This window comes from Macaca mulatta, chromosome X (assembly GCF_049350105.2).
Source record: "Macaca mulatta isolate MMU2019108-1 chromosome X, T2T-MMU8v2.0, whole genome shotgun sequence".
Taxonomy (NCBI): domain Eukaryota; kingdom Metazoa; phylum Chordata; class Mammalia; order Primates; family Cercopithecidae; genus Macaca; species Macaca mulatta.
This window is the reverse complement of record NC_133426.1, coordinates 160,136,737-160,271,090: the sequence shown is the minus strand read 5'-3', so window position 1 is coordinate 160,271,090 and position 134,354 is coordinate 160,136,737. Positions and strand designations below refer to the sequence as shown.

General features: G+C 55.1%; 8 protein-coding genes and 2 long non-coding RNA genes across 68 annotated transcripts in view; 6 read left to right on the top strand and 4 right to left on the bottom strand.

The window, feature by feature from the left end:
* The window catches only part of IRAK1 (interleukin 1 receptor associated kinase 1), a 12,001-nt gene extending 273 nt beyond the window's left edge, over window positions 1-11,728 (top strand). Inside the window, exons 2-14 of one of the 6 annotated variants that reach the window (XM_077988908.1) lie at window positions 55-222; window positions 325-456; window positions 575-678; window positions 866-1,054; window positions 1,300-1,364; window positions 1,535-1,649; window positions 2,602-2,720; window positions 3,022-3,229; window positions 3,569-3,634; window positions 8,025-8,249; window positions 8,924-9,224; window positions 9,590-9,739; window positions 10,339-11,728. In XM_077988908.1, the coding sequence (XP_077845034.1) occupies window positions 55-222; window positions 325-456; window positions 575-678; window positions 866-1,054; window positions 1,300-1,364; window positions 1,535-1,649; window positions 2,602-2,720; window positions 3,022-3,229; window positions 3,569-3,634; window positions 8,025-8,249; window positions 8,924-9,224; window positions 9,590-9,739; window positions 10,339-10,397 (1,901 nt within the window). In that variant the 3' untranslated portion in view covers window positions 10,398-11,728. Of the gene's footprint in view, window positions 1-54; window positions 223-324; window positions 457-574; window positions 679-865; window positions 1,055-1,299; window positions 1,365-1,534; window positions 1,650-2,601; window positions 2,721-3,021; window positions 3,230-3,568; window positions 3,635-8,024; window positions 8,250-8,833; window positions 9,225-9,589; window positions 10,217-10,338 lie in introns of those variants that run through there. The other 5 variants (XM_015128547.3, XM_077988910.1, XM_077988909.1 and 2 more) reach the window with 5 other exon arrangements.
* Window positions 3,596-7,933, top strand: LOC144338623 (uncharacterized). The gene is made up of 2 exons (XM_077988906.1): window positions 3,596-4,715; window positions 4,967-7,933. Exons 1-2 carry the CDS (start codon window positions 4,446-4,448, stop codon window positions 7,409-7,411), a joined length of 2,715 nt encoding a protein of 904 aa, XP_077845032.1. The 5' UTR covers window positions 3,596-4,445; the 3' UTR covers window positions 7,412-7,933.
* Window positions 11,729-41,312: 29,584 nt separating the features above from the next.
* TMEM187 (transmembrane protein 187) lies at window positions 41,313-52,674 on the bottom strand. The gene is made up of 2 exons (XM_001089448.5): window positions 51,966-52,674; window positions 41,313-42,640 (listed from the first exon to the last, which is right to left on the bottom strand). The coding sequence occupies exon 2, from the start codon at window positions 42,434-42,436 to the stop codon at window positions 41,651-41,653; it is 786 nt and encodes a 261-aa protein (XP_001089448.2). The 5' UTR covers window positions 42,437-42,640; window positions 51,966-52,674; the 3' UTR covers window positions 41,313-41,650.
* Window positions 52,675-53,001: 327 nt separating this feature from the next.
* On the top strand, window positions 53,002-77,344 carry HCFC1 (host cell factor C1). 12 transcript variants are annotated; one of them, XM_015128546.3, is made up of 26 exons: window positions 53,002-54,183; window positions 60,216-60,364; window positions 60,655-60,815; window positions 61,503-61,711; window positions 62,633-62,717; window positions 63,290-63,396; window positions 64,518-64,697; window positions 64,771-65,130; window positions 65,459-65,619; window positions 66,168-66,365; window positions 66,685-66,909; window positions 67,048-67,152; window positions 67,401-67,620; window positions 67,875-68,017; window positions 68,173-68,311; window positions 68,522-68,742; window positions 69,391-70,867; window positions 71,163-71,326; window positions 71,975-72,419; window positions 72,743-73,060; window positions 73,194-73,312; window positions 73,414-73,551; window positions 73,903-74,088; window positions 74,347-74,647; window positions 75,283-75,346; window positions 75,529-77,344. In XM_015128546.3, exons 1-26 carry the CDS (start codon window positions 53,991-53,993, stop codon window positions 75,566-75,568), a joined length of 6,108 nt encoding a protein of 2,035 aa, XP_014984032.1. In that variant the 5' UTR covers window positions 53,002-53,990; the 3' UTR covers window positions 75,569-77,344. The 12 variants fall into 12 exon arrangements, with proteins under 12 accessions (XP_014984032.1, XP_014984031.1, XP_077845001.1 ...); XM_015128545.3 differs by having other exon boundaries at window positions 73,194-73,321; XM_077988875.1 differs by having other exon boundaries at window positions 72,740-73,060.
* On the bottom strand, window positions 54,781-56,108 carry LOC106995372 (uncharacterized). Its single transcript, XR_003726093.2, has 3 exons — window positions 55,803-56,108; window positions 55,502-55,674; window positions 54,781-55,089 (listed from the first exon to the last, which is right to left on the bottom strand). It is a non-coding gene; the product is annotated as an uncharacterized LOC106995372 (long non-coding RNA).
* Window positions 77,345-80,229: 2,885 nt separating the features above from the next.
* Window positions 80,230-89,546, top strand: RENBP (renin binding protein). 5 transcript variants are annotated; one of them, XM_077988975.1, is made up of 12 exons: window positions 80,315-80,446; window positions 80,534-80,643; window positions 80,796-80,871; window positions 80,982-81,057; window positions 81,229-81,401; window positions 81,875-82,099; window positions 82,915-82,996; window positions 83,284-83,459; window positions 84,763-84,894; window positions 88,716-88,813; window positions 89,239-89,326; window positions 89,411-89,546. In XM_077988975.1, exons 2-11 carry the CDS (start codon window positions 80,537-80,539, stop codon window positions 89,276-89,278), a joined length of 1,185 nt encoding a protein of 394 aa, XP_077845101.1. In that variant the 5' UTR covers window positions 80,315-80,446; window positions 80,534-80,536; the 3' UTR covers window positions 89,279-89,326; window positions 89,411-89,546. The 5 variants fall into 5 exon arrangements, 3 of the variants coding, with proteins under 3 accessions (XP_014984022.1, XP_077845101.1, XP_014984023.1); XM_015128536.3 differs by lacking the exon at window positions 88,716-88,813 and having other exon boundaries at window positions 80,230-80,381; XR_013412877.1 differs by lacking the exon at window positions 88,716-88,813 and having other exon boundaries at window positions 84,763-86,673; window positions 88,958-89,326.
* A 248-nt stretch (window positions 89,547-89,794) lies between these two features.
* On the top strand, window positions 89,795-94,950 carry NAA10 (N-alpha-acetyltransferase 10, NatA catalytic subunit). Of its 5 annotated transcripts, none has more exons than XM_077988989.1 (8): window positions 89,795-89,948; window positions 90,356-90,454; window positions 90,841-90,881; window positions 92,261-92,306; window positions 92,414-92,529; window positions 92,730-92,774; window positions 94,023-94,107; window positions 94,648-94,950. In XM_077988989.1, exons 1-8 carry the CDS (start codon window positions 89,928-89,930, stop codon window positions 94,882-94,884), a joined length of 690 nt encoding a protein of 229 aa, XP_077845115.1. In that variant the 5' UTR covers window positions 89,795-89,927; the 3' UTR covers window positions 94,885-94,950. The 5 variants fall into 5 exon arrangements, with proteins under 5 accessions (XP_077845115.1, XP_014984024.1, XP_077845114.1 ...); XM_015128538.3 differs by having other exon boundaries at window positions 90,841-90,899; XM_077988988.1 differs by having other exon boundaries at window positions 90,841-90,899; window positions 92,261-92,333; window positions 92,381-92,529.
* Window positions 94,951-97,881: 2,931 nt separating this feature from the next.
* On the top strand, window positions 97,882-117,990 carry ARHGAP4 (Rho GTPase activating protein 4). 30 transcript variants are annotated; one of them, XM_077988892.1, is made up of 22 exons: window positions 97,882-99,767; window positions 103,097-103,301; window positions 103,372-103,534; window positions 103,732-103,794; window positions 104,083-104,265; window positions 105,620-105,748; window positions 105,850-106,071; window positions 111,438-111,539; window positions 111,716-111,907; window positions 112,014-112,098; window positions 112,232-112,259; window positions 112,500-112,602; window positions 114,151-114,211; window positions 114,341-114,418; window positions 114,506-114,640; window positions 114,730-114,835; window positions 114,936-115,169; window positions 115,254-115,327; window positions 115,422-115,605; window positions 115,827-115,919; window positions 116,197-116,296; window positions 117,422-117,990. In XM_077988892.1, the coding sequence occupies exons 1-22, from the start codon at window positions 99,764-99,766 to the stop codon at window positions 117,653-117,655; spliced, it is 2,778 nt and encodes a 925-aa protein (XP_077845018.1). In that variant the 5' UTR covers window positions 97,882-99,763; the 3' UTR covers window positions 117,656-117,990. The 30 variants fall into 30 exon arrangements, 28 of the variants coding, with proteins under 28 accessions (XP_077845018.1, XP_077845013.1, XP_077845023.1 ...); XM_077988887.1 differs by having other exon boundaries at window positions 116,123-116,296; XR_013412873.1 differs by having other exon boundaries at window positions 98,343-98,648; window positions 115,422-115,685; window positions 115,807-115,919.
* LOC144338638 (uncharacterized) lies at window positions 98,503-113,266 on the bottom strand. The gene is made up of 3 exons (XR_013412898.1): window positions 112,997-113,266; window positions 110,609-110,847; window positions 98,503-100,715 (listed from the first exon to the last, which is right to left on the bottom strand). It is a non-coding gene; the product is annotated as an uncharacterized LOC144338638 (long non-coding RNA).
* A 212-nt stretch (window positions 117,991-118,202) lies between the features above and the next one.
* AVPR2 (arginine vasopressin receptor 2) lies at window positions 118,203-121,056 on the bottom strand. 6 transcript variants are annotated; one of them, XM_001088539.5, is made up of 4 exons: window positions 120,608-121,056; window positions 120,212-120,408; window positions 118,980-119,855; window positions 118,203-118,871 (listed from the first exon to the last, which is right to left on the bottom strand). In XM_001088539.5, the coding sequence occupies exons 2-4, from the start codon at window positions 120,234-120,236 to the stop codon at window positions 118,666-118,668; spliced, it is 1,107 nt and encodes a 368-aa protein (XP_001088539.1). In that variant the 5' UTR covers window positions 120,237-120,408; window positions 120,608-121,056; the 3' UTR covers window positions 118,203-118,665. The 6 variants fall into 6 exon arrangements, with proteins under 6 accessions (XP_001088539.1, XP_077845106.1, XP_077845107.1 ...); XM_077988980.1 differs by having other exon boundaries at window positions 118,203-118,795; XM_077988981.1 differs by having other exon boundaries at window positions 118,203-118,792.
* Between the last annotated feature and the right edge of the window lie 13,298 nt (window positions 121,057-134,354).

The following is a 134,354-nucleotide window of genomic DNA, read 5'->3' as shown; positions in this document are numbered from 1 at the left end:
GGCGGGGGGCGCGCGGGCTCCCGGCGCCGACGCCTGACGCCCCCTGCTCCGCAGCCGCCCTGATCGTGCGCGACCAGACTGAGCTGCGGCTGTGCGAGCGCTCCGGGCAGCGCACGGCCAGCGTTCTGTGGCCCTGGATCAACCGCAACGCCCGTGTGGCCGACCTGGTGCACATCCTCACGCACCTGCAGCTGCTCCGCGCGCGGGACATCATCACAGCCTGTGAGCGCGGGACTCCGGGCACCCCACGGCCGGGAGGCCGGCGGGCCCCACGGGGCTCCCCGACCCGGGCCTCAACCTTCCTTTCCTTCCTTGACGTCCCAGGGCACCCTCCCGCCCCGCTTCCGTCCCCAAGCACCACTGCCCCGAGGCCCAGCAGCATCCCTGCACCCGCCGAGGCCGAGGCCTGGAGCCCCCGGAAGTTGCCATCCTCAGCCTCCACCCTCCTCTCCCCAGGTAAGAGGGCCCGGTTGTTGGGCTCGGTGGACCCAAAGAAGGGCCCACCTTGACCATGGCCACGGCTGTAGACCCTGCTGCTGGTCTCTGCCTGCCTCTCACTGGTGTCTTTATGAAGCTTTTCCAGGCTCCCAGACCCATTCAGGGCCTGAGCTCGGCCTGGTCCCAAGCCCTGCTTCCCTGCGGCCTCCACCGCCATCTCCAGCCCCTTCCTCTACCAAGGTAGGTGTCTCCTGTCCCCTAGGGAAGATTCGAGACAAGGAGGAAGGAATTCAGCCTTTGGTGTACCACAGAGCCGCAGTCAGCCAAGCTGGGTCAGCTGGGAGGCAGCTGTGGTGGGGACAGCCTGGAGCCTTCGGCAGAAGGGAGGAGACAGGGACCCCACCTGATCCAGGCTCTCTTTCCACAGCCAGGCCCAGAGAGCTCGGTGTCCCTCCTGCAGGGAGCCCACCCCTCTCCATTTTGCTGGCCCCTCTGTGAGATTTCCCAGGGCACCCACAACTTCTCAGAGGAGCTCAAGATCGGGGAGGGTGGCTTTGGGTGCGTGTACCGGGCAGTGATGAGGAACACGGTGTATGCTGTGAAGAGGCTGAAGGAGGTGAGTGTCGCACCCTGGCAGGGACCCTGGAAGGCCATCAGACAACCCTCACTCACTTCTCCAGCCTTTCCCCCTCGCTTCCCCCACACAACTCCTTCAGCCCTCATTCCGGCGCAGGGTCCCTGGCCCCTTGGTTGTTCTGGGCCTCAGGCACGTGGCACTGGTGGCCCAAAGGCCTTCGGTTCGAGAGCCTCACCCTGCCCGTCTTCCCTGCCCCTTCCCCCACCGCACCCTGGGGGCTGCAGGACGCTGACCTGGAGTGGACTGCAGTGAAGCAGAGCTTCCTGACCGAGGTGGAGCAGCTGTCCAGGTGAGGCCAGATGGGGAGCCACACCAGGTCCCGTGGGGCTTCAGACCACACACTACACGACCTGGCTCCCTTGGGCGCCTGAGGCCTGCCAGGCCCAGGCAAGCTGAGGCCCCAGCCAGGGCTGCCCACCCAGTCTGGCCTGATGGAAAGTGCTCCCCTTTTTCAAACAGGTTTCGTCACCCAAACATTGTGGACTTTGCTGGCTACTGTGCTCAGAACGGCTTCTACTGCCTCGTGTACGGCTTCCTGCCCAACGGCTCCCTGGAGGACCGGCTCCACTGCCAGGTAGGCTCACCTGGCCCGGCTCGCTTCCGAGGACCCAAAGCACTCCTGACACCTGGCTGGAGCCGGTCGCGGGGCCTGGGGCTTTTAGCCTGTGTGAGCGGGTCCTGCTAGCAGGCCAGGCCTGCACTTCCAGCTCCCCAGCAGCACCCCGCTCAGGATTTGGCCCATGGTGGGGTCACTTTTTTTTGAGGTGGAGTCTTTCTCTGTCACCCAGGCTGCAGTGCAGTGGTGTGATCTCAGCTCACCACAACCTCCACCCTCCGGGTTCAAGCAATCTTCCTGCCTCAGCCTCCCGAGTAGCTGGGACCACAGGCACACGCCACCATACTTGCCTAATTTTTGTATTTTTAGTAGAGATGAGGTTTTGCCATGTTAGCCAGGCTGGTCTCAAACTCCTGACCTCAAGTGGTCTGCCCACCTCAGCCTCCCAAAGTGCTGGAATTACAGGTGTGAGCTACCGTGCCTGGCCTGGCCCACTGTTTTCTATAGAGCTCTTCCCCAGGCCCCTCCCCTTTGCAAGCGGAGTAGCTGGAGGGTCTCATCAGCAAGCCCCGGAGGCAAGGGGGTCTGGGGCTACCAGCTGGACCAGCCAGCGCTGACGGAGGACCCCCTTGCCTCCTCCGGCATACTGTGTTTGGGGAGAGTGGGAAGAATGCCTTCAAGGACTTCCCGACCACCCAGGGACAAAGGGATGAGCCCTGGGAGCCTATGCCCAGCAGATTCTATTGAACATGTCCCCAGCCACTGCCCAGCCTTGAATGCTTTGACAAGCAGCCAGAGTAGCTTAACAAGTGCAGGTCACGGAGACTTTGCTCCTCGTTTTCCAGAAGGGGGAAACTGAAGCCTAGAGAGTGAAGTGGCTGTTCCAGGCTGCACGGTGACAGATAGAAGGTTGGTTGGGATCAAGGAACGGCCACCCAGCAACCTCCCCTGTCCCCATTTGCCGCCCCAGACCCAGGCCTGCCCACCTCTCTCCTGGCCTCAGCGACTGGACATCCTTCTGGGTACAGCCCGGGCAATTCAGTTTCTACATCAGGACAGCCCCAGCCTCATCCATGGAGACATCAAGAGGTGAGGAGGGGCCCATGAGAACTGCAGGGGCAGGGCCTGCAGCAAGGGGGGCCCCGTCCCGTCAATGTGGGGATCAGGCATGGCCTAGGACCTCAACACCCGGTATGGCACAGGTGTGGAAACAGGCCAAGGATGGGCCCCACTGATGAGCAGAGGCCCCCAGGCGGCTGGAGTACTCAGGGCAGTGCCAGCACTTTCTGTGGGCAAGGCACTGGGCTGGCAGCCTCAAGTCCAGCCTTACCTAAGCCGGGCAGGTGTAGGAGCTAGGACTGGGCTGACGCCACTGTCTTCCCTCCCCAAGTTCCAATGTCCTTCTGGATGAGAGGCTGACACCCAAGCTGGGAGACTTTGGCCTGGCCCGGTTCAGCCGCTTTGCCGGGTCCAGCCCCAGCCAGAGCAGCACGGTGGCCCGGACGCGGACAGTGCGGGGCACTCTGGCCTACCTGCCCGAGGAGTACATCAAGACAGGAAGGCTGGCTGTGGACACGGACACCTTCAGCTTTGGGGTGGTGAGCCACTGACCCCTCTGCTGGCTCAGAGGAGGAGAAGCCACAGGCAGGCAGAGGTGGGGGCCGCAGAGTGCACTGCGGGCCAGGGGCCATCTGCCAGGACCCCAAGAGGCTGCAGCTCCAGGGCCCCCCTCCCTCCGAGGCTCTCCTCCTCACCCTGCACCTAACTGTGTGTTTGTAATTTGTCTTCAAATGGGCCCTCCAAGTCGCCTGAGCTTCAGTCCCATAACATCTGGCTCTGCCTTTGTCCACACCTTTGTCAGGCCCGATCCATGTCCACACCAGAGGCCTCTTCCCTGCCAAGGCCACTGCCATGCTCTCCCTCTTCCCTCTCTCCAGGTGGTGCTCGAGACCCTGGCTGCTCAGAGGGCTGTGAAGACGCACGGTGCCAGGATCAAGTATCTGGTGAGCCCCCTGAGGCGGGGCCAGGCGGGGACACACAGCTGCTGGCAGCCAGCAGGCACAGCCCCAGCGGTGGGGATGATTGGGGCGCAGTGCCCATGGATGCCTCTGTTGCCACAGTGGCCGCATTTGTGAAAGTTGGCAGGGCCTCAAACAACTCCGTTTACCTTGCTGAGAACAAACCTGTTTGCCTGCAGACACTATGAGCCTTGTACAGACCCCATCTGGGCTGGGGGCAGGGGGAGGGGCGGTCCCAGGGCGCTGGGTAGAGAAGCAGGACCCGAGGAACCTCCTGGGCCCTAGCAGGCTGCAGCTGAGCTCTCCACGCCGTGCAGGGCAGCCTGAGCTGCCTCATGCTCTTACTCCACTCTGTCTGCCTCACCATGGACTGTGGTGAGGCCAGGAGACTGGAGACCTGGGTTTTAGCCCCAGCCTGATAGTGGCCTTCCAGCAAATTCCTGCTCCCCTCTGGGCCTGTTTTCCCACATGCAAAACAGACTTCACAGAATGTGCTCAGCCAGTAATTGCTTCACTGCTTCTCCTCCTGTTTGGGGCTGTTCCTGTGTGCTGTGGGGTCTCCATCAGGATTCAGCCCCGCTGAGAACCCAGGAGCTGGGCTCAAGCCCTCCTTCCTTTCCCCTCCGCATCCATCCATCCATGCATCCTGCTGAAGAAGCGCAGCAGGCTCCTTGGGGGTCCTTGGACTTTCCCACTTGCTCCCCACCCTGCAGCCAAAGTGCTCTTTTCAAAGGCCCCTTTGCATTTTCTCTGCTCTTGGGGTGAAGGCCCAATCCCTTATGTGGTTGACCCCACAATGCCCCAGGTCCCCAGGACTCGGGGCGCTCCCTGCCACCTGCTTCACAGCCTTAGTATGTGCTGTTCCCTCTGCGAGGAAAGCCACCGCCCACCCTGGCTGTTCCTCCTGGTCTGTCTGATCTCAGAACTGGAGATGGCCTCTGGTCCTGTTTCCACCCCCAGGGTGCCTCTCTCTGTCAGGAGCCTGTGGGGTGCCTCTCTGTGGAGCCTCTCTCTGTGGGGTGCCTCTCTGTGGAGCCTCTCTCTGTGGGGTGCCTCTCTCTGTGGGGTGCCTCTCTCTGTGGGGTGCCTCTCTCTGTGGAACCTCTCTCTGTGGAACCTCTCTCTGTGGAGCCTCTCTCTGTGGAGCCTCTCTCTGTGGAGCCTCTCTCTGTGGAGCCTCTCTCTGTGGAGCCTCTCTCTGTGGAGCCTCTCTCTGTGGAGCCTCTCTCTGTGGGGTGCCTCTCTCTGTGGGGTGCCTCTCTCTGTGGAGCCTCTCTCTGTGGGGTGCCTCTCTCTGTGGAGCCTCTCTCTGTGGAGCCTCTCTCTGTGGAGCCTCTCTCTGTGGGGTGCCTCTCTCTGTGGGGTACCTCTCTCTGTGGAGCCTCTCTCTGTGGGGTGCCTCTCTCTGTGGAGCCTCTCTCTGTGGAGCCTCTCTCTGTGGAGCCTCTCTCTGTGGAGCCTCTCTCTGTGGAGCCTCTCTCTGTGGAGCCTCTCTCTGTGGGGTGCCTCTCTCTGTGGGGTGCCTCTCTCTGTGGGGTGCCTCTCTCTGTGGGGTGCCTCTCTCTGTGGAGCCTCTCTCTGTGGGGCCTCTCTCTGTGGGGCCTCTCTCTGTGGAGCCTCTCTCTGTGGAGCCTCTCTCTGTGGGGTACCTCTCTCTGTGGAACCTCTCTCTGTGGAGCCTCTCTCTGTGGAGCCTCTCTCTGTGGAGCCTCTCTCTGTGGGGTACCTCTCTCTGTGGAACCTCTCTCTGTGGAGCCTCTCTCTGTGGAACCTCTCTCTGTGGGGCCTCTCTCTGTGGAGCCTCTCTCTGTGGAGCCTCTCTCTGTGGGGTACCTCTCTCTGTGGAACCTCTCTCTGTGGAGCCTCTCTCTGTGGAGCCTCTCTCTGTGGGGTACCTCTCTCTGTGGAACCTCTCTCTGTGGAGCCTCTCTCTGTGGAGCCTCTCTCTGTGGGGTACCTCTCTCTGTGGGGTACCTCTCTCTGTGGGGTACCTCTCTCTGTGGAGCCTCTCTCTGTGGAGCCTCTCTCTGTGGAGCCTCTCTCTGTGGGGTACCTCTCTCTGTGGAGTACCTCTCTCTGTGGAACCTCTCTCTGTGGAGCCTCTCTCTGTGGGGTACCTCTCTCTGTGGGGTACCTCTCTCTGTGGAACCTCTCTCTGTGGAGCCTCTCTCTGTGGGGTACCTCTCTCTGTGGGGTACCTCTCTCTGTGGGGTACCTCTCTCTGTGGGGTACCTCTCTCTGTGGGGTACCTCTCTCTGTGGGGTACCTCTCTCTGTGGGGTACCTCTCTCTGTGGGGTACCTCTCTCTGTGGGGTACCTCTCTCTGTGGAGCCTCTCTCTGTGGAGCCTCTCTCTGTGGAGCCTCTCTCTGTGGGGTACCTCTCTCTGTGGGGTACCTCTCTCTGTGGGGTACCTCTCTCTGTGGGGTACCTCTCTCTGTGGGGTACCTCTCTCTGTGGGGTACCTCTCTCTGTGGGGTACCTCTCTCTGTGGGGTACCTCTCTCTGTGGGGTACCTCTCTCTGTGGAGCCTCTCTCTGTGGAGCCTCTCTCTGTGGAGCCTCTCTCTGTGGGGTACCTCTCTCTGTGGGGTACCTCTCTCTGTGGGGTACCTCTCTCTGTGGGGTACCTCTCTCTGTGGAGCCTCTCTCTGTGGAGCCTCTCTCTGTGGGGTGCCTCTCTCTGTGGAACCTCTCTCTGTGGAACCTCTCTCTGTGGAGCCTCTCTCTGTGGAGCCTCTCTCTGTGGGGTACCTCTCTCTGTGGGGCCTCTCTCTGTGGAGCCTCTCTCTGTGGGGTACCTCTCTCTGTGGGGCCTCTCTCTGTGGAACCTCTCTCTGTGGAGCCTCTCTCTGTGGAGCCTCTCTCTGTGGGGCCTCTCTCTGTGGAGCCTCTCTCTGTGGAGCCTCTCTCTGTGGGGCCTCTCTCTGTGGAGCCTCTCTCTGTGGGGTACCTCTCTCTGTGGGGCCTCTCTCTGTGGAACCTCTCTCTGTGGAGCCTCTCTCTGTGGGGCCTCTCTCTGTGGGGCCTCTCTCTGTGGAGCCTCTCTCTGTGGAGCCTCTCTCTGTGGGGTACCTCTCTCTGTGGAGCCTCTCTCTGTGGGGCCTCTCTCTGTGGAACCTCTCTCTGTGGAGCCTCTCTCTGTGGAGCCTCTCTCTGTGGGGCCTCTCTCTGTGGAGCCTCTCTCTGTGGGGTACCTCTCTCTGTGGGGCCTCTCTCTGTGGAACCTCTCTCTGTGGAGCCTCTCTCTGTGGGGCCTCTCTCTGTGGGGCCTCTCTCTGTGGAGCCTCTCTCTGTGGAGCCTCTCTCTGTGGGGTACCTCTCTCTGTGGAGCCTCTCTCTGTGGGGCCTCTCTCTGTGGAGCCTCTCTCTGTGGGGTACCTCTCTCTGTGGGGCCTCTCTCTGTGGAGCCTCTCTCTGTGGAGCCTCTCTCTGTGGAGCCTCTCTCTGTGGAGCCTCTCTCTGTGGAGCCTCTCTCTGTGGAGCCTCTCTCTGTGGAGCCTCTCTCTGTGGAGCCTCTCTCTGTGGAGCCTCTCTCTGTGGAGCCTCTCTCTGTGGAGCCTCTCTCTGTGGGGTACCTCTCTCTGTGGGGTGCCTCTCTCTCTGGGGTACCTCTCTCTCTAGGATACCTCTCTCTCTGTGGGGTACCTCTCTCTCTAGGATACCTCTCTCTCTGTGGGGCACTTTCCTTCTCGGCTCTGCCCTCTCAGGCTACTTCATGCCTCAGACCCCGGCTCCTGGATCACTTCCTCAGGTCCTGGTAGAATGCTCCATGGGCCTCTCCCCCACCAGGAAGTCAGATCTGTCAAACCAGGGCCCAGGGTTCTGTTTGTTCCTGTATGCCTAGAGCCCAGAGCACCACTGGTCCACAGTAGGTGTTTAATAAATCTCTAGAAGCTACTCGGGAGTCTGAGGCAGGAGGATCACTTGAGCCTGGGAGTTGGAGACCAGCCTGGGCAACATAGCAAGATAGGCATGGTAGTACACACCTGTAATCCCAGCTGCTTGGGAGACTGAGGTGGGAGGATCACTTGAGCCTGAGAGGTTGAGGATGCAGTGAGCCACGATTGCACCACTGCACTCTAGCCTGGGTGACAGAATGAGTCCCTGTCTCAAAAAAAAAAAAAGTAAGTTGTAGAAAGACCAAGAGCTGTGGCACAGTGTCTCACACCTGTAACCCCAGCATTTTGGGAGGCTGAGGCAGGAAGATCACTTGAGCCTAGTTGGAGACCAGCCAGGCCAACATAGCGAGACCCCATCTCTTTTTTTTTAATCAAAAAAACAAAAAAACACCATAAGATTGAGTGACAAGGACTTGAGGATTGCAACTGTAGGTGTGGCCACCTGGTAGCCATATTCACATGATCTATCCCACAGAAAGACCTGGTGGAAGAGGAGGCTGAGGAGGCTGGAGTGGCTTTGAGAAGCACCCAGAGCACACTGGCTGCAGATTCCTGGGCTGCTCCCATCGCCATGCAGATCTGCAAGAAGCACCTGGACCCCAGGCCCGGGCCCTGCCCACCTGAGCTGGGCCTGGGCCTGGGCCGGCTGGCCTGCTGCTGCCTGCACCGCCGGGCCAAAAGGAGGCCTCCTATGACTCAGGTAGCCAGCTGCCCACTGGGATGGGGTGGCCAGCAAGAAAGCCCGCATTCCAGGCCCTGCTCTGTATTGACCCCATCTCAGCACCTGCTAGGTCTCTCTGGAGTCTCCACGCATTTCTTACTTGCCCTTTGGTTCTGTTTGGGGCAGGGCCTCTCTGAACTGAGGGTCCCGGGCAGTCCTGCTTTGCGGAGCCCAGCTCTGACCCCACTTCACAGAGAAAGAAGGAAAGAGCTTCTGCAGTGCCCCCTGCTGGGCGCACTGCACCACTGCATCTGCCTTTTTCTGTCCCCTCCCTAGTACCCCACCTCTTCTCTGGCCCCGTTTGAGGGCAGTGGGGCAGTGAGATTCACTTTGTAGAAGAGAAAGAGGTCATTCTCAGTCCTTGCCTTTGGCAGCCGCAGTTCTTAGCACTCCCTGTGACGGGAACAGAGGGGCGAGGGGCAGAGCGTTCCCAACTGCAGGGTATACCGTTTTAGAGCCCCAAGGCAGGTCACGGATGGCCTGGAGCATCCCTGTGGTTTGCCCACGGGGTGACCGGCCAGGGCTGCCATCTCACCCTGAGAGTCCCTCTTTTCCACTTGCAGGTGTACGAGAGGCTAGAGAAGCTGCAGGCAGTAGTGGCGGGGGTGCCTGGGCATTTGGAGGCCGCCAGCTGCATCCCCCCTTCCCCACAGGAGAATTCCTATGTGTCCAGCACTGGTGGTGCCCACAGTGGGGCTGCCCCATGGCAGCCCCTGGCAGCACCATCAGGAGCCAGTGCGCAGGCAGCGGAGCAGCTCCAGAGAGGCCTCAACCAGCCTGTGGAGAGTGACGAGAGCTTAGGTGGCCTCTCTGCTGCCCTGCGCTCATGGCACTTGACTCCGAGCTGCCCTCTGGGCCCAGCACCCCTCGGGGAGGCCAGCTGTCCTCAGGGGGACACCGCAGGAGAATCGAGCTGGGGGAGTGGCCCAGGGTTCCGGCCCACAGCTGTGGAAGGTAGCTGGGGAGATGGGTTCCCAGGAGAGGGACCAGGGCCTCCTTGGGCCAAAGCCTCTGTAGTCCCCACCCCAGCCTTCTAGAAGAGAACCAGGGCCAGGTGTTCAGCTCTCTGTGTCCTTAGCAAGCCTGGTTTCCCCTCCCCAGGCCACGTCCTCCCCAGGTGGAGCTTGCTTTCCAGCCCTCTCCCAACCCCATTCCTGAAGGCTAGGAACAAGGAGTGCTCTGTCCCGGGTAGCCTGAGAGCTGGGCCCTGCCCTTGGACTTCTCTGAGGAATTCAGGCCTGAGGCCAGGGAGGCAGGGTGCTAGGCTGGGGGTTGGGGAGACGCAGCATGAAGCTAAGGGAGTGCTATCTCCACCCCAGGACTGGTCCTGGGCAGCTCTGCATCGTCATCATCAGAGCCACCGCAGATTATCATCAACCCTGCCCGACAGAAGATGGTCCAGAAGCTGGCCCTGTACGAGGATGGGGCCCTGGACAGCCTGCAGCTGCTGTCCTCCAGCTCCCTTCCAGGTGCTGCCGCCCGGGCTGGCCTCTGGGGTGCTCAGGCGCATCCGTGCCAGCCCCAAAGAGCAGAGTGTCTGTCCCAGTTGCGCTGAGGGCGTGGGGCAGCCGGGCAGGCCACTGGCTCTGGCGACCTCTGGAAGCCCAGCTGGCCCCACATGCCTCCCTTAGCAAGACCCTGGCCCACTCCCTCCCTCCTGACAGTAACCCCTCCTTTAGCCTGAGGGCGCTTGCCCCACTCTGCTTTCAGGAAATTAGGAAGCCCCAGCAGGAATTTTCCATCCCGGGTACTATTTGAAGAACCACTGCTTAGGAACCCTCAGCTGGGTGAGGTGGCTCATGCCTGTAATACCAGCACTTTTGGAGGCCGAGGTGGGAGGATCACTTGAGCCCAGGAGGTAGAGGCTACAGTGAGCCGTGATCAAGCCACTGCACTCCAGCCTGGGAGACACAGCCAGACCCTGTCTCAAAAACAAACAAACAAAACCCCTCAATTCCCACGAACGCCCCAGGAGATGAGGGAGTATGGCCCAGCCCTTGAGCCAGGGCTTCTGGCAGTGGGGGAGCCTCCCCGATTTGCTAAGCGGACTTTCCTCTTCCTTCTGTAGGCTTGGGCCTGGAACAGGACAGGCAGGGGCCCGAAGAAAGTGATGAATTTCAGAGCTGATTTGTTCACCTGGGCAGATCCCCCAAATCCGGAAGTCAAAGTTCTCATGGTCAGAAGTTCTCATGGTGCACGAGTCCTCAGCATTCTGCAGGCAGTGGGGGCGGGGGCCTATACCCGCGGGGGAGAGAAGGCGGTGGCCCTGCTGTTCTAGGCTCTGTGGGCACAGGCAGGCCGAGTGGAACCCTGCCTCCATGCCAGCATCTGGGGACAAGGAAGGCTGGCATCCAGTGAGGAGGCTGGCGCATGTTGGGAGGCTGCTGGCTGTACAGACCCGCGAGGGGAGGAGAGGGGCTGCTGCGTAGGGGTGTGGAGCAGGGAGCTGGCTCCCCTGAGAGCTAGGCAGGGCGTCCGCAGCCTAGGCCTCTGGCAGCAGCTCTTTGCCCATCTCTTTGGACAGTGGCCACCCTGCACAATGGAGCCGATGAGGCCCAGGGCCCTCCTAGCTGCTTACAATTTGGAAAAGTGTGGCCGGGAACGGTGGCTCACGCCTGTAATCCCAGCACTTTGGGAGGCCAAGGCAGGAGGATCACTTGAGCCCAGTAGGTCAAGACCAGCCAGGGCAACATGATGAGACCCTGTCTCTACAAAAAATTGTTTTAAACAATTAGCCTGGCGTGGTAGCGCACGCCTGTGGTCCCAGCTACTTGGGAGGATCATTTATGCTTGGGAGATTAAGGCTGCAGTGAGTCCTGATTGTATCACTGTACTCCAGCCTGGGCGACAGAGCAAGACCGTGTTTTGAAAAGAAAAACCCTGGGAAAAGTATGGCTATAAGTCCTGCGATTCAGTCCTAGCAAGAAGCAAGAATTCTGAGATCCTCCAGAGAGTCGAGCAGCACCCACCCTCCACCTCAGGCCAGTGTGTTCAGGCTTTACCAGGGACCTGTAAGCTGGCCTAATGTGATGGCCTGCAAGTCAGGCTGTCCGTGGGCGCCACAGACGAGCTCCAAGCCAGGTCAGGCTTTGGAGGCCACAAGCACAGCCTCAGGCCCAGGCACTGATTGTGGCAGAGGGGCCACTACCCAAGGTCCAGCTAGGCCCAAGACCTAGTTACCCAGACAGTGAGAAGCCCCAGGAAGGCAGAAAAGTTGGGAGCATGGCAGACAGGGAAGGGAAACATTTTCAGGGAAAAAACATGTATCACATGTCTTTAGAAGCAAGTCAGGTTTCATGTAACTTAGTGTCCTCTTGCGTGTCCAAAAGTAGCCCAGGGCTGTAGCACAGGCTTCACAGTGATTCTGTGCTCAGCCGTGAGTCACACTACATGCCCCCATGAAGCTGGGCATCGGTGAAGTCCAGGTTGTCCTTGAGTAATAAAAACATATGTTGCAATCTCGGGCTGTACTTGTGGACTTTGTTGCACTGAAAGCCTTTGAGCTTTCCCAATGCCTTACACCTCAGGGTTCTTGAGTATCCCAGGTCTTGTTACTACTCTGGGCTGGCCACACCCAGTACTTCCGCGTCAGGTTTTTCCTGATGTAGTCCATGTTTTTTATGCTATTCTAAATGGTATCTTTGATTTTCTAATTCATCATGATATTATACAGAAATGCAATTGATGCTGGGTGTGGTGGTTCACGCCTGTAATCCTAGCACTTTGGGAAGCTAAGGTGGGCAGATCACTTTCGCCCAGGAGTTTGAGACCAGCCTGGGCAACATGGCGAAACCCCGTCTCTACAAAAAGTACAAAAATTAGCTAGGCATGGTGGTGCATGCCTGTAGTTCCAGCTATTCAGCAGGCTGAGGCGGGAGGATCGATTGAGCCCAGGACGTTGAGGCTGCAGTGAGCCATGAGTCCACCACTGCACTCCAGCCTGGTCAACAGAGGGAGACCCTGCCTCAAAAAAAAAAAATGCGGTTGAGTTTTGTATATGAACCTTATATTCTGTGACCTTGTTTAAATTCTTTTTTGTTTTTCCTTTTTTGAGATGGAGTTTTGCTCTTGTTGCCCAGGCTGCAGTGAATGGCGCTATCTCAGCTCACTGCAACCTCTGCCTCCTAGGTTCAAGTGATTTTCCTGCCTCAGCCTCCCGAGTAGCTGGGATTACAGGCACCCACCGCCACACCCAGCTAATTTTTTTTTGTATTTTTAGTAGAAACGGGGTTTCATCATGTTGGCCAGGCTGGTCTCAAACTCTTGACCTCAGGTGATCCATCTGCCTCGGCCTCCCAAACTGCAGGGATTACAAGCGTGAGTCACTGCACCTGGCCCTTTTTTTTTCTTGATCAGCCTAGATAGATATAGGCTTATCAATTTTTATTGTTAATTTCAAAGGACCAATTTTTGCTTTTACTGATTTTTCTCTGTTGGTTTATTTTCCATTTTGTTGATTTCCACTTTTTGTTGTTTCTTTCCTTACGTTTATTTTGGGTTTAACCTGCTTGTCTCTTTCCAGCTTCCTAAGGCATCACTTTAAATCACTCATTTTTAAGCCTTTCTTTTTTTGAAACGAAGTCTCACTCTGTCACCTAAGCTGGAGTGGAGTGGCATGATATCTGCTCACTGCAACCTCCGCCTCCCAGGTTCATGCCATGTTCCTGCCTCAGTCTCCCGAGTAGCTGGGATTACAGGTGACCACCACCATGCCCAGCTAATTTTTTTGTATTTTTAGTAGAGACAGGGTTTCCCCATGATAGCCAGGCTGGTCTGGAACTCCTGACCTCCAGTGATCCGCCCACCTCGGCCTCCCAAAGTGCTGGGATTACAGGCGTGAGCCACTGCGCCTGGCTAGCCCTGTTGTTATGAAATGCCCCTTTCAATCTCTGGTAATATTCCGTCTTTCAAAGTCGGCTTTGTCTGATATGAATATTGCTACTCCAGCTTTCTTATGCTTAATGATTTTCATGGTCTAATTTTTTGCATTATTTTCTTTTAACCTAGCTAGCTGTCTCTCCCCTCTCTCTCTCTCAATCTCTCTGTGTGTGTGTGTGTGTGTGTGTGTATATATTTTTTTTTTCTTTTTTTTTTTTTTTCTTTTTTAAAGCAAGGATCACTCTGTTGCCCAGGCTGGAGTGCAGTGGTGTGATCTTGGCTCAGTGCAAGCTCCACCTCCCAGGTTCATGCAATTCTCATGCCTCAGCCTCCTGAGTAGCTGGGATTACAAGTGCGTGCCACCGCGCCCGGCTAGTTTTTGTATTTTTAGTAGAGATGGGGTTTCACCATGTTGGCCAGGTTGGTCTTGAACTCCCGACCTCAAGTGATCCACCCGCCTCAGCCTCCCAAAGTGCTGTGATTACAGGTGTGAGCCACTGCACCTGGCCCAAGCTGTCTTTATATTTACTTTTTTCCCTTTTTTTTTTTTTTTCTTTTTTTTTGAGATGGAGTTTTGTTCTTGTTGCCCAGGCTGCAGTGCAATGGCACGGTCTTGGCTCATTGTAACCTCCGCCTCCCAGGTTCAGGTGATTCTCCTGCCTCAGTCTCCCTAGTAGCTGGGATTACAGGCGTCCGCCACCACGCCCGACTGATTTTTCTATTTTTAGTAGAGATGGGGTTTCCCCATGTTGTCCAGGCTGGTCTCAAACTCCTGACCTCAGGTGATTCACACACCTCGGCCTCCCAAAGTGCTGGGATTGCAGGTGTGAGGTACTGCACCCGGCTTTTTTTCCAGATAAGAGTCTTACTCTGTCACCCAGGCTGAAGTGCAGTGGTGTAATCTCGGCTTACTGCAACCTCTGCCTCCCAGGTTCAAGCGATTCTTCTGCCTCAGCCTCCATAGTAGCTGGGACTACAGTTGTGTGCCACCACGCCTGGCTAATTTTTATATTTTTAGTTAGTAGAGACAAGGTTTCACCATATTGGCCAAGCTGATCTCAAACTCTTGACCTCAGGTGATCTGCCTGCCTCAGCCTCCCAAAGTGCTGGGATTACAGGCGTGAGCCACTGCAACCAGCCCAGCCTTACTCTTTTAAACAATCTGGCAATCTCTGCCTTTAGTTGGTCTGTTGAATCCATTGACATTTAATGGTTAGGGTTAAGTCTATCATCTTGTTATTTGTTCTGTTTTCCTCTGTTTTTGACTTCTGGATTAATTACATGTTTCTGGGATTCCGTTGTTTCTCTGCTATTGGCTGGGTCGCTCTGGTAACTCTGAGAGTGCTGGTGCTGCTCAGACCCCCTTGCTAAACCATGGTCTGAAAGTGCCTCCAGGCAGAAACTCAGGGTGCTTGTAAGGCTCACCTTCTTTGTTTTCTCTCTGCTCACAGCCCTGCACAGCCTATTGTCCAATATCTAAAAATAGTTGCCCAGTTTTTTAGGTGTTTACAGCTGGCGTCAGTTATTCCATCGTGGCCAGAATTGCAAGTTTCTCCTCTTTTCTGAGGACTTCTTCACTCATAATGTCACCCCACATGATCAATTTCTTCCTGGCTTCTGGATCTATTTCTTTTTTCTTTCTTTCTTTCTTTTTCTTTTCTTTTTCTTTTCTTTTTTTTTTTTTTTTTTTTTTTTTTGAGACAGAGTTTCACTCTGTCGCCCAGGCTGGAGTGCAGCGGCGCTATCTCGGCTCACTGCAACCTCCGCCTCCCGGGTTCAAGCAATTCTCCTGCCTCAGCCTCCTGAGTAGCTAGAACTACAGGCGTGCACCACCAAGCCCGGCTAATTTTTGTATTTTTAGTAGAGATAGGGTTTCCTCATGTTGGCCAGGCTGGTCTCCAACTCGACCTCAGGTGATCCGCCCACCTCGGCCTCCCAAAGTGCTGGGATTACAGGCGTGAGCCACTGCGCCCAGCCTCTGGATCTATTTTCATCAAACATGTCCTGGTAGCTTCCGTTCTTGAAGAATAAAAATAAAAACTCACTTGACCCAACACCCCCTCCAACCACAACCCTAATTCTCTGTTCCTCTTTGTAGGTGAACTTTTCGGAATCCTTGTCTGTTTTCTCGCTTGCCCATTCCTTGTGCAGTACCTCTTCCTCTGCTTCTACGCTGCCACTCCATCCAATCAGTGTTCGTCCAGGACAGCAGTGATCTCTGTGTTGCCAAATCCATCCAGTCCTCTTGGACTTTCTCTCGCCGGTGCCCACTCCCCTGCCAACCACTTGCCTCTTGTGACCTCTGTGATGCTGAAGTCTGTCTCTTTCTGTGTGTGCTGTGAGCTCTCTCTACCCAGCCCCTACAAGGTGTGAGTCCCTCCAGATACACCCCTGCGCCCTCTTAGCTGCCTGCATCTCCGTCATGCTTTCTCCTCTGAGGTTTTGGTCTTCCGATTTCTCTCACAGGCACCATAAACTTAAATGGCCAACCAGACTTGGGATTCCCTTTCACCGAGCTTCCCACCTCAGCATGTTCCAGCGCTCACCCAGCTGCCCACGCCAGAGCCTCAGGAGTTAACGCTTTTCTGAAAGACGTTGTTAGGGAGGTACAAGTTAAAGGTAAAAAAGTACACAAACTGTACTTGTACAGCCCAATGACTGTTTTATACATACACGGCCATGTGGCAGCCACCACATAGACCCACATATTAATCTGCTCCAGTTATCTCTTGCTAGATACCAAGCTGCCCCAAGATGTAAGGGCTGAAAATAATGGCAATGTTTGTTTTGCTCGTCAGCCTGCACTCTGTGAGGTCTCAGTTGGCAGAGTTCATCTGCTGCAGTTGGTTAGCCGGGGCGGCCCAGTGGCCACGAGCTGGAACCGCCCATCCTTCGTGTCCAGCGGAGCATGCTGCCAGGGTGAGGACACCTCTACGTCCCTGGAAGGCTGGGTTCTCCGGGGAACATCTCAAGCCAGAAAGCCCAGCGGAGGCCACATCATCTGATGGCCTGACCTCAGGATCAGGTGCTGCCACTTCCCCAGCAGCCTGCTCACTAGACGCAAGTCCCTGAGGCCAGTGTATGCAAGGGGAGAGGCGCTGTAGGTCGCCTTTCTTTGATGAGTGTAACACCAGAGAACGTGTGGGCATGTTACAAACCACCCCAAGGGGATTCTAGCACCCCAGAAAGGTTTCTTACAAGAGACAACCACTCTCCTGGCTTTAAACGCGTATAGTTTTGCAGGTTCTAGAAGTTCATGTCAATGAGATTGTGTTGTGATTTAGTTTGGATGTGTGTCCCTGCCCCAGTCTCCGGTGCTGGAGGCGGGGCCTGGTGGGAAGTGACTGGGTCTCATGAATGGTTCCACGCCATCCCTGGGTGCTGTTCTCATGATAGTTGTTTAACGGTGTGTAGTGCCTCCACTGTCTGGCTCTTGCTCCTGCTGTGGCCATCTGATGTGACTGCTCCCCCTTTGCCTCCCGCCATGATTGCAAGCTTCCTGAGGCTTCCCCAGAAGCAGATGCAGCCACGCTTCCTGTCCAGCCTGCAGAACCGTGAGCCCATTCAACCTCATTTCTTTATAAATTGCCCAGTCTTGGCTATTTCTGTGCAGCAGTGCGAGGATAGATTAACACGTGGTGCGGCCTCGCGTCTGCCTTCTGCACTGTTGTTCTGATGCAGCCATGAGTAGCGCTAAGCGATTGCTTCGCCTTCCTGGGTAGCGTTCCATTGTATGAACAGGCCACATTTGACTCTTTCTACTCTTGAATGTTTGGATTGAGTTTGGCTGGCATAAAGCTGTTATGAACATTTCTGAATATGTCTTGCTGCACATATGTACTCATTTCTCTTGGGTGTTGTACACATCTGTATACACATGTTGGAACATCTGAGCAGGGAGACTCGATGGGAGCTGGCAGTGCTGTGGTGGCCCCACAGCAGGCCTCACAGCACACAAATGCCTACTGCGTCCCCCCGCCTTCCAGATCCCAGGCGAATGGCTCCTGTGGGTAACCCTAACCCAGGGCCACACAGGGACAGGGATTCTCGGAAACACAAAAGCATCACAGGCGTGTGTCCCTAGGACCAGAGTTGCTGGGTCACAGGCAGTGCATGCGCTCAGCTTTAGTAGGTGCTGCCGGACACTATCCAGAGCAGCTGGACCAGCTGACGTGTCCCCAGCAATGTATGAAAGTTCTGGCTGCTCCACACTTGGTACTGGAAGCATGTTTTCATCGTAGTCATTCTAATAGGCACAACGTGGTATCTCATTGTAGTTTTAATTTGCATTTCCCTAATGACTAATTGATGCTCAACATCACTTCATTTGCTTATTGGCCTTTCTGTGAAAGGCATATTCAAATCTTTTTCTTATTGTTTAACTAGGTTGTCTTTTCCTTATTAATATATGGTACTTCTTTGCATGTTCAAGATAGACGATGTCTTTTCGGCCGGGCATGGTGGCTCACGCCTGTAATCCCAGCACTTTGGGAGGCCAAGGCAGGCAGATCACTTGAGGTCAGGAGTTCGAGACTAGCCTGGCCAACATGATGAAACCCCAACTCTACTAAAAATACAAAAATTAACCAGGCATGGTGGTACATGCCTGTAGTCCCAGCTACTCAAGAGGCTGAGGCTGGAGGATCACCTGAATCTGGGAGGCGGAGGTTGCAGTGAACTGAGGTCATGCCATTGCACTCCAGCCTGGGCAACAGAGTGAGATTCCATCTCAAAAAAAAAAAAAAAAAAAAAATAGGTCGGGCGCAGTGGCGCAGTGGCTCACATCTGTAATCCCAGCACTTTGCGAGGCCGAGGTGGGCGGATCACCTGAGGTCAGGAGTTTTAGACCAGCCTGGCCAACATGGTGAAACCCCATCTCTAATAAAAATACAAAAATTAGTCAGGCGTGGTGGTGTACACCTCTAATCCCAGCTACCCGTGAGGCTGAGGTGGGAGAATCACCTGAGCCCAGGAGGTCAAAGCTGCAGTGAGCCGAGATTGTGCTACTGCACTCCAGCCTGGGTGACAGAGACCCTGTCTCAAAAAAGAAATGATGACTTTTGATGAACAGATCTTAATTTTTAAAACATTATGCCTTAGGGATAAAAGCACATGATTCTTAATTTTAGCGTAGTCGAACTCACCCCTCATTTCTGTTATGGTTAATGCTTGCTTTATTTCATATTTAGATCTGTGCTACATCTCAAATTGATACTTGTATCTGGGGTAGGTAGGTATCAAGATGTCCTTTTTTCACAGGGACATCCAGTTTCGCCCACGCCCCTTAGGAGAAAGACTCCCCGGGGAGTCTAGCAACAGAGAGGGGCAAAGCACTCAACTCAACAGAGCAATGACTCCATTTCTGTGCTGGTCTAGGAAGTGTCAGCGCCTGCGGGTAGGCAAAGAGGAATGGGCTGGAGGAAGGGATGCTGGAGGCACCAGGAAACTTTTGGTTTATTCTTATTTGGTTTATGTTTATTCTCTTTTATTTATTTATTTACTTACTTACTTAGAGACAGAGACCAGCTCTGTCACCCAGGCTGGAGTGCAGTGGTGCAATCATAGCTCATTCCAGCTTCCACCACCCAGGTTCAAACCATCCTCCCACCTCAGCCTCCCAAGTAGCTGGGACTACAGGCACTCACCACTATGCCTGGCTAATTTTTTTTTTTAAATTTTTTGAGACAGAGTCTTGCTCTGTCACCCAGGCTGCACTGCAAGTGGCGCGATCTCAGCTCACTGCAACCTCCGCCTCCCGGGTTCCAGCAATTCTCCTGCCTCAACCTCCGGAGTAGCTGGGACTACAGGCGCCCGCCACCACGCCCAGCTAATTTTTTTTTTTTTTTTTTTTTGTATTTTTAGTAGAGACAGGGTTTCACCATGTTGGCCAGGCTGATCTCGAACTCCTGACCTCGTGATTCACCTGCCTCGGCCTCCCAAAGTGCTGGGATTACAGGTGTGAGCCACTGCATCCGGCCAATTTTTGTATTTTTTGTAGAGATGGGGTCTCGCCATGTTGCCCAGGCTGGTCTCAAATTCCTGGGCTCACACAATCCACCTGCCTCAGCCTCCCAGGTAGCTGGGACTGCAGACATGAGCCCCCACGCCCGGCCTGGTGTGTTCATTCTCTTGATTGTGGTGATAGTTTGGCAGATATAACTTTCAAACTGTTCACTTTAAATGTGCAGTTTATTTTATGTCAATTATACCTCAATAAAGCTGTTTTTGGCCGGGCGCGGTGGCTCACACCTGTAATCCTAGCACTTTGGGAGGCCAAGGTGGGCGGATCACGAGGTCAGGAGATTGAGACCATCTTGGATAACATGGTGAAACTCCATCTCTACTAAAAAAATACAAAAAATTAGCCAGGCGTGGTGGCAGACGCCTGTAGTCCCAGCTACTTGGGAGGCTGAGGCAGGAGAATGGCGTGAACCCGGGAGGCAGAGCTTGCAGTGAGCCAAGATCGCACCACTGCACTCCAGGCTGGAAAACAGAGCAAGACTCCATCTCAGGAAAAAAAAAAAAAAAAAAAAGCTGTTTTTAAGAAATAAAATGCAGCCGGGCACAGTGGCTCATGCCTGTAATCCCAGGACTTTGGTAGGCTGAGATGGGAAGATCACTTGAGGTGAGGAGTTTGAGACCAGCCTGGCCAACATGGTAAAACCCTGTCTCTAGTAAAAAATACAAAAATTAATGGGGTATGATGGTGCACGCCTATAATCCCAGCTACTCAGGAGGCTGAGGCAGGACAGTCACTTGAACCTGGGAGACGGGGTTTGCAGTGAGCTGAGATTGCGCCATTGCATTGCACTCCAGCCTGGGCAGCAGGGTAAGACTCTGTCAAAAAAGAAAGCAAGAAAGAGAGAGAGAGAGAGAGAGAGAGAGAGAGAGAGAGAGAGAGAGAGAGAGAGGGAAAGGAAGAAAGGAAGGAAGGAAGGGAAGAAAGAAGGAAAGAAAGGAAGAGAGAAAAAACGTCTCTTTGAGGCAGCATATTGATTGATTGGTTTTATTTTCCCTCTACTCCAGCCCGGCAATCTTTGTGTGTTTATCGATTTTCATTTTAATGGATTTGCCAATATGGCTGTATGTGCGATCTTTTATTGTGATAAAATATACAGAACATAATATTCATCTGTTTAACTATTCATAAGTGTACAACTTGGGGGCATGGGCTTTGTTTCTTCACCCTCAACATCCTCCTCCTCCTCTGCACCATTAGACCGTGACCCCCGCCACCCTCCTGCTCTGGCTGTGTGTGAGGACCAGCTTACCATTTGTTTTCTGTTGTCCCATCTGTTGTTGGTTACTTTCTTTCTCTTTTTTTGCCTTTTCTCAGTGTCACTTTTCATTATTACTCCAGCAGTTACCCTAGGGATTGAGTCTGCAGCCCTGCCTTAGGATAGCCTTAGCGCCGGCACAGCGGCCCAAGCAACGCCAGAGCCTCCCAGCAGCGAGACTGTGTTTCCGCCTGGCCTCGGGTGCTCTTGTTTTAATATATTTTAAATCCCAAAGGACATTATTAGTGTTGTTCTAAACAACTCATTTTTTACCCATGTATACACCCTTTCTAGAGCCTTCCATGCCTTCCTGCAGATCTGTTCTTCCACCTTAGATCTCAATCTCTCTCTCAAATTACTTTATTTTTTGGCAGAAAATAGGGTCAAGAAAATAACAAGTGGATAACATCATCTCATAGGAGACATTGAAGAATACGAGTGAACACCCATTCTCAGCTCCGTTCTGATCCTGACTTATTCCTACAAACATGCCGCAAACCCTCTCCGGGTCCCAGCACGTAGAAGGCAGTGTATTTTGAGTGAAGTTTGAAATAACAATATGTGTTTCTTTCATGTGTTTGTTGAGAGGGCTTGGGTGATCAGGATCATGCTGGGACTTTTTTTTTTTTTTTTTTTTGAGACAGTGAGACAGGATCTCATTATGTTGCCCAGGCTGGAGTGCAGTGGTGTGATCACAGCTCACTGCAGCCTTGATCTTCTGGGCTCAAGCAATCCCCACCTACCCGCCCCCCCAGCCCCTGCTTTAACCTCTGGAGTACCTGGGACCTCAGGCGCATGCCACCATGCCCAGCTAATTATTTTTACTTTTTAGTAGAGACAGGGTCTCGCTATGTTGCCAAGGCTGGCCTCAAGCCCCTGAGCTGAAGCGATCCTCCTTCCTCAGCCCCCCAAAGTACTGGGATTACAGCTGAGCAACTGTGCCCAGCTGTCCTGGGGTTTTGAACAGCTTTGTTAAGACACCTCACACACCACAAGGTTCAGTTGTTTGAAGTGTGCAACTCATTGTTTTTAATAGATTCACAGACTTGTGCAACCAGCACTGTATTTGAGCATATTTTCATCATTCCAAAAGAAACACTGGCCAGGCAGGGTGGCTCACGCCTGTCATCCCAGCACTTTGGGAGGCCAAGGTGGGTGGATCACCTGAGGTCAGGAGTTTGAGACCAACCTGGCCAACATGATGAAACCCCGTCTCTACTAAAAATACAAAAATTGCCCAGCAATCGTGGCAGGTGCCTGTAGTCCCAGCTACTCAGGAGGCTGAGGCAGGAGAATCTCTTAGAACCCAGGAGGCGGAAGTTGCAGTGAGCCGAGATCGTGCCACTGCACTCCAGCCTGGGGGACAGAGCGGGACTCCATCTCAAAAAACAAAACAAAACAAAACAAAAAAAACAAAGAAAAAGAAACATCATACCTTTTAATAGTCACTGCCCATTTCTCCCCCATTTTCCCTTCCAGCTGAGGCAGTCACTCATCTCCTTTCTGTCTCTATAGATTCACCTACTCTGAACACTCCATATAAACGGGATAATACTCATGGGATCTTTTGTGTCTGCCTTCTGTCACTTAGCATTATGATCTTGGGGTTCATTTATGTTGCAGCATGCCTCAGCATGTCATTTTTTTTTTTTTTTTCTGAGACTGGGTCTCATTCTGTCGCCCAGGCTGGAGTGCAGAGGCATGATCTTGCTCACGGCAACCTCCACCTCCCAGGTTCAAGCAGTTCTCCTGCCTCAGCCTCCAGAGTAGCTGGGATTACAGGCGCCCGCCACTACGCCCAACCAATTTTTGTATTTTTAGTAGAGATGGGGTTTCACCATGTTGGCCAGGCTGGTCTCAAACTCCTGACCTCAGGTGATCCACCCACCTCGGCCTCTCAAAGTGCTGGGATTACAGGTGCGAGCCACTCGGACCAATGCTGGGTTTTCTTTGTATTTATTTTGCTTAATGGTTGGGACGCCCACATGCGTCCCTTGGCTTTTCTCTCAGTTGAGTTTATGAGCCACACTGAGTTCCACCACTCGTGATGTTTGGTTGGGTTTTTTACTAAAGATCTCCCCAAGAGCCATGCCTGTGGTCTCTAGGACAGCAGTTGCCGTGGCAACCCCCAGCAAGCGCTCGTGAGCGGAAGCTGGTTTCACCCTGTCAGCAGGAGGGGCGAGACAGGGGACAGGCTGGCAGAGGGACCGGAACCTGTGGTTTCTGAGGGACAGGGCAGCACAGAGACGCCACTCACCTAGTGAGAGGCTGGAAGAGTGGGTAGGCTTCTCACTACCGCCTTCACAGCGGAGCAGCTGCCACCCGATAGCAAATGTAACAGAAATGGCCTCGCCCATGCTTTTCTGGGAGGGAAGGAAAGTCAGTGAATGAACAACTCCCTCTTGGGTTGGGTTTTCTGCTGAGTCACTGCCTTAATGGCTACCAGAGACAACTGACACCCCCTCCCTAGGCCGGTTTCTAAGGCAACCATTGAGCAAGGCAGCCAGTGCCGACCAGCCTGGAATCAGAAGAGACGCCTATACCCGGCCACCATGTTGCCTTTTTTATTTCTCTCCAGAATTTTTAGAGCCTATTTTTTAAAAAGAAAAACAAAACAAGCTTTTCTTTTTTTAAAAAAGAAAAAACCCTCTCAAAAAAAAAAAAAAAAAAAATATCCAAATAGTACAGACATGTACAAAGTAAGAAAAACCCTTTCTCAGTCTCCCAGTCTCCAGTCCCCTGACTAACAGTAGCTGTGGCCACCAGTCCCTGGTTTAAGTCCCCTCTACTCACGCTTCTCTCATGATTCCACACCTTGCCAGTTTCACAAGACAAATCGAGAGTGTTCCCTGGACACAGATGACCCTGACTTTTGTTCTTTTTTAGAGCTGTATGAATGTACTCTGCGTCATTTATTTCACCAGCCTCTCCGAAGGGTCAGTTCGGTTGTTCCAGTTTCTGTGTCTTCAGGTGAGACCTCTGTGAGCAGCAGTCAGGGTCTGGCTCTGTCACTCAGGCTGGAGTGCAGTGGTGCGATCATGGCTCACTACAACCTCGACCTCCCAGGCTCAAGTGATCCTCCCATCTCAGCCTCCTGAGGAGCTGGGCTACAGATGTGTGCCACCATGCCCGGCTAATTGTTTATTTTTCTGTAGAGATGGTGTCTCACTATGTTGCCCAGGCTGGTCTCAAACTCCTGACCTCAGGTGATCCACCTGCCTCGACCTCCCAAAGTGCTGGGATTACAGGCGTGAGCCACCATGTCCAGCCTCATCTTTGCACATTTCGTAGATTAAAAAACCATATCTTGTTTTTAAACATGCTTTTCTTTCTTTCATCATGAGTTCAGGTGGACCTTCCTCCATTGTCAGATTTCCATCAGGTTGTGGGTCTTTTCCTGATTGGTGGGTGGAATTATTTTCATATTTGGGATTGTAATCCTTTGTCCACACATGTTGCAGATACTCTGTCCTGGTTTCTGTCTGACTTTGCGGTACTTTCCGTACAAAAACTAATCTTTTCTTTTAAGCTTCTGGCTTGCATATCAGGCTTCAAAAGGCTTTTCCCACTTTCAGATCATTTTTGAAAGCCACTCATGTTTTCTTCCAGTATGTTTATCTTTTAACATTTAATTATTTTCTGATATGCAGAGAAGTGTGCCCAACTAACAGGGAATACTCATTCTTTTCAAACAAACATGAAACATTCAGAAACATACCATGCTGTCAGCCACAAAGAACAGGTCAGCAAGAAGTGGAGGTTTGACAGACCTCATTAGTGACTGAAATGCAAAGAAAACCCTCCCTCCCCACGAAATCTCCAACTGAAAATCAGGCTGAAGGAGTTTGAGACTAGCCTGGACAACATAGTGAGACCCTGTCTCTACAAAAAGAAGGAAAAATTAGTTGGCACAACTAGCTGTCATCCCAGCTACTTGGAGGCTGAGGTGGGACGATCACCTGAGCCCATGAGGGCAAGGCTGCAGTGAGCCATGATCACACCACTGCACTCCAGCCTGGGTGACAGAGGGAGACCCTGTCTCAAAAAACCATAAATGACCCTTTATTTATTTATTTAAGACAGTTTTGCTCTTGTTGTCTAGGCTGGAGTGCAGTGGCACAATCTCAGCTCACTGCAACCTCTGCCTCCTGGGTTCAAGTGACTCTCTTGCCTCAGCCTCGCAAGTAGCTGAGATTACAGGTGCCCACCACAACGCCTGGCTAATTTTTATATTTTTAGTAGAGATGGGGTTTCACCGTGTTGGCCAGGCTGGACTCAAACTCCTGACCTCCGGTGATCCACCCGCCTCAACCTCCCAAAGTGCTGGGATTACAGGTGTGAGCCACTGTGCCCAGCTGAAATGACCCTTTTAAATAAATGTTGGGTTAAGGAGGAAATTAAAATTTTAAAATAATAAATATAACTTTATGGCAACACATTTGAAAATCTAGATATAACTGAATGACTTTCTGTGAAAAATAGAAATCTTCAGAGTTGTCTCAAGAAGTAAAACTGCGCCAAGCACGTCCCAGTAAAACTCATCCCAGCGCTTTGGGAGGCCGAGGCAGGCAGATCACTTGAGGTCAGGAGTTTGAGAGCACCCTGGCCAACACAGTGAAACCCTGTCTCTACTTAAAAAATACAAAATATTAGCTGGGTGGGCACCTGTAGTCCCAGCTACTCGGGAAGCTGAGGCAGGAGAATCACTTGAATCCCGGAGGTGGAGCTTGCAATGAGCCGAGATCATGTCACTGCACTCCAGCCTGGGTGACAGAACGAGACGCCGTCTCAAAAAATAAATGAATAAATGAATAAAGAAGTAGTAGGCCAGGCACCATGGATCACGAGGTCAGGAGTTCAAGACCAGCCTGGCCAAGATGGTGAAACCCCGTCTCTACTAAAAACACAAAAATTAGCCGGGCGTGGTGGCATGCACTTGTAATTGCAGCTACTCAGGAGCCTGAGGCAGGAGAATGGCTTGAACCCAGGAGGCAGAGGTTGCAGTGAGCTGAGATCGTGCCACTGTACTCCAGCCTGGGTGACAGAGCAAGACTCCATCTCAAAAAAACAAACAAACAAAAAAAGGCCGGGCATGGTGTCTCACGCCTTTAATCTCAGCACTTTGGGAGGCCGAGGCAGGGGGACCACCTGAGGTCGGGAGTTCAAGACCAGCTTGACCAACATAGAGAAACCCCGTCTCTACTAAAAATACAAAAAATTAGCCAGGCATGGTGGCGGGCACCTGTAGTCCCAGCTACTCGGGAGGCTGAGGCAGGAGAATCGCTTGAGCCCGAGAGGCGAAGATTGCAGTGAGCCGAGATCACGCCATTGCACTCCAGCCTGGGTAACAAGCGCAAAACTCTGTCTTAAAAAAAAAAAAAAAAAAAAAAAAAAAAGAAGTAGTAAAACTGAATAGAACACGAGTCACATATAAAAAGGAATTGCTGGGCTAAGCTTCTAAAGGGTCCCTCCAGGTCCCCAGGCCGCTGTGACAGGCACAACCCATCCCTGGTGCAGAAGAAATTCTTCTTGCCTTTCATAAGGAGAGAGGTGTTTGCATAAGATGGAGAGCCGAGTAAGCCCAAGTACAGCAAGAATCGAGTTTTCCCAGCCTGGAGAGGCCCTGGTTGGCTGCAGCCTGATGAGGTGCTGGGGCACGGCTACCCTGCTGGGTGTGACCGTCTGGCTTCCCACCCTGTTCTGCGTCTCTGGCTAGTTGAACTAAGAACCGAATATGGTCTGTATTTCTACCCATCTGCAGCCACCAGGTGCTAAAAGGGATTCCCGGCTGCCCTGTCTATGGAGCAGCCATTCTTTTATTCCTTTACTTTCCTAATAAACTTGCTTTCACTTGACTGTAAAAAATAAAAACAAAAAACAAAAGGGATTCCCCACCCCCGCCCCATTTTCCCCATTTCAGCTGTTGGCTGTAGACTCCCCAAAATCACCACCAGAAAAACCTGTTGTTCAGGCAAAGCTGAGTTTATTGGACTCACTGCAAAGAGGAAGAACACTCCCTCGACAGAGCTGGCCTTGGATCACTACGGAGGAAAGGAAGAGAGAAAATGCCCGAAGTGCGAGCCAGCGCAGAGAGGGCCGGGTAGGAAGCATGGTCAGCCTCGGACTGCTGGGTGCAGCCTCGGGCCGGGCTCTGCGAGTCTCATCTTTCAGGAGCACGAGTGTGTTGGTCCTGGAAGTGAATTGAATTCTCAGGATTGTGTGGCAGAGCGCCAGGCCCCAGAACTGTTTACCATGGGGATAGGAAGTCACCTCGCTCCCGGCGCTGTTGAACACAGGGCTAGGAGACGATGCTGGGTTCAGCCGTCCCAACCAAGATCCCCAGCGGACAACAAAAGGAAGACAACGGCCACTGCCCACTCCCACTCCCCTACGAGCCCACCGAGATCACCTGTTGCTAAAGTCATTGCTGCCTGCGGTAAGGGAGACTGCAACCTTGCCCATGCCTGAGAAGTTTCTGGAAGGGTGAGGTTAAGGTTCATGTTGGAAAATAAGTACCCTTGGGTTTAAGAACTAGAATGAGGCCGGGCGCGGTGGCTCCAGCCTGTAATCCCAGCACTTTGGGAGGCCGAGGCGGGCGGATCACGAGGTCAGGAGATCGAGACCATCCTGGCTAACACGGTGAAACCCCGTCTCTACTAAAAATACAAAAAGAAATTAGCCGGGCGTGGTGGCGGGCGCCTGTAGTCCCAGCTACTCCGGAGGCTGAGGCAGGAGAATGGCGTGAACCCGGGAGGCGGAGCTTGCAGTGAGCCGAGATCGCGCCACTGCACTCCAGTCTGGGCGACAGAGCGAGACTCCGTCTCAAAAAAAAAAAAAAAAAAAAGAACTAGAATGAGGCCAGAGAGTGGCGCACACCTGCAGTCCAGCACTGTGGGAGGCCAAGGCAGGTGGATTGCATGAGCTCAGGAGTTCGAGACCAACCTGGGCAACATAGGGAGACCTAATCTCTACAAATAGTAATTAAAAAATTAGCTTGTGCACTTAAAAAATAAATTAAGAGTAGGCTGGGCATGGTGGCTCATGCCTGTAATCCCAGCACTTTGGGAGGCTGAGGCAGGTGGATCACCTGAGGTCAGGAGTTTGAGACCAACCTGGTCAACACGAAGAAACCCTGTCTCTACTAAAAATACAAAAATTATCCAGGTGTGGTGGTGCACACCTGTAGTCCCAGCTTCTCAGGAGGCTGAGGTGGGAGGCTTAAGCCCAGGAAGTTGAGGCTGCAGTGAGTCCAGATTTCATCACTACACTCTAGCCTGGGTGACAGAGTGAGACCCTGTCTAAAAAAAAAAAAAAAAGAAAAGGAAAAAGAAAAAAGAAAAGACAACCTGCCTGCCATTCTATTCAAGGCCGCTCCTCTGCTCGCTGAAACGAATGCATATTGGATATTGGATCGCCTCCTTTGGAGAGGCTCATCAGAAACTCAGAACAACACAACCATTGATCTCTTATCTACCCATGACCTGGAAGGCCTCTCCCCGCTTCGAGTTGCCTTTCTGGACCAAACCAATGTTCATCTTACATATGTTGACTGATGTCTCAAGTCTCCCTAAAATGTATAAAACCAAACTGTGCTCTGACCACCTTGGGGACATGTCGTCAGGACCTCCTGAGGCTGTGTCATGGGTGCGCATCCTCAACCTTGGCAAAATAAACTTGGCAAAATAAATTCACTGAGACCTCTCTCAGATATTCAGGGTTCACACCCGACTCCTAAAAAATGCAAAGAAGTGAATATACTATAACCAAATGTATACAACATATTGTTATTAACCATAGTCATGATGGCGTACAATAAATCTCTTGAACTAATTGGAATTTTGAGTCCCTTGGCCAACATCTCCTCATCCTTCCCTCCCCACCCACCACCCTGCAGCCCCTGGTACCCACCATTCTGCTCTATGAGTTCAGCTTTTTGATTTTCTACCTATCAGTGAGGTCGTGTGGCATTTGTCTTTTTGTACCTGGCTTATTTCATTTAACATAGTGTTCTTCAGTTTCATCTACTTTGTTGCAAATGACAGGATTTCCTTCTTTTTTATGGCTGAATGGGATTCCGTTGTGTACAGATACCACACTCTCTTTATCCATTCACCCACTGATAAACTCTTAGGTTGATTCCATCTCTTGCCTGTTGTGAATTGTGCTGCAGTGAACACAGGAGTGCAGGTATCTCTTTGACATGGTGATTTCAACTTTAAATGTATACCTTTAGTGAAATTGCTGGCTAATACGGTAGTATTAAAAGCAGTGAGCAGAGGAGTGGCCTTGAATAGAATGGGAGGCAGGTTGGCCATAAGCAGCTCCCAGCTTGACTTTTCCCTTTAGCTTAATGATTCGGGGGCCCCAAGATTTATTTTCCTTTCACACAGGTCTCCCTCTGTCACCCAGGCTGGAGTGCAGTGGTTTGATCACGGCTCACTGCAGCCTCAGACTCTTAGGCCCAAGCAATTCTCCCTCAGCCTCCAAGTAGCTAGGACCACAGGCTCGCGCCACCATACCCACCTAACTTTTGTATTTTTTCTTTTTTAGAGACGGACTCACCATGTTGCCTAGGCTGGTCTCAAACTCCTGGGCTCAAGCAATCCTCCCACCTCAGCCTCACACAGTGCTGGGATTACAGGCATGAGCCACCGTGCCCAGCCTGGATATTCATGCCTTGATCTGCTTTTGGATGATATTAGCTAATGTTTTGATTTTAGAAATGCCTACCAGTGTTTAACAGCAGTATTGATACTTTTCCGTGTGTGCATGTGTGTGTGTCAGGTCTACAACCAGATTCAGTGAGTCAGCCAGGAGTACCTACTGTGTGCCAGACACCGGTGTGGACTCGCAGTGGAGAAGCGACCAGGACCCATAAGAATCTGTCTTTGTAACACTAACATTCTCCTGGGGGACAAAGGTTATTCTGGCTTCATGAAGCACATCTAGAAACTTTTCTTTTCTTTCTTTGAAACCCTGGAATTACCTGTCTCTCTCTCTCTTTTTTTTTTTTTAGACGGAGTCTCGCTCTCTTGCCCAGGCTGGAGTGCAGTGACACGATCTCGGCTCACTACAAGCTCCGCCTCCCGGGTTCACGCCATTCTCCTGCCTTAGCCTCCAGAGTAGCTGGGACTACAGGCGCCCGCCACCACGCCCAGCTAACTTTTTGTATTTCTTTTTTTTTTTTTTTTTTTATTAGAGACAGGGTTTCACTGTATTAGCCAGGATGGTCTCGATCTCCTAACCTCGTGATCCGTCTGCCTCAGCCTCCCAAAGTGCTGGGATTACAGGCGTGAGCCACCCTGCCCGGCTGGAATTACCTGTCTCTTAAAGGCCAGAAATAATTAACTGGAGGATTCACTAGGCGTGCGCTGTGTGATAGCCACCATTTCTTCTCTGCTCAGCTGCTGGTAGGGCGCTCCTACTTCTCCAGCCACCCCACTGTGGAAATGAAACTGTTCCTTAAAACCCTGAAGGCCAGGCACAGTGGCTTAGGCCTGGAATCCCAGCACTTTGGGAGGCTGAGGCGGGTGGATCACCAGCGGTCAGGAGTTCGACACCAGCCTGGCCAACATGTTGAAACCCCATCTCTACTAAAAATACAAAAATTAGCTGGGCGTTGTGGTGGGCGCCTGTAATCCCAGCTACTTGGGAGACTGAGGGAGGAGAATCCCTTGAACCTGGGAGGCGGAGGTTGCAGTGAGCCGAGATCACACCATAGCACTCCAGCCTGGGAGACAAGAGTGAGACTTTGTCTCAAAAAAAAAAAAAAAAAAAGTAGTTCTAAATACTTTCGAATTCTCATTATGATTTTTTTTTTTTTTTTTTGAGACGGAGTTTCACTCTTGTTGCCCAGGCTGGAGTGCAGTGGCATGGTCTCCACTCACTGAAACCTCTGCCTCGTGGGTTCAAGCATTCTCCTGCCTCAGTCTCCCAAGTAGCTGGGATTACAGGCATGTGCCTCCATGCCCGGCTAATTATTTTATTATTATTATTATTATTATTATTGAGACAGAGTTTTGCTCTTGTTGCCCAGGTTGGAGTGCAATGGCATGATCTCAGCTCACTGCAACCTCCACCTCCCGGGTTCAAGGGATTCTCCTGCCTCAGACTCCCGAGTAGCTGGGATTATAGGCATGTGCCACCACACCCAACTAATTTTTTTTATAGAGACAGGGTTTCTCCATGTTGGTCAGGCTGGTCTCGAACTCCCAACCTCAAGTGATCTGCCCGCCTCGGCCTCCCAAACTGCTGGGATTACAGGCGTGAGCCACCATGCCCAGCCTCATTATGATATTTTTAATTTGCATCATGTGGAGAGTGCGTGTGTGTGTGTGTGACTGACTCTAGTTCAGTAGCTTGTGCTCTGAAAATGTGATCTGTCTGACTCTAAGTCTTAGAACTGAGTTGCTTCTTGCTTTGTAGCTCAGATACCACCACTGCCTCTAGATGCCACTTGTGGACATGGGGAGGTGTGTTTTGCACCCATGCAGGGTACAAACTGCCACACTTGTCCATCAAGGCGCCTTTAATCATGGGCCTGCTCACACTGTCTGTGTCTCCATGGAACTGTCCCAGGAAAGCCTTGTAGAAACCTTCCTCTATGGGCCGGGCGTGGTGGCTCACACCTGTCATCCCAGCACTTTAGGAAGCCAAGGTGGGTGGATTACCTGAGGTCAGGAGTTCAAGACCAGCCTGACCAACATGGCAAAACCCCGTCTCTACTAAAAATACAAACATTAGCTGGGCGTGGTGGTGCATGCCTGTAATCCCAGTTACTCGGGAGGCTGAGGCAGGAGAATCGCTTGAACCGGGGAGGCGGAGGTTGCAGTGAGCCCAGATTGTGCCACTGCACTCCAGTCTGGGCGACAGAGCCAGACTGTCTCAAAAAAAAAAAAAAAGAAACCTCCCTCTATGATGCTTCATGTGCCTATTTCTCCCTAGAGTTCTGTCAACTTTTGCTTAAGATATATAGAGCCTATTTTAACATCATTCCTAAACTGTTTTTGTTTTATCCCAAAGCCTATTTTGTCTGATGTTAATATAGCCATGGCAGCTTGATTTTGGTAGTAACTGCCTAGCATTCATTCTTTCACATGTAATATTTCCATGGACATATGTTTGAGGTGTGTCTCTAGTAAACAGCATATGCTGGAAGTGGGGGTTTCCATCCAATCTGACAGTCTCTGGAATCTCTGACAATTCCTGATCTGAAGTCCTCGGAGGGGTGCTACATCTGCTGCTTGTTGTGTCTGTCCCAGCAGAAGCCCCGCAGCAGGGCCGGCTGGGCAACCTGCACATCTCAGCTCCATGTGGGAGCTGTGGGCTGAGCTTCTCCACCTGTTGGGGCTGCACTCTATACAGAGCCAGCGGGGAAGACAGCCCATCTGGACAGCGAGATGGAGAGCTTCAGGCAGCAGGGGCGGGGAAGTCCCTGGGGAAGCTCAGATGCAGGGACCCGGTGCAATGGCCTCCCTGTGTCCACATTTGACCTGTGGCGCAAATGAAGGGGCTGCAGGAGGGGGACTGGGGAGTTAGCATTTAATGGAGACAGGGTTTCAGTTTGGAAGGATGAAAAGAGTTCTGGAGATGGATGATGGGGTTGGTTGCACCATTTTATGAATGTGTGTAATACCACTGAACTAACTAACCACAAAACTGGTTAACATGGTACATTTTATGTTATTATGTATTTTACCCCAATAAAAAACATCGGGCCAGGCATGGTGGCCTGTAATCTCGGCAACTCGGGAGGCTGAGGTGGGAGGATGGCTTGAGCCCAGGACAACTGGACAACATAGCAAGACCCCATCTCTACAAAAAAAAAAAAGAAAAAGAAAAAAAGAAAATTTCACCGTGTTAGTCAGGATGGTCTTGATCTCCTGACCTCGTGATCTGCCCACCTCAGCCTTCCAAAGTGCTAGGATTAGAGGCGTGAGCCACCACGCCCAGCCTCTAAAAAATTTTTAAAAATGAAAAAAATATATTTTCAAATGAAATTTGGATCCCAAGTCACAGTGGTCATGGTGGAAGGGCTCCCTGGAATGAGTGAGGAGCAGCTCCAGGCAAAGTCCAAAGCCCCAGGGCAAAGCCCACCGCAGCCACTTCCTATCACTGTGAACTTGGCCTTTCAATTTCTCTAAACTGACTTTTCTCGACAGTAAGCCCTCGATCGCTGCTAGCCAGCATGGCCTCCGTCTAGCCATCTATGAGACGGTGGTGGTGAGGGAGTGGCCCTGCGGAATTACCCGTACGAGATTTTGTGGTGTCGACCTAAAGGAACCCACTGAGGCAACATTAATATAAGGAGAGTGTATTTGGGCCAAATTTGAGGATTGCAACCTGGGAAACACATCCAAACTAAGTTTTGGTATGTATTCTGAGTTGAGGTGGTTACAAGCAGATATTAAGGACAAAATGAGGAGGCTGGGCCCAGTGGCTCATGTGTGCTATCCCAGCAACTGGGGATGAGGCATGAAACTGAGGCATGAGGATCACTTGAGCCCAGGGATTCAAGACCAGCCTGGGCAACATGGTGAGACCCCATCTCTACAAGAAATAAATAAGTAGAGGCCAGGCGCAGTGGCTCACGCCTGTAATCTCAACACTTTGGGAGGCCGAAGCGAGTGGATCACTTGATGTCAGTAGTTTGAGACCAGCCTGGCCGACTTGGTGAAACCCCGTCTCTACTAAAACTACAAAATTAGCTGGGCATGGTGGTGCAGGCCTGTAGTCCCAGCTAATTGGGAGGCTGAGGCAGGAGAATCACCTGAACCCAGGAGATGGAGGTTGCAGTGAGCCAATAGCATGCATTGCACTCCAGCCTGGGCGACAAGAATGAAACTGTCTCTAAAATAAAATAAAATATAAAAAATTAGCTGGGCATGGTGGTGCATGCCTGTAGTCCCAGCTACTCCGGAGGCTGAGGCAGGAGAATTGCTTGAACCAGGGAGGCAGAGGTTGCAGTGAGCAGAGATCACACTAACCACTGCACTCCAGCCTGGGTGACAGAGTGAGTCTCTGAAAAAAAAGAAAGAAAGAAAAGGAAAGGAAAGGGGAAAGGAAAGCGGAAAGGAAAAAGGAAAGGAAAGGAAAAAGGAAAGGAAAGGAAAAGAAAAAAGAAAAAAGGAAAGGAAAAGAAAGACAGAAAGAAAGACTAACTCCAGGCCGGACACAGTGGCTCAGCCCTGTAATCCAGCACTTTGGGAGGCCGAGGCAGGCGGATCACAAGGTCAGGAGATCGAGACCATCCTGGCTAACATGGTGAAACCCCATCTGTACTAAAAATACAAGAAAAATTAGCCGGGCATGGTGGCGGGCGCCACTCGGGAGGCTGAGGCAGGAGGAATGGCATGAACCCGGGAGGTGGAGGTTGCAGTGAGCCAAGATTGCACCACTGCACTCCAGCCTGGGCAACAGAGCAAGACTCCATCTCAAAAAAAAAAAAAAAGAAAGAAAAAGACTAACTCCCCACCACTCTCCCTGCTCTGGCGACCATCATCCTGCAGTGTGTCTCTGAGTCTGACACAGGTTCCTCCCAAAAGTGGAATCAGGTACTTTCTGTCCTGGCTTCTTTCACTGATTATGATGTCCTCCAGGTTCATCCATGTGGTAGCCTGTGTAAGGATTCCCTTCCTTTTCATGGCTGAATAATATTCCATTGTGTGGATAAAGCAGATTGTGTTTATCTATGTATTCATCCATGGACACTCGGCCAGCTCCCACCTCTTGGCTGCTGTGAATTGCATCCCTTCAAGCTCCTGCTTTCAACTCCTTTGTGCCTATATCCAGCAGTAGAACTGCTGGACCCTATGGGAAATCTATGTTTAATATTTTGAGGCAACCTCGATTTTAAGCTGAAAAAGGCAAAAGAGGACAAAATGAAACTGTCACTCCTGTCAGATCAGCAGATCACCCTGGTGAGCACATCAAGTGCTGTTGAGGCTGTGGTGCAGTGGGAGCTCTGTCCCCACTGGCAAGGGATTTGCTAAATTCTACTTGAGTTGAAGTGCGAAGCTCTCACACATAAGCACCAAGAGGTGTGCGAAGGAGTGTGAGACTGGGGACATGTGCCATCGGTCACGTCCTGCAGCCGGGTGGGGAGGCTCTGCACAATGTGCATGTAGAGAAACACAAGGAGGCTGGGTGCAGGGGCTCAGGCCTGTAATCCCAGCACTGTGGGAGGCTGAGGCGGGCGGGTCAGCTGAGTTCAGGAGTTCGAGACCAGCCTGGCCAACATGCTGAAACCCCATCTCTACTAAAGATACAAAAATTAGCCAGGTGTGGTGTCGGGCGCCTGTAATCCCAGCTACTCAGGAGGCTGAGGCAGGAGAATCACTTGAACCCAGGAGAAGAAGGAGGCTGCGGTGAGTCGCAATTGCGCCATTGCACTCCAGCCTGGGCGACAGAGCAAGACTCCATCTCAAACAAACAAACAAACAAACCACCACCACCAACAAAAACCACCCACAAGGGCAAGGGCAGCCACACACTCCTGTGCATGGGCCACATGCAGGAGAGGCATGGGAGGACCACAGAATCTCGCAAAGAAACAGACCTGAGCTGGCCAAGATGGTGGTGGCGCGCGCGCGCTAGCCCAGGCCCAGTGGAGGTCAAGTGGGGCCAAGAAGAGGAAAGACAAAACCAGAAGTCAGTGGTTCTGAAGAGAAACAGACAGCAAAGATCAAAGTGAAAGGCCGGCCATGGAAGGAAAGGCTAGAAAAACATAGAAACAAACCACCTATTGGGTGTGAGGCTTACTATTTAATACTTGGGTGATTAAATAATCTGTACACAAAACCCACACAACATGCAATTTGTCTATGGAACCAACCTGCACATGTAGCCCCGAAACTAAAATAAAATTTAAAATAATAATAAAATAGGGCAGGTGTGGTGGCACACGCCTGTCATCCCAGCTACTCGGGAGGCTGAGGCAGGAGAATCACTTGAACATGGGAGGCGGAGATTGCAGTGAGCTGAGACTGCGCCATGCACTCCAGCCTGTGCAACAGAGTGAGACTCTATCTCAAAAAAAAAAAAAAAAAAAAGAAAAGAAAAGAAAAGAAATAATAATAAAATAAAAACATGAAAGGTTTGAAGGACCTGGCGTGCCACCACAGCAATCAGGCTCTAGTGACCCTGGGAACAAGATGGCCCGGTGTCACAGGGTCACTGAACGGAGAAGCAGCCCCCAGGACCAAGGCAGAGGAGGGCTCCATAAACCCGGGTCCCCAAAGACCCCCTTTGAATGGGAAGAAGCGCTCCTCAATCACATGATGGCGTGGGGACCCGCTGGAGGACACAAACTGGCCAGTGGACATTTACCAGGTATTTCTATTCCTGGAGGCCTTCGGCATGGGAGGGAAATGCCTTGCCCACCTTTGTTCTCCCAGGCTGCAATGAGGCACCTTGCGCAAGCGTGCTGGCATTTCCCTCCCTCACCAAGTGCACCACTTCACTATAGTTACATAAACTGTCATGTCGGCAATGTGACAGCTGCATTTTTTTCTTTATAAACATAATTTTTAACTAATAATTTTATAATGAAAATTTTGTAATAAAAAGATCTGAAGCATCTACAGGAGATGCTAAGATTCACACCTGTAATCCCAAAGTGGGAGGATTGTTTTAGCCCAGGAGTCCGAAGACAAAATGAGGAGGCTGGGTACAGTGGCTTATGCCTGTCATCCCAGTGCTTTGAGGGCAAGGCAGGAGTGTGGTCCTGGGCAATACAGAGAGACCCCGTCTCTAGAAAAAAGTTTTAAGAATTAGGCTGGGCTCTGGCTAGGCACGGTGGCTCATGCCTGTAATCCCAGCACTTTGGGAGGCTGAGGCAGGTGGATCACGAGGTCAGGAGTTCGAGACCAGCCTGGCCAGCATGGTGAAACCCCATCTCTACTAAAAATACAAAAAAATTAGCCAGGCTGGCCGGGCGCAGTGGCTCAGGCCTGTAATCCCAGCAGTTTGGGAGGCTGAGGCAGGCGGATCACGAGGTCAGGAGATCGAGACCATCCTGGCTAACACGGTGAAACCCCGTCTCTACTAAAAATATAAAAAAAAAAAATTAGCCAGGCGTGCTGGCGGGCGCCTGTAGTCCCAGCTACATGGGAGGCTGAGGCAGGAGAATGGTGTGAACCCGGGGGGCGGAGCTTACAGTGAGCAGAGATCGTGCCACTGCACTCCAGCCTGGGCAACAGAGTGAGACTCCGTCTCAAAAAAAAAAAACAAAACATCAGCCGGGCTAATTTTAGCTGTAATGCCAGCTACTTGGGAGGCTGAGGCAGGAGAATTGCTTGAACCTGGGAGGTGGAGGTTGCAGTGAGCCAAGATCACGCCATTGCACTCCAGCCTGGGCGACAGAGCGAGACTCCATTTCAAAAAAAAAAGGAAATTTTTTTTTTAAAGAATTAACCAGGGAGGCTGGGCATGGTGGCTCACGCCTGTAATCCCAGCACTTTGGGAGGCCGAGGCGGGCAGATCCCCGAGGTCGGGAGTTCAAGACCAGCCTGACCAACATGGAGAAACCCCGTCTCTACTACAAATACAAAAATTAGTCAGGCATGGTAGCGCATGCCTGTAATCCCAGCTACTCGGGAGGCTGACCCAGGAGAATTGCTTGAACTCGGGAGGCGGAGGTTGCAGTGAGCCGAGATTGCGCCATTGCACTTCAGCCTGGGCAACAAGAGCAAAACTCCGTCTAAACAAAAACAAAAACAAAAGAATTAGCCAGGTCCCAGTTACTTGGGAGGCTGAGGTGGGAGGCTCTCTTGAGCCTGGGAGTTGAAGGCTGCAGTGAGCCATGATTGCGCCACTGCACTCCAGCCTGGGAGACACAGGGAGACCCTGTCTCAAAAATGCACACACATTACTTTTGGGGGGGTCAGAGAGAGGGGAGGGGGTCTGAGTTAGTCACAATGAAATCTCACGTTGCCCCCATCAGATTGGCACGCCACGAAAAAGCACCCACTCTGACATTGCTGGTAGAACTGTGAATCGTGAACACCACTGGGAAAAGCACTCCAGGGATTTCAAACTGAAGTTCCCTTCAGCCCTACAATCCCACTCCTGGGACCTAACTGGAAACGGGCCTGCTCCAGGGTGCAGAGGCCGGTGTGTGCAGTTTCTAGCAGACCTTGGCATGTCACCAAGCCAAAATGGGGCCCAGAAAAGTGAATGCATGACAGTGTGTGCCCTATGCTGTAATTTTTTTTTTTTGGAGATGGGGTCTTGCTCTGTCACCCAGGCTGGAGTGCAGTGATGCCATCTCATTACAGCTAACTGTGTCACTGCAGCCTGGATCTCCTGGGTTCAAGCGATCCTCCCCACCTCAGCTTCCTGAGTAGCGGAGACTGCAAATACGCACCATCATGCCCAGCTAATTTTTTTGATTTTTGGTAGAGATGAGGTCTCCCTATGTTGTCCAGGGTGGTCTTAAACTCCTGAGGTCAAGCAATCCTTCCTTCTTGGCCTACCAAAGTGCTGGGATTGCAGGCATGAGCCACTGCGCCTGGTCTAAAACTATTTTTGTTGTTGTTGTTGTTTTTGACATGGAGTTTCACTCTTGTTGCCCAGGCTAGAGTGCAATGGCACGATCTCAGCTCACTGCAACCTCCACCTCCTGGGTTCAAGCGATTCTCCTGTCTCAGCCTCCCAAGTAGCTGGGACTACAGGCACCCGCCACCACGCCTGGCTAATTTTTTTGTATTTTTAGTAGAGATGGGGTTTCACTATGTTGGCCAGGCTGATCTCAAACTTCTGACCTCAGATGATCTACCCACCTTGGCCTCCCAAAGTGCTGGGATTACAGGCGTGAGCCACCACGCCCAGCCCTAAAACTATTTTATATGGGGAGAAAATACCCAGGCCATGGCACCAGAAAGCAAGGAAGAAGCCACGTGGAAGCCCTCCTGGTGCTTCTTCCAGGGAGGCCAGCAGAGAGCACCTGGGGCCAGGAGGCGGCATGCCTGGGTTTCTGCTCCTCCTCACTGTAACTTTCAACCAAGTCAAACTTCTAGAGTTTCAGTTTCTTTATCTGTGAAATGACGGGGCTGGCACAGATGGTTTCTTTTTTTTTTTTTTTTTTTTGAGACGGAGTCTCGCTCTGTCACCCAGGCTGGAGTGTAGTGGCCGGATCTCAGCTCACTGCAAGCTCCGCCTCCCGGGTTCACGCCATTCTCCTGCCTCAGCCTCCCGAGTAGCTGGGACTACAGGCGCCTGCGCGGTGGCTCAAGCCTGTAATCCCAGCACTTTGGGAGGCCGAGACGGGCGGATCACGAGGTCAGGAGATCGAGACCATCCTGGGTAACACAGTGAAACCCCGTCTCTACTAAAAAATACAAAAACTTAGCCGGGCACAGATGGTTTCTAAGATCCCTCCCAGGCCTGGAACTTCTAAGCCGTTAGGTCAAAGGTGGGGGAGGGGCCCCATCTGGCAACCATTGGCTCCCCAGCTGTGGTGGGGACACGGTGGAGCAGCGACACTGAGACCAAGACCAGTAACAACAACGGCTGCCCTGACAGCCAGTCCCCCTGGGCGAGGCCGAGCTCCTCTGTGGGCTGCAGAGCTGGAGGGAGGCACAGCCGCCAGCCTCCTTCCTCCGGTGGCTCAGGGGTCGCCGGCACTTGCAAACCCCGGGCCAGGGCTGAGGTATTCTGAGGTCCCGGTCCCAGAAAGGGGGTTCGCCTGGGCAGGGAAGGGATGCAGGAAGCTGTGTGACTAATGGCAGCTGGCCACACTTTGAGAAACACTAATTTAAAAAAGGGCCTGGGGAATGCAGGTTCCAGGCCGGGGCCTGCCTGGAGCCTTCCCGGCCACCTGCTCTGCCTTGCACAGGTTCTGGGGCTTCTGGCTCTGCTTGGGCTGGCTCAGTGCATGCTTGTTGGATTTAGCAAATAACAAACAGAATGCCCAGTTACATCTGAATTTCAGGTAAACAATACTTTTTTTAGTAGGAGAAATGTCTCGTGCAACATTTGAGATACACTTGTGCAAAACCATTGTTCATCGCCTGGTGTATAACCTGGCGACTCTGGGTGGCACCTGGCAAGAGAGGGGACAGCGGAGCCAGGCTTCCTGCAGTCTCTGCCCCTCTGGAGGTGTCCCCTCCACATAAGCCTCTCCTTTGGGTGGGGTCCACTCTTTCAGGGGTTCCACGAAACCGCCCTGAATCACCCCAATCTAGGTACACCACCTGCTTCCTGTGGGACCCCACCTGACCCAGGAGGCTCCCAGGGCTGTTTATTACACAGGTATTGGTAGGAAGAAAAAGTAAAATCGTGATGAGTGCTTGTAGCTGTGAGATGTGGCATGAACAAAAGGGGGTCCCCACCCTGTCTCTGAGCCCACATGGAAGCCCACCTTCTCTTCGCCCTCCCTCCAGCCTCTGTGAAGTAAGGGTGGCCTCTCTGGTGATGTGTGCAGCCTCTTCCCTCTTCTAGGGCACGTGGTGCTTTCGAGACAACCTCAAATGGAACCAGGCTTTTTTCCAAGCAGGTGCTGTCCTTGCTCTCCCCTGCCAACCACATGCCCCGCCCCCAGGCCCCAAGCCCTGGGTCAGGCCCTGCCATTTGCCCCAGGTCCTTAACTGGTGGCGATGTGCTCAGCCAGCCAGGACAGAACATCCAGCCCAGGTGCCCAGTTCCAGAAACATCTCAGTCATCACAGCCATGGGCCAAATGCCAACCTTGAGGGCACTGAGCAGGTACACATGGGTGGCCCATGCTGAGATGCCATTTGGCAGGGATAGGGCATCCTCTCTCCTCTGCCCTCACCTTTGGAGCTGATCACTTCTCCATTTAATTTGTGGGATTAAAGCAGACCCTCCTCAGTACTTAAGGCTCCAGGGACAAGACTATGGAGTCTGGGATGAAGAGCCCATGAGTTAAATGACATTAGCTTTCTTCAGGAGTCCCCTTTACAGGCCAGGCGCAGGGGCTCATGCCTGTAATCCCAGTACTGGGAGGCCAAGGCAGGTGGATCACCTGAGGTCAGGAGTTAGAGACCAGCCTGGCCAACATGATGAAACCCCGTCTCTACCAAAAATACAAAAATTAGCCGAGCATGGTGGTGGGTGCCTGTAATCCCAGCTACTCGGGCAGCTGAGGTAGAAAAATTGCTTGAACCCAGGGGGCAGAAGTTGCAGTGAGCCAATATCACACCACTGCACTCCAGCCTGGGTAACAGAGCAAGACTCTGTCTCGAAAAAAGGAAGTCCCCTTTACAGACCAGATGCCTTCAGATGAAAGGAGATGAGGCAGGCCTCTAAGTAACATAGTGACCAGCAGGAAGAAGGACTGCCCTGGGAGTAGAGAGGGTGGCATGGAGTCCTCAGTGCTTCTCTGGCTGCAGCCAAGGATGACCCAGCATCCTGACCACAAACTAGAGTCTGGGCCTTGGGCTCGAGGGCTCAAAAACTGTTGCATGAGAAGCACGTGCCACCTCCAGCACCCCGCCTGGCGATATTGTCAGCAGATCAGTTCACAAGGACCTGGGTGACGGGCACATGGGGACTGCTCAGACTGTAGCCACTAAGGACATCTAAGCCACACCCCGGCTCCAAGGGGAGACCCACAAAGCAACTTTCTGTTGAGAGTTCAGCTTTTGACATTTGTGTGTTTCTTCATCTGGACACACCCTGCCTGGTTCCACAGATGATCTGAGGTGATGTGGCTCTCACGTGACCTGCCTACAGTTAACAGTCACAGATGTCATGGAGGTAATTAAGTGATTTCCCCGTCAGTCTGCTGGGCACGTATTTAGTGTGGCTCAGTCTCCCTGAATCCAGCCACCTCTAAGGACACTCACTGGTACCCCACTGACTGGCCTGCCTCGCTGCTGCCAGTCCGCACCCACAGCTGACACCCCAAAGATACTCCAGACGATCGCTCTCTGTCCAACCATGAGCACAAGGGGCTTCTTGGTGTCATTTCCACTCCCCTTGCCAATATTTATTTGGAAACATTTCAAACTACAGGAAAGTTATGAGAATGACATCAGGAACACCCACATCCCTTATGCCAAGATCTTTGCTTTATGTCTTTGAAAGTAAGTTGTCGAGATCACAGCACTCCATCCCTCCACACCAAAGCCCGTAGCTTCTCAGGAAAGGGCAGTCCTGTGTGATCAGTGCGTATCATCACACGTAGGATGCCCAACACTGGCACCATCTCAGAGTCTGTTTCAATGCTGGGGGTCGTCGGTTTTCAGCAGGTTCTTCCCACAGTTCAATGCGTCTTCCCGCCAGAGGGACAGAATCTTGGGTGAGTGTTGAAATGCGTCAGAAACAAAAACGCAAAGTGGAACTGGAGCACGTCACAGACCTTGGACCAGAAGTGGCCTGTGAGGCGCTGGAAGAGATGCCACCGTGCGAGCTGATGGTCACACAGCTTGAGGACCACAAAGCCCAGGCAAGAGAGCACCCCCAAAGCTAAGTAGGTGGCCGAGGTGGTGTTGCCATAGTGCCTGTGGGTGCGCAGCGCCTGCCCCACAGCGGCCACCACGTGAGCACCCAGTGCGACCTCGAAGCCCCGGGGATGCAGCAGAGCGAGGCCGTAACTGGCCAGGGAGATGCACTCAAGGGAGAGGAACAGCCAGGGCCGCCAGCCGTGGTCTAGGTAGAGGCACCATGCGACAGGCCACGCAAAGATGGGCAGGGTGAGCCACTGGTCCAGCACGGCGGTGCGGCGCCACTGCGTCCACAGGCGCAGCCACTGCACGGGGCCGTAGAGCAGGGCCATGGCTGCGAACACATCCTTCAGGTAGCGGGGACCCGGCCCCACCGCGCCGCCCCTGTGCAGCCAGAATAGCCCTAGTAGCGTGTAGGCCACATTCACCAGTGAGTTGAATGGCATGGCCAGGAAGGCAGGGAGACCAGCCACCGGCGCCTCGGCGTAGTCCTCATAGCCCACTTGCACGGAGACGCTGTCAAAAATGCCTGTGAACACAGCCACAGCACAGAGGCCGCCGGCCACGGCCACGTTCATGAAGGCCTGCCCCCACTCCGGATTCATGTGGAACTGGTGGCCTGACCTGGGGCAGGAGCTTCAGAGAGCAGCCTTCAATACGCAGCCTCTGCAGAACACTCTGGGCCTCCAAGCTGAGCCAGCAGGAAGAAGCCCCGTGATTTCCGAGGCAGATGCTGCGACCTTGCCCCGAAGGAAGGCAGGAGTCCTGCTGATTGGCTGGCGCCAGCGGAGGAACGTTCTGCTTTTTTCCTTTGTGGTTACAAAAGGAGTGTGGTTAGAAAAGAAACCGTCCCCAGCACCGCCTCCATGTTCCTGACTCCCGGCCTCAGGAGCTACCAACCATATTCACGGGAAGAAGCAAATCAGAGTGAAACCACTGCACACTGGCTCTCTCACGCGTGGTCTCTACAATCCTCTATCGCCCCTTTCTCCTGGCACCTAAGAAAATCCTGCCCCTCGTCCTAGTTTCCTTAAAGCCACTGCATCTACAGACAAGACCTGCCTAGCTCTGTCATTACAACTCAGAACGTGCCTTCCCATGCCGGTGTGTTATAAAAGTGGATGTCTCCAGCCCCGAAGCCCTTTTCACCAAATACCCAGTTGAACCAGAGACCATTAGATGGAGCCCGAGCTCTGGCCTCTGACACGAGGTGGGGGAGGGAGGAGGAGAAGAATTCACCGTCTGCCACTCAAGCACCAGGCCGGGAAGCAAGGGGGTGACCTGTAGGCCTCCCAGGCCAGCTTCCCTGGCTCACTCACCTGCCCTCTCTTGAAGTGCCAAGCCCCAAATCACCTGCTTTTCTCAGGCCACCATAAAGCCTTCCGTCTCCTTCAGTCACAGAACCAGAGAGACAATTTAATTATCATTGACTGTCAACTGCTTTGGGACCAGTGGTGCTGTGAGTGAGCCTAGTAGCTGAGAAACACATTAATATGGAAGGGAGAACAGCTTTAATGCTCTGAAAATGACTCCAATCATTAAAGCTCTTCTCCCTTCCATATTAATAAATTTGGCACTCAAGAGGGTGGGCAGGCAGGCGGGTTCAGGGAGAAAGAAGGGTGGGCTCCAGTTCCTGGTCAGCTGATGCCAGACTGTTCAAACCCTGGCTCTCCCACCGACTAACCATGTGATCTTGTACCTTAACTGTCTTGGGCCTCGGTTTGCGCACCTTTTTTTTTTGTTTTTTGAGACGGAGTCTCATTCTGTTGCCCAGGCTAGAGTGCAGTGGCACAATCTTGGCTCCCTGCAACCTTCACCTCCCAGGTTCAGGTGATTCTCCTGCCTCAGCCTCCCTAGTAGCTGTGATTACAGGCACGCACCACCATGCCCAGCTAACTTTCCTATTTTCAGTAGAGATGGGGTTTCACGACGTTGGCCAGGCTGGTCTTGAACTCCTGACCTCAAGTGATCCACCCGCCTCAGTCTCCCAAAGTGCTGGGATTCACAGGCATGAGCCACCGCGCCCAGCACAGTTAGCTCATCTTTGACCTAACGGCTTAGAAGTTCCAGGCCTGGGAGGGATCTTAGAAACCATCTGTGCCAGCCCCGTCATTTCACAGATAAAGAAACTGAAACTCTAGAAGTTTGACTTGGCTGAAAGTTACAGTGAGGAGGAGCAGAAACCCAGGCATGCCGCCTCCTGGCCCCAGGTGCTCTCTGCTGGCCTCCCTGAAGAAGCACCAGGAGGGCTTCCACGTGGCTTCTTCCTTGCTTTCTGGTGCCATGGCCTGGGTATTTTTATTTAGACATGGAGGTCTTGCTCTGTTGCCCAGGTTGGAGTGCAGTGGCACAATCATAGCTCACTGCAGCCTCTACCTCCTGGGCCCAAGCTATCCTCCTGTCTCAGCCTCCCAAGTAGTTGGGACCAGGTGTATACCACCACCTTGCCCTGCTAATTTTTGTGAAAAAATTTTTGGGGCCAGGCATGGTGGCTCATGCCTGTAATCCCAGCACTTTGGGAGGCTGAGGCGGGCAGATCACGAGGTCAGGAGATCAAGACCATCCTGGCTAACACGATGAAACCCCATCTCTACTAAAAATACAAAAAATTAGCCGGGCGTGGCAGCGGGCGCCTGTAGTCCCAGGTACTCGGGAGGCTGAGGCAGGAGAATGGCGTGAATCCTGGAGGTGGAGCTTGCAGTGAGCTGAGATTCGGCCACTACACTCCAGCCTGGGTGACAGAGCGTGACTCCATCTCAAAATAATAATAATAATATAATAATAATAAATAAAAATTAAAAAATTTGTAGAGACAGGGTCTCACTATGTTGCCCAGCCTGGTGTCGAACTCTTGGCCTCAAGTGATCCTCCTGCCTCAGCCTCCCAAAGTCCTGAGATTACAGGAATGAGCCACTGCACCCAGCTAAACCCCTCTTAAGTTGAAAGTCCAGTTCCAATGTTTTCAACTTATGATGGGTTTATCTGGACATTACCCTGTTATACGCCAAAAAGCATATGTAGCTGGGCATGGTGGCTCACATCTATAATCCCAGCAATTTGGAAGGCCAAGGTGAGAGGATTGCTTGAGTCCAGGAGTTTGAGACCAGCCTGGGCAACAAAGTGAGACCCTGTCTCTACACAAAATACATAAAATTAAATTTAAAAAATAAAATAAAAATTAGCTGGGCATGGTGGTGCACCTATAGTCCCAGCTCCTCAGGAGGCTGAGGCAGGAAGATCACTTAAGCCCAGGAGGTGGAGGCTGCAGCGAGCTATGATCATGCCACTGCACTCCAGCCTGGGCCACAGAGCAAGACCCTATCTCAGAAAAAAAAAAAAAAAAAAAAGCCAGGCGCAGTGGCTCACACGTATAATCCTATAATTCTACCACTTTGGGAGGCCGAGGTGGGTGGATCATCTGAGGTCAGGAGTTTGAGACCAGCCTAGCCAACGTGGTGAAACCCTGTCTCTACCAAAAATACAAAAAAATAAGCCGGGCACAGTGGCTCATGCCTGTAACCCCAACACTTTGGGAGGCTGAGGCAGGCAGATCACTTGAGATCAGGAGTTCCAGACCAGTCTGGCCAACATGATGAAACCCTGTCTCTACAAAAATACAGAAAAAGTAACCAGGCGTGGTGGCGCACGCCTGTAATCCTAGCTACTTGGGAGGCTGAGACGGGAGAATCGCTTGAATTCAGGAGGCAGAGGTTACAGTGAGCCAAGATTGTGCCATTGCACTCCAGCCTGGGCGACACCGCGAGACTTCATCTCAAAAAGCAAAACAAAACAAAACAAAAAATTAGCCAGGCGTGGTGGCACACGCCTGTAATCCCAACTACGCAGGAGGCTGAGACAGGAGAATCGTTTGAACCCAGGAGGCGGAGGTTGCAGTGAGCCGAGATTGTGCCACTGCACTCCAGCCTGGGCGACAGAGCAAGACTTCATCTCAAAAAATAAAACAATTAGCTGGGCGTGGTGGCACACGCCTGTAATCCCAGGTACTCAGGAGGCTGAGGCAGGAGAATTGCTTGAGCCCGGGAGGCAGACGTTGCAGTGAGCCAAGATCGTGCCACTGCACTCCAGCCTGGGCAACAAGAGTGAAACTCCTTCTCCAAAAAAAAAAAAAAAAAAAGGGGGCCAGGCACAGTGGCTCACGCCTGTAATCCCAGCACTTTGGGTGGCTGAGGTGGATCAATCAGTTGAGGTCAGGAGTTCAAGACCACCCTGGCCAATATGGCAAAACCCCATCTCTATTAAAATACAAAAATTAGCCAGGCATGATGGCTTGCACCTGTAGTTCCAGCTACTTGGGAGGCTGAGGCAGGAGAATCGCTCAAACCCCGGGAGGCAGAGGTTGCAGTGAGCTGAGATCATGCCACTACACTCCAGCCTGGACCACAGAATGAGACTCCGTTTCCAAAAAAAAAAAAAAAAGGTATCTGTATATGTAGACCACTTAGCACTATTTTATTATTACTTTATTTTATTTTGTTTTGTTTTGTTTTTTGAGACAGACTCTTGCTCTGTTGCCCAGGTTGGAGTGCAGTGGTGTGGTCTTGGCTCAGTGTAACCTCCGCCTCCTGGGTTCAAGTGATTCTCCTGCCTCAGCCTCCTGAGTAGCTGGGATTACAGCTAAAATTAGCCCGGCTAATGTTTGTATTTTTAGTAGAGACGGGGTTTCACCATCTTGGGCAGGCTGGTCTTCAACTCCTGACCTCGTGATCTACCTGCCTCGGCCTCCCAAAGTGCTGGGATCACAGGCATGAGCCACTGTGCCTGGCCTATTTTATTTTTTATTCAGACGCAGTCTTGTACTGTCTGCACTGTTGCCCAGGCTGGAGTGGTATGATCTTGCCTCACTGCAACCTCCACCTCCCGTTTTCAAGGGATTCTCCTGCCTTAGCCTCCTGAGTAGCTGGGATTACAGGCACCCGCCACCACGCCCAGCTAACTTTTTGTATTTTTTTTTTAGTAGAGACATGGTTTCACCACGTTGACCAGGCTGGTCTCGAACTCCTGACCTTGTGATTCACCTGCCCCGGCCTCCCTAAGTGCTGGGATGACAGGTATGAGCCACCACACCTGGCCTATTTTATTTATTTTTTGGGACAGAGTCTCGCTCTGTGGGGCAGGCTGGAGTGCAGTGACAGGATCTCGGCTCACTGCAACCTCCGCCTCCCAGGTTCAAGTGATTCTCCTGCCTCAGCCTCCCAAGTAGCGGGAACTACAGGCGGGAGTCATCAGACCCAGCTAATTTTTGTATTTTAGTAGAGATGAGATTTCGCCATATTGGCTGGGGTGGTCTTGAACTCCTGACCTCAACTGATCCACCGACCTCAGCCTCCCGAAGTGCTGGGATTACAGGCACGAACCACTGTACCCAGCCTATTTTATTATTTTTAATAGCATATAGAGTGACATTTTGATACATGTATATAATGTATAATGATCAAACAAGGTACTTAGCATATCCATCACCTGGAACATTTATCATTTCTTTGTGTTGGGAACATTCCAAATCCTTTCTTATAGTCTTTTGAAAATACACAAGAAATTATAGTTAACAGGGCTCACCCTACAGTGCAGAACAGCAGGATCCATTCATGCTATGAAGCTGGAATTTTGTATTTGTTATCCGACTCCTCCGAATCTTTCCCTACTCTCTAATCTTTCCAGCTTCTGACACCCACTATGCTTCTATTTCCATGAGCTTGATTTTTTAAATATTTTACCTAAGAATTAGTACATAAAATATTTATCTTTCTGTTCCTGGCTTCTTTCACCTATCATAACGTCCTCTAGGCTCATCCATGTTGCCACAAATAACAAGATTTATCTTATCAGGTTATTTCTTTGAGACAGGGTCTCGCTCTGTCTCCCAGGCTAAGTGCAGTGGTGTGATTGCAGCTCACTGCAGCCTCCACCTCCCAGGCTCATGTGGTCCTCTGGCTTCAGCCTGCCAGGTAGCTGGGACCACAGGCATGTTACCATGCCTGGCAAATTTTTAAATTTTTTTTGAAAGATAGGGTCTTGCTATATTGCCCAGGCTGGTCTCAAACTCCTAGGCTCAAGCGATCCTGTCACCTTGGCCTCCCAAAGTGCTGGGATTACAGGCGTGAGTTACTGCACCCAGCCAATAGTTTTTTTTTTTTTTTCCTGAGACAGGGTTTCACTCTGTCACCCAGGCTGGAGTGCAGTGCCACAGTCTCGGCTCACCTCAGCCTCCGCCTCCCGGGTTCAAGCAATTCTCCTGCCTTAGCCTCCTGAGTAGCTGGGATTATAGGCGCCTGCCACCACACCTGACTAATTTTTGTATTTTAGTAGAGATGGGGTTTCACCATGTTGGCCAGGCTGGTCTCGAACTCCTGATCTCAGGTGATCTGCCCGCCTCGGCCTCCCAAAGTGCTGGGATTACAGGCTTGAAACACCACGCCTGCCAACAGTTTATTTTTAAATGGCTCAATAATATTCCATCATGTGTATATACCACATTTTCTTTACATATCAATCTACTGATGGACACTTAGATTGCTTCCCTATCTTAGCTATTATAAGTAGTACAAAGGCACGAATAACCTATATTGGGGAAAGGACAGTCTTTTCAATAAATGGCACTGGGCAAACTGGATAAGCATGTGAAGAAGAATGAAAACTAGACCCCATCTCTCACCACACACAATAACCAACTCAAAACGGATTAAAGACTTCAATGTAAGACCTCAAACTAGAAAGCTACTAGAAGAGGCCACTGCAGTGGCTCACACCTGTAATCCCAGCACTTTGGGAGGTCAAGGCGGGCAGATCACTTAAGGTCAGGAGTTCTAGACCAGCCTGGCCAACACAGTGCAACCCCATCTCTACTAAAAATACAAAAAGTAGCTGGGCGAGGTGGCACACGTCTGTAATACCAGTTACTCGGGGGGCTGAAGTAGGAGAAATGCCTGAACCCAGGAGGAGGAGGTTGCAGTGAGCCGAGATCACACCACTGCACTCCAGCCTGGGCAACAGAGCAAGACTCTGCCTTAAAAAAAAAAAAAAAAAAAATTGGGTGTGGTGGCTCACACCTGTAACCCCAGCACATTGGGAGGCTGAGGCGGGCGGATCACCTGAGGTCAGGAGTTCCAGACCAGACTGTCCAACATGGTGAAACTCCATCTCTATTAAAAGTATAAAAATTAGCCGGGGTGGTGGCAGGCGCCTGTAATCCCAGCTACTTGGGAGGCTGAGGCAGGAGAATCGCTTGATCCCAGGAGACTGAGGTTGCAGTGAGCCGAGATTGTGCCACTGTACTCCAGCCTGGGTTTCAGAGTGAGACTCTGTCTCAAAAATAAGTAAATAAACAAATAAATACATAAAATAAAACTACTAGGAGAAAATGGGGAAATGCTCCAGGATATGGGTCTGGGGAAAGATTTTATGGCTAAGACCCCAAAATCATGGGCAACAAAAACGAAAACAGACAAATGGGAGTAGATTAAAGTAAAAAGCTTTTGCACAGCACAGAAGCAATCAACAATGAAGAGACAATATAGGAGAAAATATTTGCAAACGATTCATGTGACAAGCACTGTTTAGTTTTGAGGTGCAATGTGCATCTGCCCTACTGCAATTTAGGCCCCAAATGGGTGGGAAAGGGTCTGATTCCTTGCTCTTCCTCAGGTGCCCAGTGAAGCCCTGCTCAATTTCAATTCAATTAAAGTACAAAGCCAGCACCTCTGCTCCCTTTTACCAGTCCTGTTTGCTATTTCACTTCTCAGGCAGGTCCTGGGGCCCACCTGCATCCTCCTGGGCCTCATTCTCAGTCTTCTTGCCTTGGAGTTCCGTTGCTAAGGAGGACCACCAGGCTTGCATGTGGGTGGCCCACTGCCCTCTGAAGCATGGTCTTGCCACATAGGAACCACAGCCCTCACTATTACTCCATTTGTCCTTGCTTCACACAAGCCTGCCATCTTGCCGGGCGCGGTGGCTCAAGCCTGTAATCCCAGCACTTTGGGAGGCCGAGACGGGTGGATCACGAGGTCAGGAGATCGAGACCATCCTGGCGAACACGGTGAAACCCCGTCTCTACTAAAATATACAAAAAACTAGCCGGGTGAGGTGGTGGGCGCCTGTAGTCCCAGCTACTCGGGAGGCTGAGGCAGGAGAATGGCGTGAACCCGGGAGACGGAGCTTGTAGTGAGCTGAGATCCGGCCACTGCACTCCAGCCCGGGTGACAGAGCGAGACTCCGTCTCAAAAAAAAAAAAAAAAAAAAAAAAAGCCTGCCATCTCAGCATGGAGCACCCGAACTCCTCCTGCACCCTCCTCCCAGTCAAAAAAGCCTCTGGGTCCAGGAGTGTGCACACAGCAGCCCCAGCATCTTTGCTGAGCAGTCCTGGATGGGATCATGTCTGCCCTGGCTTTCCACCCTTCCATGACCAGCTTCCCATTCCATGCCCTGGATCATGTCCCAAAGTCTTGGCCAGACTTAAAGTGCCATCCCCATCCAGCCCTGTGAGCTCCTCAGGCCCAGCTCTGTCCTGAAAGCCCTTTGCTCACTGCGCCTGGCCACTGCCCTTGACTCAGCTGTTATTTCCTCTCAGGCACTTCCCCATTCAGCTCCTGACTCCAGCTGAGACACCAGCTGAGGCCCCGCCTGATGTCTACAGGTCCTTCCCTGCACCCACCTAGGGCTCCATGGCACCGGTGCTAGCCTGACCCTCCTGCCTGCCAGCAAGCAGGGCGGAGAGCTGGAACAGGAGTCAAACACTGTCAACTTGATCAAGGAGGAACTCCAGGAAAGACATGGAAAGCAACTCCTCTTTCCGGCTGCAGGGGTTCAGTCTACCTGACCCGGGATACAGGCTGACAGTGACAATGTAATCAAAGCACCTGTCCAAGACCCCCAGGAAAACCGAGCTGGTTACCTTATAGCCTAGCTTCCCTGTACCTTTGAATTGCTATGATCCTTATTATGTGACACTCAAATCTCATCACAGCTTCCCCCAGCTCCTGGCACGGGAAGGCCAACACCTCAACAGCACTGGCCCCTGGGTCTGGGGTCTTTCAGGGAAGCCCTGGAAAGCCTGACAATCTCCTGGCTAAAGGCCCCAGACTCTCCCGCACACATTTAAACAGCAGGCACTGTCACCTCCAGGCCTTTAGCATTTATGGTTAGTTATGTCCCTCCCGGATGACCTTCCTTGCATTCTGTGGATAAAGGGACATCAATTAACATTAATTTGGCTTCTGGACTGATTCCAGGCAAGGCTCTTGGAAACCAGCAGCTGTTTGTGTGTGTGTGTGTGTGTTTTTTGTTTTTTTTTTTTTTGAGACAGGGTCTTGCTCTGTCGCCCAGGCTAGAGCAGTGGCGCGATCTCAGCTCACTGCAGCCTTGAACTCCCTGGCTCAAGCCATCCTCTCACTTCAGCGTCCCAAGTAACTGGGACCACAGGCGTGTGCCACCATGCTTCCGGGTCTCGCTATGTTGCCCCGGCTAGGCTCAAGCGATCCTCCCACCTCATCCTTCCAAAGTGTTGGGATTACAGGCATGAGCCAACGCGTCAAGCCTTAGTTTTCTTATTTACATGGGTGGGGGACTTGGGGACATAGAAGTGAGGTAACTATCCAAGGTCACAAAGAGCAGGTGGTGGCACAGCCAGACAAGCAGGAATTCTTCTCTTTGTCCCTTCTCAAATGGATACTTCCAACTGCATGAACTAAAACACAGAGGATTACAAAATTCATGTAATATGTTGACAGGCGACTTTAAAAATATTGTTGAAAATGTGTGAGACGGTGATATGTGCTTCTTTACTAACGCATTAAATTACAAGGTCTTCCAGCAGGACGCATAACTTCAGTAACTTCAAAGTAATAATTCTGCTCGCCGGTAGACCTGGTAGATCTTGTAATTTAATTGAACCTCTAGACGTTTACAACAAAAGCCACAGGCTCTTACAGGACCTGTCTGTCCAATTCTACTGGCGACTGCCGCTCGCGGGCAGCAGCTTGGGTCCCCGCGCGGCGGCCTGCGCGTGGCAGAGAAGATGCCGCCGCCGCCGCCGCCGCCGCGCCCGGGCGGCCTCCTGGAGGCGGCGGAACGTGGGGGCGAAGCTGGGACCCACCTCCCGGGGCTGCGGTAAGCACTTACAGTATTGGCGCGAAAAGGCCAGCGATCACCATACGGGTATTTCGCCTCACTCGCCTCGCTGGGGAAAATTCAAATCTCCGAAAAGGGCGGACCCAAGCAGCGCCGCTGCGCCTGCGCGCAGGGCGGGACTCGGGGCCTGGGAAGCGGGCGGGGCGAGGTGACGCGAGGTGACGCGGGCGCCTCCCGCGCTCGCTCGCCCGCCCGCCCGCCCGGCTCGGGCGCCATCGGCCCGACTGTGGGCTTCTCGGCGGTGGGGGCGGCCGAGCGCGCGGCGGTCTGGGGCGCGCGGCCCGGCTCATTTTGCTGGGCTCGGGCGGAGGTGGTGGCGCCCGAGGGCGGGACCGGCGGCCTGGGAGCGGGCAGAGGCTCCACCCCCGGGCACCGGCGCTCGGCTGCGTCGCCTCCCACTCTAGCCCCGCCCCCGGCTCCCCCGCGGCGTGCCTCGGGCAGCCTCCTGCGGCTGCTGTGTGTGCAGGGCGGGAAAACGCTCGCTTCCCGGCCGCAGGCACGGCTGCAGTGGCTCTTCGCCACCCCCGGCCACCAACGTTCCCTTGTCCCCACTGCCAGTTAAAGGCAGTTCCTCGGGCGTGCGTCCCTTCAGCGACCGGAGAGACTATTCCCAAGGGGGGCGGGGCCGAGCGCGTCGGAGGGATTAGCACTCTCATCCGGGCATTTCAGAGATGCCGCCGCCGCCATCTTTGTTTTGTGCTGAAAGTCGCTATTGACGCCCGCGGACGGCCGGGCGAAGGGAAGTGGCAAGATGGCGGCTCCCAGGGCGGAGGCGTGGAGGCTCGCCCTGTTGGGGGGCCGTGGGGCGGGGCGCGCCTGCGCCTGCACCTGACCTGAGCGCGGCTCGAGCTTTAGACCAGCGCGCGGCCGCGCCGACCCCCACCCCCGCCGCGAGGCAGCGCAGGGGTCCTTTAAGAGGCTTGGGCCCAGGGGCTAAGCGGTGCGAGGGCGAGTGGGGAGAAGCGGTGACGTCACCCAACTCCGCCCCCTCGCCCGACCGCCGGCTCCGCTGCCGCCATGTTTAGTTGTTACTTCTTCACACAAGATGGCGGCTCCCAGGGAGGAGGCATGAGCGCCCTGCCGTTACCGCTCCTTCTGCCGTACAGTTGCCGCGTCGGGGCCTAACTCTAGCTCTTTGAAGCGGCTCCTGTGGGAAGGAGTCATAAGGCGGGAAGTGAGGATCGGACACTGCCTTGAGTTTGGTTTGCAGTGGAAGAACTGACCCAGGAGGAAGAGAATAGGGGGGAACGGGGAGCTAGTCTCAAGATGGCGGCTCCCACGGCGGCAGGCGCAGCCTGAGCAGCAGAGGGGGACTAAGGGGAGAGGCGCGAGACTTCACAAGCCGTACGGCGCGAGCCCCTAAACGGCCCTCGAGAGCTCGAGCTGGTTCCACCGGCCTCCGGCCCGCCTCCACTCGTTAGGTGTGTCGAGGCTGTTTCGGGAGCGGCGGCTGCACTAAGGCGCTGGGCGGGGAAGCGGGACGGTCTCAAGATGGCGGCTCCCACAATTGTGGTCTGAGCGCCGGCGGGGCTGCGACGACCGCGGTGCTTGTGGCTCCTTTCCACCCGCCCCGGAAGCCGGCCAGTGCTGGGGACTTGGGGGTGTGGGAACCGGGCCGGGGCTCCGCCATTTCCGGCGGGGGAGGGCTACGACTGAGGAAGGGAGGAGAGAGAGGCGGCTCAAGATGGCGGCTCCCAGGGCCTCCCGCCCGAGCTTGTAAGCGGGAGCGCCCGGGCAAGTACTCGGGGCGACGGGACTCGGCGGCCTCCAGCTTCTTGAGCCTAGGCGCTCGGCAGTTTCGGGCGGCTCTTGAGGAGACGGGGTGAGCGAGAAGAAAGGGAAGAGCCAAAGGGAAGGAGGGCAGTTAAGATGGCGGCCTCCATGGAGTCGTCTACCGCTGTGTGAGGAACCGCTTCTCCGTGAGAGCTGCCTTAGACGAAAGGGGGTGTGTGGAAGGAATTGAGGGGCTCCTTTCCCGCTTGTTGACTTCTCCCCACCGCACCCTTTCCCGGAACTATGGCTTCGGCCGTATCGCCCGCCAACTCGCCAGCGGTGCTCCTGCAGCCCCGCTGGAAGCGAGTGGTGGGCTGGTCGGGTCCGGTGCCGCGGCCCCGCCACGGCCACCGCGCCGTGGCCATCAAGGAGCTCATCGTGGTGTTTGGCGGCGGCAACGAGGGAATAGTGGACGAACTGCACGTGTACAACACGGGTGAGTGCAAAGCCCGCTGGGTTCTCGGCTCTTTCCCTCCCTCCATCTCCTCCCTCTCCCTCCTCTTTCCTCCCTCCCTCCCCTCTTTCTTCCCTTCCTCCCTCCCTCCCTCCCTCCCTTCCTCTCTCTCCTCCCTCTCCTCCCTCCCTCACCCTCTACCCTTCCCTCGCTCTTTCCCCCCTCCTCCCTTCCCTGTCCCCCTCTCCCTTCCCTGTCCTCCTCCCCCTTCGTCCCCCTCCCCCTTCGTCCCTCCGCCCCCTCCCTCCCCACTGATCGGCTTGCCCCTCCCCTTTGCTGTGCCGGGCTTCAGTGCTTTCCTCTGATCTTCTCCCCGTTCCCCTGTCTCTCCCGTGTTTGAGGATTGATTTTCGTTAGTTAAAAGAAAGCCCCTAGTCCGACTGGTGAGGGAGAGGGGCGGTCTCCAGCGGTGGTGACTTCAGACCCACACCGTTACCCAGCGGGCTGGGGCTGGGGCTGGGGCGGGCGGATGTGTCGCCTTGGCGCAAGCAGAGCTCTGCTCACTCCCTCCCTTCTCCTGCGCCTGCTCAGCTCTACCTCATCTCGAGTGCCCATTCTGGAGAAATGACCATTTCTAGATTACAAATTCGTTCTCTGTCTCTCGAAAAAGGGAGGGAAGGGAAGCGCCTTTAGGGCGCAGAGTTTAACATCCGCCAACCCGGGTCATGCTGGAGCCTTGGGGACCCCATAGGACGGGCCGGCGGCAGGGCCGCGTCTCCCTTTCGACATTGACTTCTGGCAGCATTTCTTTCCAAGTCGCCCTTTCTCCTAATCTGGTGACTTCTGGTTTACAAGCTGAATTCCGGTTACCCCCCAGCGGCCTGCGTAGTCCTGTGTCTCTCCGCTTCTGCGGAGCCAGGGGGTTACCCCGCCCGCTCTTCTGCCTCCCTGCAAAACCCAAGCCCTTGTTAGTTGGGAGGGGAAGGAACCTCTCTCTTCAGGTATGGCTGATGCACCACGGCCTTCGTGGGGTCCGTTTGTTGTTGCCCCTGCCTAGTAGCCTTGCCTAGTCTCTAGGGCAGAAAGCCTACTGCTGTCCATGACAGCTTTGTGGCATCCTTTTTCTTGGTGGCCTCTTGGTCCGTTTTGTGCCCCTAGCACAAGGGTCAGCTCCCAAGTTGCCTACTGACTGCCCCTTGGCCCACAGGACCCTGGCCTTGCCCAGAAGGCAGAGTCAGGGTGAGTTCTGTCCCAGGCAAGACCTGGAAGAGTGTGGGTGAGGGAAAAGCCCCCTGCAGGCAGGTGAAGGGGGCTTGGGAAGCCCTAGTCCTCAGTGGCAGGTATGCCTCCCAGCACTAACCCCTTGCTCCGCGGCCGTTCTCTTCTGGGGGCTCTGGTGATCCCCTGGCCTCGGTGGTGGCCCTGCAGACAAACCCTTGCTGGGTGGGCTTTGTGTCCTGGGCGGTGAGAGGCTGCTGTCCTTTGACTGAGCTCCAGGGCCTCGATGCTCTGGGGATGGGAAGTTGGAGCTGCCTGGAGGGAGAAAGTTGGTTGAGGGAGTTGGGAAGGCTGGAGCTGGGCTCTTGGGTGCTGCTTCCTTCCCCACCCCCCAAGGCAGAAAGTGCTGGTTTCTCCACATCTCGGAGATTATCGCCACCTACCACGTTGACTTTGAAAGGCTGGGGGGTTGCCGGTGGCCCTTTTTCGTTCCAGGTCTCTCAGCACCTGTTGCCTCCAGGGAGCAGGGCCTTTCTCAGCACCCCCTGGGCGGGGGCGCTTGGTGGTTGGTGGTGCCCCGTGCCAGCCCAGGCAGCTGCAGTAGCAGGAATTAGCTCAGTAAGCTAAGGCTTCTCCAGTGGTGGGGCTGTTTATAGAGGCACCGTCACCATGAGCAGCACCTTCTCCACTCTTTGGACCGACTTTCTTCTCATAAGGCCTGGAGCAGGCTCCCTGGCAGGGAAACGCAATTTTAGAAAGTAGGGCAGGGGCCTAATTACAATCGGCTCCAAAGTCCACCACCACTGCTGCCTTGGCTTCCTGGGGCCTCTGCATATTCATTTATTTATTAAAATAAATTGACCACTTTGGCATGAATTTATTACCAGTCTGCAAAGACAGGTTGTGCATTAGAGGGTAGCCTGCCTTCCAAAGGGCTGCTTAAAATGAAGCTCTGGGATCCTCCAGGGTAGCAGTTTGGAAACTGTCATCAGCAATTCCTCAGACTTCTCGAGAGAGCAGCTGGCAGACCCGACGCCCTCTTCCTCACCGAGGTTTCTGCTGACAGGAATCAGCAGAATCGGTGGGAGTTGCCCCCTCCCGCCAGCCCAGCCTCATCACCTTTGTCTTGTCTCCTTTTGTTGTATTTGGGATGAGGTCAGGGCATATTGTCATGCCTGTGCCCCTTGCACTTCTGCGGGATCAGTCCTCAAAAAGCCTTCCACCTTTGGAGAGAGCTGATCTGGAAGGGGTCCCGGGCTAGGATAAGAAAGCTTGAGGGGGTGCGTGCTTTGAGAGGTCTTAGGGTAGCTACTATCCTTGTCCTTAGGGAATTTTAGTTCCACGTGGCCAGCCAAAGGATTCAGAGTGCTGCCAGGTATTGGGGTGTAGGGGGGGAAGCAAGAGCTTTGGCCACGGTGGCTCTGTAATGTCCATAGGCTCTTGGAGCTGGAGGGAGCCTTGGAAAACATCTAGTGGAACTACTTCCTTGTTTCTGCAGATGAGGAAATTGGGGTCCAAGAGGGGAAGTGACAGGTCCAGGGTCGCCCCCCCAGCTGGTGGCGGAGTTGGGCGGGAGTGCAAACCTTCATAGAGGCCATTCTGCCACCTGTCTCTTGGGGCCCATCACCTTTGAAACGCCTCCCTTCTTCTCTGTCCCTGTATCTAATTGGTCATTGTGTCGGGCAGGCATCAGATCTGTCCCCTTCCACACCAAGCCCTCCTCTCCTCTTACTAGACTCTTGCAGTCACTTCCTGATTGGCCCTACTAGTTTCATTTGTCGGGAAATCCTGTTCACCCTTCAAGGCCCAGCTGAAATGTCACCTCTTCTGAGAAGCCCTTTCCACTCCTGCCCTGCCCTTTCCAGCAGTCACCCTGCTGTGTGCTCCCGAGGGCCGGGCTTGGGTCAGAGCTCTTCTAGGGTGTTTGTCTCATCGTGGGAGGGGGGCACGCAGCCTTCCTACCCCATTGGGAGTATGAGCACAAGAGCGGTGTCTTCTGTGCCTCTCAGCACGTCGTGTGAGAGGAAATGCTCGAATGTGACAGGTGTAACAAAGAGGAAGGCAGCTCGTTGAACTTGACCGGCCACCTCACTGCATGGGCACCAGTCTCTAGGTGGTGATGGGACAGTGGCAACAAGGGATGGATCTGGCAGAACATGAAGTGAACAAGGGATGGAGCTGGCGGAGCATGAAGTGAATGGGGGAGCTGATGAAACACGGAGAGGCCAGGGCACAGCCTTGCTTAGGAGAGGAGAGCTAGAGTGGTGTTCATCTAGGGCAGGGTCCTTTCCTCATCTTCCCCTCCCAGTTGAGAGCCAGCATTTCCAGGATGAGCCCAAGGATTGGGTTACATGACACCCCCCAGATGATTCAGAGGTGACTGAGAGCAGCTGTCACATTGAAAAGCTGGGAGAAGGGAGGAGAGCTTGCTCGTGTGCTTTCAGCGGGTAGAACCCGGACTTGTGGGTGAGATGAGGAGCCGCAGGCTTGTCTTCACACCAGGAGCTGTGCTCCCTGACAGACCTCTCTTGATGGGGGTGGCGAGGGCCCCTGCCCTGCCTGGAGTGTTCTAGAATGAGATGGGCACCTCTTGGGTCTTGCAGAAGGATCTGGTGAGCGGGAGCCCCGAAGATATCACAGGGCGCTTCTGGCCTGGCCTCCTGGCTCACTGATCAGCGTGTGATAGGAAAGCTGCCAGCTGACCCCATGTGCCATTTAGCTTCGTTCCAAACCCTGACCCACGGCCCCATAGCTGTGAGCTTTGACCACGAGGGTGGGTGCTCAGGGGAGTGAGGGTGGCTGCTTGGACATGGGACCCTTGGGCAGGCACAGATCGGTCACTTCAAGTCAATGACAGGGGTCTTGTCTCTGTCTCTGTTTTACACTGTGACCTCAGGTGTCGCTTGCCCTCCTGGGCTCTGCCCCTTTATCTACCGAGAGCAGTTGGCCCAGGCAGCCTTGGGTCTCGTTATGCATTTACCCTGGTAGCTTGCATGGAGCTCCCTCCAGGGATTGGTCAAGACGGCTCTCCAGTGCGCAAGGCTGTTGGCCTTGGCAGCTCTTGCTTTTCTGGGGTGGTTTTTGCACTAGGAATGAAAAAGAGGCAGAGGGCCAGGATCCAAGCTTGCACACGTGGGTGGCACAGGTGTTGCCCCTCTGCTTTAGGGAAATGGCAGGGGAGCTCTAGTGCTTGGCATGTCCGAGGCCCAGTGACTCAGCTGGATGGCTGCAGAGACTGTCAGCCTGCTCAAAGCCTACCATCGGAGTGGGTGCTGAAGAGCAGGGTGGGGGTGTTCTTGCCTCGGGAGGAGTGGTGGTGGTACAGTTGTGCTGTGGGGGTTTTTCTGTTTTTGTTTTTGTTTTTGAGGTTAGGTCTTGCTCTGTTGCCCAGGCTGGGATGCGGTGGTGCCGTCTCAGGTCACTGCAGCCTCGAACTCTGAGGCTCAGGCAGTCCTCCCGCCTCAGCCTCTTGAGTAGCTAGGACCACAAGTGTATGCCACCACACTCAGCCAATGTTTTAAAATTATTTGTAGAGACGGGGTCTCCCTGTGCTACCCAGGCTGGGAGTTGTGCTTTGGATAAGGGCTAGCCTTGCACACAGTTCTGCACTGAGCCCTGGGGGTGACAGCGTGAGACTGGGTGGGACCAGAGTGCAGTGGGGCGTGCATTCCCAACCATGGCCAGCCGCCTGGCCCCGAGTGCACACCTGAATACGGAAAAAAAACACTTTGTTTTTTCTCTTCTATGGTCTCACACTTTTGGCCACCAAACTGAATAGTCTGTGTTATATCACAATATCACAGCATCCCTGTGTGGAAGCCTTCCCAGTTCCCACCCCACAGGAATTCCCCCCATGCCCTGTCATGTCCTGGGGGACCCATCTTGCATCTTGAGTCACGTGGAAGGGGCCTCATCTCCTTCCGCCATCTGCTTGCCGAGATCTCACCCAGGCCAGCTCAGGGGCACCGAGTCGATGTTGCACCTGGCCCCCAGTTTGGGGTTTCTGGAAAGAGTGTGGCAAATCCTCTGAGGGACCCCTCATAGGAGGAGGTTTTTGGGGAAGCCCTGGCCTGCCAGGTGTGAGGGGAGTCAAGTTCGAGGACATGAGGGAAGGGCCTGGTCCCAGCTGAAGGCTGGCCGTGACATCCTGCGGAAGCAAAGCAGTGCCTAGGGTCTGATTCCCCTCTTTCTTGGTGGTCTCCTAACCCCCATGAGCTTTTGAGAAGCTTCTGTCACGGCTCTGCTGAGACTGCTGCCTCTGGCTTGCAAGAATGTTCTGGAGTAGCATAGGTGTGGCAGCGGGGGCAGGGAGGGATGCTGGTGGACCATCACCTAGGAGACCAGAGGAGGTCCAGGAGGTCAGAGCAGAGGCTGGGTCTCATCCCCGTGGCCCTTCGCAGCCTGCAGTGGTCGCTGTTTTTGGCCACTTGAAAGTGCTGCTCTGGGCTCTGGCTGTCCTGATCCTGTGATGAAGGGACAAAAATGTGGGCTCCAGGGAGGAGGAGCACAGGCCCACCAATAGGGTATTTTGGGGAGAAGTTCATGTCTGATCACTGAGTGCTAGGGAAGGAACGCAGGGGCTAGATCCCCAGTAGCTGACGAGGGATCTTGCACGGTAACTTCCTGCTCATTAAGATGACCTTGGCTAGAAGCAGGGTGGTCACAGGCCCTTTTGCAGTGGCCTGAAGTCGAGGGGTTTGGAAAATGGCCCAGGTAGCGCGGCTGGAGTTGCTAGAGCGCCTGCAGGAATGGTGCTGGCTCAGCCCCTCTCACCGAGCTTGACGGCTGGCAGATTTGGGGAATGAGAGGAATGGGGCTCCTGGGTGTTCTGACTTCTGCCTCCTTCTCTTCCCCAGCAACCAACCAGTGGTTCATCCCAGCCGTGAGGGGGGACATTCCCCCTGGGTGTGCAGCCTATGGCTTCGTGTGTGACGGGACTCGCCTCCTGGTGTTTGGCGGGATGGTGGAGTATGGAAAATACAGCAATGACCTCTACGAGCTCCAGGTAAAGCAACTCCAGCTTCTCACTCTGTCTCCTTGGCCTCACGTGACCTGATGGTAGTAGCTTCAGGGTTGAGGCAAGTGGGAGGTGGAAGGGATGCTTGAGAGTCTGCCAAGGCCGCTCTGAACTTGGTCCACCTCAGGAGAAGGCAGGGCCCAACACCTAGGACCTTCTTGCTCCAGCAAGGCCCCTAACTCACCCTCAGCCATTTCCTCCTCCACCACAAGTTGCCCTGGGCCCCCGGTGGTGGCCTTCTCATCCCACGGTTCAGTCTCCAGGTCTTGATTTTGCAGGCGAGCCGGTGGGAGTGGAAGAGACTCAAAGCAAAGACGCCCAAAAACGGGCCCCCTCCATGTCCTCGGCTCGGGCACAGCTTCTCCCTCGTGGGCAACAAATGCTACCTGTTTGGGGGTCTGGCCAATGATAGCGAGGACCCAAAGAACAACATTCCGAGGTGAGGCTTGGTCCTTTTCTCTGTGGAACCCCCCGGATGGGTGTGCTCTCACATGCACAGGGCTCTGTGATGTCCTAAAGAATGTGCACAGCAGAGCTCCGCAGCTGGGTCCCTTTGTCGTGGTGGGTTGTAAATGAGAGAGCAGCACCAGATGCCCTCTCAGGAGCTTTCAGGCTCCAGAATCACTACTGACCCTGAGCAGGCCTCGTGGGAGAAGGGCCAAGCCGGAGTTGAAAGCCACTTTGCTTTGGGCTGGCCCAGCTCTCAGACTCGGCTTAGAGCTGCTCGTGTTCCTTGTCGGCCTCCACTGCCTACAAGTTTCCTGATGGGTATTTTCCAAGGCCTATGGCCAAGGACTCTTTGTCTGGAGGTAGTCCCAAGCTGGCGCCCCCTCTTGCTCTGTGTAGCCCTCGTATAATGCCCAGCTTTGTGTGCATGGTGGGGGCCTGCTCTTGGGTCTGGACTCGGGGCTGCTGTGCAGCCTCATCCACCCTGTCCCCTGTTCCAACTGGATTCATGCTAGGGAGCTTCTGGCAGCCCCTGCCTCAAGAGCTGGAGCAGAACTTCAGAGCTCCCATGGCCCTAGCCCCTTTGTGTGCTGGGGAGGCCGTCACTCACTGATAGCCATCCAGCGAAGCCTCTGGCGTAAGGAGTGGAGACTTGCTGTAACTGATCTTTCCTTGTCAGGTACCTGAATGACTTATATATCCTGGAATTACGGCCAGGCTCCGGAGTGGTAGCCTGGGATATCCCCATCACTTATGGGGTCCTACCACCACCCCGGGAGTCACATACTGCCGTGGTCTACACCGAGAAAGACAACAAGAAGTCCAAGCTGGTGATCTACGGCGGGATGAGTGGCTGCAGGCTGGGGGACCTGTGGACCCTAGATATTGGTGAGCAGGGTGGTAGCACCCCAGCAGCCGTGGGACAAAGTGGGTCTGCCTCTTGGCTGGCCCCATGGGTGGCGCTGTTGTATGGTGAGGTGGGGCTCGTAGGGAGCTGGAACATACCACTTTGTACTTTCCTCTTGTCATGGTGGGCCAGGGTGGGGAACCCTGCATCGTCCCTAGGTTTGGGGTTGTTATGTCTGCCCTGTGCTGGCTCAGTGGGCTGTGTTGGTCTATGGGCCTAGAAGAGAATAAGACAGTAAGGCTTTCTAGAATGGAATTATCTGGATCTTGGTAGTGTTAGTCCCTCTTGACTCGTCAGTGGTCAGACTGTGTGTGGAGTGCTGCATCCTGGTCTGACTGCTGTGGTACCATTGCATGGCGGTAAACCATGAGGCCTTCGGGGACTGCTTGGGCAGGTCACCAGGTGGTGGTATCAGGAGTGGTTGGGGAAGATTGCTAACTGTGGATCTCCACAGGCCTCTTCCGCTGGGAGAGAGGAGATGCCGATGTTGTCCTATAGATCAGAGTCGGCACTCCAAAGAAACAGTTTCCTGTGAGAGAAATTTCCAACAGTGTTTGCCAAAATGTCTGTAGCCTAAGGTGGTTATGGCAATGAACGTATTTCATGGAGAGTTCAGGGTGCGCTCACCACTCCTCCCCCAGCACAGAGTGCAGTGCTGGCTCAAGGCAGGCGTTCAGGATGTACTGAAGGAGCGCTATTGCTAGGCTGGTCAAAACTGCCTGGGTAACACGGGAATCTAGCTACCATGACAACAATCAGAGGGCCTGCCATGGGCTGTAGGGAAGCCGGGGATGGAATTCTCTTACTGAGACAGATCCTACCTTCCTGAGCTAGCTTGAATCCAGGGAACGGCCTGTGTGCAGTCTAGCTTGTATAACCCTTTCTCCTCCGTCTCTCTGCAGACACACTGACGTGGAATAAGCCCAGTCTCAGCGGGGTGGCGCCTCTTCCTCGCAGTCTCCACTCGGCAACCACCATCGGAAATAAGTGAGTGGCTGCTCGCCTGCATCTCTCTTCTCTAGGCTGGCGTGGCCCCTCCCCCGAAGGGCTCTCACTCAGTTTTGTCCTGTCAGACCCTAAGGCCTGAGGATGCCTCTTTCTGGCTGGGCTGGCATTCGGCAGCCCTATTTTTCCATTACGACCCTGGGGGACCAAGGAAAGACAGATTCGGGGGGAGAGGGCCACACACAAGCTGAGTCTGAGACCCTCCCTGGGCCTGTGAGGCTCCGCCCCATCGGGTGCAGAGTGTTATAGGTCCTCTGTGCAAACACCTGGGTGTCTTTGTGAATGCCCAGGTCCTAAAGGGAACCTAGGAACTGTGGACAGGAAGGTGAGCTTTAAATGAGCCGAACGGCACTTTTATGTGGTAGAGGTGACACAGTTCTCCTGAGGGCTGAGCCACCAGGCAGGAGAGGGCCACATCAGGAGGCTTCATGCATCCTTGGGGACTCTCCTGGGGAGAGCCAGAGGACCGAGCTCTAGAACTGGGGTAGCAGAGGTGGCCTCTAGCTTGGCACCAACTCTACAATCCTTTCCCACTCTTCCCTCCTCACTCCCAGAATGTACGTGTTTGGTGGCTGGGTGCCTCTCGTCATGGATGATGTCAAAGTGGCCACACACGAGAAGGAGTGGAAGTGTACCAACACGCTGGCTTGTCTCAACCTGGGTATGGCCTCCTCGGGCTCCGAGTGGCCTGTGGGAGGCTGCAGGAGGCCGGCCCTTCCCAGCCTAAGAGCTGTGTGGGGTGTGCGGGGAGCAAGCTGGGCCCACGGCTCCCTTTCGAATACACTGGAAGGATCCATTGGGCAGAGCTCTCTGAAGCAATGTTCTGCCTCTGAGTTTTTTGAATGAGCTCTCCATCCAAATGGCCCAACATCCAGAAGTGCAAAAGCCTCTACAGCACAGGGCCTCCCTCCTTCCTCCTGGTTCTGCTTCTCAGAGGCAGCCATATGGGTGGTTTCCTGTCCACCCTGCAGGGGCTCTTCATATCCGAGCATTAGCTATAGGTCCCTTTAAAAAGAAACAATGGCAGCCTGGCGCACGCAGGGCCGCACCTGGCCTTTCTCATCCGCCGTATCTTGGAGATCACTCCACATCCCTGCCCCGCAGCAGCCTCCTTCGAGTTGCGGTTGTGCTGCTGTAACTTGTACAGGCGCCGCTCCGTGAGTATCCTTGCACCGTTTCCACCTGTGTGCAAGTGTATATCCTAGGGGTGAAAACCTAGAAGTACGGTTGCTGTCCGATGCAGCTGAACTGCCCTGCACAGAGGCTGTGCCCACATAGGCACCTCTGGTGGTACCCTCACGGAATGGTCAGGCCACTCTTTGCCAAGCCTGATGGGTGGCCGAAGCTCCCCTCCGGGTCACCTTGAGCCCCAGCTGCTGCAGGCCCAAAAATCAAAATCCCTGGCGCCAGTGGCTGAAGTTTAGATTTCTTCTGTGTGAGGGTGTGTGTTTTTTCTTAAGATTTTTCTATCACGTTTTCCCTAAACCGCCTTCCCCGTTGCCGTCTCTTTCTGTGAGTTGTAGTGTTCCTTAACGGGCAAGGAGGTAAACCTCTGACTGTGTTTCTCATGGTTTTCTTAGTTAGCCATTGGTGGTTTGTAATTTTATTTTTTGTGTTGCTTTTTGCCACAAAGGGTTTCTTTGTTTTGTTGTTTTTAATGTAATAATCCAATAACTTCTCGATTTTAATTCCCATCCTTGACAACAAAAGAACCAAGGGCAACCAGGGGTGGCGGGTTTTCTCCATCCTCCCTGCTGACCTCCCCTGTCTGCCCTCCCCCAGATACCATGGCCTGGGAGACAATCCTGATGGATACACTGGAGGACAACATCCCCCGCGCTCGGGCTGGCCACTGCGCAGTCGCCATCAACACTCGCTTGTACATTTGGAGTGGGCGTGACGGCTACCGCAAGGCCTGGAACAACCAGGTCTGCTGCAAGGACCTCTGGTACCTAGAGACAGGTAGGCCCAGCCCAGGCGACCCCCCTCCTCCCGCAGCCTCCCACCCCTTCTCACCAACTGCGTTCTCCCACAGAAAAGCCACCACCCCCAGCCCGAGTACAGCTGGTACGCGCCAACACCAACTCCCTGGAGGTGAGCTGGGGGGCAGTGGCAACAGCCGACAGCTACCTTCTCCAGCTCCAGAAATATGACATTCCTGCCACGGCCGCTACTGCCACCTCCCCTACGCCCAATCCGGTCCCATCTGTGCCTGCCAACCCTCCCAAGAGCCCTGCCCCAGCAGCAGCCGCACCTGCTGTGCAGCCGCTGACCCAAGTAGGCATCACGCTCCTGCCCCAGGCTGCCCCTGCGCCCCCGACCACCACCACCATCCAGGTCTTGCCGACGGTGCCTGGCAGCTCCATTTCTGTGCCCACTGCAGCCAGGACTCAAGGTGAGCCAGGGGACCAGGGACATTTGAAAGTAGGGGGCTGGCCTCCAGGGAGAGGCAGCGGCCAAGTAGGGGCTGCGAGACAGCAGCCTAGACAGTAGGCCAGCAGCCAGGAGCTTCGGGCTCGTCTCCAAGGGTCGTGGGGGGATGCTAAAGCCTGGCCCCGCCTGTGGAGATGATCACCCTCAGGGCACAGAGAAGAGCCAGACTCCCACACAAGCAGGCCAACAGAAGTGGCTCAGGGCTGCCTGCTGAGCCTCGGCAAAGGGGCTAGGGACTAGGGACGTCATGCAGAAGGTGATGGCTGACGGCTGGCCCCTTCTCTCATCAGGTGTCCCTGCTGTTCTCAAAGTGACCGGTCCTCAGGCTACAACAGGAACTCCATTGGTCACCATGCGACCTACCAGCCAGGCCGGGAAAGCCCCTGTCACCGTGACCTCCCTGCCTGCTGGAGTGCGGATGGTTGTGCCAACGCAGAGTGCCCAGGGGACGGTGAGGAGTGGTCACTTGGGCGGGTGGGACTTCCTGCTGATGTAGTGGACTAAGTTGCAAGTGTACCGAGGGGTTCACATCCCTCTCGGGCTCTGGTACCACGCACCTCATGCCTTTCCCTCCTGGGACGTGCAGACGGGACAGCGCTCCTGTGAGGTCGTGGTGGGAATTAATAAGTTAATGCCTAGAAGGCCTAAGGGCATTTGCCATGTGGGCTTTCTTGTCCTGCAGCCTGAGAGGAGGATCTAGCCAGCTGGGCTTGCCACAGGCCCATGAGAATGAACTGGACCTGACTCTGGTCTTTAGAAAGGATCCAGAGCTCCCAGCCGCCTCTTGCCACGGGGGTTGCTGTGCATGGTCGGTGATGGAAGCTCTCCGTGTCTGGGGCCAGGAGAGCAGGGTCTGGCAGTAGAGAAAGCTGAGCCATGCTGGCGGGATGAGGCTCCCCAGAGCAGGGCTGAACCCCTGGGCAGGTTCCGTTGAGGTCCACCAAGCAGGGAAGTGGGTGGCACCTGTGACCTGGCCTCACATGCCTGTGCCCGCTGCAGGTGATTGGCAGTAGCCCACAGATGAGTGGGATGGCCGCACTGGCCGCTGCGGCTGCTGCCACCCAGAAGATCCCCCCTTCCTCGGCACCCACTGTGCTGAGTGTCCCAGCGGGCACCACCATCGTGAAGACCATGGCTGTGACACCTGGCACTACCACCCTCCCAGCCACTGTGAAGGTGGCCTCCTCGCCAGTCATGGTGAGTGTCTTCCGGGGCTTATCACTGTGATCAAACAAGCATAGTTATTCCCTCCGGGCTTTAGAGCTAGCCGTTGGACCATGGGCTGCAGAATAAGCTGTCTCCATTAAGGGCATCACCACCTCAGGCGAGACCTGCGGGCTCAGCCTCCTCCCTTGCCTGTTAAAGGAAGGGGGAACCAAGCTGTTCTTGGGCTTGGGAGCGGGAGGAGGAGGAAGGTGAGTGTTGAGGCAGGAGCTGTGGGCCCGCCATGGACCTCTTGGGTGGTTTCCCCATCTGTTTCTCTGCCTGGCCCATCACTCATCTCTGCCTCCTCCAGGTGAGCAACCCTGCCACTCGCATGCTGAAGACTGCAGCTGCCCAGGTGGGGACATCGGTTTCCTCCGCCACCAACACGTCTACCCGCCCTATCATCACAGTGCACAAGTCAGGCACTGTGACAGTGGCCCAGCAAGCCCAGGTGGTGACCACAGTCGTGGGCGGGGTCACCAAGACCATCACCCTGGTGAAGAGCCCCATCTCTGTCCCAGGAGGCAGCGCTCTAGTGAGTGATGGGTGCTGCCGGGCTACGGCCACTGCCAGTGGCGACTGACTGCCCTGGGCCAGCTCCAGGAGAGTCTCAGCCAGGCCATGCCCTTGTTTGGTTTCCAGATCACTCCCTGCTCCATCCCTTCCTTTTTAGATTTCCAATCTGGGCAAAGTGATGTCGGTGGTCCAGACCAAACCAGTTCAGACTTCAGCAGTCACAGGCCAGGCGTCCACGGGTCCTGTGACTCAGATCATCCAGGTGAGCTCTCAGTCTCTACACATACGCAAGAGTGGGGGCCTGGGTGCCAGGCCACAGGAAGAACTCGCGTCCCTGCCCATGGAAGATCCCATGAGCACACATGACTCAGAAGGTTCTGCTGCTCAGTCCCCTCACCAACAGCCTCCAGAACATTCCCTGACCCACCAAGGCTGCCAGCGGAGAGTAGCCAGACCACACTTCCCTTCCTGGCAGTGATGCCAGCTCATGCACCTGCTTCCCTCTTTCAGACCAAAGGGCCTCTGCCAGCGGGAACAATCCTGAAGCTGGTGACCTCAGCAGATGGCAAGCCCACCACCATCATCACTACCACGCAGGCCAGTGGGGCGGGGACCAAGCCCACCATCCTGGGCATCAGTAGCGTCTCCCCCAGTACCACCAAGCCTGGCACAACCACCATCATCAAAACCATCCCCATGTCGGCCATCATCACCCAGGCGGGCGCCACAGGTAGGGGCCTCCCCCGACATACGGATGTCTGCAGGTCCTCGCTGGAGGGGAAATGGAGTCTGGGTTATGAGGCGTGCTGTGTTTCCGTTTAGTTTACCCTTTTCTACCTTCTCCTTGCCGCCTTTGGTGTCTAAGGTTGGTGGGGAGATGGGCCGGGCTGTGGCTGTGACTTGTGGATCTTCATTATAATCTAGGGGCAGCAGGGGCAGCCCTCACAGAACCTGTCTTCCCTGGGCCCCCACTCTCCCATCCAGGTGTGACCAGCAGTCCTGGCATCAAGTCCCCCATCACCATCATCACCACCAAGGTGATGACTTCAGGAACTGGAGCACCTGCCAAAATCATCACTGCTGTCCCCAAAATTGCCACTGGTCATGGGCAGCAGGGAGTGACGCAGGTGAGGCACCCCCCAGCCGTCTCTCAGTCCAGTGTCCTAGTGTAGTCCACCCCAGCACACCACGCAGGTCCTCCCGACGGGCCTGGGAGGGGCAGCGTTGGCGGCATCCACCAGCCTGGTGGTGACATTGGTGGCACTTTCCTCTGGTGTTCCAGGTGGTGCTTAAGGGGGCCCCGGGACAGCCAGGCACCATTCTCCGCACTGTGCCCATGGGGGGTGTTCGCCTAGTCACACCCGTCACCGTCTCCGCTGTCAAGCCAGCTGTCACCACGTTGGTTGTGAAAGGCACCACAGGTGTGTACCCACAGGCCAGGGCCCCTGCTGCCCCTAGATTATAATGAAGCAGGCTGGCCTCCAATCCCCGTGGCACAGCTGGGGGCACAGCAGCTGCTCTCTCCCGAACCGTCTGTGCAAGCAGCTCCAGAGTGCCCCAGCCTGTGTGGGAGGAGCCGCTGGGAAGGAGACAGCAGCAGCCTTGGCCCAACTCTGCCTCCTTTCCTTTAGGTGTCACGACCCTAGGCACAGTGACAGGCACGGTCTCCACCAGCCTTGCCGGGGCAGGGGGCCACAGCACCAGTGCTTCCCTGGCCACGCCCATCACCACCTTGGGCACCATCGCCACCCTCTCAAGCCAGGTGATCAACCCCACTGCCATCACTGTGTCTGCCGCACAGACCACGCTGACAGCGGCAGGCGGGCTCACGACCCCAACCATCACCATGCAGGTAGGGCAGGGCCTGAGGGCACGTGTGGGCGAGGGACCCCACACAAGTGGAAGCACGTGAGGCTCACACCGTCCAGCCACAGGCCTTTCCTTCCTGGGGTTGCACTGCTGCTGGGCACAGCCATGGAGGGCCTTTCTTCACCTGGGGTATTTTTCCTGGTGTCACATGGTCCCTGTGTCATAGTCCGTGGTTTGGCCGTCATGGTTTGGCCATGCCTGGTGTTTGAACACCGAGTTCTTCCTCTCGCTGTGTTCTAGAGGACACTGCAGCTCGTCTGCATGTGTGTGCGGTGTTCTCTTCGTATGTATTAAGGAAAACGGTGAAACGTTTGTTGTTGGCCTTTGAGCACTGAGGGAGATTTCCATTCTCTGACAAAGGACTTGACTCCAGCCAGGCTCCTGCCTTCCCCTTGCCCTGTCCCCACAGCCTCTTCCTCATCCTAGTTGCCTTTGAGGCAAAGTGGTGCCTCTTCCTTGGCGTCTGAGCAAGTCGGTGTCTTGGGGGCAGGGGCAAGTGGGTCTTACGTTTGCCAGGGCCATTGAGAAGTGGTCAGTGGTCCCAGCCTGTGCGGTGACAGTGCAGGACAGTGGGAGGGACAGGCAGACAGCCAGCTGTGGCACTAACTCTCTTCCTCGTGTGTCTCCCCAGCCCGTGTCCCAGCCCACCCAGGTAACTCTGATCACGGCACCCAGTGGGGTGGAGGCTCAGCCTGTGCACGACCTCCCTGTGTCCATTCTGGCCTCCCCGACTACAGAACAGCCCACTGCCACAGTCACCATTGCCGACTCAGGCCAGGGTGATGTGCAGCCTGGCACTGTCACCTTGGTGTGCTCCAACCCACCCTGTGAGACCCACGAGACTGGCACCACCAACACAGCCACCACCACTGTTGTGGCTAACCTTGGGGGACACCCCCAGCCCACCCAAGTGCAGTTCGTCTGTGACAGACAGGAGGCAGCTGCTTCTCTTGTGACCTCGACTGTGGGGCAGCAGAATGGTAGTGTCGTTCGAGTCTGCTCAAACCCACCCTGCGAGACCCATGAGACGGGCACCACCAACACCGCCACCACCGCCACCTCCAACATGGCCGGGCAGCATGGCTGCTCAAACCCACCCTGCGAGACCCATGAGACGGGCACCACCAACACTGCCACTACAGCCATGTCAAGTGTCGGCGCCAACCACCAGCGAGATGCCCGTCGGGCCTGTGCAGCCGGCACCCCTGCCGTGATCCGGATCAGTGTGGCCACTGGGGCGCTGGAGGCAGCTCAGGGCTCTAAGCCCCAGTGCCAAACCCGCCAGACCAGCACGACCAGCACCACCATGACTGTGATGGCCACCGGGGCCCCGTGCTCGGCCGGCCCACTCCTTGGGCCAAGCATGGCACGGGAACCTGGGGGCCGTGGCCCTGCTTTTGTGCAGTTGGCCCCTCTGAGTAGCAAAGTCAGGCTGAGCAGCCCAGGCAGCAAGGACCTGCCCGCGGGGCGCCACAGCCATGTGGCCAACACCACTGCCATGGCCCGTTCCAGCATGGGTGCTGGGGAGCCCCGCACGGCACCTGCGTGCGAGAGCCTCCAGGGTGGCTCGCCTAGCACCACAGTGACTGTGACGGCCCTGGAGGCACTGCTGTGCCCCTCGGCCACCGTGACCCAAGTCTGCTCCAACCCACCATGTGAGACCCACGAGACAGGCACCACCAACACCGCCACTACCTCGAATGCAGGCAGCGCCCAGAGGGTGTGCTCCAACCCACCATGCGAAACCCACGAGACAGGCACCACGCACACGGCCACCACCGCCACTTCAAACGGGGGCACGGGCCAGCCCGAGGGTGGGCAACAGCCCCCTGCTGGTCACCCCTGTGAGACACACCAGACCACTTCCACCGGCACCACCATGTCAGTCAGCATGGGCGCCCTGCTTCCCGACGCCACTTCTTCCCACAGGACCCTGGAGTCTGGTCTGGAGGTGGCGGCGGCGCCCAGCGTCACCCCCCAGGCTGGCACCGCACTGCTGGCTCCTTTCCCAACGCAGAGGGTGTGCTCCAACCCCCCCTGTGAGACCCACGAGACGGGCACCACTCACACGGCCACCACTGTCACTTCCAACATGAGCTCAAACCAAGGTGAGTGAAGGCGGGTAGCTTGACTTTCATGGTGTCCCAGCCCCCCAGGCCGAGAGGCCAAGACAACGATGGCGGGGGTCCGTCCAGAGTCTACCAGTTGGGCACCTTGGTGCCCAGTTTACCAGTGGGGTGGGCTGGGGCGTCCTGGCTATACCTGAAGCAGACGGAGGTCTCCAGGAGCCCGTCCTGCCCTCTCTGGCCCTCCCCTTGGTGGTAGAGGAAGTCCATGGTGGTCAAGCCAAGTGCAGGCCTGGGGGGTTTCTGCTGAGCAGCCGCCTGCCTGTTGCCCCCATAGACCCCCCACCCGCTGCCAGCGATCAGGGAGAGGTGGAGAGCACCCAGGGCGACAGCGTGAACATCACCAGCTCCAGTGCCATCACAACAACTGTGTCCTCCACACTGACGCGGGCTGTGACCACTGTGACGCAGTCCACGCCGGTCCCGGGCCCCTCCGTGCCGGTAAGAGCCCAGGGGGCCGTTTTCCTCCCTGCCTTCCTCACCTACGCCCATGCAGTTCCACACTTAGACACCAGATGTCGCTCTTGTACCAGGCATGGGGCCGCTCCTGGTCCCTTTTCCGGACCATAAAAGGGTAGCCTCGGTGCCTGCTGTGGCAGGAGGCAGGAGCCTCACCGTCCCCCACATCCCTGGGGCGCTTTTATTTCTGTGACTGGTTCCCATCGCGTGTCACTTCACCGCAGCCTGTATAAGACATGGTGGGGATCTGAGTGCCCATTTGTCCAGGCCAGGGTGACTGAGGACAGGTTAAACCTGACCGGGGGTCTCAAGGGCCTTTGTCCTCATGCTGCTCAGAGAACCACTGTTCCCTCCCTATTTAACATGGGCTCAAGCTAGCCCATCAAGAATGAAAACTTAGGCCCACAAGGAAAGGTGAAGGCTGGCTTGCTTCTCAGCCCTGCTGCCTGGCTCTGGCCCCTCTCCTCCCCTCTGACAGGGGCTTCTCTCCCTTTCTAGAAGATTTCATCAATGACTGAGACTGCCCCAAGGGCTCTGACTACTGAAGTCCCCATCCCGGCCAAAATAACAGTGACCATAGCCAACACAGAAACTTCTGACATGCCCTTCTCTGCTGTTGACATCCTGCAGCCCCCAGAGGAACTCCAGGTGTCACCAGGGCCTCGCCAGCAGCTGCCGCCACGGCAGCTTCTACAGTCGGCTTCCACAGCCCTGATGGGGGAGTCCACTGAGGTCCTGTCAGCCTCCCAGACCCCTGAGCTCCCAGCCGCCGTGGATCTGAGCAGCACAGGGGAGCCATCTTCGGGCCAGGAGTCTGCCAGCTCTGCGGTGGTGGCCACTGTGGTGGTCCAGCCACCCCCACCTGCGCAGTCTGAAGTAGACCAGTTATCACTTCCCCAAGAGTTAATGGCCGAGGCCCAAGCCGGCACCACCACCCTCATGGTAACGGGGCTCACCCCTGAGGAGCTGGCAGTGACTGCCGCTGCAGAAGCAGCCGCCCAGGCCGCAGCCACGGAGGAAGCCCAGGCCCTGGCCATCCAGGCGGTGCTCCAGGCCGCACAGCAGGCCGTCATGGGTGAGCACTGGTGCCACCTTGGGGGAGCAGTAGGCTATGGAGACATCCTGGGAAGAGGAGCCCATTTCCCTCGAGGGTGGCATGAGCCAGATGTGATGGGCAGGACAGGCACAGGGGACCCCAGGCAGACCAGGTAGTAGGGACTGCCATGAAAGACAGGCCGGCCGGGGTTAGCGCCCGGGAAACAGGCAGGGCCCCTCAGCCAGGGCTTAGTCTACAGTGGAGCACAGTGGGAGGTGGACAGGCTCTGGGGGCCTCCGCCCGGGCTGCCCGCTTGCGGCCAGCCTTCCTAGTGAGTAGTGTTTCTCTCCACCCTGGAGCAGGCACTGGCGAGCCTATGGACACCTCTGAGGCAGCAGCAACCGTGACGCAGGCAGAGCTGGGGCACCTGTCAGCCGAGGGTCAGGAGGGCCAGGCCACCACCATCCCTATTGTGCTGACACAGCAGGAGCTGGCTGCCCTGGTGCAGCAGCAGCAGCTACAGGAGGCCCAGGCCCAGCAGCAGCATCACCACCTCCCCACTGAGGCCCTGGCCCCTGCCGACAGTCTCAACGACCCGGCCATTGAGAGCAACTGCCTCAATGAGCTGGCCGGCACAGTCCCCAGCACTGTGGCGCTGCTGCCCTCAACGGCCACTGAGAGTAAGCGACTGAGGGCAAATTGGTGCTGGGGTGGTAGGGGCACCCAGGGAGGTGAGGGCAGGATGGGAGGCTCGGTCCCACTTGGGAGCCAGGTCTCCAGAGTCTTTCCTGCTGACACCTTCTTTCTTCCCAGGCCTGGCCCCATCCAACACATTTGTGGCCCCCCAGCCGGTTGTGGTGGCCAGCCCAGCCAAGCTGCAGGCTGCAGCTACCCTGACTGAAGTGGCCAATGGCATCGAGTCCCTGGGTGTGGTGAGTCGGGTGTGTTGGGGCTCCTGAGGCCAGGGCCTGGGGGGCAGCACTGCCTCTGGGTACTGAAGGCCTGATCTCGTCGCACCGATTCTGTCTTCCAGAAGCCGGACCTGCCACCCCCACCCAGCAAAGCCCCTATGAAGAAGGAGAACCAGTGGTTTGATGTCGGGGTCATTAAGGGCACCAATGTAATGGTGACACACTATTTCCTGCCACCAGATGATGCTGTCCCATCAGACGTAAGTGTCCCCAGGTGCTGATGTCCTCAGGTGGGTGAATCTTGACTCCACCGCCCTGAGCGGGGCTTACAGGAAATTCTTCCATCTTTGGGCCAAGCTGAGTAGCCAGGAAGCCTGAGGAAGGTGGGCAGAGACCATCCCCCCTGAAGCAGAAGGAAAGGAGAGCTTTGGTTCCTTCCCTCCAGTACCTGTGCACAGTCAGCCTTGCCACATCCCTCCTTGCTGTGAGGGGCCAGCCACCGCTGACCTCTTTTCCCTCTGGCCCGTAATCACCATGGACCTGCAACGTTCCTGGGGTGGCTCAGAACTGCCTTCTCCACAGTGGAGTTCATGCCACTCCTCTCTTCCCAGGATGATTCGGGCACCGTCCCCGACTATAACCAGCTGAAGAAGCAGGAGCTGCAGCCAGGCACAGCCTATAAGTTTCGTGTTGCCGGAATCAATGCCTGTGGCCGGGGGCCCTTCAGCGAAATCTCAGCCTTTAAGACGTGTCTGCCTGGTTTCCCAGGGGCCCCTTGTGCCATTAAAATCAGCAAAGTGAGTCTTGCCATCGGGTGGCCGTCTGTCCCTGGTTGGTTCCTGCACATGAGGTAGCCGGTGGGGGGGTAGGAGGGCTAGGTTTTGAGTCCCAGTTTGTCTTAGTCCTTCCACTTGGGGGAAGATCTCTTTGAAGCCCCTTGAACTACGACATGGAATATCTCTACTGTGTTAGAAAATGGCTTATGGGAACCATGATCAGTCAGTTATGGAAGCTTCTAGCCTGTTCTGTTGTTGACCTGACCCCCTGGGTTCTAGAGTCCGGACGGTGCTCACCTCACCTGGGAGCCACCCTCTGTGACCTCCGGCAAGATCATCGAGTACTCGGTGTACCTGGCCATCCAGAGCTCACAGGCTGGGGGCGAGCTCAAGAGCTCCACCCCGGCCCAGCTGGCCTTCATGCGGGTGTACTGCGGGCCCAGCCCCTCCTGCCTGGTGCAGTCCTCCAGCCTCTCCAACGCCCACATCGACTATACCACCAAGCCCGCCATCATCTTCCGCATCGCCGCCCGCAATGAGAAGGGCTATGGCCCAGCCACACAAGTGAGGTGGCTGCAGGGTGAGTGTCCTTTGTGGGACTCCTCAGGCAGCTTCTAGGGAAGGCACAGGAAGCTGGGTGCAGCAGGAGGAACTGTCACCACCTGAGATCTCTTCCCATGTGCAGTGTCTCCCTGCTTCCTTTGGTGTGCACACAGCCCCCCATGGAGGCGGCCATCGAGTGGAGCAGGGGACCCAGCTCCGGGCCTGGAGGTGCAGGGGACACTGCCTCAGGATGTTTGAGGGGACAAGCAGTGAGAGAGCTGGTAGGAAAGTGTAGGTTTCCAGGCCTGAAAACAGCGTGTCCCACGTCCCTGGAGTGCAGCAGGTGAAGGATGGAGGCCAGCCTACCTCCTGTCAGGTCATGCACCTGCTCCAGCTCCCCTGGGCTCTGGGACATGGGAGGACAGTGAGAGGTGGAAGCTGAGCTGAGCTGAGTGGGTTTCTAACCTACGTCCAGAGGGGAGTGAGTGATGGTGTGTTCTGGTCCCAAGGTGTGGCGTAAAAGGTGACCACCCACAGGGCAGGTGCCCCACCCTTGCCAGCTGCTGGTCATGCCATGTGGCACCAAGAGGCTCTGTGGGTGGGCAGGGCACATGTGTTCCTTGCTCTTGTTCTGTCACAGTGCTGCTCACCCATCTCTCTCTTTCCTTCCAGAAACCAGTAAAGACAGCTCTGGCACCAAGCCGGCCAACAAGCGGCCCATGTCCTCTCCAGAAATGTAAGCAGGAAGCCCCTTTCAGGAACCTTCGAGGCTGGGGAGTGGAAATAGCTGGGCTCAGCCTCTCGTCAAATGACTGACTGGGGGCCCGTAACCGGCCCCACACCAGGCCCTGCACTGGCAGGGCCTCCAGTGGTGCGGGGCCCACACTAACTTTCTCTTTCTTTTTTCTGCCTTCCAAGGAAATCTGCTCCAAAGAAATCTAAGGCCGATGGTCAGTGAGAGGAAGCTGACCAGCCCCTGGATTCTTCTCCAGAACCCCCTGCTTCAGGAACACCCGCCAGGGCCCACCCCTCCCGCCCCATCCCGGCATTCGCACTTCACCCTCGCGAGCCGCTGTTCACTGCTCTCCCCTTTCTCTTTCTCTCTGTTTTTAAAATAATCTAAAGAAAGCACATTTTACCATTGCTGTTGGGAGGAAGCAGAGGCAGATGGGAAAGCAGAGAGAGGAGCGCGCTTCCTTTCCTCCCTGCTGCTGCCCACCCTGGGGAGAGACCTTTGCGGGGAGGGAAGGCGGAGCTGAGGACAGCCAGCTCCGCCCTCCCAAGGCTGTGCGTTCCTGAGGGCCAGGTCGGGGGGGCGGGCGTGGAGTGAGGAAAGGCACTCCTCTTGGCCCTCCCCAGAGTGGCTTTCCCAGCACCCTGGCCTGGGTGTCTGGTTCTGTTTTCTTTTCTTCCCCTGTGTTTCCAGTCACCTAACTTCCCTTCCTCAGGCTCCCCCGGCCCGTCCTGCTCAGTGACCCCACAGGAAGCTTACACATTTTCTCAGAGGCCTTTGTGTTCCCACCTCTTCTACCCTCCCCCTCTTCTTTCCCGTTTTAAAAAAGAAAAGAAGGAAAAAGAAAAAAGGGGCAAGGAGCCCCGCGGCGGCCTGGGCAGTGCCTGTGCAGACCTCCCTGCAGGCCACACTGCCAACTGCTGCATTTATTGTGTTTTTTAGGTTGAAATTGGTGAAGTTCACACTTTCATTGTAATTTTAGCGTGTGGGGTTTTGTCCCTTTTTTCTTGTTGTTAGCTGTGTACAGAATGTGTAATCTTTTTTCTTTTTTTTTGTTTTTTTGTTTTTTGTTTTGTTTTTGTTTTTTTATTTTTTTTCTTCTTGGCTAATTCTTGGCAGGGATCTTTCTGGAGGAAAAGCTGGGGCCAGCCAGGGCAGGAGAGGTGTGAAATCTGCTACGTGGGGCCTGCTGTTTGCCACCCAGCCCAACTTCCTGTTGCTGGCCCCTGCCCTCTGCCCTTTTGCCTGTCCTCAGGCCGCTGGAACAAAGGAAGGACAGCTCATTCCTCATGGGCGATCACTCCGCATCTATAGGGTTGAGGCCGGGGGAGCTTGAGGGAGGGCTGGGGCCTCCTTGTCCTGGGTTCCCAGCTCTCCCCCTGCCCCCTCCCTGAGCACCACCGGCACCGCCTCCCACACAGGGCTGCTGCTTTCCGCAGGCACTGCTCCACCTCCCCCAAATTGTCATGGAAAGGGTGGAGAATGGAGGGGAACCAGGCGTCCTTGGAGGCAGCCCAGGAGGGCAACTGTAATGTCACCCACAAGGGAGGCTAGGGCAGTGGAGCAGGCCGCCAGCAGCAGCTACCCAGGCCAGCCTCCATGGCTGGGGGATCTGTTTGGAGTTTTCTGCCCCCGACCCTGAACTTCCGTCAAGGAGCAAGGCTTGCCAGCAAGTCAGAAGGATTTAAACTGAGCAGCCAATCTTTCCAGCCCTCCCCCACCGACCTCTGCCTGGAGATGCAGCAGCCTGTGTCCTCCAGGACCTCTGGTTTGTTGTATTATAGTATATTTCGCTGTGGAAAATGTCACGTTTAGTCACCTTGGAGCCCACTCACCTGGTCCTGTTGTTTTACCCCATCCCTTCTCTTGCGCGCCTATTGATTTGTTTCTGAGGAGAGTACACCGTTCACTATTGTAGAGTAACTCCTGTGACTCAATATTACCATAGTGCGATGTCGTTTTGTGCTATTTTGAACAATTAAAAGACTTTTTTTGAAATAACCACTAGGTGTCTCACTGTGTCCCGGCATCCTCACAGGAGGCCTCAGCAGGAAGGCTGAGACCTGCCCTGGGCTCACGGGAGTCCCCTGGAGGGGAACCTGAGCTCTGGAGGGGAACCTGGTGAAAGTGTAGAAGGCCCCAGAGTGAGGCCCCTGCTGTGGCCTGCAGTCTTTGGACTAAGTCGGACCAGGTTCCAGCAGGTTGCTTGGCAGCTGCCTTGCAGGGGGCAAGGGCCAAAGGATCCCTTGGGCAGCTGCTGCTGACTTCCTGTGTCTGGGGTCAGATGTCCCTCCCTCCCTCCCCTCCTACACTAGAGGATAGGATGGGGCAAAGGCCTGGCAGGTCACCAGCGGCAGCCTCCTTGGGTGGGTTTGGGGGTAGGTGGGCTGAGTCAAGTACACCATGGGTACTGCAGAGGTGGATCCCTTCCTCTGGCTTCCTGTTACATGTGAGCCATGCCCCCAAGGGGAAGAAGCAGAACTTATGATCCAGACTGACCACCTAGTGGCTGGGTCGGTGGGACAGCTGGGATCCTGTGGGCTGAATTTGTACCAGGAGGCCCAGAAAGCCCCGGGGCAAGGCGGCCGGAGCAGCATAGGCCTAGACGAGTCCAAGGGGAGTGACATCCCGCTTCTGGGGCCTGGTGCTCCTGGTGCACCTGTATTCCCTGCCCCCTCAAAGCCCCCCGCCTCCTGCCTTTGTTTCCCCCACACACCTCTACTGCCCAGTCTTCTTCAGAGCACCCAGGCACTCTGCTACCAGAAGCTCCCGGAGTAACAAAAGCCTCCGTGTCTCCACCTGTGGCATGGGTGTGTGTGCAAGGCCCTGTTGAATGCCACCTCTTCTGGGAAGCCTCTGTCATGTGGGGTGTGCTGTGTCATGTGGGGGCGGGGAAAGCAGACTGGCCAGGGCTTGACACCGGGAGCCGTGGCTCTGTCTTACCCACTGCAGCAACTGTGACCTGCCTTGGAGCCTAGCCTTGCAGAGGCCTAAGGAGAGGGGTGGGAAAGTGTCCTTTAGAGCAGAGTGGTAGGAGTCATGGCTGGGGCTGGTGGAGGCCAGGGGCCACATGGGGCTGGCCCCAGAACCGAGGGGCCTTTGGCAAATGACTTTTTGGGTGCTTTGCCTGGTGGGGGTGGTACAAGGGTTCTTCCCACCCCACTCCTGTAGCTGGCACCTGCGGGGATACCCACCCTCTGCCTTCCTTCAGCTCACCTGTCTCACCACGGCTGCATCACACTCCAGAAGGCAAGGGCCACATCAGCCATGCCTCTGGTGTTTATCTGAAAATACCGAGTTTCCGTCTGAGGGTACCACTCAGCCTGGGGAGGCAGGAGGGAGGCTGGACATGAACATGACAGGCCTGTGAGCAGGGCAGGTAGATACTTTGTGCCCGGCTGGGCACAAAGCTCATCCCCTGAGCATGAGCCAAGGCCGAGGGTGGGTACGAGCACACAGAGGATGCCTCCCCAGCTGCCAGGGGCATCAGCCTCATTACCAAGCACCCCGAAGGGGAACTGTTTGGGGTTGGGTGGGTCAGCCTGCAGCAGGGACTGAGACGGTCACTGTGGCATCAAAGACCAGCAGTGCAGCACCACGCCCAAAGGCTGGAACCATTCTGTGGGCTGTTGGCCTGGAAGGTAGGGAACAGCTCAGCCCAGCTGCCTTGTAGCATCATCGGGTCAGTCATAGAGCTACAGACAGATTTGGGCAGCTGGAAAACAGGCCCAGAGAACGGGGGTGTGGGCTCACCTGCAGTTACTGTCTGGCCTTAGAGCTGTGTCACTTGTGTAAAGAAGTCAGTGCCGAGGCCGGGTGCGGAGGCTCACACCTGTAATCCCAGCACTTTGGGAGGCCGAGGCAGGTGGATCACAAGGTCAGGAATTTGAGACCAGCCTGGCCAACATGGTGAAAACCTGTCTCTACCAAAAATACAAAAAAAAAAAAAAAAAAAAGCCGGGTGTGCTGGCAGGCGCCTGTAATCCCAGCTACTCCAGAGGCTGAGGCAGGAGAATTGCTTAAACCCAGGAAGCAGAGGTTGCAGTAAGCCAAGATTGTGCCACTGCACTCCAGCCTGGGTGACAGAGCAAGACTCCATCTCAGAAAAAAGAAGTCAGCGCCAATGGCTCCCCATTACTGACTGTTGAGGTAGTTGGTGACAAACTGATTCAAAAGAGAGGACTTGCTAGGCTGGGTGCGGTGGCTCATGCCTGTAATCCCAGCACTTTGGGTGGCTGAGGCAGGAGGATCGCTTGAGCTTAGGAGTTCGAGACCAGCCTGGGCAACATTGCAAAACCCTGTCTCCACTAAAAATACAAAAATTAGCCAGGCGTGGTGGCACACAACTGTGGTCCCAGCTACTCAGGAGGCTGAGGTGGGAGGATCGCTTGAGCCTGGCAGGTCGAGGCTGCAGTGAGCTGCCTGGGCGACAGAACACTATCTCAAAAAAAAGAAAGAAAAAGAAAAAGAAAAAAAAAAAGCTTGCCTCTTGTCTACCCTATGTGGTGACAGGTCAGAGGGACCTGCATTCAGGCCCACTAGCTGTTCCCTGTCCTGCTGCACCCCTGCCCTACAGGCTTGGTAGGGCCAAGGCCCTCAGCCGCCCTGCCTGGGCCCCTGACACATTAGGGGGCACATTAGAAGGGCACATTAGGGCCCCTCTCCGGGCTCCCTTAAAGGTAGCTGGTGTAGGGCGGGGTGGGTGGCAGCCCCGTTTCCCCTTCCCCCTCATCCCAGACCGTCCGGCCATCCCAGCTTTTCCCACCAAGCAGGATCTTGAGACCAGGGCACCCAGCAGGGGCCCTGGCGGGACTGGCCCATTCTAGGGGAGGGTCGCGTCAGGAACAAGCGCGGGGGCGGGGCCTCAAAGCCCCGCCCCCAGGCCCAGCGGAACCTGAAGAGGAGGGGGTGGGTGAGCCGGGCGCGGCTCTGTCAGCTGAGTGACAGTCACGGGACCGCGACCAACTTCTCTGTCTGGCTTCCTAGAGGAGAGGGAGGGATGAGCAAGGGTCTCCGAGCGCGGCAGACCAGTGGTGGGGTGCGTGCAGGGAGTCCTGCCTTGGAGGGTCCCGGGGATGGTGACGTCTGAAGCCCCGTGCAGAGGTGGGGGGATCCCCGAGGGCTGGTTCCCGAGGCTGGGGGGCCTAGGTCCCATGCGGGGGCTGCGCCTTCAAGCCCCAGTTCCCCTAGGACATGGAGAAAGAGCGAGAGACTCTGCAGGCCTGGAAGGAGCGCGTGGCGCAGGAGCTGGACCGTGTAGTGGCGTTCTGGATGGAGCACTCCCACGACCAGGAGCACGGGTACTCGGCAGCTTCTGGAGTCCTCGGCAGGGTTTTTGCCCTTCCTGAGGCCCCTCCTTACTCTCAGGCACCTCACAGATTTGCTGACCCCGGAGGGGCAGGAGGGGCTGGCAAGGCCCCTTCCAGACTTTGCTAATCCCGCGTTCCCACAGGGGCTTCTTCACGTGCCTTGGCCGCGAGGGACGGGTGTATGATGACCTCAAGTACGTGTGGCTGCAGGGGAGGCAGGTACGGTGTTCCCAGCCTGGAAGCTTCAGGCACACGGCCCATCGCCTCAAAGGTCTCCCCACCTCACCCCAGCCGGCCGCTTAGGCCACGTTCCCTCCCGTACCCCGCAGGTGTGGATGTATTGTCGCCTGTACCGCACTTTCCAGCGCTTCCACCACTCTCAGCTTCTGAATGCAGCAAAAGCAGGTGCTCCCTTCCTGCCCATCTCCCAGTGACTCTGTCCATGTTTACTCAACAGGGCACATGTGCGGAGTTCCTAGAGGGGTCTAGAAGCAGGAATGGACTGGGGAGGCTCAAGGGTGGTGTGTGTGGGGCGTCCTGGCCTTACTCCTGGCATGCCAACCCCCCAACCTCCAGGTGGTGAGTTCTTGCTGCGTTATGCCCGGCTGGCACCTCCTGGCAAGAAGTGTGCCTTTGTGCTGACTCGGGACGGCCGTCCGGTCAAGGTGCAGCGGACCATCTTCAGCGAGTGTTTCTACACCATGGCCATGAACGAGCTGTGGAGGGCCACAGGGGAAGTACAGTACCAGGTGTGTGAGAGGACGGTGCCCCTGAAGACCCCACCCTGGGACCCTGCCATGGCCACCTGATGCATTCCCACTCACTACGCAAGTCCACTGCCATGGACCCATCTGTGGGCCAAGTCCCCTTCACCTCTGAACGCTCCCTTACCCCCACAGGGGCGCAGACAGAGAGGGCCCTATCCACGCCCTGCCCCCAGCTGGGAAGAGGCCCCTCCCTCCTCCCTGGGCTCCCTGTGCTTCCAGACCTTGACCCCACAGCCTGGAAGGGACTGCACCCCCAGACTGGGAGCCCCCAAGGCAGAGTGGGCGGATCTGCCTGGTCCCTACTGGACGCCGGGTGCCAGGCCCCAAGTAGGCCCTGGGTGAACGTGTCTCGGGTTCAGGAGAGGAACTGACTCTCTCATCCCAAGGCTGTGTCCTGGGGGATGGGACAGGATGTAGCCTCAGCCTGGGCCTCCCCTCGCCTCCTGCACTCCCAGACGGAAGCCGTGGAGATGATGGATCAGATTGTCCACTGGGTGCGGGAGGACGCGTCGGGACTGGGCCGGCCCCAGCTCCAGGGGGCCCCGACTGCGGAGCCCATGGCGGTGCCCATGATGCTGCTGAACCTGGTAGAGCAGCTTGGGGAGGCAGATGAGGAGCTGGCAGGCAAATACACAGAGCTGGGGGACTGGTGCGCCCAGAGGATTCTGCAGCACGTGCAGGTGGGGGATGCCTGGGGAGCTGGGGTGGTGGGAGGCCCTCCACTCCCCCACTCCCCTGGGTGCCCTGGGGCTTGACACACCTGGAGAGACAGAGATTCGGGGAGGTCCCCACCTGGGGAAGGTGGAGGGCCTGAAGGCTGGCGGGAGGGTGTGGAGCCCCAGGCAAGGCCTGACAGAAGGAGACCCCTGCCCCACCCAAGTCCCTAAGTCCCTTCCAGGCCTCTGGGCCGTGAAACCCGCCCTGTCTGTCCCCATTCAATGTTTCACCCTCCTCTGCTGGAGAGGATTGGGCCAGAAGCGAGGATTACAACTTCCTAGGCCCTGGCTGGACTCAGTGGCTCCTGGCTGTAAACCCAGCACTTTGGGAGGCTGAGGCGGGCGGATCACTTGAGGTCAGGAGTTCGAGACCAGCCTGGCCAACATAGTGAAACCCCGTCTCTACTAAAAATACAAAAATTAGCTGGGCGTGCTGGTGCATGCCTGTAATCCCAGCTACTAGGGAGGCTGAGGCAGGAGAATTACATGAACCCAGGAGGTGGAGGTTGTAGTGAATCGAGATTGCGGCCTCTGCACTCCAGCCTGGGTGACAGAGCAAGACTCTGTCTAAAAAATGAAAAAACAACTTGCTAGGCCCAAGGGAGTGAATCGGCCCCTCCTCAAATGCCCCTCTGAGCCTGGCCCACCGAAGCCAGCAGGTCCAGGGGCTTGGGTGAAAGGGAGGGAGGAAGGGATTTCTGGGGCTGGGTCTTTCTAGTTGGGTGGCTGGGTGGGTGAAAGGGCTGGAGGCAACATTCCCTTCTGCTGCTTCCCGGTAGAGGGATGGACAAGCTGTGCTGGAGAATGTGTCAGAGGATGGCAAGGAACTTTCTGGCTGCCTGGGGAGACAGCAGAACCCAGGTGAGCGGCAGGGTAGGCTGGGGGCCACCCAGGAGGAGGGGAACACTGAGCCTTGCGTTCTGGGCTTCAGATGTGGGAGTGCCTGGGGGGACGCCTTGAGGAGGCAAAGGAGAGAGGATGGGCTTCCGGAGGCTGGGGATTTCTGCAGAGGGGCAGGCTTCCAGGGCCAGGGAGCTCAGAAGCTTGCTCACTGTTAGGGAGGGAGCAGAGAGGCGCCAAGGGCTTTTGCTCCCTCTGTCCTGTCCCTCAGCCCCAACCCCGCTCTTCCGTACTCCAACCCTCACCAGGCCACGCACTGGAGGCCGGCTGGTTTCTGCTCCGTCATTGCATTCGGAAAGGCGACCCTGAACTTCGAGCCCACGTGGTTGACAAGTTCCTGTTGTTGCCCTTCCGCTCCGGATGGGACCCTGACCATGGAGGCCTCTTTTACTTCCAGGATGCTGATGACTTCTGCCCCACCCAGGTGGGAGAGCACCCAGGGCCATGTGTGACCCACGCTGATCTAAGGCTTTCTGCCTGGGGAGGTGGGTGCTTCTCTAGAGGGTAACCTGGGGCTGGATTGGAACCTAAAGGCCTGCGCTCGGCTTCTGTGCCAGTGTTACAGGAAAGGGGTTGTGATCCAGACCCCAGAAGAGGGTTTTTGGATCTTGCGCAAGAAAGAATTCAGGGCGAGTCCGCAATGCAAAGTGAAAGCAAGTTTATTAAGAAAGTAAAGGAATAAAAGAATGGTTACTCCATAGGCACAGCAGGCCTGAGGGCTGCTGGTTGCCTTTTTATTTTTATTTTATTTTATTTTATTTATTTATTTATTTATTTATTTATTTATTTGAGGTGGAGTTTTGTTCTTGTTGCCCAGGCTGGAGTGCAATGGCGCCATCTCAGCTCACCGCAACCTCTGCTTCCCAGGTTCAAGCGATTCTCCTGCCCTAGCCTCCCGAGTAGCTAGGATTACGGGCATGGGCCACCATGCCCGGCTAATTTTGTATTTTTAGTAGAGACGGGATTTCTCCATGTTGGTTAGGCTGGTCTCGAACTCCCGACCTCAGGTGATCCACCCACCTCGTCCTCCCAAAGTGCTGGGATTACAGGCGAGAGCCACCGCACCTGGCTGGTTGCCCATTTTTATGGTTATTTATTGATGATATGCTAAACAAGGGGTGGATTATTCATGCCTACCCTTTTTAGACCGTATAGAGTAACTTCCCGATGTCGCCATGGCATTTGTAAACTGTCATGGCATTAGTGGGAGTATAGCAGTGAGGACCACCAGAGGTCACTCTCATGGCCACCTTGATTTTGGTGGGTTTTGGCTGGCTCCTTTACTGCAACCTGTTTTATCAGCAAGGTCTTTATGACCTGTATTTTGTGCTGACCTCCTATCTCGTCCTGTGGCTTAGAATGCCTCAGCCGTCTGGGAATGCAGCCCAGTAGGTTTCAGCTTCATTTGACCCAGCTCCTATTTCAGATGGAGTTGCTCTGGTTCACACACCTCTGACACCAGTGCTCCCCAGTCCCATGTCATATGGAAGCCACCAGGGAGCTGGTGAAACGCTGATGCTCAGACGTATGTGCCATTCGTCTGGAGCCCTGGTGTCCATGCAAGGACCTACAGCTCAGGAAGCTGATGTCACTGGGAGGGTCCTTCAGAACCTCCAAAGGTGTCCCAATTCACCTCCAGTAGCTTGGGTCAATGGAGACACAGCCAGGTCTGGAAAGTTGGGGAGGGGAGTGTCCTGCTGAGATGCCTGCCCCTGCTCTCCCCTCAGCTGGAGTGGGCCATGAAGCTCTGGTGGCCACACAGCGAAGCCATGATTGCCTTCCTCATGGGTTACAGTGAGAGTGGGGACCCTGTGCTGCTGCGCCTCTTCTACCAAGTGGCTGAGTACACCTTCCGCCAGGTGAGCGCTGCCTCCTTGTCCCCTCTAGAGGCTGAATGGGGTAATGGGGGGAGTCTGGCCGGGCTGTGCTCTTGCCCCCTTGCTGAGCACAGTCGCTCAGCTGGTCTGAGAGTTTCTGGAGCCCCAGTGCTGTTCGTTCAGTCAACAAAGAAGCCCCTGTCCTCCTAGAGCTCGAATTTTGGTGGTGGGGGCCGGGAGAGCAGACTGTTAGCAAGCAGACCTAGGTGCTGGTGAGAGTGACAGCTGTGGGAATAATACCACTGGAGAGGGGTGTGGGGGGCTCTTACCTATGGGGTGGCAACGGGGAAGCACTGAACAGGGGCCAAGTCAATCAGGGGTGTGTCTGAGGGACTGGGAGTCTGGGCATGTGGCACAGCAGGGGGGCCTGGCAGCCTGGAAGGATAAAGGCAGAGTAGGCAAGGGATGGACTCCAGCTGCCTGGTCTGATTCCACTGTTACCTGGGTCCTGGGGTTTGGAGGGGGAGGGTGTTATGGGGGAAGCCTGTAGGGTATAGGGCAGAAACTGGGACAGCAGAGGAAGCTGTAGCTGTCATCCCAGCCAGTGAGGGCTGGCCCAGGTGGGAACTGGTGGGGACAGAGGGTTCAGAGTCTGGTGGAGCAGCAGTGGGATTCCTGAGTCTCTAGTTCAGATGGAGAGATCTGGACTCACCATGAATGTTTTCAATATCATAAGAATGTAGATGCTGCCTGGCACAGTGGCTCATGCCTATAATCCTAGCACTTTGGGAGGATGAGGCGGGAGGATCACTTGAACCCAGGAGTTCAAAACCAGTCTGGGCAACATAGTGAGACCTGGTCTCTACAAAAAATTTTTAAAAATTACCTGGGTGTGATGCACACCTGTAGTCCTAGCTACTCAGGAGGCTGAGGCAGGAGGACTGCTTAAGCCCAGGAGTTTGAGGCTGCAGTGAGTTATGATCACACCACTGCACTCCAGCCTGAGCTGGGCAACAGAGCAAGACTATGTCTCAAAAAAAAAAGGCCAGGCGTGGTGCCTCATGCCTGTAATCCCAGCACTTTGGGAGACTGAGGTGGGCAGATCACCTGAAGTCAAGAGTTCAAGACCAGTCTGGCCAACATGGTGAAACCCCGTCTCTCAAGACCAGTCTGGCCAACATGGTGAAACCCCGTCTCTACTAAAAATACAAAAATTATCCAAGCGTGGTGGCAGGAGCCTGTAATCCCAGCTACTTGGGAGGCTGAGGCAGGAGAATCGCTTGAACCCAGGAGGCAGAGGTTGCAGTGAGCCGAGATCGCACCATTGCGCACTCCAGCCTGGGGAACAACAACAGCAAGACTTGGTCTCAAAAAAAAAGAGTACAGATGCTGCTGAGATCTATGAGGCAAAAAGGGAAATGGAGGCCCAGCAAAGGAGACCGGAATCAGTGGTGACGTAGGAAGAAGACCAAACCAGGGGCCCCCTGAGGCCCAAGTGCTAGGAGCAGAGTGATAAGCTGTCCTGACTGCTGCCCAGGAGGCACCTCGAGCTGCTGAATGCAGGAAAGGACGTGGCACCCAGTGGTGGCAAGGCCTGGGTGGTGAATGAATGAAGATTCATCATGTGTTTCTAAAGCCACGACTCCGACTCCACTGGTAAACCCTGGTACTGGGAGGACTATAGCAGGGGATCTTATTCTGGGGTGTGTGGGCTTTGAAACCAGGGGTGGAGAATCACATCTGTATTTGTACTAACCTCTAACGGAAACTAGCATTTGCTTCCATTATGAGTGGAGGCAGTGAACCACATTGGTAATAGAAGTGCCTGGCTTTGTCACCGATAGAAATCCCAGATGTGTTTATATTGCATTGCAGTTAGAGGGACATCTGCAAGTATCACATATGCTCATCACTACTTCCAAACCACCAGGGTGGTTAGACCTGCAGCTATATCTTAATATTTAATGCATTCATAGAGTATGTATTAGGGGCCACCAGTTATAACTCAAAAATGAAATAATAAGATATAGATGACATTAAACAATTACAAAAGCTATGATTAACAGGTAAATTGGCTGGGTATGGTGGCTCACACCTGTAATCTCAGCACTTTAGGAGACGGAGGCGGGTGGATCACCTGAGGTCAGGAGTTCTGGACCAGCCTGGCCAACATGGCGAAACCCCGTCTCTACTAAAAATACAAAAATTGGGCTGGGTGCCTTGGCTCACGCCCATCATTCCAGCACTTTGAAAGGCCGAGGCAGGCGGATCACTTGAGGTCAGGAGTTCAAGAACAGCCTGGCTGACATGGTGAAACCCCATCTCTACTAAAAATACAGAAAATTAGCCAGGCGTGGTGGCAGGTGCCTGTAATCCCAGCTACTCAGGAGGCTGAAGCAGGAGAATCACTGGAACCTGGGACGTGAAGGTTGCAGCGAGCTGATATCACGCCACTGCACTCCAGTCTGAGCGACAAGAGCGAAACTCTGTCTTAAAAAAACAAAAACTGGCCGGGCGCTGTGGCTCAAGCCTGTAATCCCGGCACTTAGGGAGGCCGAGACAGACGGATCACGAGGTCAGGAGATCAAGACCATCCTGGCTAACACAGTGAAACCCCGTCTCTACTAAAAAATACAAAAAGCTAGCCGGGTGAGGTGGTGGGCGCCTGTAGTCCCAGCTACTCGGGAGGCTGAGGCAGGAGAATGGCGTAAACCCGGGAGGCGGAGCTTGCAGTGAGCTGAGATCCGGCCACTGCACTCCAGCCCGGGCGACAGAGTGAGACTCCGTCTCAAAAAAAATAAAAATAAAAATAAATAAAAACCAAAAAACCAACCAACCAACCAACAAACAAAAAAAAAACAGGTAAGTCATTATGCATCAACCAACATAACAGAATACAGAAGGCAAAAATCCAGACATTGAGGGAAATTCTTCTTTACCTTCCTGTGTCATGTCAAGTAGTCAAAAAATAAGTAAGGACTTGAACAATGTAACTCAAAAGATAGAATGAATACACACAGAACTAGTATTATTTATTTATTATTATTTTTTTATTTTTTTGAGACAGGGTCTCTATCGCCCAGACTGAGTGCAGTGGCACGATCATGGCTCACTGCAGCCTCAACCTCCTGGGCTCAAGCGATCCTCCCACCTCAGCTGCCCAGGTAGCTGGGACTACAGCTGTGTACCATCACACCCAGCTAATTCTTTAATTTTTTTTTTGTATAGATGGGGTCTCACTATGTTTCCCAGGCTGGTCTTAAACTCCTGGACTCAAGTGATCCTCCCGCCTCGGCCTCCCAAAGTGCTGGGATTACAGGCGTGAGCCTCTGTGCCCAGCCCAGGACTAGTTTTACTTCCTACGAAGAAGAATACACCAACTCTTATGGGCCACCATTTAAAGAGACATTTTCATACTGGACTTCAATGTAATTGATTCCATGATCCTTTGGAGAAGAGGCTGAACTGACAAGGCTTCCTGAGACAGGTGCCCCAAGGAATGGTAGTGGAGAGAGAAGGAAAGAGAGTGGAATGGGCACTGGGCAGGGGCAGACGGACGACGAGATGCATTTGGGACCAATGGTGAGCCAGGACAGGAGTCAGATGAGATTGTACATCTACTGGAAGACAGGCCTGTGAAGCTGGGAATGGGAGCTCCAAGGGAGTCACATCTTAAGAGTTTCATGACAGGTCGTTTCCTCCATCAGGGTTCTTTGTTTCTTTAAATCAACGTAACCACCACTACAGTCACGATAGAGAACCTTTTTCTTTCTTTCTTCTTTCTTTCCTTCCTTCCTTCCTTCTTTCTTTCCTTTCTTTTCTTTCTTTCTTTCTTTGAGATGGAGTCTTGCTCTGTCACCCAGGCTGGAGCGCAATGGCGTGATCTCGGCTCACTGCAACCTCCGCCTCCTGTGTTCAAGCGATTCTCCCGCTTCAGCCTCCCGAGTAGCTGGGATTACAGGTGCGCCACCACGCCCAGCTAATTTTGTGTTTTCAGTAGAGATGAGGTTTCACCATGTTGTCCAGGCTGATCTTGAACTCCTGACCCCAGGTGATCCGCCCTCCTCGGCCTCCCAAAGTGCTGGATTTCAGGCGCGAGCCACAGCGCCTGGCTTGATAGAGAACGCTTCTACATGGCAGGGCAGGGTTCTTTCATTCCATCTAGCAGTGTCTCGTCCCCTTGCCCAGTCGGTTATATAGTTGTAGCCCTGCTTGCTGCGCCCACCCCTGCTTTCATCTTTGTGGAGGACGCAGTGTCGCGGTTCAGATCGCTGGTTCTGGAGCCATGTTACCTGGGATCAACCCAGGCTCTGACCCCTGGTAGCGATGCAGTGGCATCTGGGCGGGTCCTGCAGGCGCTAGCTGTCACTGTCTCTGTTATTCCAGTTTCGCGATCCCGAGTACGGGGAATGGTTTGGCTACCTGAGCCGAGAGGGCAAGGTGGCCCTCTCCATCAAGGGAGGTCCTTTCAAAGGTGAGTGGGGGACAGGGCGGGGCCGCAGGGGTTGCGCCTCTCGGCTGCCCCCGGCCCTCACTACCTGCCCGCCTCCACCCGCAGGCTGCTTCCACGTGCCGCGGTGCCTAGCCATGTGCGAGGAGATGCTGGGCGCCCTGCTGAGCCGCCCCGCCCCCACGCCGACGCCCGTCCCCACCCCCGCCCGTCGAGGCGCGGAATAAAGGCTGAGTCTGCTCCACCTGCGGCTGTGCGCGTGTCTGTGGGCTCGCGGGACCGGGGCTGCGGCGCCGAGGGAGGGGCCTGCTCCAGCTCCGGGGCAGCGCCCGCCCCGCCCCCAGGCCCGCCCCGCCCCCAGGCCCGCCCCGCGCTGACCGGCTGCGCGCATTGGCCCGCCTCGCGCGCTGGCCTGTCCCGCGCATTGGCCAAGCGGCCGGGAGCACGGGCCCGGCGGCCGTGCACTTCCGGCCGGTGGCCGGCCCGGCGCGCACCGCCCCTTCCGCCACCGCCCAGCGAGCCGAGCCCCGGTCCCAGCCCCGGCCGTCCCGGCGTCGCTTCGGAGCGCGGCGGCAGCTGACTGCGCCTTCACGATCCGCTGGGACCCGCGAGCCCCGCCGCCGTTATGAACATCCGCAATGCGAGGGTGAGCGCCCGGGGCGGGAGGCTGTCCGCGCCGCGTGGGCGCCGGGCCCGGTGGCTGCTGCGCATGCTCCCGAGGGCCCTGGCCGAGCCCGGCCCGGTGGCCCTGCGTGTGCCTGCGGCCGCTGGACCTATGGGGCTGGCCCAGCCCGCCGAAGAGGCCGGGGCGCGGGGCCGGGGCTGCGATTCCCTCCTGTTTGCGTGATGTCGGGCCTGCGTTGGGTGGGCTCCGGGGACCTCCGGGCGCCCACTGCTGTTCCTGTGCTCTGGGCGTTGTGCAAAGTCAGATCGTCACAGCGCCTGCTCAGCCCCGAGGGAGGGGGGCCGAGCAGACCGACGGGGAGCAGACTTCTCACCCGTGGTCACCGGCGCCTTGGACTGAGCGCGTTCCACTGCCCTCCTTCCTTGCAGCCAGAGGACCTAATGAACATGCAGCACTGCAACCTCCTCTGCCTGCCCGAGAACTACCAGATGAAATACTACTTCTACCATGGCCTTTCCTGGCCCCAGGTGGGCAGCTTCTGAATTTGGGCGTGGGGGAAACCAGGCCGAGGAAAATCCAATCGGGCCATCTTGGAGGGAGTGGACAAGTCTGTCAGAGCCCAGGGGGCTGTATGGTTGGTGACGTCCCTAGTGTTTTCAGCTGGCAGGCAGGGGCAAAGGAAAAGAAGGCGCCTGAAGGGAGCAGAGAATAGGGGCATCGGGCAGGATCCCCACATTGCATCTTCTTTCTGGGCATGGGCAGGGCACAGTGTGGCGCGGGGGAGACCAAGTCACCCAGCCTGGAGGTCATGAGCCATCACACAACTGGCCACTCGTCCAGCTTGTGTCCCTCTAAAGGGCTCCTCCAGCTCCAACATGAAGTTTTCTCACTCCCTTTTCCTCTCTGTCACCAGCTCTCTTACATTGCTGAGGACGAGAATGGGAAGATTGTGGGGTATGTCCTGGCCAAAATGTGAGTCACCAAAGAGGAAGAGAGAAGCTACACGTGTCTGGTGGATGCCTCTGTGGGCTTTAAAAAAATGAATAGGCTCTTTCTTTTCAGTACAGTTGAAAGTTTATAGAAAAATTGAATAGAAAGGACATGGAGTTCCATAGAACCCCTCAGCATTCCCTCCCTGCCAGTTTCCTCTATTAGTAGCTTGTTGGATTTGTGTGGTCCACTTGTGACAAGTGATAAACTAATGTGATATATTACTATTATTATTATTTTTTTTTTTTGAGACGGAGTCTTGCTCTGTTGCCCAGGCTGGAGTGCAGTGGCGTGATCTTGGCTCACTGCAAGCTCCACCTCCTGGGTTCAAGTGATTCTCCTGCCTCAGCCTTCCTAGTAGTTGGGATTACAGGCATGTGACACCACACCTGGTTAATTTTTTAATTTTTTTAGTAGAGATGGGGTTTCACTATGTTGGCCAGGCTGGTCTCGAACTCCTGACCTCAGGTGTTCCACCCACCTCAGCCTCCCAAAGTGCTAGGATCGCAGGCGTTAGCCACTGCACCCAGCCGATATATTAATATTAACTAAACCCCCCTGCACTTCTCTTTGTGTTGTAAGCCCCATGGTTTTGACCAAATGATATGTGTCCACCTTTGTATTATCACAGGATAGTTTCACTGTGTTCCACGCATTTATCCCTTCCTCTTAACCCCTGGCAACCACTGATTTTTTACTGTCTGCATAGTTTTTGCCTTTTCCAGGATGTCATAGAGTTGGAATCATACTGTATACAGCCTTTTCAGGCTGGCTTTTGTTCACTTAGTAGTGCACATTTAAGCTTCTGCCTTGTCTTTGCGTGGGTTGACAGCTCATTTCTTTTTTTATTTTTATTTTTTGAGATAGGGTCTTGCTCTGTTGCCCAGGCTGGAGTGCAGTGGCATGATCATGGCTCACTGCAGCCTCAACTTCCCAGGCTCAAGTGATCCTCTCACCTCTGCCTCCCAAGTAGCTGAGACCACAGGCATGCGCCACCACACCCAGCTAATTTTTTGATTTTTTTTTTTTTGTAGAGACAAAAAAAGTGTTGTCCAGGCTGGTCTCAAACTCCTGGGCTCAAGCAATCCTCTTGACCCGGCCTGCCGAGTAGCTGGAACTATAGGCGTGTGCCCCATACCTGGCAGGCATGGGGTTTTCAGGCAGTAGAGGGTGGCAGGATCAGCTGCTCTGATCCAAGAGGCTCCTGGCCCTCCCCCAGCTGGGGTCTTAGGGGGCTGTAGGGCCAGCCTAGAATTTGCATATCCACTTTACAGATGGCGGGGGGTGGGGGTGGCTGTGCCTACACTGAGCTCCTTTGCAGCCTCTGCTTTGTCCCTCTCCAGGGAAGAGGACCCAGATGATGTGCCCCATGGACATATCACTTCATTGGTATGTAAGGTTCACTCAGGCTCTCTGGTGGGGGTGGAAGTGGGGGTTAGTTGAGGCAGCCCTCAAGGTCCCAGTCCTTCACCCGCTCTCTGCTCTTCTCCTACCAGGCTGTGAAGCGTTCCCACCGGCGCCTCGGTCTGGCTCAGAAACTGATGGACCAGGCCTCTCGAGCCATGATAGAGAACTTCAATGCCAAATACGTCTCCCTGCATGTCAGGAAGAGGTGGAAGCCGGGCTGAGGGAAGGGGGATTGAGGGGGAGAGATATTGCCTTGACGGGGGTCCTGGGGTACCTCGGCTTTTGGTGAAGATCCAGGAAGTGGGATTGGGGTGAAGGAGGGACCAAGAGGAGGGGCAGGCACTGGACGTGCTACCCCTCCCTGGCCATGTCCGTGCAGCTCAGCAGTGCCTTGTTCCCCTGCAGTAACCGGGCCGCCCTGCACCTCTATTCCAACACCCTCAACTTTCAGTAAGTAGATCTCGAGTTTTCTCGTGGGCTGGGGTTGGCCCCAGGTCTGGCCCATCAGGGCACCTGAGACCGGCTGAGTTGCCTTCCAGGCTAGGGGTGGGCCGGATGTGGGGAGGACGCTGTGGACCCCAGTGCTGCCAGGATGCCTCCACATTCACTCGGTGGCTGATGGTTGAAAAGCCGGCATGGAGACAGCACCTGCCTGCTGAAACGTGCTCCGTGTGTGTTGTGATGGAGGAGCTCTGGCCCATGCTGGCAGAGGCTGGTGAAGGGCACACGGGCTGTTTAGTAATGTTTGGGAATAAAGAGGTGTGGGTCCCTGGCGTGAGCAGATCATAGCATGGCCAAGCACCTGGAAGAATCCAAGAGAGAGCAGAATCAAGGAGAATGCACGTTCAGGAAGGAAGGACCGGCGGCCAGGCAACCTAGTGGATGGGGCAGGTCTGCCTGAGGACCGGGAGGCCCCGTGTGCCTAGCACAGGAGAGAGGACCTGGCAGTTAGCATGCCCAGTAGACAGTGGAAAAAAGTGCTTGCAAGTGAAGCTGGGGTGGGCTGCCCGTGGAGGGACACTAACTGCAGTCAGCCCCTGTTTGGCAGGGGTGAAGAGGAGGGACTGTTGGGAAGGGCAGTGGCCTCTGGGCTGGATGCTGGCAAGAGGGATCTGTGACCCAGATGAGGATGTCTGGTGGGAACTGCTTTATAGCTAAGTCAACAATCCTCATGTCTTAGGCCTGGCAGGGCCAGCCTAGGCCATTGAGTCCAGCTCCCCTTCCAGGGACATGGCCACCCGAGTCTGCACACATGCCTCCCCAGTGCAGGCATGGCCCCTGAGCTGCTCAGGCAGGGCCCGTGCTGCCTAGGGATGACTCCCCTAAACAGAGCTCACTGTCTTTCCTGGGTTCTGATGGCTGTTGTGAGGCAGCTCAGTAAGGGACAGGACGCAGGGCAGGGAGGGAAGGGGAAGGCTGAATTCAGGAATTCAGCTCACAAGAAACCACAGAAATGAATCCTTAGTAGCCAGGCTAAGGACACAGAACGGGGGCAGGACAGGGGTGGGGCGGGCCGCTGTTTCCTGGAGCCTTTGCTGGAGAGAACAGAGGGCAGGTCACACTGGACTTGCTGTCTCAGGAAGGAGCCCTTCAGGGAGAAAACACGGCATCTTGCTCCAGTAGCCATGATACTAGGAGTGGAGGAGGGTGTCCCCCAGGTATGGGTCTTCCTCCTTGCTCTCTACCCTCTGCCCCCAGGATCAGTGAAGTGGAGCCCAAATACTATGCAGATGGGGAGGACGCCTATGCCATGAAGCGAGACCTCACTCAGATGGCCGACGAGGTAAGAGCCTGCATGAAGCCAAGCCAGGCAAGCGGGGGTGGCATTGGGGAGCCCCGAGACAGTGGCTGGAGGTGCGACCAACTTTGAATGCCAGCCCTTGTGGCTATGTTGCCAGGAGTCACAACCTCAGTTTCCTAGGTTGGGCTTTAGAGGAGGCCGTCTGCCTAGCAGCCTGGAGGGTGATGGGAGAGGCAGAGGGAGGAGGCTTTTAGAAGGGAAGTGGGGAGGCCTGGGGACCAGTGGGTGGCCTGCCTGCTCAGAGGTAGTTCTGAGTCAGGGTTCTGCCCCAGGCTCCTTGGGTGGCAGGGCTGGTCAAGGGGCAACGCTGTGTCGTGGGGGCCTCCATGGTAGTCAGTGAGCCCAGGTAGCAGTGGACTGGGGCTCCAGCCAGGTGTCCCCACTCAGTCCCACGTGTCCTGCCTAGCCCTGCTGCCTCACTATGCCCCTCTCCTCAGCCAGCGACAGGGCCAGGCTCCCTTTGTCTGGAAACTTAGGCCCCATCTCTTTACCTCCTGCTTCTCCCTGGGTTCCTGGTGGCAGCTGAGGCGGCACCTGGAGCTGAAGGAGAAGGGCAGGCATGTGGTGCTGGGTGCCATCGAGAACAAGGTGGAGAGCAAAGGCAATTCACCTCCGAGCTCAGGAGAGGCCTGTCGCGAGGAGAAGGGCCTGGCTGCCGAGGATAGTGGTGGGGACAGCAAGGACCTCAGCGAGGTCAGCGAGACCACAGAGAGCACAGATGTCAAGGACAGCTCAGAGGCCTCCGACTCGGCCTCCTAGAGCCTGCCCCATCCCTTCCTCACCCCACGAGCTTTCACAATAAATTCGCTCCGTGGCACTGGGGAACTTCGTGTGTGTGCGTGTGCACATTTAGAGGGTGTGTTTCTCCAGGTCCTCTGGTGGGGAGGTGAGCCTCAGCCTTTTGACCCAGAGCATCCTGCCAGTCCGAATAGAAGGGAAGAGCTTTGGAGGTGGGACTCCCCAGTCTCATGGCCTTCAGCAGCTGTGGCCCCGGGAAGGAGGCCCTGGGCTTAGGGAGAGACCCTGCCTTGGAGGTCTGCTTGGCCACGCTGAATGTGTTTTGTGGCATAAGCCTGGGCCGCTTAGGCTCAAAGCTCAACAGCAGGGCTCCCACTCTTGGTAGCCTTCAGTTCTCCTCCCATCTTCACCTTCAGACCTTTTCTCTCCCTAATCACACCTGCTTTGGGCTACAGCAGCTCTGCGGCATAGCCGTGGGCTCCAGATGTGGACATCTGACTGCTCATTGGGCTTATCTACAGCTGTCCTGAGTATAATGACCCAGCCAGACGCCCTGTCAACGGTCCTTGAGTCCTCCCTTCCCTGCCACCCTAATGGTCAGTGAGTCCATGATACCTCTTGAGTCTACTCCCTGAGTTTGCATTTGAAAATAATTTATTTTTAGTACAATTCCCCCCGTTTGCCCTATTGACATTTTGTATTAGTTGGTGTATTTGTTATTGTTGATGAGCTAATACTGATAAGTTATTGTAAACTATAGCCCATGGTTTACATTAGGTTTCCTGTCTGTGTTGTACAGTTTCTATGGGGTTACACAAATACATAAAGCCATTTATTCCCTCAAAATAATTTCATGCAGAATACAAAACTGGGTGGCTGTTGGGTGCGGTGGCTCATGCCTGTAATCACAGCACTTTGGGAGGCCGAGGTGGGCGGATCACTTTAGCTCAGGAGTTGGAGACCAGCCTGGGCAGCATGGCGAAACCCCATCTCTACTAAAAATAGAAAACCAGGTGTGGTGGTGCACGCCTGTAATCCCAGCTACTCGGGAGGCTGAAGCAGGAGGATCCCTTGAGCCCGGGAGGTGGAGGTTGCTGTGAGCCCTGATCACGCCACCACACTCCAGGGACAGAGACCCGTCTCTAAATAAATAAATAAATAAATACACACACACCAAAATCCTGTTTTTCATGGAGTCACCCTAACCGTAACGCTCTCTCCTGTGTCTCCTCCCTTCCCTTCCCTCCGGCTGCAAAGCCATCGCTTGCTGTTCCTAGTCCCTGGGCGGGCCCTGTATTCCTGAGCCCTCTGTGTACCCTGCTACTGCAGGTGGCACTGCTCCTCCGCCAGGTTGAAAATTCGCCAAACAGACCTGGAGCTCGGTTCTCTTTGGCTGGCGCCTGGCACGTGACCAGCAGGCAGCCAGCTGCTGTGGAAGCGGAGCCCGGAGACCGGCAGGGCGGGGCCGGGGCCGGAAAGGCGCGTCTGCGCACGCCCGCAGCTCTCCGGTTCCCGGCTCGGGCGAGGCTGTGTTCTGATTGGCTTAAGACGTGGGCTTCCCTTTGTATGGGCCGGAGGCGGAGCTCTGGCCCGCCCCGCGCCTGGCGTCAGTGTCTTCCGGTTCGCAAGCCCGCGGCAAGCTTCGTTCCCAGGCTCTGATTGGTCCGGCGGCTCTGGGTTCTGCGCGTGGGGTGCGGGGGAAGGGCGGGCTTGGGCACTGCCTCGGCCGCGCCCCGGCGCCGGTGGAAGGGAGCTGGCCCAAGCTCCCACGGCGTCCGCGGCGCCCTCCTTCCGCCCCTGCCCGGCCCGCTGGACCCGTCCCTGGCGGGCCCGATGCCTGTCGGCCGCTCCCTCCGTCCCCATGCGGACAGGTCCCCGCCTTCTGCGGGCTGCCTGGCTTTTGAATGCTTTGAAGGGGAACAATGGAGCGAAGGATAGAGCGAGCAGCAGGGGGCAGTTGCGTTCAGGGCCTTAAATGCCAAACAAGTGCCCTAAAAGCCTGGGCCAAACACTCAGGCTCTAAAGCACGGGCTGAATGGGGCATCCTAGGAATAGCTCTGGAGTGAAAAAAAGAGCGAAGAGAGCGTTTGAAGCCACGGACTGAGGCCTTTCCTGCCTGCCTGAGCCCTGTGTCTGGCTCTGCTGGGTGGAGGGATCTTTGGGGACCAGTCGGGGCTCGGATGTGGGGGCCAGCTAGGGAGGGGCGGGGGTCCCTGCTTCCCCTTGGCCTGAGGCAGAGGTGGGACGTGGGAGTCTCCCAACCAGGAGCAGGTTAGGGTGTGGGTGCGGCTGTAGGCAGGGGCGCAGGCTCTCTAGTCTCGCTGGAGAACTCGAACATCGGTACTTCCGAGGGCAGCTGCTGGAAGTCCAGGTCCTGGGCCTGCCTGGGTCTGGCTAGCTCCCAGGCCTTGAAGCCCCAGGTCCTGCAGACACACTCGACGACGTGTTCGGGAAGGGCCTTGGTACTGGGAGAAGGGGGAGGGGAGGTGAGGGAGTGTTTTTTCCCTTCTGGGCAAGAGAATTAATTGCTCCTAGTTGAAAGGCAGGAAGTACCCGCACAGCCTCTCCTCCCCAGATCTGCAGGTCAGGGTCATATGTGCCCACATTTGCACAGAGCCTTACTCTGACATGCGTGCAAACACACGCCTAGTACCCCTGCACTAGTGCCCGCAGGCCCGCCTTCGGAACAGACGCCTGGTGCCCAAGTGCCTTGCCCCTCTCCCCACATCTATACCCCAGGGATTTCCCTCCCACCAAATTGAAGTAAGTTGTCTGCTTGACTTGTCAACCGCCTCCTGCCTCCTGCCTTCCCGATTTCCCGGAGAAAAGCTGCTGCCCTGTGGTAGAGAGTGGAGGAAAGCCCCACCACCCGTGGATGAGGGAGGCCCCAAGACTTGCCCCCAGGGTAGCTAAGATCTTACTCCGAGGGGGCTGCCCCCCTCAGGCCTATGACGGGCAGGTGCAGCTGCAGGGGAAGGGAGGCAGAGCAGTCTCTTCCGGCAGCAGGAAGTGGTAACCGCCTATGGGGAAATCGTGGGGCTGAGCAGAAGGGGAACCGGAGCTGAACTCTCCTCCCCTACCAAGGGGGCCTGGAGGGAATGGCAGCCAGCTGCTGAGGTTCTGCTCTCTGGTGCTGACCTTCCTTCCCCCTCCCCTCTGAACTTCCCACCCCAGCTCTCAAGGCTCCTTGGACCTCTCTGGGGGCTGACTTGGGAAGGGAGGACCCCATCCGATGTCTGGGGGAAGCAGGCCACCCAGGGGGAGTCCAGAGCCTGGGGCAGCAATGGTGTTCATGTCCACTGGTACTGTGGGCCAGCGGCCCCGCTGTGAACTGTGCAGTCTGGCAGTGGTGACCAGGGACAGCCTTCTGGAGGTGGGGGGATGGCAGCCTGGGATGCCAGCTTATGTTGGGGCTCTCATGCCCGCTCCGGCTGCTTGGCAGCGGGGCTTTGGGCACAAGGCAGTCTAGGTGCAGGCCCAGTGGGAGGAGACGGCAAGACCGGGGCACAGTGGGGCTGGAAGGGGCGCCCTGCCCCCAGGAGCCCCTCGCGGGCAGTGCCAGCCCTGGGCCGCCCCGCCCCACCGGGAGCCGCGCTGGGGGCGGGGCTGGGCGGAGCCCGCGCAGGGTGCTGGCCGCAGCGCCCCCAAGTCCCGGCGCCGGGCCCACTCACGGCCGCGTGGGAGCAGTGGGGTTCGACGGCGCGGCCGCTAGGCCGCCATGGCCGCTCACGGGAAGCTGCGGCGGGAGCGGGGGCTGCAGGCTGAGTATGAGACGCAAGTCAAAGGTGAGAGGGCGCCGGGCGCTCCCGGCCCGTTTCCTGCGGAGACCCCAAGGTCGTGAGGGAGCCCCAAGCGTCCCCGCGCTGACCCAGGGCCCGATGCTCTCCCCAGCGACCTCTGGAGTGGGGGTGGAGGAGGGAGCCTGAGCCTCTTGCCTGCCTCCCCACGCCCATTTGGCCTCAACCGCCTGCCATCTTCCCTTCCTTCTTTCCTGTCTTCCTTCTTTTGGTCTTTGTCCTCCTTGGGTCTCTGCTCCTCACCCAAGGTTCAGTGTAGACACTGGTGGCCGCCGGTAAAGGGGAGCCGGATGTACCAACGTGCCCCCCAGAAGGCGGTAGTTTAGCTACAGTGAAGTCAACCACCTTGATTGGGCTAGGGGGTGGGGGGTGGGGGGTGAGTAAGGGAGTCTGGGTGAGTGGATTGGTGGAGATCACCTGGCCCTAACCCCAGTGTAGTCCCTGGAGCCTCAGCACCTTTTGCCCCCCTTTAGCACTGAGGGGGATCAGAGGCAAGGGCCACTGTCTCTGGGTCAAGCTGGCGCAGTGAGTCTTGGTTGAGAGATTTAACAGGGCTGGCTTCTCAGCCTTCTGAAATTGAACCTCTTTGGGTTCTGATAAACACCCATGTGCAAATCACATGCAAATCAGCTTTGCAAATTCTTAGCCAATAGCTTGTGCCCATCTTATTCAGGGCATGGTAACTCTTGCAAAGGAAAGAGGCAGCATCTCAGCGCCAGCAGCTCCTCCATATCACTCTCAATCACTCCATTTTACCAGTTACGGAAACAAGCTCAGAGAGGTGCAGTGACTTGCCCGTGGTAACACAGCACTACAACTTCTAGGACGTAGAATGCAATAACCCTTGAAGTGCCTTTCAACCCAGAGATGTAGGTTCTAACATCATTATTCAGTGCAAGCAATTTATACCCTTTAAAGTATGCCCCAGTCCTCCTCCTTTGGAAAAGGCAGCCTGTGTCCAGAACCAGCTTGAGGTGACTACGCAGGGTGAGCCAGCTTTCCAAGCCTCACCATCATCTTGCTCAGATGGAAGTAATCATCTCCATCCTGCTTCCCCAAAATGCCATGAAGCTGAAAGACTTGGAAAACTTCAATCAGCAAATATGGGTCAGTGATTTCACACTGAAAAGTTGGGGTTTCGAGCAAGACTATCTAAGGGTTCCTCACTTGCTCTGGGTCTGCATCCCACACCCTAGAAAAACTTCCTATCATGCTACAAAACGGGGTCACTGTCTTGACACCCTAAATTCTCAAAGGTCAGCATAGCCGTGGTTTTGGAGACCATCTTCTCTTCTGTTTTGCTTGTCAGCAGAAGTGAGACCAAATGCCTTGCTCACAGGAAGTGCTGGTGGGGCCCTGGGCCCAGCTCTGTAATTCAGGCAGACATGGATTCCAGCTCTCCTTTTGCCAGATGTTTCCTATACATCTCTGCTGTCCCAGGCCCTGGAAGTATACTGCTGTACAGGAGAGAACCCCGACTCCAGCCCCTCCAGCCCTGGCTTTTTACCCAGAGTAAAAACAGTATTCAATGAGGACTCTCCTGATTTCAAATGGCGTCAGCACCCACCCTGCCCTCACATGGCTCATGGGTCTAGTGGGGGAGACATAGACTTTCCATTATGATAATAAGCACCACAGAGGGAAAGTGCAGTGTGCCAAGAAGGGGTCGGAAGAGGGCCAGCCCTAGTTTGGGGGGAGGCCAGGACAGGGTGTGCTGACGAGTTTGTCTGAACTGAGATCTGAAAGCTCGGCCAGGAAAGCCACCAGTGCAATCAACTTGCAATTCACAAGTTTCCTGCTCAACACCAGCCGGGTGTGCATGCCCGGATCTGGACTGGGACATGGCTTCCAGTTAGCTTTTACTGCCGGCAGTGATGAAGAAAGGCAGCAGTTCCCTCTGCTGGTTCCTTCTGCACTGTTCAGTTGTCATAAGTCCCCAGAGATTGTATTCCTCTGGGGGAAGCAGGGCAAGACAGGCTCCAGAGGGCCAGTGAGGTGAGCAGTCGCACCTTTCTTGGAATGAAATGAAATTTACTTCTATCAAAAAATGTTAAACTGGGCTGGGCGTGGTGGCTCACGCCTGTAATCCCAGCACTTTGGGAGGCCGAGGCGGGCGGATCACCTGAGGTCAGGAGTTTGAGACCCAGTCTGGCCAACGTGGTGAAGCCCTGTCTCTACTAAAAATACAAAAATTAGCTGGGTGTGGTGGTGCATGCCTGTAGTCCCAGCTACTCGGGAGGCTGAGGTGGGAGAATCGCTGGAACCCGGGAGGCGGAGGTTTCAGGGAGCCGAGATTGCACCACTGTACTCCAGCCTGGGCAATATCCTCCGTCTCAAAACAAAATAAACAAAACAAAACGTTAAACTGATTCAGTGAGGACTCTCCTGATTTCAAATGGCATTAGCGCCCACCCCACCTGGCCTTGGAGCTGACAAGTTAACCACAGGAGGCCAGCCTCAGATAGGATGAGGACACTCTCCATCTGTCTCACTTGGCATCGTGGGCTCTGCCCTGCCCTGTCAGGAGGTCCCCCGCCCCAGGCTTCCACTTACCCAGCTTGATCCCTCAGTGGGAAGAGCTCTCCTGTTCAGTAATTCAATTGGAAGGATCAGGCTCCTGGGTCCCTCACCTGGCTAGTCTGGTGGGGGCAGGGAGTGGAGGGACGGAGGGGTGGGTGACGCATGCAGCCAGGGCTGGGGCACCTGGAGTCAGGGGAGCTGAGACTAGGGAGGGGACATTCTGCAAGAGGAGATCAGGGAGGAGGTAAGGATGCTGGGCAGGCCAAACCCACAGGGTCCCCATGCAACAGGCCCTGGGAAGTCACTGGCGGGACAGAAATCCAATGGGATTGAGCTCTTCCCAGCGGAGTCCTCCCTCGCTTGTCCTGGTCTGAATCCCTGCTGTCTTTTGCCTGGATTAATGCGGTAGCGGCCACCTGGGCTCCACCTGGCAGTGTGAGTGGGCCCTGAAAACGAAGCTGGACCACATTCCCCCACTACTGTGGCTCCTCTCTCACTCGGAGTCCAGCTGGGAGTTCTGCCTAGACCACGGGCTCTGTGCCATCTGTCCCTACCGGTCTCTCGGACTCCCCCTACTGCCCCCACACAGCCAGCTGCAGCCTTCTGCTCCAACGATGCAGCTTGTTCTTGACCACCCTCCTTTAAAAAGAGATCCTCCCTGTCCCCACCCACCCCCGGCTCTGATCTTGCTTTGTGTGTTCATCTTCTCAGCACCCATCACTCCTGGACATTCTGGTATGTGTCCGTGCCCCATTCCAATCCCAGCTCCAAGAGGGCAGACACTTGGTCAACCCTCTTTGCCTCTGTATTTAAAACGTGCCTGCCACAGAATGGGTGCATAATCAACATTCTGCTGAAGGAAGAAATCAGTTCATGTCCCTCCCTGGGGATGTGCATGGAGATGAGTAGGTGGGCAGCCTACTGGCCAGAAGCTGAGCTAGCATCTTATTTACCTGGGACCCTCAGTGCCTGGCTGGGCACTCAGGAGGTGGCAAAAGTGTCTTCCGCAGGTTGCTTAAACTTGCCGGACAGGCACTTCTTTGCTTCAGGCCTGTGTGGGGGAAGCAGTGTTGCCAAATCAAGCCAGTGATAGGGTGTCAAAAGGCTGGCGGTATGGGGCCCTGGGTGTGACTCTTTCTGCACGGTGAGGGAATGCACAGGTGGGGCGGGGGATGATTGGGAGTGGGAAGTGGGGACAGAAGACAGGGACTAGCTCCCTGCCCCATCCTTTCACTTCCAAGGTGGGATCAGCTCTCCTTGGTGCCCAGCCCTCACTGTGGACTGTCCTTTCCCCTGGGGCCTGAGGGCAGGGTTCCCCAGCCACTGAGACTGCGAGATCGCTGCAGCCTTGCCCTGAGCAGCGCTGTGATCTGTGTGTTGTGTATCTGGGTGTTTGCAAGGGAGGCTGCCACCTCCTGGGGCCTGGGTACTGGGGGAAAGGAAGTGGCAGGGGAAACCATTCAGTGGCTTTCCAGGAATGAGGGAGAGACAGGAAGCCAAACTGAAAGGTGCCTGGCTGGCGTTGGGGTGAGACAGGGTTGGGCAGCCTTGTGTTCCACCCACCGTGAATGGCTTCACCCTTCCCAGGGCGGCCTTGCTCCCTCTTACGCTGGGCCTTTGTGCGGCTCTCCCCTCTCTCTGGGACACCCTTCTCTTTCCCCCTCAACCGGGTGGCTCGGGCCATCTGTTGGCCTCAGCACAGAGGTGGGCTGGACAGCTGAGGCCAGATCTGCCTGCAGGGGCCTAGCCTCTTTCCTCCCCTCTTAGTTCCTGCCTTCAACCTAGGCTGGGTCCAAAGGAGCCCTCAGAGCAGACGGGACTGGGGTCTGTGTGTCTCTGCCTCTCCCACCCCACGCTGGCCTGGCTGACCCAGGCAGGGCATGCTGGCCAGGCCTGAGCTGTGGTTCCCCCCACAGAGATGCGCTGGCAGCTGAGCGAGCAGCTGCGCTGCCTGGAGCTGCAGGGTGAGCTGCGGCGGGAGCTGCTGCAGGAACTGGCAGAGTTCATGCGGCGCCGCGCTGAGGTGGAGCTGGAGTACTCCCGGGGCCTGGAAAAGCTGGCCGAGCGCTTCTCCAGCCGTGGAGGCCGCCTGGGTAGCAGCCGGGAGCACCAAAGCTTCCGGTAGGTGATGTGCTGGCAGGGGGGCCACGGCAGGGTCTGCTTGCAGGTCTCACTGCCCCTCTACCCCCAGGAAGGAGCCGTCACTCCTGTCGCCCTTGCACTGCTGGGCAGTGCTGCTGCAGCATACGCGGCAGCAGAGCCGGGAGAGCGCGGCCCTGAGCGAGGTGCTGGCCGGGCCCCTGGCCCAGCGCCTGAGTCACATTGCGGAGGACGTGGGGCGCCTGGTCAAGAAGGTGAGGCTCTCACCCTGGGCCATGGGAAGTGTTCAAGGCTTTGGGATCAGGAGGCTGGGAGGGCACTGGAGGCCAGGTGGGGACCAGGCAGAGTGAATCTGTGTGCCTCCCAGATGAGGCTTGAGCTGGGCAGAGCTTCCAGTGCCTGGCGGGGCCTCTCTGGGCAGTGCTGTGCTCACCCCTGCCTCTGCCTCTAGAGCAGGGATCTGGAGCAGCAGCTGCAGGACGAGCTCCTGGAGGTGGTCTCAGAGCTCCAGACGGTGAGGAAAGGGCCGGGGAGGGGCCTGCCCCAATGGCCCAGGGAGAAATGCCACTCACAGCTGGGGAAGAACATCCCCAGGCCATCACATCTCCCAAGCCAGGCTCAGGGAGAAGCATGCACCTAGGAGCAAAGGCCCTCTCTCCCTAAGCACAAGGCATTAGGCTAAGTGCTCACATGGGATTGCCCAGCTCTGAGATCCAAGTTCCAGAGGGGCAGGGATGGAGGGTTAGGGGCTGGCCCGGCCGTGGCCTTCAGCAGCACTACCTTGCTTTGGGTCTCCTTGCAGGCCAAGAAGACGTACCAGGCATATCACATGGAGAGCGTGAATGCTGAGGCCAAGCTCCGGGAGGCCGAGCGGCAGGAGGAGAAGCGGGCAGGCCGGAGTGTCCCCACCACCACTGCTGCTGCCACTGAGGCAGGGCCCCTCCGCAAGAGCTCCCTCAGGAAGGGAGGGCGGCTGGTGGAGAAGGTGGGCCCGGGGGGCACCTCGGATGCAGGCCTATGGGGCATGGGCCCTGACTAGGACCTGCTGTGCTGAGGGGGAAGCCAGGGCTGGGTGCAGGGGAGGGCGGGAGTGGCAGGACGGCGCCATCAGGTTCCAGGGATTCCATACGGAAGGCTCCCAGGGCCTGAGAGAGCGGGCAAAATGGTCGCCCGGCCCTGGACAGCCCCACGCAGCCTCTGCAAGCTCTGAGCAGGGCTCCTGCAGCTCTGCTGTTCGCCAGCCATTCCATAAGGTTTGAAAGGGGCGAGAAGACACTTAAGGTGGGCGATGGGGTGACACGCACGGAGAAAGGGCGTTTGAGGTGAGCCCAGTAGAGAGAGTGGGGAGGTTGGGAAATGCCTAGATGGAGATGCCAGGCTGTGCGGGGCTGAGAGTGATGGTCTCTGGGACTCTGGGAGCAGAGGAGGGAGTCGGGCATCTCCGGTGTTCTTAGGGGAAATGACAGAGTTTGGCTGTGTTGGGGGAAGGTCTCCCTGGTTGCTGTGGTTAAAGTGCCAACTTTAGCCGGGCACAGTGGCTCACGCCTGTAATCCCAGCACTTTGGGAGGCCGAGGTGAGTGGATCACCTGAGGTCATGAGTTCAAGACCAACTTGGCAACATGGTGAAACCCTGTCTCTACTAAAAATACAAAAATTAGCCGGGCATGATGGCGGGTGCCTGTAATCCCAGCTACTCGGGAGGCTGAGGCTGGAGAATAACTTGAACACTGGAGGCGGAGGTTGCAGTGATCTAAGATTGTGCCACTGTACTCCAGCCTGGGCGACAGAGTGAAACTCTGTCTCAAAAAAAAAAAAAAAAAAAAAAATAGAGTGCCAGCTTTAGAACCCAGTTGCCACCAGGTTCTGTCTCATGGCCCTCGATGATCTATCCCTACCCCTTGCGGTGCTCGCTCCCCCTCAGCCCTGGCCCCTGCAGAGGCCTGTGGCCACTTCCAGCTGTGCACCTGTGTGCTAGCTCCAAGCTGGGTTTCTCGTACACCCTCCATGGTGGGGTGCCACGCGCGCACTTTCCACTCATCAGGTATCTGTGAATAGTTCTGTGTCACCCCCCACCTCTGTGGGGAATGTTGTGGCTCGAACCAAGGCAAGTGGCGGAAGCACAGCAGGCAGCGCCAGCACTGGCAGGTGAACAGCCGGGGAGTCGAGTCACCTCCTGGCATTGGGCTGTGGTGTGGGGAAGGCAGCAGGACTTCTGGGCTTGACCAGTTCCGGTGTAGTTGTCCACAGCGAGAGGGGTGGCGATGGGCATTACATGAAAGGCCAGAGATAGGGGCTGGCCACGTGCGTGACCCTGGCACACTTGCATTGTCTTGAGTAGCGGCAGGCCAAGTTCATGGAGCACAAACTCAAGTGCACAAAGGCGCGCAACGAGTACCTGCTTAGCCTGGCCAGCGTCAACGCCGCTGTCAGTAACTACTACCTGCATGACGTCTTGGACCTCATGGATGTGAGTCCTTGGTGGGCAGGTGGGAAAAGGTGCCTGGTGCCCCGGGGCTGGGAAATTACAGCTCCAGGACCCACCCGAGCGTCTGCTTGTTTCCTCCTCAGTGCTGCGACACAGGGTTCCACCTGGCCCTGGGGCAGGTGCTCCGAAGCTACATGGCTGCTGAGAGCCGCACCCAAGCCTCCCAAGTGCAGGGCCTGGGCAGCCTGGAAGAAGCCGTGGAGGCCCTGGATCCTTCAGGGGACAAGGCCAAGGTTCTCGAGGTGCATGCTACCATCTTCTGTCCCCCGCTGCGCTTTGACTACCACCCCCATGATGGGGATGAGGTGAGGGTCACCCCCTGCTGGGCTCGGCATTCTCTGGCCTTCACTGTACTGGCGGGCAGTGGAGTGGCGTGACCCACGCTTTGCTCAGGAATCCAAGTTCTCCATGGTCTCAGGCAGTGCAGCAGCTAGAGAACTGTCCCACTTCCATTTGCAGCCTCACTCCAAGGGTGCACCGCCACAATGGCCAAGGAGGGCAGGACACTAACTGTTCAAACCATGCAGCAGGCAGCCATGTAGCTGCCCATACATTGTTCTGGGCTGGTTTCTCTGTGTTTTTAAATTTCGTGACACAAACTTGGGAGGAAATGAAGCACACACACAGTAAGATGGAATCGGACTTCTTTATTCTTCTTCTTCGAGCTAGTTTTTCCTGCAGCAGTTTATCCTGATGGGCATTGGCAATGACCTGGGATTACACTGGGCCCCTTGTGGGCCGACTTGGAACTTTACAAAGAGTCCAACATCACCAGGGCTTCTGATGGCACACAGCTACTCCCTAACCTACCCCTCCTGTTCCCAGCTTCCACCCCCAGAAACAGCCACCCACCTCTCAGCATCAAGCAGCCATTTTCCACTGGCCAATGACGACTAGCATCTCTCACAGCCACCACACGCTTCCCTGCATCTTGTTCTCCCAGTGGGTTTATTCCAGAATTTTTGGCTAAATTAACATTCAATGTTTCAATCACCATGACAACAGGTACTGTTGGCAGCTGAGCCATGTACTGTATCAGGATCACATGTCCTTCCTTGGACAATTTTTCCTTTTCTTCTGAAATTTATAACTCCCTCGCCTCAGGAATGCTGCTTGCTAGAACATACCCATTGCTAGGAGTTGATCGTTACCTCGTCCCAGCACTGTCCTCCACACCAGGCACCCTGTGGGGTCCACCTTCTCCTCTGTGCCCTCCCTCAGCGCCCCAGAGCCCTCCAGTCTGGACTGCTTCGCTTCTGCCCAGTGCCCTGTTTCTGGATTCCACGGCAGCAGCTTTCTTGGTTTGATACCCTTGTTTTCGTGGACGCCTTCACCAAGGGTTTCCTGACTTAGCACATCTGAAAATGTCTGTATTCTTTGTTTTGTTTTGTTTTTGAGATAGGGTCTCACTCTGTCCCCCCGGCTGGAGTGCAGTGGTGTGATGTGATCTCAGCTCACTGCAGATGCAACCTTCTGGTCCTCTCACCTCAGCTTCCCAAGTAGCTAGGACTACAGGCTTGCACTACCACGCCAGGCTAATTTTTCTATATTTTATAGCGAGGGAGTTTCACTATGTTGCCCAGGTTGGTCTCAAACTCCTGGGCTCAAAGAATTGGCCTGCTTCAGCCTCCCAAAGTGCTGGGATTACAGGTGTGCCACGTGCCCGGCCAACCCTTTATTCTTATTTCATGAATACAGTACTTCTTGAATCTTTCTGAAACTTTTATTTATTTTTTTTTTTTGAGAGGCAGTTTCCCCCTTGTTGCCCAGGCTGGAGTGCAGTGGCACGATCTTGGCCCACTGCAGCCTTCACCTCCTAGGTTCAAGTGATTCTCCTGCCTCAGCCTCCCAATTAGCTGGAATTACAGGTACCAGATACCACACCTGGCTAATTTTTTAATTTTTTAAATTAAATAAAAAAATTTTTTTTGAGACAGAGTCTTTCTCTGACACCCAGGCTACAGTGCTGTGGCGCAATCTCGGCTCACTGCAACCTCTGCCTCCCAGGTTCAAGCAATTCTCCTGCCTCAGCCTCCCAAGTAGCTGGGACTACAGGTGTGCACCACCACGCCTGGCTGATTTTTGTATTTTTAGTAGAGACGGGGTTTCACTATGTTGGCCAGGCTCGTCTCAAACTCCTGATCTCAGGTGATCCGCCTGCCTCAGCCTCACAAAGTGCTGGGATTACAGGCGTGGGCCACCATGCCCGACCCTTTTATTTTTATTTTTTAGTAGAGACAGGGTTTCACCATGTTGGCCAGGCTTGTCTCGAACTCCTGACTTCAGGTGATCTGCTTGCCTCAGCCTCCCAAAGTGCTGGGATTACAGGTGTGAGCCACCATGCCCCGCCTGAAATGTTTTTTGTTTTCTCCTGTTCCTGCATCTGCTCTATTTTCTTGCTTTTGTCCCTGAGTCCAAAATCCCTGCTATATCCTTTCCAGAGAGCAAATCGTTAGTTTTCTGCTGATCGTGTCTGTTTGGTGATTCTTGGCCGTCAGTTCATATTTAAGAAGAGGCCTGAACACATACCCCACAAATGTGGATGTCTGTGGTGCTTCCTCCTGGCCTAGCCAGTTTCCCCAGTAGAAACTCTTCTGACCCTGTCTAGGGAGGAGAGGGGGCGAGAGGGCTGGGAGCTCACTCTGCTGTGTGGATTTCCTTGGAACTACCTGGTTTCAGTTCCACACCCTCCAGCCAAAGCCTAACAGGAACAGTCCTGTAATCTCCATTGCTAGAGGGAACCCTGCTCCGTGGGGAAGCTGGGGCCTCTCGGTGAGAGGGTGGTGGAAGGGTGGTAGAGGACTTGGGCTTGCCTTAAGGGATCTGCGGGGAGGGCCCAGGTAAGTGGGGCTTGGTCCTGGATTAAATGCCTTCTGGAAGCAGAGTAATTGTATGATGTATGATTGGATGTCTTGATTAATCTTATCTAGAAGGAGACAGTGATGGAAGCTGAAGTGATGCGAGGAAGTCATAGTCACTTACATTAACCAGGATGGAGGGATGGTTTTGTGGCTTGGAAGAAGTTCTTGATTTTGTCCTCACTCAGACGTGATCGCAGAGTGGTCTTGTTTCTGTCTTCGCCCATCAAGGTCACACAGTGGCCTTGCCTGATGTTGATGCTCTGGGACATTTCCGGTGTTCAGCAGGACAGCACTGAGACTGGGCTGATAGGACCCTGAGTCCCAAATCCCTGCTATATCCTTTCCAGAGAGCAAATCGTTAGTTTTCTACTGATCGTGTGCGTTTAAGGGAGGGATCAAATTTCAATGTTCCCTAGGGTATGGATAGATTTATTTTTTCTCTAGAGAGAGGGTCTGGCTCTGTTGTACAGGCTGGAGTGCAGTAGTGTGATCATAGCTCACTGCAGCCTCCAACTCCTGGGCTCAAGTCATCCTCCTGCCTGAGACTCCCGAGTAGCTGGGACTATAGGTGCATACCACCATGTGTGGCTAAGATTTGTACTTTAAAAACAATTATTTTATTTTTAAATTTTAATCTATTTATTTATTTATTTTGAGACCGGGTTATGAGACGGGCTAATTTTTGTATTTTTGGTAGAGTCAGGATTTTACCATATTGTCAAGGCTGGTCTCGAACTCCTGGGCTCAAGTGATCCACCTGCCTCAGCCTCCCAAAGTGCTGGGATTGCGGGTGTGAGCTAGTCCAGCCTAGATGAACTTTTAAAAAAATGTGTGGCAAAATACACATAGCATAAAACATACCACATTCACCATTTTTAAGTGTGCGGCCCAGAGGCAGAAGCACATTCACGGTGCTGTGCAGCCATCACCACCATTCAGCCGCAGAACTTGTTCATCTTCCCAAACTGAAGCTCTGGCCCGTTCAACCCCAACTCCCTACCCCCCAGCCCCTGGCACCCACCCTTCCACTGTCCGTCTACAGAGTTCACGGCTCTCATTTGAGGCCCCTCACAGGAGTGGAATCCTATAGTGCGGGCCTTTCTGTGACTGGCTCCTTTCACTGAGTCCCATGTCCTCAAGGGTCAGCCATGTCGGAGCCCATCTCAAAATGGCCGTACTTTCTTCTCCATGACTTGCACCTTCCTGCAGTCCTGTAAGGCGGGGCTTGGTGGAGATGGAGAGCAGGGCAAGTGTTTAGCCACAGATGAGTCCTCACTTTCAATTTTAACTGTAATGTCAACTTTCTGGATGTTTACATGCTTAAAAGAGTAATTCCTTCCTTCATAAAGTATTGGCTCCCACTCTGCCCATGACGCAAGCTGCTCTCATCTTGCCACACGGAAATTTATGTCTGCCCAGTTAGAGTGAGCAGTTTTTCTGTCTACTCCTTTCCCTAGAAGAAGTGGGGCTGGGCCCTCCCTGTTCTGTCTCAGACCTCAGTCTTCCTTACCATTCTATTCTATTTTATTTTATTTTGAGATGGAGTCTCGCTCTGTCACCCAGGCTGGAGTGCAATGGCGCCATCTCGGCTCACTGCAACCTCTGCCTCCCAGGTTCAAACGATTCTCCTGCCTCAGCCTCCCAAGTAGTACAGGCACGCGCCACCATGCCTGGCTAATTTTTGTATTTTTTTTTTTTTTTTTTTTTTTTGAGACGGAGTCTCACTCTGTCGCCCAGGCTGGAGTGCAGTGGCCGGATCTCAGCTCACTGCAAGCTCCGCCTTCCGGGTTTACGCCATTCTCCTGCCTCAGCCTCCCGAGTAGCTGGGACTACAGGCGCCCGCCACCTCGCCCGGCTAGTTTTTTTGTATTTTTAGTAGAGACGGGGTTTCACCATGTTAGCCAGGATGGTCTCGATCTCCTGACCTTGTGATCCGCCCGTCTCGGCCTCCCAAAGTGCTGGGATTACAGGCTTGAGCCACCGCGCCCGGCCTATTTTTGTATTTTTTTTTAATAGAGACGGGGTTTCACCATGCTGGTCATGCTGGTCTTGAACTCCTGACCTTGTGATCTGCCTGCCTCGGCCTCCCAAAGTGCTGGGACTACAGATGCACACCACCATGCCCAGTTAATTTTTTGTATATTTAGCGGATACAGGGTTTCACTAAGTTGGCCAGGCTAGTCTCGAACTCCTGACCTCAGATAATCCATCCGCCTCAGCCTTCCAAAGTGCTAGGATTACAGGCGTGTGCCACTGCGCTGGGCCACCATTCTGTTTTAAATAAGAGTTTTATTAAGGTATGATTCATATACCATAAAATTCACCGTTGTAAAGTGTACAGTTCAGTGGTTTTTAGTATATTTAGAGTTGTGCAGCCATCACCATCTAATTCCAGAACATTTTTGTCACCCCCTAAAGGAGCCATTAGCCACTACTGCTCCCTGTTCCCCTCTCCAGCCCCTGGCACCCACTCCTCTGCTTCCTGTCTCTATGAATTTGCCTGGCTGAACACTTTACATAAGTGGATTCATTCCTTCTCCTGGCTGAATCCTCTTCCATTCTGTGGGTAGACTGCACTGAGTTTAGCCATCCGTCTGTTGGATGAGTGGTGCCGCTATGAACCTCTGTGGACAAGTCTTAGTTTGGACACATGTGTTCACTTCTGCCATTCTTCAGCTGAGCGTCTGGGCTGGTGGTCCTGTGTCTGGCCGCCAGGCCACAAAAGGGTGCTTGCTTCCCTTATGCCCCGGGAATCTTGGCACCTACTGCCCAAGCGCAGCCCTCAGCCCCCTGGCCGCCACCCTCTGCAGGTGGCTGAGATCTGCGTTGAAATGGAGCTGCAGGACGAGATTCTGCCCAGAGCCCAGAACATCCAGAGCCGCCTGGACCGACAGACCATCGAGACGGAGGAGGTCTGGGCAGCCCACTGGGGGTTAGAGGGAGACAGGGACCTGGAGCCTGTATAGCCTGCTGTTGGAAGTGGCTGCCCTGCCTGCCCGCCTCCCTCTGGTCCCTTCCTTCTGACTTGGACTTCCTGTCTCCATCCCTGTCCCCCATCTCTTACCACCCTGTGCGGTCTCCTCTGCAGGTGAACAAGACACTGAAGGCGACACTGCAGGCCCTGCTGGAGGTGGTGGCCTCGGATGACGGGGATGTGCTCGACTCCTTCCAGACCAGCCCCTCCACCGAGTCCCTCAAGTCCACCAGCTCAGACCCAGGCAGCCGGCAGGCAGGCCGGAGGCGTGGCCAGCAGCAGGAGACCGAAACCTTCTACCTCACGGTGGGGAGGGCTGGGCTGGTGGGTGGGACCCGTGGGGGCGTGGCTGGGGCAGAGGGAGGGGCTCAAGCCAGGGCTAACACTTTGGGCTCTTCTTGGGGCTGCCTAGAAGCTCCAGGAGTATCTGAGTGGACGGAGCATCCTCGCCAAGTTGCAGGCCAAGCACGAGAAGCTGCAGGAGGCCCTTCAGCGAGGTGGGCCCAGGACCCTATGTAGCCCACGGTCCTCCCCTCCTGCCTGTCCTTGGCCATTATCCACACCTTTCTCTCTGGGATGCATTGAAGACCCTTGGCCTGAGAGGCAGACCAATGTTCTCCCACCCCACAGGTGACAAGGAGGAGCGGGAGATGTCTTGGTGAGTCCTTCATGAGGGGCTGGTGTGTTCTGAGAAGCTGGGGCCCTGCGATGGTCCCCCATCTCTTCTCTCCGTCAGGCCCAGCTCAGCTGCCCAATTCCCTGAGCCTCAATATCCCAGTTTTCACACTGGATTGTGGAATAACTTCAGAGAATTAGAGGCCTACTTGGCTGGGCTGGTGGGTGGGGCACCCTATTCTCCATGCCCGGCCCCCTCAGAGCCAGTTCCCGTTCACCGCAGGACCCAGTACACACAGAGAAAATTCCAGAAGAGCCGCCACCCCTGCCCCAGCTCCCAGTATAACCAGAGACTCTTTGGGGGAGACATGGAGAAGTTTATCCAGGTACTTGCTTTGCCCCACATGCCAGCCCACCTGTACATGCTGGTCTTTCTTCAGCCTTGGGTCACCTCAGTGACCAGAGCATCTGCCTGATCCCAGGGTCCTCCACTCTCAGTCATCAACTGTCCCTTTCTGGGTGGGCCTCTTCCAGGCCGCTGTTGGGCTCCCCTGTAGCCTCTGCTGATTAAAGGGAGCATCCTTAACTAGTAATGGGAATGTATAGAAAACCTGGGGCAGCAGCATTTTTAGGTGCGAGATATTGAGAGCTTCTCCCCTGCAACTTCTGGCCAGCGTGGCACTGGGGGTCCTGGACAGTGAAATAAGGGGAAGCAAGAAAGATCAGAAAACTAATACTGAGATCAGAAAGTATCAGAGGGTGCCAGGCACGGTGGCTCACGCCTGTGATCCCGGCTCTTTGGGAGGCTGAGGTGGGCAGATCACTTCAGCCCAGGTGTTCAAGACCAGCCTGGGCAACAGGGTGAAACCACGTCTCTACTAAAAATACAAAAATTAGCCGGGCATGGCGGTACGTGCCTGTAATCCGAGGCGGGGGGGTGGGGGGAGGGAGGGAGGAAGGAAAAAAAAAAAAAGGAAAGACAGAAACAAAGAAAGAAATACAGAGAAAGAAAAGGAAAGAAAGAGAGAAAAAAGAAAAAAGTAAAGAAAGCATCAGAGGGGGCCAGGCATGGAGAATACCAGAAGATCAGAACTGATACCATCATTTTCAGTGATGTGGTTATGTGTGTAGAACATTCAAAAATCAACAGATTCTTTAAATGAACACTTTGAGTTTCTTTCTTTTTTATTTTATTTTTTTTTATTTGTTGAGACAGGGTCTTGTGCTGTTGACCAGGCTGAAGTGCAGTGGTCACGATCTCAGCTCACTGCAGCCTTCACCTCCTACCTGTTGGGGTTCAAGCGATTCTCATGCCTCAGCCTCCCAAGTAGCTGGGACTACAGGTGTGCACCACCACACCTGGTTAATTTTTATATTTTTAGAAGAGGTGAGGTTTCACCATGTGGGTCAGGTTGGTCTTGAACTTCTGACCTCAGGTGATCCTCCCGCCTCAGTCTCCCAAAGGGCTAGGATTACAGGCGTGAGCCACCACACCCAGCTTGAGTTTCTAAATGTTACTTGATTCAAGGTCGGTGTACAGAATTCAATTGCATTTTTATATTCCAGCAACAATTTGCAAATAAAATGTAAGGCACTGCCTAAAACCTCATCAAAGATATCAGACACGTAAGAGTGGATCTAACAAACAGTGTGCTAGGCCTCTATGCCGACAACGATGATGTGCTCTTGAGAGAAAATAAAAGCACTCAGCCTGGTGCGGTGGCTCATGCCTGTAATCCCACCGTTTGGGGAGATTGAGGCAGGAGTATCACTTGAGCCCAGGAAGTCGAGGCTGCAGTGAGCCGAGATCATGCCACTGCACTTCAGCCTGGGTGACAGAGTGAGACCTTGTCTCACAAAAAGAAAAAAAAGCAATTGAATGACAACACAGGGCATGCTGTGTCCATGGTGAAGTAAACACCCTCTGTCCCCAGTGCTCAGGCCAGCCTGTGCCCCTGGTGGTGGAGAGCTGCATTCGCTTCATTAACCTCAACGGTAAGCAGGACCCAGCCCCTCCCGCTGTCCTGGCACCCAGCACCCAGCTCCCAGCACCTGGCATGGGAGGCCATCCTGGAGGGGCTGGGGAAGATGCTCAGTGCCCACCAGCTCGTTGTCCTCCCACAGGCCTGCAGCACGAAGGCATCTTCCGGGTGTCGGGTGCCCAGCTCCGGGTCTCAGAGATCCGTGATGCCTTCGAGAGAGGTGGGGACGGGCAGGGCGGGCAGGGCTGGGGGCTCGGGCAGACGTTACCAGCTTCCTCCCCCCACTGCACCACTCGCCTGTCTGCAGGGGAGGACCCACTGGTGGAGGGCTGCACTGCCCACGATCTGGACTCGGTGGCCGGGGTGCTGAAGCTCTACTTCCGGAGCCTGGAGCCCCCACTCTTCCCCCCAGACCTGTTCAGCGAGCTGCTGGCTTCTTCGGGTGAGGCCGGGGCCTGAGGCCAGTGGGGGTAGGGCACTTGCTAGGGCAGCCCCACTCACTCGGCTCTCTCTGGGCGGTTTTGGCCACAGAGCTGGAGGCCACGGCAGAGAGGGTGGAGCACGTGAGCCGCCTGCTATGGCGGCTGCCCGCGCCAGTGCTGGTGGTTCTGCGCTACCTCTTCAACTTCCTCAACCAGTGAGTGCTGTGGGGCGAGTGCTGGGGTGGGGGCCAGGGTCGAGGGGATAAGGGGACTCGGGGTGCGGGCTCTCTGCTTGTGATGTGTGTGTCCCCCCAGCCTGGCCCAGTACAGCGATGAGAACATGATGGACCCCTACAACCTGGCCGTGTGCTTTGGGCCCACGCTGCTACCGGTGCCCGCTGGGCAGGACCCGGTGGCGCTGCAGGGCCGGGTGAACCAGCTGGTGCAGACGCTCATACTGCAGCCAGATCGGGTCTTCCCGCCCCTGACCTCACTGCCTGGCCCCGTCTACGAGAAGTGCATGGCACCGCCTTCCGCCAGCTGCCTGGGGTACACCCTTGGTGCTGCAGAGGGGATGGGGGGTCCACTGGAGAAGAGCCCCCCTCATCCACCTTGCTCTGCCCTGAACCTCAGGGATGCCCAGCTGGAGAGCCTGGGGGCGGACAACGAGCCGGAGCTGGAAGCTGAGATGCTTGCCCAGGAGGATGGTGAGGGCGATGGGCAGAGAGCCCCACCCTGTCCCTGCCCTAGTGTCCACACCCGCCCCCCCCACCCACAGCTTGGACCCCCTCTCCTCCCCAGACCTGGAGGGGGTTGTGGAGGCTGTGGCCTGCTTTGCCTACACGGGCCGAACGGCCCAGGAGCTGAGCTTCCGGCGGGGGGACGTACTGCGGCTGCACGAGAGGGCCTCGAGCGACTGGTGGCGGGGGGAGCACAATGGTGTGCGGGGCCTCATCCCCCACAAGTATATCACACTGCCTGAGGGGTAAGTGAGCTGCGCTCTCAGGCCCCAGGGTTCCTGGAGTCTCCGCACCTCCCCTTCATCCAGCCCTCCCCTGACCCCAAGTTAGATTCTGAAGGTCTGGGCTAGGCCAGAGAATGGAGCCTGTCTGACTACTTCTGACTGGCACGGAGGCTGGAGGCTGCTGGCCCTGGACCCTGTGCAGGGAAGGAGCACTCAAAACAGGCTGGTGCTTCCCACCACAGGGCAGAGAAGCAGGTGGTGGGCGCAGGGCCGCAGACTGCAGGGGAGTCTGGGAGCAGTCCTGAGGGCCTCCTGGCATCAGAGCTGGTTCACCGGTGAGCAAGAAGACAGGGCTTGGGGGGCCCACACATGTGCCGTTCTAGGCCAGAGGGGACTGGGGTCAGGCTTTGGCCCCGTGGGAGTGGGAGGAGTTGGCAGATGAGGACGTGACAGAGTGACCCAGCTTGTGACAGGGAAAGAGGCTCTAGAGGAGCTTGGGGACCACTGGGCCAGCCTCCTTTCCTTGGCCACACCGCAGGATGGGAGGAGCCACTGCCCAGTTAGCTCAGGGACTTCCCAGAGCCCCCACCAGGCTCCCCGTCTGTCCTGCAGGCCAGAGCCATGCATCTCACCCGAGGCCGTGGGACTCTCTGGACATAGACGACGCTGCTTGGTCCCAGCCTCCCCGGAGCAACACGTGGAGGTGGATAAGGTGAGAGTGGGTATGTGGCAGGTGAGGGACATCTGTCCTGGGGGGATCTTTGCCTTCCCTTGGGAGCCAAACTCCTCCCTCCTTGAGGTTCCAGTCCTTGCCCTCCCTGGCCTTAGCTAAGGGGAACCTGCCGCCAGACGCACAGGCCCAAGGCAGACCCCATGGAGGGTAGGAAGGCAAAGATGTAAGGGCGAGTGGGGATGGAGAGGGATGGCCACAGAGGCAGGGATGAGAGGGACAGAAGACACCTGGCCTGGCTAGAGCCTGGGGCTTGCACGTTGGAATTCACGTTTGGCTTCAGAGCAGGGAGTGGCAGGGCTGAGTTAAGGCTGTTTACCTGGTAGAGGCAAGGGACTCCAGGGCAGATTTCAAGGCTGGCATCTGTAGCTGGGCTAGGTAACAGGCGGTGCCATGGCAGGCGCCTGGCATGCCAGGGAGGATGAAAGGGACAGATGGCAGGGAGGCAGGAGGGGGTGGCTGGTTGGGGATTGGAGTGGGGCAGCAGTGGCTCTCGAAGGAGCAGAGCGCAGGCTCAAGATGTGGCTCTGGCAAGCGCACGACCTGGGGAGCCCTGCTCCATGCTCTGTGCCATGGGACCTGTGAACACTGTTGGACTGACGTGGAAGCCCAGGGAAAGTTGCTAAGCCCAAGGAGGAGAGACCCGAGAAGATGTGGGTGTCCCAGGTGTGGCCAAGCCCCCCGGCTTAGGGAGCCCAGGGAGGGTCGGGTAGACACGCAGGAGCAGGAGCGGGAGCCAGGGACAGAGCAGCCAGGAGATGCCATGGGAGGACACTGACCTGGGAGTTCCCTGCATGCTGGCGGTCCCTGAGGCCACGGGCAGGGGGACTGTGATCTCTGCCAAGGAAAGAGTGGGGGCGAGAAGAGAGGGGTCCCCACTTTCGGGCTAAACCAAGGAATTGCTGTCCTCAGAGGAGACTGTGACAGAGACACCAGAAGGGGCAGGCGGGATGCCAGGTGCGAAGTGGGGGAGAGCGACCTGGAGGCTGAGGGACTGGGATGTTGTCTGGGGACTTGCTTTGGGAGTGGGAGGAACTCAGGTGGGTCTTGGGCAGGGTCAGTCGGGGGAGCTCACTGGTCACCCTCCCTTTCTTTCCCCTCCACTAGGCCGTGGCACAGAACATGGACTCTGTGTTTAAGGAGCTCTTGGGAAAGACCTCTGTCCGCCAGGGCCTCGGGCCAGCATCTGCCACCTCTCCCAGCCCTGGGCCCCGAAGCCCAAAGGCACCGGCCGGCAGCCGCCTGGGCAAAAACAAAGGCTTCTCCCGGGGCCCTGGGGCCCCAGCCTCACCCTCAGCATCCCACCCCCAGGGCCTGGACACAACCCCCAAGCCACACTGAGGTGCTGCTGCTGGAGCTGTGTGCCCCAGGCGGCTACCCCCTGGACCGGCCACTCTCCCCAGCCCTCTTGCTTCTCTCCAACCCTGTCCAGCAAGTTCAGGGTGCCTGCACTTCACCCTGTGCAGAGGTGGGATGGGGCCGCACATGCAGGGATGCCCACTCCACAGCCTGCCTGCCTCTCAGCCCTGGCCCAGACCCCTTTTGGAGGCTGGGGAAAGCCCTCTTCTGCGACTTTGTGGAGGGCTGGTCAGTGGCTGCTGGGTGGCAGGTGCCCTTGCTCAGATGCCTGGCAGGGCTGGGTGGTGATTCATAAAGACCTCGTGTTGATTCCCTGATGGGAGCCAGCTCTCTGTCTCAGGGGTGGGCGGGTGGGTGCTGGAGGCCAGAACAGCTTCCCTGGGGGTCCTGCAGCTTTGAAGACTTGGCCGCCTGCACCATGGGTTCCAGAGCTGTGCACATTACTGTGGGTATGTGTGTGGGGGTCTGTGTATGGCTGTGTGCTGCCTCCACACCCACTGTTACCCTGATCCAAAGAGACCCCTTGCCATGTGGAAAATGAGCTGAGGTGCAACTTTTATTAGGGAGAGAATGAGGAGAGATGGAGGAAAGGAGGGATTAGAAAGGCAGAGACAGGAAGGTCCCCTGGCCCCAGCCCGGTCCTTCCTTTTCGGGCCCCTGGGACCGCTGTCTCACCTGGGGGCACCTGCTCCCTCTTTCCTGCCACCCCCGGGCCCCTCAGCCCTCTGCTGCAGCTCCTCCCACACCCAGCACGGTGAGCTGACCTGAGGGGCCCCCACAGTCTTGGGGCCTGAAGCTCTCCTCATACAGCTGGGGATGTGGAGACCCAGGCAGGGGCTGCGGCTTGTCCAGGGACACACAGTTTCCCAGCCTCGGGGCCACAGGATCTGGCCAATTCTCCATGGGTCCCCTTCCCAGTGGCCCCCAGGACCAGCCCCAGGAAGGCAACTGAGCTTCTCAAAGCCTCTGGAGGCAAGACACCCAATAGCTCCTTAGGATGAAGCGTCCTTGGCCAGGGAGGAGCTGGCGGTGGTGCAGGACTCATCTTGGGGACCCAGGCTGGGTGGGGTGCGCCCCCGGGCACAGCAGAGCAAGCTTCGCAGCTCTGAGGAGACGCTGCTGCTGAAAGATGCATAGATCCAGGGGTTGGTACAGCTGTTGAGGCTGGCCAGCAACATGAGCAGCACGAAGGGCGCCCCTGTGAAGGTGGTGGGATCCACGTTGGGCTCAGGATGGCTGGTGGTGCACCGGGGCACGCCGCCAAGCCCGAGTGGCCCCCGACAGCCCTAGCCATGGCTATACCCACCTTCCAGAGGTGCCTCCGGGTCCCACGCGGCCCACAGCTGCACCAGGAAGAAGGGTGCCCAGCACAGCACATAGACGACCACAATCACCAGCGTCATCCTCACAGTCTTGGCCACAGCTGCTGACACGCGGGCTCCCTCACTGGGGTTGCCTGTCCGGCGTCCCCTGCGGCGCCCCCCAGGCCTCTCTGACGGCCCTGGCACCAGACTGGTGTGAATCTCCCGGAAGATGAGCACCTGGCAGGCAGCGATACCCAGGGTAGGTGCCACAAACACCATCAGGGCGATCCAGGTGACGTAGGTGCGACGGCCCCAGGGCTCCACAAAGCTGGCCCAGCAGTCGGTGACCCCGCTGCCACCTCCCACATTGCGCTGGGCAAAGATGAAGAGCTGGGGCAGGCTGAGAAGGAGCGAGAAGGCCCAAGCCACCAGCACTGGCCGGTTCCAGTGAGCCCCACCTCCATGGCGATACGCCAGCATGGGACGGCAGATGGCGCGGTGGCGGTCCAGCGTCATGGCCAGGATCATGTAGGAGGAGGCATACATGCCCACCATCTGCAGATACTTCACAGCCCGACACAGGGCATCCGGCCCACGGAAGCGGTCGGTGGCCTTCCAGGCCAGCTGGGGCAGCACTTGGAACAGAGCCACGGCCAGGTCAGCCAGGCACAAGTGGCCAATGAAGACGTGTATGGGTGCCCAGTGGCCCCGCCGGCCCCGCCGAGCTAGGGCCGCCAGCACCAGGCCATTGCTCAGGGCCACGGCCACAAAGACTATGGAGAGCAGCGCCAGCTCCGCCTGGGCTAGCAGCGGGTCCCGGGTGTCCGGCGGCCTCTCCTGGCTGCTGTTGCTGGGCAGAGAGAGGTGCCCAAGCACAGCTGGGCAGGGGTGAGGAAGAAGGCCCGGTTAGAGAGGGTGTTGTGCATGGGGACTCAGGCCTGCCTCCCGTGCCCCCATCTGGACACCCTCTTCCTGGCTCCTAGCAGAGGGGACTCCAAGAAAGCCATGTTATGGGGGATACACACCCTAGGCTCATGCAGTCCATAGGGAAGGGCAGCCCCAGCCCCAGCCCCAGCCCTGGCAGGGAAGTGGGGCTATGCCCCCCTCCCCGCTCGTTGGCAGCCTGGAAAGGTGCATCCAGAGGTGAGGGTGAAGGAGGTCTTTAGAAAGAGGGGCTTCCCTAAATCGTCAAGGCCATTCTGCCCACTGGGCTCATGGGGGGGGCAAGCCTTACCGGAAGTGGTGAACGTCCTGAGCATGGTGGGGCCAGGACAGGTGTTCTGAGGGCCTGGAGGAGATGGGCAGACTCAGCCTCTGCCCGAGGGGCCAGCCCAATGACCCAGGTCTCTGAACTGGAGCCCTTACAGAGATGCTAGCACAGTGGGTGCCTGTTCGCGTGTGTGCACGTGTGCGGTGGGAGTATGGCCAGTCCTGGGCAGGGAAAATTGAGAGGGACGGTCAGACAGATGGATGCACAGAACCCAGGATCCCCCAGGCAGCCCATGAGTCCCAGGTTTGGAAGTGGGCGCCCCAGGCAGACACACAGAACTCCGCTGCCCCAACCGAGGCCGAGAGAGGCCATCCGAGGGCTGGGGACTGGGCACGGGGGCGGGCCTGTGCAGCCCCTTACCTGGCTGGGCTCCTGGGCAGCTGGGTGGTAGCGTAAAGGTGGCTGGGTGCTCAGATCTGCTCTCCATCGGCCGCCCCGCCCTGGCCCAGCCCAGCCTCTGGGAGTGACCTGGCCAGGAGGGGACTTCCTCCCCCTCCCCCTTTCCCCCAGGCCTCCCCTGGCCTCCCGTTTCCTTTCCTTTCCCCAGGGCCTCCCTGGTCCTGGCCCAGGACTCCCTCCTCCCACTGCTATAGCCTCCACGCCCACCCTCACCCTACCACACTCCCCTGGTTGGATTGTCTGGGCTGGCAGTGCTCTGGGAGGTCACTTAGTTCAGCATTCCCATTTTATAAGTCGGGAAACTGAGGCCAGAGAGCAGTGGGTCTGGTCCAGGACTGCGCTGCTTTTTCGTGGGAGCTTCACGCCCCCTTCCCAAGTTGGGGTCCTCCTGCTCCTCGCTGGGCCCAGGCAAGGAAGGGGTGAAAACACTTTCGCTGGGCCCCTCCCAGGCCCACGCAGGCCCCTCCTCCTCCTCAATTAGGGCCCAGTTGGCCGGAGGTGAAGGACAGGAAAGGGAGGAGTGGGGCAGGGGCCAAGTCAGGCTTCATGAACCCCTGTGAGATCCAGGGACACCCCCACCCTCTTCCTCCTGCCGCACCTGTCCCAGGAAGAGGGGCTGGGGATCTCCATGTGCTCAAGGGCTCCCTCCCACCACACACGCCCTCACATACATGATACAGCCACACAGCCACAAACACACGACACAGAGACGCTTGCTCATGTTCCTGAACATGCCATGAGTGTGGATGCACCTTCCCTGTACCTGGGCCCTTCTCCTCCCTCCCCCAACACCTCTCTCCTTCCCCTGCCCCCACACCCTCTCCAGCCCTCATCCCAGTCGTTCTCTTTCCACTCCCCCCCGCACCCAGGCCTGGCTTAGCTCAGCCGAGGCCAGCCCAGCCCAGCCCAGCCCAAGGCAGCTGCTTTCTTCCTGTTTATCTGTCTTCTCTGTTGCCCTGTGAAGCCAGAGACCAAAACAGCCTCACAGACCAGGCCCAAGTCCAGTCCGTGGCCAAGGCCTCCTCTTCCTGCCCAGAGAGCCTGGCAGCACCCTGGCGCCTCCCGGCCCTGTTAGGGTGGTGGGAACACAGGGTGGGCATTTTCCAGAGACAGTGCACACACCACACCGCATACATACATGTACACAGTCACACCACACACATACATGCACCCACCACACACCCATATGCCACACCACACACACACCACACCATGCACACACTCGTACACACCACACATGCACACACCACACAGTCCCATACGCCACACACCCACACATGCACCAACCACACAACCATACACACCACACACATGCACGCACCTGCACACCACACCACACCACATACACATGCACAGCCAACACCACACACCCACATGCATGCACACACCCGCAGCACACACAAGTGCACATCACACCCCGCAGCACACACACGCATCTTTACCATGTTTTTGCAGAGCGCCTTGGGGGCAGGCTGCAGAGTGCTGACACCCAGGGCCTGACCCTTCAGCCGTATCGCCTCAGTGCACGCACATCCTCACGCTGTCACTAACCTAGGAGCACAGAAATGGCCTTCCTAATGCCACCCAGATCAATGGACTAGGAGATGGTTGCCCTCAATTGGCAGAGAATTTGGGGACCCTGGCTGGGGAATAGGAAAGCAAGGCTCCAGCCCCTGCTTGGCCCCTGCCCAGTAGTGTGACCTTGAACAGGCCATGCCAGCTCTTGGCACCTCAGCTTCCCCTTCTGCGCAATGGGACTTGATGATTGAGGGGGACCTATGGTGGTAAGATGGGGAGGGCCGGGGACTGGCAGGGCCTTGGGAAAACCTTTGTTCCCTCTGTCTAAAGCTGGCTAGGCCAAGGAATCCATGCCAGCCTTTTGGGGTGAGCAGGCAACCGTCTCCTTATCAGTTTCTCTGCCTGAAAGAGGCTGTGCAGTGCCAGATCTCAGCAGCGGGCTGGGACCTCCCCTAGCAACGTGGCCAGGCCTGTGGCAATCTCTGCCCCCTGTACTCCTCACATCCTGTTGTTAAACTGGGGAAGAGTCTGGAGGAAGGGCCCCCATGGCGGTCTCCTCTGGGACACAAGAAGCTAGATCAGGACCCAACGCTACTCTGCTCAGCCAGGACCCCCGGGAGGAACTGGGAGCCACATGGGCAGGCACTACATGGAACTGTGCCAGGAGAGAGGCCCTGGGCAGACCCTGGACAGACACCCCTCAGGGACCGAGAAAGATGGGGCTGGGCAGCAGCTCTCATGGGAAGAAGGGCAGACTGTGCTGATTCACACTAGGCCCACGTGAGTCAGCAGGGATGGCACTGGGCTGCCTCAAGCCCCTGCCCTTGGGCATTAACAGGAGCAGGGCATCTATCTGGGGGTGGGCCAGGCCCCCACTGCTGCCAATGCAGCACCCCTGTGCACACCTCCCACTGGTCACTCTAAGACTTGCAGAAAGGGCTCTGTGAGTGCCAAGGTGTGGCTCCTGATCTTCCAGCCTAGTACCTGGGCAGAAAAGGACAGGAGACAGATTGAGGGGACACTGTTTGTCCCTCTCTATCCACCGGTTCCCCATGATCAGAACCCTCCATTCACCAAACTGCAAGTGCCGCTGGCCCAGCACTGTGGCTACAGAGATGGAAGGACCTGGGCTCTGCCCCAGGAGCACATGGGCTTGTGCAGAGAAGAGTGGAGGCAGGGAGGCCGGTGGAAGCTGTGCCTGTCACCCAGGAGAGAAATGGTGTGACCCACCTAACACTGGGCAGCGGGGCTAGAGGGGGCAGGCAGGTGGAAAAGGCATTTAAAGGGCCCTGAAGGATTTGTAAGGGGTGGAAGACAAAGAGGAGGCAGCCAAGGACGTGGAGAAAGAGGCCCCTGATTGTGTGGGAGGGGCGCTTGTGCAGATGGCAGAGCCTGTGGGCAGTGGGAAGGATGAAGGAGCCAAGTGCCTGTCAACAGAAACGGCCCTCACAGGGACTGTGACCCGAAGGAGCATAATACGTGGAGCCCAGGAGACAGGGAGGAACAACGGGTTGGAGGATGGGATTGAAGGGGACAAAAACAAATTTAATAAAAACTCAAGTGCACAAGTGTGAATGTGACGGTGTGTGTGTGAGGGTGTGCATGTGTGTGAGGGTTTGCGGGTACGAGGGTGTGTGTGTGGGGGTGTGTGTGAGGGTGTGCGTGTGTGTGAGGGTTTGCGGGTACGAGGGTGTGTGTGTGGGGGTGTGTGTGAGGGTGTGCATGTGTGTGAGGGTTTGCGGGTACGAGGGTGTGTGTGTGGGGGTGTGTGTGAGGGTGTGCATGTGTGTGAGGGTTTGCGGGTACGAGGGTGTGTGTGTGGGGGTGTGTGTGAGGGTGTGCATGTGTGTGAGGGTTTGCGGGTACGAGGGTGTGTGTGTGAGGGTGTGTGTGAGGGTGTGCGTGTGTGTGAGGGTTTGCGGGTATGAGGGTGTGTGTGGGGGGGGTGTGTGTGAGGGTGTGCGTGTGTGTGAGGGTGTGCGTGTGTGTGAGGGTTTGCGGGTATGAGGGTGTGTGTGGGGGTGTGTGTGAGGGTGTGCATGTGCGTGAGGGTTTGCGGGTATGGGTGTGTGTGTGTGAGGGTGTGCATGTGCGTGAGGGTTTGCGGGTATGGGTGTGTGTGTGTGAGGGTGTGCATGTGAGGGTGTGTGTGGCAGTGTGCATGTGAGGGTGTGCGTGAGGGTGTGTGAGGGTGTGCGTGTGAGGGTGTGCATGTGTGTGAGGGTGTGCGTGTGTGAGGGTGTGCATGTGTGTGAGGGTGTGCGTGTGAGGGTGTGCATGTGTGTGAGGGTGTGCGCGTGTGAGGGTGTGCATGTGTGTGAGGGTGTGCGTGTGTGAGGGTGTGCATGTGTGTGAGGGTGTGCGTGAAGGTGTGTGTGACGGTGTGTGTGATGGTGTGCGTGGGTTTGCGTGTGTGTGGATGTGCGTGTATGTGAGGGTGTGCGTGTGTGGGTGTGCATGTGTTGTGTGAATGTGTGTGAGGGTGTGCATGTGTGAAGGTGTGTGTAGGAGGGTGTGCATGTGTGAGGGTGTGCGTGTGTGAGGGTGTGCACGTGAGGGTGTGTGGTGTGTGGTGTGTGTGACGGTGTGAACAATGATGACAGGAAGACAGTCTGCGAATGATCATCTAATTGTGTCCATTCACCTGAGTGAATAATAACTGGAAAAGCTGGACAGAGCCTGTTGATGGCTGCGGGAAGGCAGCCCATGGAACTGGATAGATTAGGAGCCCTGCGGAGTGGAAGGGAGGGCCAGGGTCTTCAGCAGGTGCTGGGGTGAGGGGCCGGGGGTAGAAGAAGGGTGAGCGTTGAGGGCTTGAGGGCCGTACCCATAGATGGCCTCCAGGTCATCACGTGACAGTCAGGCAGGAGGCGGCTCCCTGGCAAAGCTGCAGAGATTTTTTTTAAAAAAGGCAATGGGCCCTCCCCGTTTCCTCCCAGCGGCGGGCGGCTGCAGTTCCTGTTAGTGGGCTGTTTGGGTAACTGTCTTGGGGTTCCCCAGTCTGACTTCCTCGTGCTCTCTCCGCCTGCACGTTCCTCCCCCAGATTATTGCAGCAGCTGCTCCGGGTGTCCTCAGTGCTCACACACTCACCACCCTGGAACGGCCCTCATCAGGCAATGATTTCTCTCTTCTGATTTCTCTCCTCCAGAATGACTTTTTTTCCGGCTTTATTGAGGTATGATTAGCATACAGTAAAATTCATTATTTTTAATTGCACTGTTCAATAAGATTTGACAAATGCATACAGTCATGTAACCACAACCACAGTCATGACATAGAATAAATATTTTGAACATTCCAGAAAGTTCCCTCGTGGCCTTTTGCAGTCAAGTTTCTTCCCCTACCTGAAAGCCTAGCAAACACTGATCTATCACTATAGATTTTCCTTTTCTAGAACTTTATATAAATAGAATCATAGAGTATGTAGTATTTTGAAAAATTAGCCGCACATGATGGCGTGCGCCTGTAATCCCAGCTACTTGTGAGGCTGAGGCAGGAGAATCACTTGAACCCAGGAGAAAGAAGAAGAAGTTGTGGTGAGCCGAGATTACACCACTGCACTCCAGCCTGGGTGACAAGAGTGAAACTCCATCTCAAAAAATAAATAAATAAGGGCCAGGGGTAGTGGCTCACATCCGTAATCCCAACACTTTGGGAGGCCGAGGCGGGCAGATCACCTGAGGTCAGGAGTTGGAGACCAGTCTGACCAACATGGTGAAACCCTGTCTCTACTAAAAATACAAAAATGAGCCGGGCGTGGTGGTGCACGCCTGTAATCCCAGCTACTCAGAGGCTGAGGCAGGACAATCACTTGAACCTGGGAGGCAGAGGTTGCAGTGAGCCGAGATCTTGCCATTGCACTCCAGCCTGGGTGACAGAGCAAGACTCCATCTCAAAAATAATAATAATAATAATAATAAATAAATAAATGAGTACGTAGTACTTTGTAACTTCTTTTTTTTTTTTTTTAATTTTTTTTTTGGTGGGGAGGAGGCATAGTCTGTCACTCTGTCTCCCAGTATACTGAAAGCTTTTATCACAAGTGAGTATTGAATTGTTTCTTTTTTTTTCTTTTTTCTTTTTCTTTTTTGAGCCGGAGTTTTGCTATTACTCCTGACCTCAGGTGATCCACCTGCCTTGGCCTCCCAAAGTGCTGGGACTACAGGCGTGAGCCACTGCGCCTGGCCGTTGTTTACCATTTTTACATCTGTATTAATGAGAGATGCTGGTCTACAGTTTCCTTTTCTGTAATATCTTTGGTTTGGGGATGGCTATAATGCTGACTTTATAAAATGAGTTGAGAAGTGTTCTCTCTTTCTGTTTTCTGGAAGAGTTTGTAGAGAATTTTTTTTTTTTGAGACTGAGTCTCACTCTGTCGCCCAGGCTGGAGTGCAGTGGTGTGATCTCGGCTCACTGCAAGCTCTGCCTCCCGGGTTCACGCCATTCTCCTGCCTCAGCCTCTGGAGTAGCTGGGACTACGGGCACCCGCCACCACGCCCGGCTAATTTTTTTGTATATTTTTTTTTAACAGAGACAGGGGTTTCACCGTGTTAGCCAGGATGGTCTCGATCTCCTGACCTCGTGATCCACCTGCCTTGGTCTCCCGAAGTGCTGGGATTACAGGCGTGAGCCATCGCGCCTAGCCGAGATTTTTTTTCAGTTATAAATTCAACTCCTCTAACAGATATAGGGCTAATCAGGTTATCTATTTTTTCCTAAATGAGCTTTGACCATTTGTATCTTTCAAGGAATTTGTCCATTTCATCTAAGTTGTTGGATGTATTGGAATAAGTTTTTCACAACATCCTCTTATTATCACTTTTTTATTTTTGTAGGATCTGTAATAATGCCCCCCTCTCTCTTACTCTTCATATTGGTAATTTGTATCTTCTCTCCATTTTTTTTTTTTCTGATCAGTCTGGCTAGAGGCTTATCAATTTCATTGATCTTTTTGTTTTGTTTCTTTCTGTTTTGAAGAGAAGTTTTGCTCTTGTTGCCCAGGCTGGAGTGCAGTGGTATGATCTCGGCTCACTGCAACCTCCACCTCCTGGGTTCAAGCAATTCTCCTGCCTCAGCCTCCCAAGTAGCTGGGATTACAGATGCCCACCACCATGCCTGGCTAATTTTTTGTATTTTTAGTACAGATGGGATTTCACCATGTCGGCCAGGCTGGTCTTGAACTCCTGACCTCAGGTGATCCACCCATCTCGGCATCCCATGATCTTTTCGTTTCTTTCTTTCTTTTCTTTATTTTTTATTTTTGAGACAGGGTCTCACTCTGTCATCCAGGCTGGAGTGCAGTGGTGAGATCTCAGCTCACTACAGCCTGGACCTCCTGAGCTCAAGTGATCCTCCCACCTTAGCCTCCCTAGTAGCTATGACTGCAGGCATGAGCCACCACACCTGGCTAATTTCTGTATTTTGTGTAGAGACAGGGTTTTGTCAGGTTGTCCAGGCTAGTCTCAAACTCCTAGGCTCAAGCAATTCACCTGCCTCTACCTCCCAAAGTGCTGGGAATAGCACCATACCCAGCCCGATTTTTTCAAGGAAGCAGATTTTGTTTTGATCCATTTATTCTTCTTCTTTCTTCTTTCTCCTTTCTTCCTTCTTCTTCTTCTTCCTCTTCCTCTTCCTCTTCCTCTTCTCCTTCTCCTTCTCCTTCTCCTTCTCCTTCTTTTTTTTTTTGACGAAGTCTCACTCTGTCATACAGGCTAGAGTGCAGTGGCACAATCTTGGCTCACTGCAACCTCTGCCTCCCAGGTTCAAGTGATTCTCCTGCCACAGCCTCCCAAGTAGCTGGGATTACAGGCGCCTGCCACCGCGCCCAGCTAGTTTTTGTCTTTTTAGTAGACACAGGGTTTCATCCATGTTGGCAAAGGCTGGTCTCGAAATCCTGACCTCAGGAGATCCACCCACCTCAGTCTCCCAAAGTGCTCGGATTACAGACATGAGCCACCGTGCCCAGCCCCGTTTATTCCTCATTTGTTGTTTTGCTTTGTGATATTGTTTGGGTTTTTTTTTTTTTTTTTTTTTTTCCTAGTTTGTTTAGAGACAGGGTCTCACTCTGTCACCCAGGCTGGAGTGCAGAGGTGTGATGATAGCTCACTGCAACTGCAAACTCCTGGGCTCAAACAATCCTCCTGCCCCAACCTCCCCAGTAGCTAGAATTACAGGTAGTCACCACCACATTTGGCTTTTTTTTTTTTTTTTTTTTTTCTGAGATGGAGTCTCACTCTGTCGCCCAAGCTGGAGTGCAATGGTGTGATCTCGGCTCACCACAACCTTTGCCTCCGGGGTTCAAGTGATTCTATTGCCTTGGCCTCCTGAGTAGGTGGGACTACAGGCACATGCCACCATGCCCGGCTAATTTTTTTGTATTTTTAGTAGAGACAGGGTTTTACTATGTTGGCCAGGCTGGTCTTGAACTCCTGACCTCAGGTTCCACCCACCTCGGCCTCCCAAAGTGCTGGGATTACAGGCATGAGCCACCGCGCCCAGTCCACCTGGCTAGGCCGGGCATAGTGGCTCACGCCTGCAACCCTAGTACTCTGAGAGGTTGAGGCAGGTGCATCACTTGAGGTCAGGAGTTTGAGACCAGCCTGGCCAACATGGTGAAACCTCGTCTCCACTGAAAATACAAAAAAAATTAGCCAGACATGGTGGCATGCGCCTATAGTCCCAGCTACTTGGGAGGCTGAGGCAGGAGAATCGCTTGAACCCGGAAGGTAGAGGTTGCAATGAGCCGAGATCGCACCACTGCACTCCAGCCTGGGCGACACAGTAAGACTCTGACTCAAAAAAAAAAAGAAAAGAAAAGAAAAGAAAAATAGCCAGGTGTGGTGGTGACTACCTGTAATCCTAGCTACTTGTAGAGACAGGGTCTCGCTCTGTTGCCCAGGCTGGTCTTGAACTTCTGGCCTCAAGTGATCCTCCCACCTTGGCCTCCCAAAGCACTGAAATTACAGACGTGAGCCACTACGTACTGCCTACTCTTTTTAATTTTTTCTATTTTACTGATTTATACTGTTTATTATCCCCTCCCTTATGCTTATTTTGGATTTAATTAGCCCTTTCCTTTCTAGTTTCTTTTTCTTTTTCTTTTTCGTTTTTTTCTTTTTTTTTTTGAGATGAAGTCTCGCTTTGTCACCAGGCTGGAGTGCAGTGGTGCGATCTTGGCTCACTGCACCTTCTGCCTCCCAGATTCAAGCAATTCTCCTGCCTCAGCCTCCTGAGTAGCAGTAGCTGGGATTACAGGCACACGCCACCACGCCCAGCTAATTTTTATATTTTTTAGTAGAGATGGGGTTTCACCATGTTGGCCAGGATCGTCTCGATCTCTTGACCTCGTGATCTGCCGCCTGCCTCAGCCCTCCCAAAGTGCTGGGATTACAGGTGTGAGCCACCGTGACTGGCTCTAGTTTCTTAAAGTAGAAACTTAAATAATTATTTTGGGACCTTTCTGCTTTTCTAATATAAGTAGTTCATTTTCCTCTCAGTTGTTTTGTTGAATTCCCAAATTTGATATTTTGTTTTCATTTCTATTCAGTGAAAAATATGTTCTACCAATAATTTTTTTTTTTTTTTTTTTTTTGGTGAGACGGAGTCTCGCCCTGTCACCCAGGCTGGAGTGCAGTGGCGCAATCTCGGCTCACTGCAAGCTCCGCCTCCCGGGTTCCCGCCATTCTCCTGGCTCAGCCTCCCGAGTAGCTGGGACTACAGGCGCCCACAACCTCGCCTGGCTAATTTTTTTTTATACTTTTAGTAGAGACGGGGTTTCACCGTGGTCTCGATCTCCTGACCTTGTGATCCGCCCGCCTCAGCCTCCCAAAGTGCTGGGATTACAGGCGTGAGCCACCGCGCCCGGCCTCTACCAATAATTTTACTTGGGGTTTCTTCTTTGGTTCTTGGGTTATTTGGAAGTAGATATTTTTTCATTTCAAAATACTTAAATATTTAGAAAATTCCTAGATGTCTTTTTGTTGTTGATTTCTAATTCAACATCATTGTGGTCAGAAATCATACTTTGTATGATTTTGACCCTTTGTAATTTATTGAGGCTTGCTTGATTGCCCAGAAGCTGTCTATGTTGGTTGGGGTTCCATCTGCACTTGAGAAGAATATGTGTTCTGCTGTTGTTGGATGTAGAGTTCCGTATATATCAATTGAGTCAATTAGGTTGATAGTGTTGTTCAAATCTATATTCTTCTGATTGTTTTCGTATTTGCTTTATCATTTACTGAGAAAGGAATGTTAAAGTCGGCCAGTATGTTTGGAGATTTATCTGTATCTAGAATCCTTTAGTCCTATAAATTTTGTTTCATATATTTGGTAGATTAGGTTCTTATATATTTGAAATGGTTGTGTTTTCTTGATTATGTGTTCCTTTTTCATTATGACTGTCCCTCTTGATCTCTAGTAATACTCTTTGTCTTGAATTCTGCTCTACCTGACATTAGTATGATGCCATGGCAGCTTTCTTATGCTCAGTGTTTGCTTGGTATATCTTTTTCCATACTTTTACTCTCAACATGTCTGTGTCTTTATGCTTCAAATGTGCTTCTTGTAAATAACATATAGCTATTTTATCTAGCCCAACAGTCTCTGCCTTTTAACTGGTGTGTGTGGCAGATTGTGTTTTTCAAAGGTAGCCCCAACAATATCTCCCATCCCACATGCTCTCCTGGAACCTTGCCACTTCCCCATCAAGAGGTGGAATTTAACCCTCCCCCCTATGATCTGGGCAGGCTTGTGACTTTCTTGTACTCAAGATAATATGGTAAAGGTGGTGCTGATTGATTTCTGAGGCTAGTGCAGAAAAGGTAATGAAGCTTCTGCCTTGTTAACAGGGACACTCACTTTTCAAGCCTTTAGCCACCATGTAAGCATTCCAACTTCCCTGAGGCTACAAGAAAGCCCAAATCAGCCATCATGGAAGGACCACACGAAATAGCTCTGAGGCCAGGCACGGTGGCTATGCGTGAAATCCCAACGCTTTGGGAGGCTGAGGCAGGCGGATCACAAGGTCAGAAGATAGAGACCAGCCTGACCAACATGGTGAAACCCCGTCTCTACTGAAAAACACAAAAATTAACTGGGTGTGATGGCGTGTGCCTGTAATCCCAGCTACTCGGGAGGCTGAGGCAGGAGAATAGCTTGAACCTGGGAGGCGGAGATTGCAGTGAGCCGAGATCATGCCACTGCACTTCAGCCTGGGGACAGAGTGTGACTCTGTCTCAAAAAAAAAAAAAGGCCAGGCACGGTGGCTCACATCCGTAATCCCAGCACTTTGGGAGGCCAAGGTGGGCGGATCACTTGAGGTCAGAAGTTGGAGACCAGCCTGGCAAACATAGTGAGACCCCATCTCTACTAAAACTACAAAAAATTAGCTGGGGCATGGCAGTGCATGCCTGTAATCCCAGCTACTCAGGAGACTGAGGCAGGAGAATCACTTGAACCCGGGAGGCAGAGGTTGCAGTGAGCTGAGATCCCGCTACTGCACTCTAGCCTGGGCAACAAAGTGAGACACTGTCTTAAAAAAAAAAAAAAAAAAAAAAAAAAAAAAGGCTCTGAGGCAATATAAAGAGGGAGAGATGCCCAGGCAACTCTCAGTTGCTCCGGCACCACACTGTTCCAACTTCAGCCACCATCTGACAGCTACCACATGGAAGACCTGGGCCAGGACTACCCAGGTGAGCCCTTCACAAATTCCTTTTTTTTTTTTTAAGGCAGGGTCTTACTCTGTCAGCCAAGCTGGAGTGCAGTGACATGATCACAGCTCACTGCAGCCTCGACCTCCCAGGCTCAAGGGATCCTCCCATCTCAGCCTCCTGAGTAGCTGGGACTGTAGACATGCACCACCACACCCAGCTAATTGTTGTATTTTTTGTAGAGACACAGTCTTGCCATGTTGCCCAGGCTGTTCTCAAACTCCTGGTCTCAAGCAATCCTCCCACTTCAGCCTCCCAAAGTGCTGGGATTACAGGTGTGAGCCACCACACCTGGCCTATTTCTATTTTAAGAAGTAAATAATCATATATATTTACACCTTCTTGGGTAAATATATGTAATAGAACAGTGGGGAGGGAGGCCGGGCGCGGTGGCTCAAGCCTGTAATCCCAGCACTTTGGGAGGCCGAGACGGGCGGATCACAAGGTCAGGAGATCGAGACCATCCTGGCTAACATGGTGAAACCCCGTCTCTACCAAAAAATACAAAAAAACTAGCCGGGCGAGGTGGCGGGCGCCTGTAGTCCCAGCTACTCGGGAGGCTGAGGCAGGAGAATGGCGTAAACCCGGGTGGCGGAGCTTGCAGTGAGCTGAGATCTGGCCACTGCACTCCAGCCAGCCACTGCACTCCAGCCTGGGCGACAGAGCAAGACTCCGTCTCAAAAAAAAAAAAAAAAAAAAAAAAGAACAGTGGGGAGGACACAAATAAAATTATGCCCAAAAAAGGGCATGACCCTTCTTGTTTGTTCATGTGTGTGTGTGTATTAGAGGCTGGTGTGTAGTTAAGCGGAGTCTGGGGTTTCTTGTTGCTTTGCGTAGACTCAGTTTCCTGTATACTTCAGATGATTTCAGAGCAGGATCAGAACATTCTCTTTGGCAGGACTTGTGATCTGAGTGGCTGGGAGTTTCTTTGGCTCTTCTGCCTCACCCGTAGACTTCAATAGATCCCTGAACGCACGTTCCCGGGTGCCTATTGTAGGTCTTTTGCCTCCACTCCACCCCATAGTTGGCTCCTGGTTTGTACTCAGGGTAAGGCTTAGAACCAACTGGAAGGTTTGTTTCAGTTCTTCTGTCCTGCCTTAAGACTTCCTAGAGCCTGGGGATGAACTCTTCAGTCCTCCTGCCCTGCTTCAGTCACCAGTTACAGTTGCTCTGTACTCAGTGGAAGGTCAGGAGCCCCAGGGGGGTTCCTGTCTGTTCCCTTGTCCTACATCCAGACTTTAGCAGCCTGAACACATCTCTACCTCAGAGAGTATCTCTCGACCCACCTGCTTTGCCTTCAAACTCTCTTGGTGAAGGCCCATGCAAAAGAGTTAGTGGGTGAATGTAAGCTCTCTTGAATTGGAGGCATTAGAGAGTCTATAGCCTCATGCCATCCCACACTCAGCCTTTTAAAATGTGTTCAAAGTTTCTCTGTTTCTTTCTTACACAAGTCTGTGGCAGCCTCCTCTTCCTGCTGCTGCTCTGCCAAAAATAAAAGCAGCTATGGGGCTTTTTTTCTCCTAGAAAGGGCTTTTCAAGATTTTGATTCTTTTTTCCCCCAACCTCAGCTTCCCAATAGCCTTAAAATAAAATAAAAAAAATTCTATGATTTGTAGGTGATCCAGCTTCTTCTTGTAGCTAGGATGGGAGTGATGTTGTCTTGCAACTTTCTATGTTTTGTTAGAAGAAAAATATCCATCTATTGAATTTTTCATGCATGCTTCCACAAAAAACTCTTGTTTGTTCTCTGAATGTTCCTTTTTTATAGCGTCCTCTTCTTGTTTCATGGATATTTTTGCATTCTATTATCTCCCTGAGTGAGTTAATAGTTTTAAAAATTCTTTTTTTTTTCTTTTTAATGAGAGAGTCTTGCTCTGTTGCCCAGGTTGGAGTGCCATGGTGCAATCTCAGCTCACTGCAATCTCTGCCTCCCGAGTTCAAGCAATTCTCCTGTTTCAACCTTCTGAGTAGCTGGGATGACAGACATGTGCCACCACGCCCAGCTAATTTTTGCATTTTTTAGTAGAGAGCGGGTTTTACCATGTTGGTCAGGCTGGTCTCAAACTCCTGACCTCGTGAAGCGCCCGCCTCAGCCTCCCAAAGTGCTGGGATTACAGGCGTGAGCCACTGTGCCTGGCCTAGTTTTAAAAATTCTTATCTCTCATAGTTGTGTTTCCCAACAATTGTTTTCCTCTTTGTTTTGATCTTGATCTTTCCTGCTTTCATGCTAGAGGTTTTCCTCAGGTGTCTGGTGATCCTTGGTTGTCTTCTCATATTTAAGAATAGGGCAGGCTGGGCGTGGCAACTCACACCTGTAATCCCAACACTTTGGGAGGCTGAGGTGGGCAGATCACCTGAGGTCAAGAGATCAAAGCCATCCTGGCCAACATGGTGAAACCCTCTCTCTACTAAAAATACAAAAATTAGCCGGGCGTGGTGGTACGCACCTGTAGTGCCAGCTACTCGGGAGCCTGAGGCAGGA

Bases quoted from the DNA above. Each gene is read 5' to 3' on its own strand.
- LOC144338623 (XM_077988906.1), top strand. From the start codon at position 4,446: ATGCCCCAGGTCCCCAGGACTCGGGGCGCTCCCTGCCACCTGCTTCAC. The intron at 4,716-4,966 runs GTGCCTCTCTCT...CTCTCTGTGGAG, and splicing joins GGGGTGCCTCTCTCTGTGGG to CCTCTCTCTGTGGAGCCTCT.
- TMEM187 (XM_001089448.5), bottom strand. From the start codon at position 42,436: ATGAATCCGGAGTGGGGGCAGGCCTTCATGAACGTGGCCGTGGCCGGC.
- HCFC1 (XM_015128539.3), top strand. From the start codon at position 53,991: ATGGCTTCGGCCGTATCGCCCGCCAACTCGCCAGCGGTGCTCCTGCAG. The intron at 74,089-74,346 runs GTGAGTCTTGCC...CCTGGGTTCTAG, and splicing joins GTGCCATTAAAATCAGCAAA to AGTCCGGACGGTGCTCACCT. The intron at 74,648-75,282 runs GTGAGTGTCCTT...CTTTCCTTCCAG, and splicing joins ACAAGTGAGGTGGCTGCAGG to AAACCAGTAAAGACAGCTCT.
- RENBP (XM_015128536.3), top strand. From the start codon at position 80,343: ATGAGCAAGGGTCTCCGAGCGCGGCAGACCAGTGGTGGG. The intron at 80,644-80,795 runs GTACTCGGCAGC...GCGTTCCCACAG, and splicing joins TCCCACGACCAGGAGCACGG to GGGCTTCTTCACGTGCCTTG. The intron at 89,327-89,410 runs GTGAGTGGGGGA...CTCCACCCGCAG, and splicing joins CAAGGGAGGTCCTTTCAAAG to GCTGCTTCCACGTGCCGCGG.
- NAA10 (XM_077988988.1), top strand. From the start codon at position 89,928: ATGAACATCCGCAATGCGAGG. The intron at 90,455-90,840 runs GTGGGCAGCTTC...CTCTGTCACCAG, and splicing joins ATGGCCTTTCCTGGCCCCAG to CTCTCTTACATTGCTGAGGA. The intron at 92,334-92,380 runs GTGGGGGTGGAA...TCAAGGTCCCAG, and splicing joins AGGTTCACTCAGGCTCTCTG to TCCTTCACCCGCTCTCTGCT.
- ARHGAP4 (XM_077988882.1), top strand. From the start codon at position 98,582: ATGGCCGCTCACGGGAAGCTGCGGCGGGAGCGGGGGCTGCAGGCTGAG. The intron at 104,266-105,619 runs GTGGGCCCGGGG...TGTCTTGAGTAG, and splicing joins GAGGGCGGCTGGTGGAGAAG to CGGCAGGCCAAGTTCATGGA. The intron at 111,540-111,715 runs GTCTGGGCAGCC...TCTCCTCTGCAG, and splicing joins AGACCATCGAGACGGAGGAG to GTGAACAAGACACTGAAGGC.
- AVPR2 (XM_077988978.1), bottom strand. From the start codon at position 120,674: ATGGAGAGCAGATCTGAGCACCCAGCCACCTTTACGCTACCACCCAGC. The intron at 120,266-120,607 runs GTAAGGGGCTGC...CATCTCCTCCAG, and splicing joins CTGCCCAGGAGCCCAGCCAG to GCCCTCAGAACACCTGTCCT. The intron at 118,796-118,979 runs GTGGGTATAGCC...TGCATCTTTCAG, and splicing joins CCCGGAGGCACCTCTGGAAG to CAGCAGCGTCTCCTCAGAGC.